This window comes from Hyperolius riggenbachi, chromosome 11 (assembly GCF_040937935.1).
Source record: "Hyperolius riggenbachi isolate aHypRig1 chromosome 11, aHypRig1.pri, whole genome shotgun sequence".
Classification (NCBI taxonomy): domain Eukaryota; kingdom Metazoa; phylum Chordata; class Amphibia; order Anura; family Hyperoliidae; genus Hyperolius; species Hyperolius riggenbachi.
Genome location: NC_090656.1, coordinates 18,197,526 through 18,341,704, shown reverse-complemented (window position 1 = coordinate 18,341,704; position 144,179 = coordinate 18,197,526). Strand labels below are relative to the sequence as shown.

At 46.2% G+C, this 144,179-nt stretch overlaps 2 protein-coding genes across 6 annotated transcripts in view; one reads left to right on the top strand and one right to left on the bottom strand.

The window, feature by feature from the left end:
• The window catches only part of LONP2 (lon peptidase 2, peroxisomal), a 162,867-nt gene extending 151,713 nt beyond the window's left edge, over positions 1 to 11,154 (top strand). Inside the window, exons 11-13 of the mRNA XM_068260949.1 lie at positions 1,504 to 1,711; positions 5,099 to 5,289; positions 8,441 to 11,154. Of these exons, the coding sequence (XP_068117050.1) occupies positions 1,504 to 1,711; positions 5,099 to 5,289; positions 8,441 to 8,662 (621 nt within the window). The 3' untranslated portion in view covers positions 8,663 to 11,154. The remainder of the gene's footprint in view (positions 1 to 1,503; positions 1,712 to 5,098; positions 5,290 to 8,440) is intronic.
• A 29,253-nt stretch (positions 11,155 to 40,407) lies between these two features.
• On the bottom strand, positions 40,408 to 118,645 carry SIAH1 (siah E3 ubiquitin protein ligase 1). Of its 5 annotated transcripts, none has more exons than XM_068261774.1 (3): positions 118,490 to 118,645; positions 74,673 to 74,742; positions 40,408 to 41,814 (listed from the first exon to the last, which is right to left on the bottom strand). In XM_068261774.1, the coding sequence occupies exon 3, from the start codon at positions 41,810 to 41,812 to the stop codon at positions 40,964 to 40,966; it is 849 nt and encodes a 282-aa protein (XP_068117875.1). In that variant the 5' UTR covers positions 41,813 to 41,814; positions 74,673 to 74,742; positions 118,490 to 118,645; the 3' UTR covers positions 40,408 to 40,963. The 5 variants fall into 5 exon arrangements, with proteins under 5 accessions (XP_068117875.1, XP_068117877.1, XP_068117876.1 ...); XM_068261776.1 differs by having other exon boundaries at positions 74,678 to 74,742; XM_068261775.1 differs by lacking the exon at positions 118,490 to 118,645 and adding an exon at positions 96,443 to 96,467.
• Between the last annotated feature and the right edge of the window lie 25,534 nt (positions 118,646 to 144,179).

Sequence of the window (144,179 nt, the reverse complement as noted above, 5' to 3'; positions counted from 1 at the left end):
CTGCGATTCCCAAAAATGCGTGCAGCACGCGATAGCGCAATCGCGCTGCCACGCAGCGCATATGATGGGAACGGTAGAAGGGCTGTCTATGCCCTTCTACCGTTCTTGCGTGTCGCACACTATACGCGCTGCCAAAATGTGCACGGCAGCGCGTATAGTCTGAACGAGGCCTATAGTCTGAACGGGGCCAGTTTCCACTATCGTGGTTTCCGCAGCGATTCCGCAGAGTTTCCCCGCACATGAATCGCACGGGGAAACTCTGCCATAGGGGATGACGGCACTGTGGCGGAATCGCTTGCGGGAGCGATTCGGCCAGAACCCCCCACAGAATTCGCGGCAGAGACTGCGAATCCCATAGCCGTGCATGGCACGGCTCATGGGATTCGCCTGCGATCCCGCCCACCCGCTCAGTGCCGGCGTGCATCTGCAAGACGCACGCCGCACCAGTGGAAACGAGCCCTAACAGCTGTCTGCACTGCCACTATACTGATCTGAAAGGGAGCCCTGGTATTTGCATAATCAAATCTCCAGCCTGTGTGCTCCTCATTGGTCCACTGATCTGGACCAGTGAGAATTCTTCTATGCCAGGGGTCTCAAACTCGCGGCCCGCGGGCCATTTGCGGCCCTCGATACAATATTTTGTGGCCCTCGCGGGCAAAAGCTTCCTTATAGTTTGCTTCAGTGCTCCCAAGTAATCCGCCGCATCCCCACCGCTAAACGAGGGCTACAGAGCCCCCAAATCGCCCGGGGGGCAATCCGCCGGCATTTCCTGGAAGGGGCAGAGCTTTCAGCTTCAGCTCTGCCCCTCCTGACGTCAATAGCCGCACGGATCGCCGCCTCTCCCCGCCCCTCTCTGTGAAGGAAGAGTGAGAGGGGCGGGCAGTGAAATTCCTTATGCCGCCCCGCCTCATCCTGACTTTGCCTCCTGTGGCCCCCAGGTAAATTGAGTTTGAGACCCCTGTTCTATGCCAAGGATTCCTGGCAAGGGGGCGGGGCACAGACCAAGGTCTCTGAAGGGATAGCTGCCTGCAGCTCCTCAGTCTGTGCTGCAGGAAGTAGGTGGCTCCTGAACAGCTACTTTTAAAGGGGATTTATTTGACATCAGCTGATCACAGAGGTTACAGACAGATATAAATAAACGCCAGCAATGGACTAGGAAGCATTCATGTCTGGGCTCAGAGGATGGGCAATACGACGCTTGGCGCTCAGTCTGCAGTACAGAATGTGATGTGTTGGAATTCATGTGTTGGTAATGAATTAAACTGCTGCAGGCGGGTGATTCTTCCCCCAGACTGCAGACAAAGCCGGAGCTATTTTGGTGTCTGGGATTTGTAGGAACAGAACGGTGAGTGCTCAGAACATGAATAATCAGGACCGCCGCGGCGGCGGAATACGTGAGCGAGCAACGATGAATACCGTTCCACTTATAGAATGTGTGTAGGAATAGAATGACTCAGCTGTTGTATTCCCGTCCTCATTGTAGTGTCTGTGTCTACCACGTAGGTGTTTGAGAGGCTGAACCAGCCTGGCGTGGCGATCGGCCTGGCCTGGACCCCCATGGGGGGAGAGATCATGTTCGTGGAGGCCAGCCGTATGGACGGAGAGGGGCAGCTCACCCTAACGGGACAGCTGGGTGATGTCATGAAGGAGTCCGCCCATCTGGCCATCAGTTGGCTGCGCAGCAACGCCAAGAAGTATCAGCTGACCAATGGTAAGCAGGATTAGCAGCCGACCAATAGTAAACCGGATATACGGTGCATCATCACAGCAAACCGGTGTGGTGTTGGTATGCCCCAGATCGTTGGAGCGCCCTAAACGTCATGACGTAGCAATCACGCGTCATCACGCTAGGGGCGCGTTACTAATGCGCAATAGAACTTTCAGTCTCTGATAATAAAACAGCTGGTTTTGGACACATGCGCAGTTGCCCTATAAAACTGCTATGCCCAGAAGCAGCACAGGAAGTGCTGAAAAAGGACTGTACCATTCTCTTTAAGGGGTGCACCATTCTCTGTAGGGACTGCACATTTACTGCAGCAAGCAATAGCAGAGAGACGGGAGGAATTTGGACTTCACTTGGCTATTGCTTGCTGCAGTACTAAAGTAATGTTGCAGTCCGTTTCCATGGCGACCAATATTGAGCATGCGCACTGAACTTGTACTGAATACTATCGATTCACATATTTTTTTCAATTGACACAGGAATTGTTTGGGAAGTGCTGCTAAGTACTGGTGTATAGATTTTAGTAGCAACTTCTTTGTTTACTGTTAGCAAAATACATTCAAAGTTTACTGACGCCAAAACTGACGGCTGACTGAGCCATGAGGAGAGGGGAAATTCCCCTCACACTTGATCAGTTAACTCTATGTGTAGCTCTGTGTGTGACAGAGAGAGAGAGCTCCCAACAGCTGCAGCTCCTGTGTCCTGTGTTTCTGACTGACCTGTCTGAAGAGAGCAGAGGAAATGTAACTAATTGCCACAGCTTTTTCATACTGTTTTTGCTTTCAGAGTTTGATATTTGCTTTCTGTAGTCTGCTATGCAACTCTGGCTGTGCATTGAAGCAGACACCCCTTCTGCAGTTGATTTGTCCCAGTATAGCTAAATTCTATCCTCAATAAATTACAGCTTTTGCCTCTGATATTTAACATGAAAAGTAGGAAAATGTTTACACAGCTACTTAGACATTATTTGTACATTGCCATTTTACAACACTTGGGTATCGATAGTATTCCTTTAAACCCTACTGTGAAGAAACTTGCTGACTCCTGTACCTTTGAAGGGAATTACAGGACCAGCTGTGCAGGCAATGGAAACACAGGACAAAGGGGAAGGTTTTTTCTTTAGAAAGCAGAAGCTGATTGAGTAGTAATTTTTCATAGAAAAATGATGGGCAGATGACTATAAAATGTTTCTGTAAAGTGATAGTGTACTTCAAATTTCTTAACACGAGGCCAGAAAAAATGCATTATACATGCTTAATTAACCGCTTCCGGACCTTGCTAATAGAAATCTGCTCCCTGTTTGGGACCTGTTATCCCTGTCAGGATTTAGATTTCAACTTCCCCGCTGCACGCTCCCACCAATCGGGCCGCTCTCCAACCACTGCAGCCCACATGCCGTTTTGTGTGTTTGACAGCTGAGCTCCGTGAGCTGGTCAGGAGACGATTTCATTGGCTCCCAACCCTGTGATCACTGTGATTGGCTCAGGGTCAGGAGCCAATAAAATCGGCTCAAGACCGGCTCATGAAGCTCTGCTTGGTGTCATAATGACATCCTCAGTGACGGGAGAGTGGCGTGAAGGGCGTGCAAGGCAGGTCATGATGTTGGTGAGCCCCGTTTTCTGACCAAAAAGTCTCTGGTCCTTGAAGAGGAACTTCAGCCTAAACAAACATACTGTCATTAAGTTACATTAGTTATGTTAATTAAAATAGATAGGTAATATAATCTTTTACCACCCTGTTTTAAAAGAACAGGCAAAGGTTTGTGATTTCATAAGGGCAGCCATCTTTTTGGTTGAAAGAGGGTGACAGGGAGCATGAGACACAGTTCCAACTGTCCTGTGTGCTGATCACCCCTCCCAGTTGCTAGGCAATGCGAATAACAACATAGGAAATCCCATTATGCTTTGCACAGCATCAGGGAAAAAAGCCCGGGCAATTTTCTTTGATGGGGCGGAGCTTAGCTAAAAATGCAGCTAACAATGAGACTTCTATAAGAAAAACAAAGTTCTGACGCTGTGAAACTGTTAAAGAAACACCAAACCTTTTCAGTGATGCGGAGTAGATTTTTAGTCTGGAGGTTCAGAGGCTGCTGGTCCGGAGGCGGTTAACTGATTTCAGCTCTTGTTTTACAAAGCGAATGTTTAATCACTTGTCCTACACATTCCGTATGTGCTGAAGTATCGGTAACACCTGCTCAGGGATGATAAGCGCCACAGACCATCAAGAGACGAAGCAAAAAGTGAATTACTGTGAGTGATAGTTAAGCTTGTTTTTCAAGTAGAGATCAGCATATATTCCACATTCGTATCCATAGAAGGGTCCAAAGCCCCTTAAAGGGAACCTGAACTGAAAATTAAAAGTCAAAACAAACATACACGCGTTATACTTACCTCCTATGTAGTCCTCTCATCAATCCCTTTCTCCTCTCCTGCGTCCTGTTTGTCCACTGTGATCAGTGGAATTCTCCGTCCTCCATACTGAAAATGGCCATTACCCCCATAACAGCTTCTTGGTCAGCACAACTGTAATATTACCCACTTGAGCCATAGGGAAACATGGACATTACCTTGCTCATTCAGTTGTAACTGACATCAGCTGATATACAGTATTACTGACAGCAACTGGTATATTTCACTCCTGACAAAATATTGTCAGAACTGGAAGGGATCACTGTAAGCAGAAAATGGTGAGCTTCTGAGAGAAACTGACGGTGAGGTTAGTATATAATATTCATTTGCAGCTACGTCATGTGTATATTTTAAATCATTTTACTCGCTTCAGGTTCCCTTTAAGGCTATAATGGGGCTCCTGTAAGAGGCTGCTAGGATCAGGAGGCTGAGTGGCACTATTAGTGGCATTCATTGTGTTAGTGTATATACTCTGATGGGTTCACCTTGTTTACAGCGAAACTATTAATAAGCCAAGGCTTCCTGACCAATCACTGGCTTCCCTGTCATTTTGGAGGCCAATCAGAGGTTTGTACAATCCTGCTGTTTATAAAGGCAGCAATCAGTGCACAATGTCACCGGCAGACGGTAACATTTGATGGGATGGTGTCACACCTTACAACACACCATTATATTCACCATGTGTGTGACAGAAACTGCAGCCATTGCCACAAAGATGTATCCAACACTGCAAAACACCAAATAACTATTTCCTGTGCTCTCCACCAATGCTAATATCTTACAGAAATTATTTAAGTACTTTTTTCTAAAAAAAAAAAAAAAAAATTGGACAACCAAAACCCAATTTTCTCTCTCTCAGGGTTTCTCACCTTGTATGATTGGTTGGTCTTAGGCATAGGGATTGTACATTCTGCAGATTGTGCACGACAGGTCCTCTTGTCTGCTGCTGATGTGATCTCTCTTGCAGCGTCCGGCAGCTTTGATCTCCTTGACAACACCGACATCCATCTGCACTTCCCAGCCGGGGCTGTCACAAAGGATGGACCGTCTGCCGGCGTCGCCATAGTAACCTGTCTGGCCTCACTCTTCAGCGGCAGGCTGGTGCGCTCGGATGTCGCCATGACCGGGGAGATCACCCTGAGAGGCCTCGTCCTGCCAGTAAGTCTCCGTGTCTGCCAGACTGTGGACCTCGTCCCTCAGCTCCTGAAATAAGAACTGTGCCTACAGCCTCAGCAGCCAGGGCCGGTTCTAGACTCTTTGCTGCCCGAGGCAAACTTGTAAGGATGCGCCCCTTCCCCCTCAGAAATGGAATGATCCCTCAGCCACTCCATTCCTCCTCAGTCAGGACAGCAGTGCCACCTCCACCCTTCTGCTGTGCAAGTTAAACAAAACACTGCTGCTCTTCTGCCTCCCCCCTTCTCACCCACTGTCAGACTCCTCACACAGCACAACAAGCTGCTTTTCATGACCTCTGCACCTCGCTCTCCTCCTGCTTCGCCTCCTGCTCTGACTGCAGGCTGTTAATGTAAACACAGTACAAACATGCTGCCCCTGTAATCTCTGCACCTGATGCAAATGTTTCAACTTGCTTCATGAGAGAACCGGCCCTGTCGGCAGCCAATCAGAAGCACCTATGCCACCACAGAACAGTTTCCCCAGACACATTCCTGATGACTGGTTGACACGGGTGGCTGGCGGTTGCTCATACAACCAATGCTTTGCTGCTACCACGATGCATTCGGCGTCGGTTCTCACTGTTCCATCATCGCATTTTGAGTCTTTAGGCGGACACAGGACCGCCCGAATGAAGCCCGTCCAGTTGAAACATGTAATGGCCAAGACGAGATCTACCGCAGCATTTACACAAACGCCGCCGACTGCTGTCCTCGTAGTGTAAAGGATACCTTAGCGCTAATTTAAATCCAAATATGATGCCCTGTGTGTGTCTGGGGAGGTGCGCATAGGCTTACCGCCCCTCCTGTAGCCCGGCGTCTTCTATGGTTCGCCTTCTGTGCCTCCCGGTCTGAATATCCTGGTCGGCGCCCTTTGACCCAGACATGCTGGCCTTCGCATGCGCAGTGTGTCCTATTGGGCTGCCGATGACCCTGCACACCGATGGCGTGCGCACACGCAGGGTATGTCCTCTGGCTGGCATGAGCGTTCCACCGTCGAGAACCATCACAGGAAGCCCAATAGGACACACTGCGCATGCGCAGCCCAGTATGTCCGGGTCAAAGGGCGCCGACCAGGATATTCAGAACGGGAGGCACAGCAGGCGAACCATAGAAGACGCCGGGCTACAGGAGGGGCGGGAAGCCTATGCGCACCTCCCCAGACGCACACAGGGCCTCATATTTAGATTTACATTTCAGCTAAGGTATCCTTTAAAAAATGCTTCCATGCAATTAAATGGAGCCGGCGGTAGATCCCTTTTAAACATCGTTTTCATCCGCCACCAAAAACGCTGCGTTTACCCTTCGTGTGAACCGGCCCTAAATCAGACTTATTTATTAGGTATGACTTATAAGATGCTAATAATTCCAAGCGTTGATGCTAAGTTAACCACCCTGGCGTTCTAATTCCTGCGGGGGGGGGGGGGGGTGTTCAATATTTTTTTTTCTGTCATGTAGCTAGCATGACTTCCCCCATTGGCTCAGCCCCCCTGTATACCTTTTTTTTTCCGGCGATACTTACGCGTCCGTGATCCCGCGCTGAACGTGATTTCCTGTTTTGGCTTCTTTCGTCTTTGGCGACGATCGGACATGGCGTCATGACATCATGCGGCGTTCCGATCCACCCCATAGCGCAGCCAGGTGGTGATTGGCCAAGCTGCACTATGCGTCTCGGGGGGGGGGGCTTTTCGCGGTTGGTACCGGCAGATCGTCGGGGTGCGGATACAACATGTAGCTAGCAAGTGTGGGTCGTTAGCAGAGTGTTAGCTACTTGTTTTAAAAAAAAATTGTTAAAAAAGACTGCTCCTAGCCGGAACTATCCACTCGAGCTGAGCTCGTCCGTAACGCTAGGGTGGTTAATGCAAATTTCTGCAGCATGGAAATGGACCAATCAAATGCTGGTCTCAGCTGCATAAATTTACATAAAACATTATCTGCATCTCACTTCCCAGCCCCACTTAATATTTCTAGAAGGGGAAACATAGTGGGCAGCCTGTCTGTATTAAAGTGTAACTCCCCTCACGGAAATACAGGGAGGGCCATTTATATGGATACACTTTAATAAAATGGGAATGGTTGGTGATATTAACTTCTTGTTTGTGGCACATTAGTATATGTGAGGGGGGAAACTTTTTAAAATGGGTGGTGACCACGAAGTCGGACATTTTAAATCCAACTTTTGTTTTTTCAATAGGAAGAGTCATGTGACCTCAAACTTCTTGGAACTTTCACAAGAAAAACAATGGTGTGCTTGGTTTTAACGTAACTTTATTCTTTCATGAGTTATTTACAAGTTTCTGACCACTTACAAAATGTGTTCAATGTGCTGCCCATTGTGTTGGATTGTCAATGCAACCCTCTTCTCCCACTCTTCACACACTGATAGCAACACTGCTGGAGAAATGCCAGCACAGGCTTCCAGTATCCGTAGTTTCAGGTGCTGCACATCTCGTATCTTCACAGAATAGACAATTGCCTTCAGGCAAATTACATGAAAGGCGATTTACTTACATGGGGCTTTCTCCAGCCCCTTGCAGCTGAAATGTCCCACGCCGCAGCTCTGCTTTCAGCCACCGGCCTGGAGTCCCCGCACGGTGTCTCGCCAGGCATCATGTCAATCAAGGCCACGTTGTCTGCGGCTTACTGCGCAGGCACAGAACTAATGTGCCAAGTACAACGTGGGCTTGATTGACAGCGGCGCAGTAAGGACGTCCTCAAGGTCAGCCGCTGCGCTGTGCGGGGACCCCGGGCCGGCAGCTGCGAACTGAGCTGTCACCGTGGGACAGTCGGTGCAAGGGGCTGGAGAAAGCTCCAGGTAAGTAAATTGTCTTGCATGTCATTTGCCTGATGACTCCTTTAAGAGGTAAAAAACGTAGAACACGAACCAGTTAAACAATGTGTCTGAAGTCTATCACACTTGTTGCACGTTCCACATTGTTTAACGATCAGATCATCTACCGTATCGCCAGTCAACACATCACATCATTCATAGCACATTGCACAGATATCTGGAAAGATAGATGGAGCAATGATCGTTGTGTCGCGTGTTACACGATCTGTCTGTGGGTAGGTTAAACCTCTGTGTAGAAAACGAGCTCTCCTGAGGCCAGATCTAACCGATCACCTCCTCCTTGCAGGTGGGCGGCATTAAGGACAAGGTGTTGGCGGCACACCGAGCCGGACTGAAGCGAGTGATCATCCCACAGAGGAACGAGAAGGATCTGGAAGAGATCCCGGCTAACGTCAGACAAGATCTGAACTTTATTCTGGCCGCTGCACTGGAGGACGTATTGAACGCAGCGTTCGATGGCGGATTCTCGCTGAAAGCCGGGCAGGAGCTGCTGAACAGCAAACTCTGAAAGTGCGTCCAATCGCTGGCAAATCACTTCCGCACCTTACGGATTTCCTGCAATCCAGGACGAATCCCAACAGCTAACGCCAGATTCCTGGTATCAAATGATACTAATCGTCATGCGAGGAAGGGCTAAAATTAACCTTCAAAATTATAGAAATAATAATAATTATAGAAATAATATATTTTGAATTTTTAGATTTAAAAGAAAAATCAGTGTGAAGATGTAAATGGCAGCTGTCTTTGTTGAATTGTTATTCGTCTGGGCTGGGGAGGGGGCAAAGACTGGAATAAGAGACATTTTTGGGTAAAGCTGGCCACTAATGGTCCAATTTCTAGCGAAAAATCGTTAGAGCGATCAGAAATTCTGATCGGATTGGTTGTAAATAATCTCTATTGGTGGACACAATCGTTTATGAACGAGTGAAAAAAATGTCGCCCAAATTAATTTTCGTGGAACGAAAATTTGGATTTTCTTGGTGGTCGTGATAGATAGGAAGCAATGATTGGTTAGCTGATGGTGCAGTGAACGATTTTTCGTCCGATCAGAATTTCTGATCGCTCGAACGATTTTTCGCTAGAAATTGGACCGTTAGTGGCCAGCTTTAGATATATATATATATATATATATATATATATATATATATATATATATATATATATATATATATATATATATATATATATATATAAAATAGACCTCCTGCAGCATCTGCATGGATCAGCACATTATGGACAAGAATTGTAAACACATTCAATTCCACTTCAAAAAACACACAATGGCAGCTGCCATAATATTGTCTTCACCACTACTGATTTTACAGTAAGGTTATACTCCTCAAACTAATATTTCAGTGACCACTCATACTTACATTTAAAAAAAAACATTTTGACAGCTTTCCCAAGCATTTTATGTGTGTAAAAACATTCTTTTTCACTGCAGAGACCTGTACAGGCTTGCATATCTCTGGCTAATCGGCAAATGTAAATATTGCCGGCCAGGAGACCCTCTCTTCATGTATCTTCACTCTGACTCTCTTCTTTTTTTTCTTTGCTAAAGTTATTCAGCTGTTGCCAGGGCAATGTGTCTATTCAGCAGTATGGTCATCTGTATGGTACTTTTTTTTTTACATCAGATGCGATCTTTCAACATAATTTTTATGATCAAATTGTGCAGAAAACTGCATAGTGTGAGCCAAAAATCGATGTAAAGTGATTCTATGGTAGATCGGAACAGAAAATTTATTCAATCCAAATGTTGGATTTTTACTTTTGATTGTAAAAATTAAGTTGGAAGATCGCATCTGATGAAAAAATTGTACCGTGGACACCTTTAACCTTTTCGGGACCGGCCACCTACCCCCCCTTAAGGACCAGGCATTTTGCGCAGGAAGGGGGTGCGCGCGTTTGGGGGGGTCAGGCGGCCGGATCCCGTCTGTGGCTGCCTGGATTTGTGTCTCCCCCATGGTGGCCTGGGCCCCCCCTTCTGCCAGCAGCCTTCACTTACCTTCCAGGCTCCAGCGATGAGCCGCACGGGACCCTGTTCTCCAGCCGGCATCTCCGTTCTGTCTGACGATCAGTTCCGGGTCGCGGCTTGATGACGTCATCAAGACGGGACCCGGCGCTGACGACAGACGGAGCGGAGATGCCGGCCAGAGCGGAGGGGGGTGCCGATCGTCGCTGGAACGGCAGGGAGGTGAGTGGATCCTCTTCTTTCCCCCCCCTGCCGCCGCAGCTGTCAAACTGATCACTACGATCCGACTGCGATCGTAGTGATCATGTGATCAGCAGCCATACACGATGGCTGCTGATCACTCGGGGGAGATGTCGGCTGTCATATGACAGCTTAATCTTCCCCTCCGGGTGCGCACGATCGCGTCGGGAGCGGAAACTGCGGGCCGGCGTAGATCCTACGCCGCATCAGGCTAGAACAGCCACAAGTGCGGTGTAGGATCTCATAGAGGCGGTCCCGAAAAGGTTAATGAGGGGGTTAGAGTGAAGTCGGATTATTATTACAAGACACAGGCAAAGAGCTTGAGCTGGCAATGATTACATTTGCTAACGATTCAGAAATGAGCAAGCCTGTACTGCTCTCTGCAGTGCAAAGTAAATATTTTTACACACAGGGAGTACTTGGAAACACTGTCAAATGTTCTTTTATGTAACTAAGTGTAGTTAGTGAAATTTTCGTTTTGTGAATATAATCCCACATCAATGTAAGAAGATAAAAACTGAATTTGATATCTAGACCTGCAGGAAGAATGAATTGCAGATAAACCTTGTAACAGTAAAGGTGCATACACAGGGCCAACGCCTGATTGTCGTTTAAACTGTTCGTTTGAACGACTTAAAGTGCAAACAACAAGTTGTTCAAACGTCCTGTACACACTGACCAACAAAGCGGCTGATATGCTAATTTACAATGTTGTTTAACCAACTTGATAATGGACAATGGACTGGATAGAACAATTAACTGGATTAAACGACTCATCAAATGACTGTATGTTTGAATGTCTATTAATTGGACAAACGACTAGAAGTCGTTTGTACACAGGTACGGACCTGACAGTCGTTTGAACGAATGGATCAGCTATGCAGATCGGGCAAACCGGCTGTTATCAGTCACTTGACAACGCATACACACGTCCAACTTATCGTTCAAACAACAACTTGGTGGAAAAGTTGGACGTGTTTACATACCTTAACTTTGTTACTAAATCTCAGTGTTTGTACTTTTTAATTATATGTTGATCTCTCAGAGAAACCCACATCAGAATAGATGTATAGAAGAATCAAATTTTGTTGCCATGATGTGTCTATAAAATATATTCATCTCTACAAATCAAACTCTGGTTTCCTTACAGCACATCAGCCGCAATCGGCAGAGAGTAGCTATAAGGGTACTTGCCTGCGTTCATTTTTGTTTTCTTTATTGTAAAGGTGCCCATACACCTAGTGATTTTTGGCGGCCAACCGACCAATAGACAGATTTTTCTCTGATCGGAGAGAGATTTGTAGGCCGCCATAATCGGCATGAAATCTTTTGGAAATCGGCCTCTTGACGCCGCTGTGTCCGGACTCTTCTTCCGCGCCCTACGCTGTTCCCGACGCATTGCACACGGGGCGCATGTGTAACAACACAAACACACCCTTGTGTGATACGCCAGCAACCACGCGGGGGGTGAATCCGGAAGAGGAGCCCTGACACGGCTGCAACACCAAACGGGTAAAATATGAATGTGAGGGGGGGGGGGGTCACAGCGGGCGAGGGTTTCTGTTGCATTAGACGTTCACAATTATCTCACGCCGCTACCACCGTGCACCCAATCAAGCATGTTGGCCAGAAATTTGCCAGCATTTCCCTCCAAGAGCATTTGCTCTTGGAGGCACTGAATCAGATGGTCAAACGGCCGCCAAGTTGTTTGATGTTATGGTTTATCTTAAATCGTGAGGAAACTTCCTGAAAACCATGGCAACAGCATACAAGTTTGACGTTAGAAGCCTAACGCCCTCCCGTTGGTGCGCAAGTTTGCACAAAGCAGGAAGTAAGATTTATTGCCAGCTTCACGTGGCATAGTGCAATGTCAGAAATTAGGGCTCCTACACATGCATTGGGAATGTATGGTTCTTAGGTTATTATCGTTTACTATCTGCTGTCCTCCCAAATCTCTACCAATACAAGTTCCATTTCTGCAGCCGGGAATGTAAGGAAACCCTTTTCCCTGTCACACAATAGGAATAGCATTAGTCTTCCCTTTTATAGGCTGTGCTAATAGGATTTACTGTCTGGAAAATAATTTGAAAAGTTTTCTTCCACTTTAAAGCTGTGACTCTTGTAGTAAAACGTTATCCGCTGCCTGGCATGTGAAGGACCAGCGTTCCCCGCCAAACAGCTCAGTGTGTTCTTGGCTTCTCCACTCACCGCTAAATGTTTAACACAGAAATTCCACTTCTGCTCAGTTTAACCTCTTGAGGACCGCAGTGCTAAACCCCCCTAGTGATCAGGCCATTTTTAGTAAAATAGGCCACTGCAGCTTTAAGGCCAAGCTGCAGGGCCGCACAACACAGCACACAAGTGATCCCCCCCCCCCCCCTTTTCTCCCCACCAACAGAGCTCTCTGTTGGTGGGGTCTGATCACTCCCCCATGTTTATTTTTGTTGGTACTTATCCGTTAGCCGGGCGCATCCGGCAGGTGGCGCTGTTGTTGCTAATTTCAATCACAAAACTGTGAATGTAAACGCCGGATGCGCCCGGCTAACTGTATGTAATGCGCCCGGCTAACTGAATGTAAACGCCGTAGGTGGTAACAATATGTATATTAAAGAAGAGAGTTAATTAAATGACAAATAAGCTGGCGGCAATGTAACAGATCAAGCCGCCGGCTTGCTTCGTGTCTTGCTCTCCTCCCCCCTTGCCCTCTCTCGTATAGAGCCCTGGGGAGGGGACTCGTGTTCCCCCCAGAGTCGTTCGTCGCGGCAGGGAATCCTGCTTGTTTTATTGCGACAAACGACTCTGGGGGGACACGAGGGGGGGAGCGAGACACGAAGCAGGCCGGCGGCTTGATCTGTCACATTGCCGCCGGCTTATTTGTCATTTAATTAACTCTCTTTAATATACATATTGTTACCACCTGCCGGATGTGCCCGGCTAACGGATAAGTACCTTTTTGTTTATATAGTATTTTCCCTCCCTCCCCACAGCCGGCCAATCATGGCGATCGGCTGTCATAGGCTTCTGTCTATGAGAGCCAATCGCTCTCCAGTGTCCCAGGGGGACAGCCGTGTCACACGGCTGTCCCCAGTACAGCGCTGCTCCAGATCGCAGCGCTGTACAATGTAATTAGATGGCGGTTTCACTGTCCAACAGTCTACCGAGCGGCGATGGCCGCTCTGAGACTGAAGGAGGGGCGGAGCTCCGCCCCCGAGCAGGAGATGCGCACGCAACCTGCACGCGATCTGCACTGCAAGCCCCAAGGACTTTACACCGATCGGCGTTAGGCGGTCCTGGGGCTGCCACCGCAGCCACGCCTCTTGATGTGACGCGGCCAGCAAGCAGTTAAAGAAACACTATCGCAAAAAAGTAGGCAGTTAAAATCTGACAGAACCAATAGGTTTTGGATCAGTCCTTTTCTTCATGGGGGATTCTCAGGGTTTTCTGTGTTTTCAACATTTCCTGAACAGCAGTTGCAAAGTCTAACTGACAAATTAGTATGTGAGTAGGGAGGCTGGCTGGTATCTTACCATTTTGGCAGTCAAACTGCTGTTCAGGAAATGCTGTTGAAAACAAACAAAATGTTCTGATCCAGTTCTGAAACATGCCTGAAAGGGGAACTGAAGAGAGAGGTATATGCAGGCTGCCATGTTTATTTCCTTTTAAGCAATACCAGTTGCCTGGCAGCCCTGCTGATCCTCTGTCTCTAATACTATTAGCCCTAGCCCCTGAACAAGCATGCAGCAGATCAGGTGTTTCAGACTTTAAAGTCAGATCTGACAAGACTAGCTGCATGCTTGTTTCTGGTGTTATTCAGATACTACTGCAGAGAAATAGACCAGCAGGGCTGCCAGGCAACTGGTATAGGAAATAAATATGGCAGCCTCCGTATACCTCTTACTTCAGTTCCCCTTGAAGAAGAAACTTGAAGTTTGAAAAGCTTGCAGAGAAATCTTGTACAGTTAGTTATTAGAGGTGTTGCCTAAACAGCTTTTGTTGTTATGTCTTTGGAGTATTTCCAAAAAGTTTCTAATAAACCATCAGAGGGGAGCATTCTGCTGACCAATTACTGGATCAGGCCACTCTGGCTGTGTAATCAGAGGGGAGCATTCTGCTGACCAATCACTGGATCGGGCCACTCTGGCTGTGTAATCAGAGGGGAGCATTCTGCTGACCAATCACTGGATCGGGCCACTCTGGCTGTGTAATCAGAGGGGAGCATTCTGCTGGCCAATCACTGGATCGGGCCACTCTGGCTGTGTAATCAGAGGGGTGCATTCTGCTGGCCAATCACTGGATCAGGCCACTCTGGCTGTGTAATCAGAGGGGAGCATTCTGCTGACCAATCACTGGATCAGGCCACTCTGGCTGTGTAATCAGAGGGGAGCATTCTGCTGACCAATCACTGGATCAGGCCACTTTGGCTGTGTAATCAGATGGGAGCATTCTGCTGACCAATCACTGGATCAGGCCACTCTGGCTGTGTAATCAGAGGGGAGCATTCTGCTGACCAATCACTGGATCGGGCCACTCTGGCTGTGTAATCAGAGGGGAGCATTCTGCTGGCCAATCACTGGATCGGGCCACTCTGGCTGTGTAATCAGAGGGGAGCATTCTGCTGACCTATCACTGGATCGGGCCACTCTGGCTGTGTAATCAGAGGGGAGCATTCTGCTGGCCAATCACTGGATCGGGCCACTCTGGCTGTGTAATCAGAGGGGAGCATTCTGCTGACCAATCACTGGATCGGGCCACTCTGGCTGTGTAATCAGAGGGGAGCATTCTACTGACCAATCACTGGATCAGGCCACTCTGGCTGTGTAATCAGAGGGAAGCATTCTACTGACCAATCACTGGATCGGGCCACTCTGGCTGTGTAATCAGAGGGGAGCATTCTGCTGACCAATCACTGGATCGGGCCACTCTGGCTGTGTAATCAGAGGGGAGCATTCTACTGACCAATCACTGGACCAGGCCACTCTGGCTGTGTAATCAGAGGGTAGCATTCTACTGACCAATCACTGGATCGGGCCACTCTGGCTGTGTAATCAGAGGGGAGCATTCTGCTGACCAATCACTGGATCGGACCACTCTGGCTGTGTAATCAGAGGGGAGCATTCTACTGACCAATCACTGGATCAGGCCACTCTGGCTGTGTAATCAGAGGGGAGCATTCTACTGACCAATCACTGGATCGGGCCACTCTGGCTGTGTAATCAGAGGGGAGTATTCTGCTGACCAATCACTGGATCAGGCCACTCTGGCTGTGTAATCAGATGGGAGCATTCTGCTGGCCAATCACTGGATCGGGCCACTCTGGCTGTGTAATCAGAGGGGAGTATTCTGCTGACCAATCACTGGATCAGGCCACTCTGGCTGTGTAATCAGATGGGAGCATTCTGCTGGCCAATCACTGGATCAGGCCACTCTGGCTGTGTAATCAGAGGGGAGCATTCTGCTGGCCAATCACTGGATCAGGCCACTCTAGCTGTGTAATCAGATGGGAGCATTCTGCTGGCCAATCACTGGATCAGGCCACTCTGGCTGTGTAATCAGAGGGGAGCATTCTGCTGACCAATCACTGGATCAGGCCACTCTGGCTGTGTAATCAGAGGGGAGCATTCTGCTGACCAATCACTGGATCGGGCCACTCTGGCTGTGTAATCAGAGGGGAGCATTCTGCTGACCAATCATTGGATCGGGCCACTCTGGCTGTGTAATCAGAGGGGAGCATTCTGCTGACCAATCACTGGATCAGGCCACTCTGGCTGTGTAATCAGAGGGGAGCATTCTGCTGACCAATCACTGGATCGGGCCACTCTGGCTGTGTAATCAGAGGGGAGCATTCTGCTGACCAATCATTGGATCGGGCCACTCTGGCTGTGTAATCAGAGGGGAGCATTCTGCTGACCAATCACTGGATCAGGCCACTCTGGCTGTGTAATAAGAGGGGGATCCTCCATTTCACAGATGCCAATCAGATGCTAATCATTCTAGCTTGGATGCAGCTCCAAATTGTGCCAATCAAATTCACTTCTTTCTACATGTGATTGGCCCAAATGCAGCAGCTGACTTGTCAAATTCCAAATCAACTATATTTGTATAAAATCTGCATCAGCTCAAGTCATTAGGGTCTCAGTGACCATCACAATTTAGGCCCTAGTTCACATTATAAATCGCAAGCGTTAAAGAGACACTGAAGCGAAAAAAAATATGATATTATGATTTGTATGTGTAGTACAGCTAAGAAATAAAACATTAAGATCAGATACATCAGTCTAATTGTTTCCAGTACAGGAAGAGTTAAGAAACTCCAGTTGTTATCTCTATAAAAAAAAAAACCCTTAAGCTCTATGACTTTCAAAGTCGTGGAGAGGGCTGTTATCTGACTTTTATTATCTCAACTGTTACTAAACAAATTCCTTTTTCTCTGCTAGAGGAGAGGTCATTAGTTCACAGACTGCTCTGAAAGACTCATTTTGAATGCTGAGTGTTGTGTAATCTGCACATATTATAGAATGATGCAATGTTGGAAAAAACACTATATACCTGAAAATAAAAATATGAGAGTATTTTCTTTGCTGCTAATCTTCTAGTAATTATTCATAGTACACAGCCAATTCATTATATCATATTTTTTTCGCTTCAGTGTCTCTTTAAGAGCTTTTGTGAGCGATTTTCCCTTCGCTTTCTGAGCGATTTATCCAAGTGCTTTTGTAAGCGCTTTTGTTTGGCAATTAACACTTTTTTTTTAGTTTATAACAAAAGGAAGTGAACTCTTTCACCTGGAAATGAATCTATTTAATTTTTTGACTACAGTGCTCCCAAAATCACTTTTCCTAGCGATTTCCCTATACTTTGCATTGAAGTGCAAACGCTCTAGAAATGGTGCAGGAGCAGCGTTTGTGCAAAGTTGCTCTATGTGATTGTTCTGACATGAGCGATGAGCTTTCCAAGCGCAAACGCTTCTAAAGTGATATTAAAAATTTCCAGCGCCGCAGTGAGAGGGATATGGAGGCTGCCTTAAAGCGACACTTAAGTCAGGAATAAAAAAAAAACAGTTTTACTTGCCTGGGGCTTCTACCAGCCTCCTGCAGCTGTCCCATGCCCTCGCAGTCACTCACGGGGCCTCCGATTCCCGGCCACCAGCTACTTTCGTTTTCGCTGACAGGGAGTTGGCGGGCTTTCTGCACCTGCACAGGCCTGGCAACAGGTATCCTTCTTCATGTTCCCGTCCTCAATAGTGTCCTACACAGGCGCAGGATGCTAATGTGGACGGGAACGCGAAGAAAAATGTGTGGCCAGGCCTGTCGGCCCTGTCAGTGAAAACAAATCTAGCTGGTGGCGGGGGACTGGAGGCTCCGTGAGTGACTGCGAGGGCACGGGACAGCTGCAGGGGGCTGGTAGAAGCCCCAGGAAAGTAAAACTGATTTTTTTTTTTTTATTCCTGGCTTACAGCGGAATATAACCCTGCATTTCAACTTTGCTCTAAAACATTATTTACAGCATATTCTATGCAAAAAGCATTTTTTTTTTTACTAGACCAGCATTGGAAGGGTTACACACAGAGGTTTAAAGTTCCGTGGAGAGATATCCAGAAGTTCAGATTGTTACATTCTATTTAGTTATATGTATCTATTGAGAAATGTTACACACTCTTTGGCTGTCATCCAACTCCTTCTCAGTCAGAGAGAGCAGTCACATTCAACACTTAGATACATTTATGTAAACAAAATGTATCTATGTCAGCTTCGGATGGGTCTGCAGAAATCTCCAGGATTTTTAAAGCCCTGTGTAACCCTTCCAATGCTGGTCTAATAAAAAAAAAATGCTGGTTGGATATAATATACTGTAAATAATGTTTTAGAGCAAAGTTGAAATGCAGGGTTATATTCCGCATTAAGTGTCCCTTTAATTATTTCCTTTTAAACAACACAGATTGCCTGGCTGCCCTGCTGATCCCTTAGGCCTCTTTTCCACGGACAGTTGAAATGTGTGCTCAACGAGCAGTTACCAGGCTGCAGTTACCAGGCAGTAGTGAAAGTTTGTGAGGCATTTCACTACCTATCAACTGCCCGTGGAAGAGAGGCCAGAAAGCAGTGTTTCTCAAACCTGTCCTCGTGACTCCCCAACAGTGCATGGTTTGCAGGCAACCTCAACTATACACAGGTGGGGTAATTAGTGTCTCAGCTACAAGGAATCTGAGACACTAATTACCCCACCTGTGCATAGCTGAGGCTGCTTGCAAACCATGCACCGTTGGGAAGTCATGAGGACAGGTTTGAGAAACATTGCTTTCTGGACGCTTTTCCACGGACAGTTGTGAGAGTTTGTGAGGCATTTCACTACCTATCAACTGCTCACTGCTGCCTGGTAACTACTTGTTGCTTTAATCTGAAAGGAAATTTAAAGTACAACTGTAGCAAGAGGGCTATGGAGGCTGCTATATTTCCTTTTAAACAATACCAGTTGCCTGACAGTCCTGCTGATCTATTTGGCTGCAGTAGTGTCTGAATCACACACCAGAAACAAGCATGCAGCTAATCTTGTCAGATCTGACAATAATGTCAGACACCTGATCTGCTGCATGCTTGTTCGGGGTCTATGGGTACAAGTATTAGAGGCAAAGGATCAGCAGGGCAGCCAGGCAGCTGGTATTGCTTAAAAGGAAATAAATATGGCCTCCATATCCCTCTCACTACAGTTGTCCTTTAAAGAAAGCCCGAGGTGGGCTCATAATTAAAAATGGGAGGGGGGGGGGGGCTGAGTGGATCAGGTAGCTTCACAACCCTCTGCTCCTGTGGGTCACACTGGCCCACTTTCATTTTCGACGCTGGAGAAAAAGATTCTCTGGCGACCCTGTAGGAATGCCCCTGGCAGGCATTTTGAACAAGGAATCCCTCTCCTGTGTTTACCTCCGTGATTGCAACAGAACCACCTCAGGTTCTCTTTAAGGTCTGACAGTGCCCAAAACACACTGCTTTATACAATTTTACTGCAACCCCAACAATGCTCCAATATGTAAACTTTTACCACCTTGTTGTAGGTAAATTCCTGCATGGTGAAGATTAGCTGTATCACTTTCTGCTTCAGATGCGCAGGGATCACTGGAGATACTTTATTAAACCAGTCCCATCATTCCCATCCAGTATTTATCGTCCATGTTCTGATTTAACGGTTAGCAATGCTCCAGCAGCTTGTAAAGATATCAGCATTTGGCAACTCACACTGGGGCTGCGAAGATCGTTTGCAAAGAATGATTTTAATGAATGTTAAAAAAAAAAAAAAAAGGAACGTCAGTTTTAGGCTGCTTTTTCACAATACATTTCCGCTTTGCCTAATAGGGGAGCATCACATTTCCGAGCCATCTACACCAAGACCTTAGCGCTGATCTGCTCAGAGGGCTCGGCCCCACTGCTAGGGTGCTTTGGGCCTTGCTCACATCTAAAATTGAAATCGCTGACGCCAGCGTTTTGCGATATTTTTTTTTTTTTTTTTTAGCACCTCCCAGCACTTACCTGCACGCTGCAATTTTTTTTATAAAACTATTTTCTAAGCGCTTTTGCAGGGCGATTCTGTTTTGTCACTTTCTGAAGTCAGTCGGGAAGTGAACTGAACTACATCCGCTAGCTTCAGACTGACAAACGGCACAAGGCAGGGTTGCCCTCTCTCGCCTCTACTGTTCGTACTTCCCTAGAGCCCCTTCTCAGAAGCATTAGAATGAACCAGAAAATTAGCGGAGTAGATATAGGGGGTCATACACACAAACTGTCTGCATTTGCGGACGACATACTGTTGTATGTCCGAGATCCTTGTGCCTCCTTACCTCATCTAATACAGGAATTTCGGGAATATGGGGCAATATCTGACTTTAAAATTAATATGAGTAAGTCCGATTATATAGGGGTGGGAATAAAACAGGAGGAAATGGAAAGCATAAGAGGACAGTTTCCTTTCACAGCAAAAGAAAGCTCTCTAAAATATCTAGGAATCGCTCTGCCTTCTAGTCTTGACAAATTATTCACCCTTAACTTCGTCCCATTGTTAGACACAGTTAGAAAAGACTTGGAAACATGGAACAAAAGAAGCTTAACATGGTTAGGCAGAGTAAGCATTATCAAAATGAACATCCTACCCAGGCTACTTTTCACAATGTCAATGATCCCCATCCCCTTGCCAAAATTTTTCCTAGGAAAAGTAAAATCCCTATTAGGTAAATTTATATGGAAAGATAAGAGACCACGCCTATCATATGAAATAATGACAAGAACTAAGGAGAGAGGGGGACTGGGAGTCCCGGACTTGAAGATATACCATCAGGCCGTAGCATTAAATAGGTTGCTAGATTGGCACCACAATGACAACTATAAAGGATGGGTGAAGCCAGAAAACTTTCTATCAGGAAGAAACCTGGCGGGAGCCATATGGTTGAGACCAGATAAAAGAGGACTAGCGGCCTCAACTCCATTATGGGTCAAACACACTCTCAAACAATGGGATAGAATCAGAAATACACTAAGTTGGGCTCCGGACCCCTCTCCTTTAATACCCATAGAGGGATTCCCATTTTTCCCCCCGGGACTAGACAGAGGATTCTTTGGGAAATGGAAGAAAGACATGAAAAAATTAACGCTAGGGCATTTTCTTAGTGGTAACAAAATAAAAACAATTGAAGAACTGAGACAAGAGCATGGGACTTTTCCCTTGGATTACTGGAAAATTGGGCAAATTGCTCACTGGGCGAACACTATGGGGGCTTTAAGGCCAATTATCGACCTGACAGAGTGGGAAAAACTTTTTACTAGAGAAGGGAAAATACCGAGGGCAATCTCTTTCCTATACAAGTCCATACTAGAAGGCAGAAGTAAAGGGAAGCCATACTACTTGTGTGAGTGGGAAAGAGATATAGGACGAGAAATTCCTACTTTACAACAAGACAAAATACTGTCCATGACGCACGCCTCTTCTATTAGTACTCATATACAGGAGGGGGGCTATAAATGACTAACTAGATGGTATAGGACACCAGAATTTTTGTCTAGAGTGTATGGAGAGGACGGGACCTGCTGGAGGGGATGCGGGGCCAGGGGGACTCTACTACATATATTCTGGGAGTGCCCTGTAATATCCCAGTACTGGCTGAAGGTAATTAACCTGATAAAGGAGATTTCAGGGATGGAACTTGAAAATGACCCGTGGAAAATTCTCTTCCATATGACGCCATCAACTCTTAAGAAATACAAAAAAACGGTCATTCCATTCCTACTTAACGCAGCCAAAAGTTGAATCCCCATTAAATGGAGACTACCTGGCCTGCCCTCCCTGAAGGATTGGTTCCGAAGGGTTAACTTCCTGCAAGATGCAGAAGAGACAATCCTATCAGGGAAAGATAAATTTGATAAGTATAAGCTGATATGGCTCAATTGGATTCTTTTTAAAGACACCCCCTCATACCAGTCAATTATGTCCCCGGGAGATGATGACTAAATAAAAACAACCATGGAAAAGGATAAAACAGGTCTAAACTAGAAGGAGTTTGGTAAAGATTTGTCACACGTGTAGAGTTACTGATATGCAGGTTTTTATGCTAATTAAGGTTTATATTATGTTTTGCTTTTTTTACGTTCATTGAAGGCATTAAAAACAGGTTTATGGACTGTAAAGTGGCCATTTTCTGAGTGAACTGTTTATCAGTTAACAGAGGACCAAAGGATCAATAATGGACTGGCTGTTTAGAAAGGCCTAATCCTTTGGATACTTACGAATCTCACGAAAGACCAGAAGATTAACAGTAATAACGAGCAAACATAGTTCTCTTTAACATTAAATATGCATACTGTATACGAAAATGTTGTAACAATTTGAATGCCTCTTTGGAAAATAAAATAAAAACTTATTACATAAAAAAAAAAAAAAAAGAACTCTTTGACCTGGAAAATAATAAATACAATGTATTTATTCTTATAAGTCTGGGGAAATCGCTATACGAAGCGTATTTTTCAAGCGTTTTGCGATTTCCCTATACCTTCTATTGAGGCAAATCACCCCAAATATGGTACAGGCAGCGCTTTGCTGAGCGGATCGGAATCGAACAGCTCAGATGTGAACACTCATCGGGAATCACTGCACAAGCATTTTTAGGGCGATTTTGAAAATCGCCAGCGCTTACCAAATATATGCAGTTTGAAAATGGACCAGTCAATTTAAACCTAGGTTTAAATTGATTGGACCATTTTCAAGCTGCAAACGTCTGCATACAGATTTGCATAAACTCAGAATAATTTGCATATCTCTGATCATCCCTAGCCACTATACAGAAGAGTTTGCCACTTATGCCAAACCATGCGAGACATCACTACAGAGCCCAAATATCTTCCTCTTTAGTGTCCGGTACAGGTTCACTTTAAATTTGTCAATATATCACATTAATGTTACCCAACATATTCAGTCATTGTTTGTGGGATAATGTGGAAAACCTGTCTGAGACCCTGATCATATGTTGCCTTAACCACTTAGGGCTCGTTTCCACTATCGCGAATCCGCATGCGGATTCGCACATGTAATGCAAGTGGATGGGCCTGTTTCCACTGTAGCGTTGCTGAGGTGCGTTTTTTTCAGCGGTGAAAAAACACACAAAAGAACCACAGAATTCCCCTGCGAGTGGAATGCATGCGAATCGCATGCAATGTATTTAATAGGGAAATCGCATGTGGATTCCCCATGCGTTTTTCGCCGCAAATTCGCATAGGTACGAATGTAAATTCACACAGGCAGTGACATGGTTAAAATCGCATATACCCTCACCTATGCGAATTTGCGGCAAAAACCGCATGGGGAATCGCATCCGCATGCGATTTCATCAGCGGTGGAATCCAGGCGAATCTGCAGCGCAATAGTGGAAACGAGCCCTCAAGGACCACAGGCTTTACCCACCCCAAAGACCAGGCTATCTTTCACAAAAATGGCCACTGCAGCTTTAAAGGGGAACTGAAGTAAGAGGTATACGGAGGCTGCCATATTTATTTTCTTTTAATCAATACCAGTTGCCTGGCAGCAGTGATGATCCTCTGGCTCTAATACTATTAGCCATAGCCCCTGAACAAGCATGCAGCAGATCAAGAGTTTCAGACTTTAAAGTCAGATCTGACAAGACTAGCTGCATGCTTGTTTCTGGTGTTATTCAGATACTACTGCAGAGAAATAGACCAGCAGGGCTGCCAGGCAACTGGTATTGATTAAAAGGAAATAAATATGGCAGCCTCCATATACCTCTTACTTCAGTTCCCCTTTAAGGGCTCACTGCAGGGCCGCACAACTCAGCACACAAGTGATTTTCCCCACCACCACCAACAGAGCTCTCTGTTGGTGGGGTCTGATTTCCTACCCCCCCCCCCTCCTCACCAGTGTTTTTTTTTAATATTTAATGTATTTTCCTAATATTTTTAACTTTTTTTTTTTTTATTCCCTCCTCTTATCCCCCACCCCCCCCCCCCCCCACCCCCTACAGCCTTTCACAGCGGTTCGCTTTTGTCCCTCTTAGATAGCAGCGCTGTACATGGTAATTAGACCGTGGTTTCGCCGTCTAACAGTCTCCGATCGGCGTTAGGCAGTCCTGGTGCTGCGACTGTGGCCACGCCCATCAGCGTGACGCGGTAGCCGACAAATTAAAGGGAGCGTGAAGTGGAATAAAAAAGGGAAGTTAAACTTACCTGGGGCATATTTTGAGTATTTTCTTGCTTGCTGGTGGGTTAAAAGGCATTTTATGACAAGTTGTGAAAATATCACTCAGGGAAAAACTGAATTGCATCAGGGCCATTGTGTCACCCTCAGTATATAAGTATTAGAGGCAGCGGATCAGCAGGACATCCAAGCAATCTTCATTGTTTAAAAGGAAATAAATATGGCAGCCTCCATACCCTTCTAACTTAAAGTGAACCCAAACCCAACATTTTTTTTTAATTAAAAATATTTGGTTGCACCACAAAGATAAATAAACACTCCGTTAAGCCTATGAGCATTTCAGTGCATGCTTTTCACCCTTCTCTTTTCATAACTAAGGTTATACAGGTGGCAGCCATTAGCGATTCCTCCTTCGCCGGACTCCACCAGTCTGCCAGATTCTGTCCCGGCAATATGAAAGGAAGGGAGAGGTTCCTCCAATAAATGTAAAATATTTTATATTTGTCATCATGCAGCTGAAAACAGGCTATTTATTATTATAATTTAGAAAATATAGTTTATATCTGAAATCTTGTATTTTTAATTTAAGTCCACTTTAAGTTGTCCTTTAACCTCCCTGGCGGTAAGCCCGACCTATGTTCGGGCTAGCCGCCGGAGAGGATCACATGGGCCCCGGAGGATTTTTTTTTTTTAATAAAATTTTATTTATGTGCTTAACCACTTTGGGACCGGCCGCCTAACCCCCCCTTAGGGACCAGGGCATTTTGCAGTGGAGGGGGGTGCACGTGTTGGGGGGGGGGGGGGGGGGGGTTAGTCGGGCAGCCAGATCCCGTCTGTGGCTGGCATGGTGGCAAGTGTCCCGCCTGTAGCTGGCAGCCATCACTCACCTTCCAGGCTCCAGCGATGAGCCTCAGTAGCCCCCTTCTTCTCCAGCCGGCATCTCCGCTCCAAATGACACTCAGGTCGGGTCACGGCTTGATGACATCATCAAGCCGGGACCCGGCCCTGACGTCAGACGGAGCAGAGATGCCGGCCAGAGCAGAGGGGGGAGCCGATCATCGCTGGAACGGCAGGGAGGTGAGTGGATCCTCTTCTTTCCCCCCCTGCCACCGCTGTCAAAGTGGATCACTACTATCCGACGGTGATCGTAGTGATCAGCAGCCATATGCGATGGCTCCTGATCACTCGGGGGAGATGCCAGCTGTCATATGACAGCTTAATCTCCCCCTCCAGGTGTGCACGATCGCGTCGGGAGTGGTTCTTTAGCGCGGACGTTGAATCAACGTCTGGTCTGAATTGTACCACAACCTGCCGGACGTTGATTCAACCTGCAGCGGTCCCCAAAGGTTAAGCTAGCACTAGCTAGCTAACCATGCCCCCCAAGTGCCTCCACTCTCCTCTGATCGCCACCGTTATACGTACCCCTCCCCCCCCAGGGATCCCACGATGGTGCAGCCGCCCAATCAGCTCCAGGCTTCGCTATGGGGAGGATTGGGACTGTGCATGACGTCCTGTCCGATCGTCGCCATAGCGACGACTGAAGCTAAATGGTGAAGCTGCGGCTCTCGCAGGATCGCAGACAGGTCGGGGGGGGGGGTTAGAGAGCAGTGCCAGGGGACTTGGGAGCCATAGTTAGCTAGCAAAGTGCTAGCTTAAGCATTTAAATAACATTTTATTTTTAAAAAATCCTCCCGCAGACGCAGCATCTGAAACTCCGTACCGCCAGGGAGGTTAAAGGGAACCTAAACTGAGAAGGATATGGATTTTTCCTTTTAAAATAATACCGGTTGCTTGACTCTCCTGCTGATTCTGCGTCTGTAATACTTTCAGCCACAGCCCCTCAACAAGCATGCAGCAGATCAGGTGCTCTGACTGAAGTCAGAATGGATTAGCTGCATGCTTGTTTCAGGTGTGTGATTCAGTCACTATTGCAGCCATAGAGATCAGCGGAAGTGCTAGGAAACATCCATATCCCTCTCAGCTAAGGTTCCCTTTAAAGAGGGGAAGGAGAAGAAGTGTTTCAGCTGCAATCCTATTTCCACTCACACCAACACCTGCCTCTCCCAGTTACTGCCAGCATCATCATCACCTTGTTACCAGTTACAACACAACACTCTGTACTATATGTTTAAACTACCCACAGATTATTCAAATACACCCATATCGGCTATTGCCAAGAATCTAGCCAGTGTACAGGTGTCATAATGGTACAAATAGAGATCAGGACTGCTGGGTAGTCTCAGTGAATGCAAAAAAAAGTGCCACTTTCATTGGTCTAGTTACAGTTTGCATAGCTTGCAGTAACACAGTGATTAGGATGCCATTCCCCATTCTTATTCAAACTTTTCAAGTCAGAAGGAAAAAGTGCAAATTTCATACAAACTACACCATGGTTATTGTATCCTTTCTGACACCAACAATCTGTGGGAAATGTTTCTATTATCACAGTGTTCCCCAACCCTGTCCTCAAGGCCCACCAACAGTGCATGGGGAACTCTGATCTACAGCAAACCCCTAATAACAGAAGCAGCCAAAGTGTGACCTGCCATACAAGCCATCGGTGACATCAGCCCAGACATGACTGGCAACATTCTGCAGCTAGAGGGCGTTACCTACTCTGAATGCCCCACAGTGCAGAAACATACAGTCTCCAAACTCAGAGCGACCTACAACTGCCATCATCTAACATTAAGACAGAATTCAGTATTTATATAAAAAAGAAAACATGGTAAATACAGTTGAAGCCATCATATGTATTACAGGGGTGTAATATTTTTTATTAGAATAACGTCTCATCTGGACATATGTAGCCGTACTGGGCAGGTATCCATGCTCCACTTATACGCCTCACAACCCAGGGCTGGTGCACACCAAGAGCGCTTCTGAGCGCATTTAAAACCGCCAGCACTTTGAATAGCGATTGACTAATGTATTTGAATGGGATGGAGCACACCAGAGCGATGAGCTTTTTCCCAAACGCGAGTCCTGCAGCATTTCTGCTGATTTCTGTGGCGATTCAGCCTCAATGTTAAGTATAAGAAAGTGGAAAATCGATCTGAAAAGCGCTAGAAGGGTGATTTTCCCAGCATGTTTTGTTACAGCTCTTCTCCTGTAACAAAACATTAAAACGCTACGCCAAAACACTCCAAAATTTACTAGGCATGTTTCGCTCTGCACATGCCTAGAATTGCTCTGAAAAACGCACAAGCGTTTGCGATTACACTAGTGCCTTTTGGTGCGCACTGGACCTTAGAGACATTCCCTCCTTGGATGTGCCTGGAAATCACAAAACATAGAGCCTATATAATTTATATTGCCCTGACCGCCCTAATGTAGGGATGGATTGGAACCAAACAAGTCTGGAGGATTTGGGCAGCCCGGTGGCGTAGTGGTTTGCACTCTCGCCGTGCAGCACTGGGTCCCCGGGTCCAATCCCAGCCAGGTCAATATCTTCACCGAGTTTGTATGTCATCCCCGTGTCTGTGTGGGTTTCCTCCAGGCTCTCCGGTTTCTTCCCACATTCCAAAAACATACAGGTAAGTTAATTTGCTTCCACCTACAATTGGCTTTAGACTACAATACATACACAGTATAGACATATGACTGGAATGGATTAGATTGGGAGGGACAGTTAGTGACAAGACAATATATTCTGTACAGCGCTGAAGAAGATGCCAGCACTATATAAATACTTAAATAGCTTTTCAACCCAGTAAAGCCAAATAAATTGAACCGGGGAGAGCTGAATGACTGAGGACCAGGATGGCTCTCTGGTATCCAGAACCTTCCCTCTACACAGCCGAGTATCTAACCTGCGGAGTTTCCTCACTTCAGGTTGACTTTTACAGGCTAGTTCACACTCGGCGCTTGGAACGCTGCTAGCCGGCAATCGAGTTTGGCTGCGCAATTGCAATTTTAACTAAAATCTCACGATTGTGTGATTTGCGCTTGTGATTCCTGTTCAATAGAATGAGAATCACAGAGCAATCACCCTCGAAACGCTGCATGTAGAGAGTTTGCGATTAATCGAAGTCACAACCGCTGCAGTGTGAATGCATCCATAGGAATACCTTGTACCAGCGCTTTGCTGATGGCCGGGGAAGGGTTGTTATGAGATGGTGTAGATTGCAGGTCAGTCTCTGTTTGGAGACAGCTCTAGGTTCTGTGACATCAGTTCTCACAACTGTTCTCTAGCCTGTAAACACAGAAATGGATTCCTGCTGACTGCCCCAGTACTGTATTCAGCTCAGTTTCTGTTTATAGCCCAGAGGTACAAAATGAAAGAACAGGAAACAGGTGGCTGAGTGAGGAGCACTAAAGTTCAGGCACCATCTGTGCTGCCCCTCCCCCCTATATTATCCACTGCATGGCAAGATCTGCCAGTGACCAAAGGGAAAGCCTCACCCATAGCTCTGCTCCTACCATCTATGGTACTAGCAGGAGTTTGGGATGCTGGGCTACAGGCAAGTGGTTGGAAAGGACATCACTGCAAAAGATCACACCTTTCCATGGTGGTAGTTGGAGCATTATGGCTGGGTTTTAAAAAAGAGAACCCAAGGCGGGGTTCTCACAACAAAATCCCCATACAGAGGCTGGGTCTGCCTATAGAGCCCAGCCTCTGTTGCAAATCAGATCTTTCCTAAATTCCCCCTGCGCTCAGCCAGACCCCATACATTACAGCCGGGCTGTGTTTACCTTTCTAACATCAGTCTTGGCGCTCCCCCACCTCCTGCAGAGCTCCGTCCCCACCCACATCCCTTCCCTCCAATCAGCAGGGAGGGAAGGGACGCAGGCGGGACTGGAGCAATGCAGGAGGCGGGAGAGAGCGGAGACTGACGTTCCGAAGGTAAACACAGCCGCTGCTGACACGCTGCGTGTCTGCAGCGCGGCTGTCATTTATGGGGTATTGCCGAGCGCAGGGGGGATTTAGAGGGAGGATCTGATTAGCAGCAGAGGCTGGGCTCTATAGGCAGACCCAGCCTCTGTATATAGATTTCGTTGTCAGAACCCCGCCTCGGGTTCTCTTTAACAACTACTCTGAAATGCACAATACTGGTCCACCTGGTTTGGATACTTTAACCACTTTACCCCCGGCGGTACGAATTTCTCCGTCCCTTTTTTCCCTCCTAAAAAACCAGGGACGGAGAAATCCGTACCTTCCGCGCTACCGCCGCTCGTGCGCGCACACCCGCCGCTCATGCACGCCGCCGCCCGCTTGCCCGGAAATCAATGAATGGGAAAATCCATTCCCGTTCGTTGATCTAAGCCCCCGCAATGATCTGCTCCCAGCCTCCTACTGCTTTCTGTAAGCTTCCTTCCGGTCGCATGTAAACATACTCGCTGTGGACATCTTGTGTCCAAATAGTAAACTACACCCTAATGCATTTTACACATACAAATAAATTGTTTTACATAATAAATTAACTCATTACCTCCCACACTCCCCAATTTTTTTTTTTTGTAATTTTTAAAAAAATATATATATATATACAATAAAAAAAAAAAATAGTTACCTTAGGGACTGAACTTTTTAAATATTTATGTCAAGAGGGTATAACACTGTTACTTTATAAACTACGGGCTTGTAATTAAGGATGGACGCAAAACTGAAAAAAATGCACCTTTATTTCCAAATAAAATATTGGGGCCAAACATTGTGATAGGGACATAATTTAAACGGTTTTATAATTGGGAATAATGGGCAAATAAAGTTCATAGGTTTTAATTACAGTAGCATGCATTATTTAAAAACTATAATGGCCGAAAACTGAAATACTTTTTTCCCACATTTTTTCCTATTTTCCCCATTAAAACACATTTAGAATAAAATAATTCTTGGCATAATGTCCCACCTAAAGAAAGCCTAATTGGTGGCGGAAAAAACAAGATATAGTTCATTTCATTGCGATAAGTAATAATAAAGTTATAGACGAATGTATGGACGGAGCGCTGAAAGGTGAAAATTGCTCTGGTGGTCAGGGGGTAAAACCCCTCAGTGGTGAAGTGGTTAAGATAAACTGCTGCAAAAAAAATCTTAAAAAGTTAAAACCTATACAAATAAGAAGTTCATTTCTTCCAGAGTAAAATGAGCCATAAATTACTTTTCTCCTATGTTGCTGTCACTTACATTAGGTAGTAGAAATCTGACATTACCAACATATTTTGGACTAGCCCATCTTCTCATAGGGGGGGGGGGTTCTCTGGGTTTTCTTTATTTTTAAAAGCACTTCGTGAATGACAGTTGCTCCGTCCAACAGCCAAAATAGTGTGCAGCAAGCAGGGAGGCGGGCCAGCATCTTTGTATAATTCTTTTTCAGGGAATGTCTTTATAAAGAATAAAGGCCATGCTGAGAATCCCCCATGAAGAGATGGGACTAACTAACAAAAACCTGTTGGTAACAGCAGATATCTGCTATCTACTGTAAGTGACAGCAACATAGGAGAAAAGTAATTTACAACTCATTTTACTCTGGAAGAAATGTACTTCTTATTTCTGTGTTTTAAATTTTAAGATTTTTACAACAGTTCCTCTTTAAAGTCAATGTTACCCATCCTAAAAAAAAAAACAAAAGTCAGATACTCACCTAAGGAGAGGGAAGGCTCTGAGTCCTAATGAGACTTTCCTCTCCCGGTGCCACTCAGGATCCCCCATAGCAGCATTCGACCAAATCAGTCAAATACTGCCACTTCTGCAGCCAAAAGGAGGTTTTGGAAGTCTTCAGGAGCACTCGGGCTTCCGAAGACGGGCCGCTCCATACTGCGCATGCGTGAGCGCCCTCTATTGCATAATCACGCATGCGCAGTATGGCGCGGTCTGTCTTCGGGAGGACTCTGCTCCCGAAGTCCCCCGCGCCAGGGGATCTGAATAGAGGATCCTGAGCTGCATGGAGGGCACCGGGAGAGGAGAGGGAAGGATCATTAGGAATCAGAGCCTTCCCTCTCCTTAGGTGAGTATCTGACTTGTTTTTTTTAGGACAGGTAACAATGGCTTTAACCACTTCAGCCTTCAGTCGTTTTCACTTTATGCATCTGAGCAATTTTCACCTCCCATTCATTAGCCTATAACTTTATCACTAACCACAATGAACTGATCTATATCTTGTTTTTCCCGCCACCAATTAGGCTTTCTTTGGGGGGTACATTTTGCTAAGAGCCACTTTACTGTAAATGCATTTTAACATGAAGAATAAGAAAAAAACTCATTATTTCTCAGTTTTCAGCCATTATAGTTTTTTAAATAATACATGCCTCCATAATTAAAACTCACGTATTGTATTTACCCATATGTCCCGGTTATTACACCGTTAAAATTATGTCCCTATCACAATGTATGGCGACAATATTTTATTTGGAAATAAAGGTGCATTTTTTCCGTTTTGCATCTATCACTATTTACAAGTTTAAAGTTAAAAAAAATTATATTTCATCTTTACATTGATATTTAAAAAGTTTAGACCCTTAGGTAAATATTTACCTGTTTTTTTTATTGTAATTTTTTTTGTATTAAACATTTTATTTGGGTATTTTTGGGAGGGTGGGATGTAAACCATAGTTTTATAATGTACATGTGTCTTGAGTTTTATTTTTTTCACTTTTAGTTGTAGTTTTACTTTTTGGCCACAAGATGGCGGCCATGAGTTTGTTTACATGACGTCACTCTAAGCGTAACACACGCTTAGAGCGACGCATGGGGTTCGTTACAGCCAGAAAAAGCGAAGCTTCCGAGAGAAGCTGTCGTATTTTCAGCGGGGGAGAGGAATCAGTGATCGGGCACCATAGCCCGATTCACTGATTGCCAGGCTAACGAACCGTGGCCGGGAGCGCGCGTACGGACGCGCACATTGCCTCCTGGGCGTAGCTAGTACGTCCAGGAGGCCAAAATAGTTAGAGAAACCGTGACCAAGAATTGAACTTCATCCCAATCAGTAGCTGATACTCCCTTTCCCATGAGAAATCTTTTCCTTTTCACAAATGGATCATCAGGGGGCTCTGTATGGCCGATAGTGGTGAAACCCCTCCCACAGTGTGATGTCAGGAACATGGCCCTGTCTGTGAACCTCGTTGCATTGTGGGAAATAACAGCTGTTTACAGCTGGGTCCAACTGCCAAAAAAAGCAAGCAGCATCTCCTTCCACAGACATCACCTGCCAGCAGTAAAACTGTCACCATGTGGTTAATGTCAGAATGTAAAAGATTTTACAATGGGAAAAGACTGACTGCTTCATTTTTACAATAATTATGTATAAATGATTTACTTTTTTTTTTTTTTAATTTCATTTTCACTGAAGTTCTCTTTAAAAAGGACTAGTACAAAGTACACCTCTACACATCCTCTGGCTTCATAAATCCAAGTGTTCAAATACCACTATTTTGTGTGGAATGAGGCCTCTGCTGCTAACAATCCAGTTTGTTTTTTGACCAGGAGGGAGGATATGCTAATAATGACAAGCTGAAGCACGGTTTCTACAAAAGTATGCAGTTTGGAAACCGCTACTCTAACTGACCATCCCCAATCATCAGAAGAAGCTACAAGCAGTTAATTTCAGGCTCTGCAGGGATTGGGCTTGTGATGCTGCAAGGATTGCATCGTCATGCCATTTAGTCCACATGTGAGCGGGGCACAGACTGAAATCTAAGGGCTCTTTCACACCAGTGCCCTTTTCCACGTTTTAACGCAAATTCTATACTTTGCGTTAACCAAGGTAAAAGGAAAGTCCATAGACTTTCCTTTTTCCTTTCACACCCGACGCTGCGTTTCGATACGTTGCGGTACGACGCGTCCCAGCGCATTTTATCGTCGGGAATCGCTGTTTCCCCCTCGGGTTAATTAACTACTACCGCTGCTACTCAGCATCGCACCGGAGTTTCCCGACGACACACCGCAACGCGTGCAGGAGCCGTTCTCCTGCACACTTTCAGTGTGTAACGGGCCTAAGAAGATTGCAGCCTGTAGAAATGTCAGTCTGTGGTGAAGGAAGAGACCAGTGTCTGGGTTGCTTTGAAAGTGACTGGACATCAGCCGATTAGAGTTTCTACGAAGACAAACAAGTTCTGGCGCTGAGTGCCAACACAGATCACAGACCTAACAAAATATTTGTCCTGAAGTAATGCTGGGAATACGCCATGACATAATCTGGCAGATAATTTCTGACAAGTCCGATCTTATTTTCAATTGGTTTTCTAATCAATTTCTCATAGAAGTGAATGGAAATTGATAAGAAAAATCAATCGGAAAACTAATTGGACAGTAAATCTGCTAATAAATCTAATTGTGTAATCCCAGCATTAGGTTTATAAATAGGCCAAAAAAAAATAGAATAAAAAATAAAAAAAAAGAGCACTTGATATAGCAGACATTAAATGCCTACTATTCTAGGTTTCTATTTCTGAAGTCTCCCCCCTGTGACTCACAAGCAAGGAGAAACCACTGAGCTGATAAAAAAAAAACCTTTGTTATTACACAATTTTAATCAAATTACCCAAGTATAAAATAAAATAAGTGTCAAGTGAGGCACACAAAGCACAGCTGTTACACAACACTGACAGAGAATTTTGTGACCGTAACAAACACACTTTATGCTTGTTTAAAGGAATACTGTAGGGGGGTGGGGGGGGGGGGAGTTGAACTTACCCGGGGCTTCTAATGGTCCCCTGCAGACATCCTGTGCCTGAGCAGCCACTCACTGATCAGAATCAGAATCACTTTATTCGCCAAGTGCGACAGGCACCGCCCCCGGAATTATTTGTGGACAAGGCATATTGGCAGGTGCAAACAGTGCAAGTAACAATTTCACATAGTACAATTAAAAAGAAGCATTAAAAAAGAAGCATTTCAACATAGCAATGATACATAGAGCGGTTGCCTCTCTATTTGGCAGAGATGGACATGAGTGTCAGCCTATGGGCGCGCATACGTCCTCCAGTGCCCCGAGTGCAGAAGGGGATTAGGAGATGGCATTGGGGAGAGGGTCTGAGTTGAGGAGAGTGATAGCTTGAGGGAAGAATGTGTTCCTACGCCTGGTGGTTTTGGTGTATATGGACCTATAGCGACGTCCCGAGCGAAGGGGACTGAAGAAGTGATTGCCAGGGTGGGAGGGATCGAGTGTGATTCTATTTGCCCTGGACCTCATTCTGGATGTGTGGAGAAGGTCCAGGGGTGGCAGGGGCGACCCAATGATCTTCTCAGCCACATTGATGACTCTCTGGAGTTTGAGCCTATCCTTTGCATTTGCTCCCGAGTACCAGACGATGATGGAGGAGCAAAGGACAGATTCGATGGTCGCCGTGTAAAAACTGGTCAGTAGCTCCCTGGGCATGCCAAACTTCCTTAGTTGCCTCAGGAAGAACAGTCTCTGCTGGGCCTTCTGATGCTCCGGCCCCGCCTCTGGTTCACTTCTGGAATTTCAGACTTTAAAGTCTGAAAACCTCTGCGCCTGCGTTGCTGTGTCCTCACTCCTGCTGATGTCACAGGGAGTGTATTGCGCAGGCCCAGTATGGTCTGTGCCTGCGCCATGCGCTCCTGGTGACATCAGGGGAAGCGAGGACACGGCAACGCAGGCGCAGTGATTTTTAGACTTTACAGTCAGAAATTCCAGAAGTAAACCGGAGGCGGGGCCGGAGCATCGGTGAGTGACTGCGCAGGCACAGGATGTCTGCACGGGACCATTAGAAGCCCCGGGTAAGTTCAACTCATTTTCCTCTGACCCCCCTACAGTATTCCTTTAACCACTTCACCCCAAGGTGGATTTTTTACCCTAACTGACAAGAGCGATTCGCACCTTTCCATGCTCATCCCTTTCATTTGCCAATAGCTTAATCACTACTAATCACATGAAATGATCTAAATCTTGTTTTTTTCACCACCAATTGGGCTTTTTGGGGTTGATATTTGTTTTCAGTAATTACTTTATTTTCTATGCATTTTAAAGGGAAAATACAAGGAAAAAAAAACACTATTTCTCCAATTTCATCCCCTATAGCGTTAATATTAACACTGCTACTGTACATAAAACCCACACATTGTATCTGCCCATTTGTCCTGGTTAGCACAAGATTTTAATTATGTCCCTAGTACAAAGTATGGTGACAATATATCATTTGGAAATAAAAGTGTATTTTGGTGGGTTTTTTTTCACTATTTTCACGCGCAGCGGCAGCAGCACTGTCCGACTTATGAAAATGTCCTGCTAGAGCCTCTTAATAGCTCCAGGACATTTTTATAAGTCAGCTTGTCATTCAGTGGTTAAAGGTGGCCGCTAGCAATCCAATCTCTAGCTAAAAAATTGAGCAATCCGATAATTCTGATCGGAAGTGAAATATTGTAATGTATTGTGCACTTCATCAACGAACCAATCCTTGCTTACTATAACAAAAATCCAATTGGACCAACATTTTATAATCGTTCATAATTGATTGTGCCCATCAACGTAGATTTACTACAAATCCAATCACATCCGATCAGAATTGACGACAATTGGCAGTTGCAAGGTGGCTCCACTAGGACCGCCTAACGCTGAAAGGCGTCAAGTCTTGGGGGAGGAGATTAGCAGGGATCACACACGGATCCCTGCTTGAGTGATGGAGCTTTGCTCAGTCAACAGTCTGCCAGCGGCGGGGTGAAACAAAACAAACAGTTGTTTATGTTGTACAGCGCTGCGATCTAATGCAGTGCTGTACTGGGGACAGCCCTGTGACTTGGCTGTCCCCCAGAGACACTCAGAACACAATCCCCTCTTATAGGCTCATGTCTATGAGAGAGGATCACCCTGATTGGCTGTCAGGGGGGGGGGGGGGGGGGAATAAAAAAACACAAAGACAAATTTATTACAAATTAAATTACAAATAAACAAAACTGCAGCAGCGATCAGATCCCACCAACAGAAAGCTTTGTTGGTGGGCAGAGAAGGTGGTGGGCATCCATTTGTGTGCAAGTTGTCCGGCCCATGTGACACTCCGAAGTATTGGCCAAGTATCTAGCCCTTGTTTTAGTGCTAGGGTTCCATGTTTGAATCTGGACTAAGACACTCTCCTCATGAAGTTTGTATGTTCCACCCAGGTTTCTATGCCACCAACGCTGTCATTCAGCTGCATTTAAAATGCACATGAATGCCACTTGTAGCCGGCGGCCTGACCTGCCCAACAAGCACACAGTTCAGCCACCCTCACTCCTACAGCAAGCTGGGCCCAGCAAGATGACTGACAAAGTCCCGCCCATTGCTTGTGCATAAATATGAATATAAATTAAATGGGCAGTGAACTGTGCAGATAAGGAAACAAAGGCGCAAAATATTAATCTCCGGTTTGTCACTGCCTTTTGCCACCACCTTCAGACCTGTTTTCTACTAGGTTGGGGAATGTACTGTAGCCTCTACTGCTCATCCTACTTTTGACATCTACAAGGCCACTTCTGATTTGGTTGGTGGGGGGGATCAGTCAGAAGGCAGGGAGAAAACTATACTAGTTTCTAGCACATTCAACCCATAAAAAGCTGGTTTTATTTATCACCTTGCTTTTACACAGGTTTAAATTCACATGATTTATCTTCAACACCAGATTTCAACAAAGAGTGGTGCGGCTATCGAAATCTGCAGTCCATTATGCCATTTCAGGCAGACCGAGATCTCCCAAGTGAAATGGAAACCCATAATGCATAGGGATGGTCAGTTAGAAAGTAATTATTCTGAGCCAATTTCTGCTGTTCAGTTAGACCAATCAAATGCAGCTACAGCTGCTGGAATTGACTGGTCCATCTCTAAGCTGCATAAATTAAAGCGGTATTAAACCAGGGCTGTGGAGTCAGTCCAAAAATCCACCGACTCCAACTCAGTTTAGGTTTCCACCGACTCAGACTCCTCGACTCCGACTCCTCTAATTTGCATATTACAATTTTGTTGATTAAACAGTATGTAACATGAAATTCGTCTCTTAACTGCCAACACTTAGGAATTTTACAAGACAACTGAAGTGAGAAGGATATGTAGACTACTATATTTATTCCCTTTAGACTAAAACTAGTCCTTGGTAAGAGTACTTGTAAAAGGTACAAACCGGAACAAAGAACATCTATCAGGCCCTAGGCAATGTAAGTGTGGGTACATGTAAGAATGATGTGCAGGTACTCTGCACGGGAATGAGGAGATTCTTCCTCTATTACACATTCTTCATGCACAATCTGAACAAGGTTTATGGGTGACAGACAAAACCTCTGTGTTCAATGTGCACAGCATTCTCAGTGAATTCCCTGCAGCTCTGTGGAGAGTGCATATGTAGAGTATAGTATTACTGTGTAACAAAGTAAACCTGAGACAGATGAAATTAAAGTTTTATACATATCTGGGGCTTCCTCCAGCCGCCTTCAGGATAATCAGTCCCTTGTTGTCCTCCTCCACCACCTGGATCTTCTGCTATGAGTCCAGGTACTTGAGCCAGTCAGGCGTAGTGCGCATGCACACACTCCGCCGGCAGGAGCATACTACACCTGTGCAGCACTATTGCGCAGGTGCAGAATGTTCCTGGCTGTGGGAGCGGCATGCGGCCGAATTACCAGGACTCATAGCAGAAGATCCGGGTGGTGGAGGACAGCGAGGGACTGATTAGCCTGAAGGGGGCTGGAGGAAGCCCCAGGTATGTATAAAACTTTACTTTTCATCCGTCTCAGGTACCCTTTAATTTGTAGTCACCAAACCAAATTTTAACAACATATCAAATTATTTGATTTCATCAGCAAAGGGAGTGCATACATTTGCATAAATCAGCATCAGTGCAGAATTTTCCATCTCGTTGACCATCTCTATTAGTGACACAGCTACACATCAGGCTTTATTCTTACAGCATAAATGTTATTTAGTATATATAAGAGACTCCTGTGTACACATCATACTGTATATACAGTCACAGATATGTATATCTGACCTTAAAAATACAGGGACTGCTTTATTGAAGCAGCACAAGTAACTAATTTTGATTGGTTTATTTCATTTTTGTGGACTAAGCACAGCTATTACTGTATATATACTGTATATATACATTATTTTTAACAACTATTATCTGAGAAATAGAACATTTTATCATATTTTCTATTTTAATTACAGTAACAAATTCATTAGGAGTCGGAGCCGGTGCATTTTTTCCCGACTCCGACTCCAGGCACCCAAAATTGCCCGACTCCACAGCCCTGTATTAAACTGACATAGTCAACAAAAATGGGTTTTCCTACCTTCTTTAACCCATACAGTTATCATATTTGCTTTTGTGCACAAGTATTATTTATTTAGAAATTACAAGTTCCCAAAGTAAAGTTAATTTGCTCTGAAAGCTGCCATTGCATTTTATTCACAGCTATAGTATTTATATATTGTAATGTACCCAGTGAATTTTTCTGAGCTGTATTTGATCTAGGAGGAGTTTCTCCACTGCCAGATAATGTTTACATTCCTCTCTTGCTACAATTACACACAAGATAATGTTATCACCTATTCGGATCTCACTGCAGGAAGTCCTGTGTTTAACTGTTTGAATGCTGTCCTGCTTAAAAAAAATATGGTAGTATATCATATGCTGTAAATCTTTTAGCGCAAAGAAGAAATGCTGGATTTCATACCGCTTTAAAACAGACCCAAACTAAACATTTTAATTCAAAATATTTAGTTGTACCACTCTGATAAGTACAAAGAAACACTCCTTCAAGCCTATGAGCATTTCAGTGCATGCTTTTCACCCTTCTCTTTTCATAACTAGGGTTATACAGGTGGCAGCCATTACTTCCGAGCTTAGGAGGTTTTAGATCATGGGTGTGTTTGTCATCAGCTATCCTCCCTCCCAGGGGCGTCGTCTATGTGAAGTCTCACATAAGCTGAGATCACCTCCCCTGTGACATCATCAGTAGCAGCCTGTGTTTTGTTTTTTATCTCCTCCAGTCTGTCAGATTCTGTCCCGGCAATATGAAAGGAAGGGAGGGGTTCTTCCAATAAATGTAAACTATAATAGCAGCCTTTTATTCAGCTGCATGAGGACAAATATAAAATAATTTAGAAAATAGATTTTATTTCTGAAATCTTGTATTTTTAATTTGGGTCCACTTTAACATAAAATTAACTTCTCAATGACCATGACTACTGAAGAGCCAAATAACTGGAGGGCTTCTAGTGATTCTCAGTCTCCACAAAGAGCAGAATTTCTCTCTTATTCATGGTTTAAAAGCAAACCTGAAACAAAAATTAACTTATGAGATAATAAATTCCATGTGTGGTACAGCTAAGGAATACAACATTAGTAGCAAAGAAAAAAATTCTCATATTGGTTTCTAGTACAGGAATAGCTAAATATCTTCAGTTATCTATGCAAAAGAGCTTCTCTGAGTTGGATGGAATACAGTCCTGTTTTCTGAAGCATGTAAATAGCCAAGAAACAGCTTGAGATAAGGTTTAACTGTAGCAGAGTTCAAAGTTTTTTTTTTTTTGCTGTATGTACCCTGTATGTATTTAGAGAGCTTAGCCTGTTTAATTCCCTCATTTCTGTCTAATCACAAATTATAATCGGATCTCTCCCGTGTCACATGACTGCCTATGGCAGATAAGCTCATTTGACAGCACATGATGTTCACTTCCTGCTTTCATGGAAGCAGACACCTTGTTAACACACTGCATATTTATATCAGCTGTAACAAAGAAATGTCTTTGTTTAAAGGTTATTATGCGGTTATGCATCTTTTAAAGCAGAGAGGATGTTCTGAGTTCAGGTCAGCTTATAAAGACAAGAGTGTGTTTTTAAAATTGAAAAGGTGACAGAATTTAACAACAAAAAAAAAAAACAAAAAAAAATTGATGATACTAACCTATAGAAATGGAAGTCTCTGGGTCTTGAGCCTTTTTGTTCTCCAGCGCTGGATCCCCGGTTCATATCCTGCCGGGGCAAGCCTCTGAAGTCTTCGGGAGTCCAAGTGCTCCCGAAGATTGGCAGCTCCGTACTGCACATGCGCAAGCACACAAGACAGCATGCTCGCACATGCACAGTGCGGAGGGCCTGGCTTCAGGAGAACTTGGACTTCCAAAGCCTCAGGCCGCAGCGGAGGTCAGTCTTTGACTGATCGGTCGGAGGCTACCAACGCGGGACCCAACGCTGGAATGCAGGGACCGTGAGGAGAATGGGAAGGCTCATTCGGACCCACAGCCCTCCCTTAGGCAAGTATCTGTTTTTTGTTTTCAATTTTGCTTCACACTCCCCTTAAACCCCCCAAAAAATTTACACCGACCCTCTTTCCAGAGAACAAGAAGGGTTGGGAGAGCAAACTAGTTAGCAGAATATAAATATAAATAAACCAAGAAAATCTGCAGAGCAAACATAGGTTATATATATCTATATACTTACAGAAAAAGGAAGTCAAATTTATTGAATGAAAAACTAGAAGTTAATAAAAATTAGCATTACACAGAAAAATGTACACAATCAGCAGCAATTCTATATATAGGTGACATACGAGTAAAGGGGACGCGGAACGCCGCGCACAATGGCTTCTCCGTCAAAAAGGGAAGGGGGGAAAAGTAACACAGACCGGATCTCACTGTACAAACTACAAACACAAAAATTAATTCAGGGGTATTTTACATGTTTTCCTTTTTTTTTCTTTTTAAATACAAAAAAAAAAAAAAAAAAAAAAAAAGATGCCCGGGTGTGTGTTTTTCAGTGGTTGAATTTTAAATATTAGTGTTTGCTTTCATTTTTTTTTTTTCCAATTTTTTTAGAATTTTTTTTTACATGCATTCACTTCCTGTAGGTGTAGGTTATGTCCTCCACATGACCCCCCCTTTCCTTGACTGCCAATAAAAAGTCAACTTTTAGATGCAGTAAGTGAAATATAAAGCAGAGGTCTTTAAACACTGGCAAAAAAAAAAAAGAAGGAGATTTGATCGCCCTTTTCATTTAACACATGGAGATGGTCACATTTATTCCTAAATTGCCATTTTCCGCAAACAGCTGTGCAATGCTCGTGTCAAACACCAAGCAGTCGCTGTTCATGATGGCGGTGGCGATGCCCTCGTGAATGGAGCGCGGTGTAGCTTCCCACGTTAGCCGTCGCCGGTGGCCGTTAAGCTCCAGGCGGTAAGCAAAGTTCTCGGCTTGCTTGCGCGTTCCTATTAGCTGCACAATGGCGAAAAACTGTTGGTGGCCGTCGTACTTCTCTTGCTTTTCCAAGACCAGCATGAAATGAAAACCAAAACAGGACTGCATCATAACCCAGTCCACAGCCCCCGGAAGGTTGATGTCCGTGGCGAGGAACACGATGTCCTCTCCTTGTAACGTTGTGATGGATTTATGCTGGTGCATGAGGTGGGGCATCACTGCATCCAGGGAGCCCTGCCACTTGCAGGAGGCCCCGGGACACGGGCACGAATACGGTCGGAACTCGCACAGCTCTTCATGGTCCGCTTTCTCCGTGTGCGGCAGCGTCACCTCGCAGCCCGACGAGGCGTATTTACAGGGGAAGAGGACAGAGTTTGCGACTTTCTCCATCGCCAGGTTGCGGATGGACCCCAGGGGACCCCGGCAGGTGGGGCAGCATGTGAGCTTGGGGCGACAGTTGCTACACACGAGATGTCCGCTTTGACACTGAAGGATGGGTGGCAAGACATAGTCAAAGCACACGGGGCATTCAAAGAGGCTCGCCAGGTCATTGTTGGAAGCCGTTGTTCCTGTCAGAGCTGGCACACGCTGGGAAGGTGGACACTTTGAGGTACCAGTTGGAATGGCTGCAGCAGTCTGACGGCTCATGTCTACAACACAAACAAAGACAAGGCAGTTAGCTTGCAGAAATGCACTATGATGGAATCACAAAAGTACCAATCTGCAGAAGAAACCTATCTCCATAAACATCACAATCTTGACTGCACATCCTTACCCAATTTAACTTATTCTACGACATAGAAAGGCAGACAGACAAGATACTTTATGTGTGTGTGAAGATTCCATTCAAACTGTGGGCAAGATTGTCCAATTAAAATTGTATTATATATATGGACACCTTCAGTAGGCAAATGATAGTGTGGAGAGCCATCTGCAGATTTGCCCATTGTATAGGATTGGAGCATCTCTGTTGGCTGTGTTTGCTCCGCCCACTTTTCCTAACCCCCATCTACACGATCAGATTCTTTGTGCGATTCGATTACGATTCTATTTACGCTCAGATTAAATCCGACATGTCCGTCCAGGATTCGATTCAATTCGATTTGCCATTGTTTTGAAAATCGAATTGAATCGAATCCCGATCAGACATGTCGGATTTAATTGGATCGTAAATAGAATCGTAATCGAATTGCACAAATAATTGTATCGTGTAGATTGGGCTTAACACAATTACTCATTGACCAAGTTTGTGAGCTTTGCGGTCTTTGGCATCAATAATTTGTAATGAAATGAAACAAATCTGATTGGCTGTTTGTGGCTCCGGCCCCTTTTCTGAATTTGAACCCCAGTCACCCAATGACCAACTGTACCAGGTTTGAGGCTTGCGCCATTAACAGTCCAAGAATGGCAGCAATGAAATATTCCGCTTGAAAATCAATAGGTGAATTTTGATTGGCCTTTGTAGACTCCTCCCACTTTTCTGAATATTAATCCCAGTCACCCAGTGACCAACTGTGCAAAGTTTGAGAACCCTGCCATTAACAGTGTAAGAATGGCTGCAGTTTACATTTTCCAGTGAAATTTGTATTTGTCTCCGCCCACTTTTTGGTTATGGGGATAAAACGTTTCCTATAGGTTATTCCAGGTATTGTACTATGTGTGTGCCAAATTTAATTCAAATACGATCAGCCGTTGCTGCATGATTGAGTAACATACATACACATCCTTGAGGACGGAGTTTGACCGATCATACTTTTGGCAGTATAACTAAGTATCAAGTCTACAGGTACCCAGCAAAGCCATCCATACACACTCCCCCCTCACCTTTTGGGGTTGACAAGGAGTTTGTACTTAGCACTGGTTTCTTTACTCTATTCACCACCTCCTTTTGGTAAGTTTATTTTCTTGTTCAAACTCCAACACCACTGGCATGCAGACTATACCCAGATCTACCAGTCTACTCTTGTCTCAACTGTCATTTCAAACTGCCTGTCAGATAAATCTCTTCATGGGTGTCAAGGTGGCCACTAATGATACAATTTGCTGAATGATCAATTACGAACGATTCTTCGTATGAACGACCGTAAATGATAAATGTTAAGCAGTCACCTCTCCCCCCACCCCCCCCCACCCCCCACCCCCCCTCCCCACCCCATTACGGTTTCCCTCTCCAATATCTTTAAGAAGGCCCTCAAAACACACCTGTTCACTCTGGCCTATCCCCCCCTCCCCCACTAGTGCTCTAAAACTGCAGCTGAACTCTGGTCCCCTACCTTTTGTGTCCCCACCTCTCCCTCTAGATTGCAAGCCTTTGGACAGGGCCCTCCTTGTGTCTCCTACCTGATCACGCACCTCCCATTACCGTGCACACATCCTATGGATCTGCGTGAACTCGATTTGCCTAATCTCCATGCTCCCATACAGTGACTAAGCATTACCTTGTACTCATACTGTGCTGTGTGATCTGGTTTTTCTTGTATTCCTGTATTGTCTTATTGCTGTATGTCACCCCTAAATATTGTCTGTAACCTTAACTAATGCCCAGTGCTGCATAATATGTTGGCGCTTTATAAATACAATAAATAATAAATAAAACAAATAAAATTCAGCGCAGATCAAAGAGGCATTCCTATGATCTTCACTGACTTAATACCAATTTTGTGGACTTTGTTCATTCTCAGCAGCGATCATATATTCTATTTCCTTGGCGCTGATAAACTGTTTGGTTGTATTATTTGACCGTAGATGATCGTTTGGGACCACTAATGGACAAAAATCTCCTAACCAATCCGATCAGATTGACGGGAGCGATCCGAAATTAAGATCATTTCATTTATTTGATCAGATTGGTTAGGAGATTTTTTTTCTATTAGTGGTCCCAAACGATCACTTACAATCATTCATACAAGGTATTGTTTGTAAACTATCGCTCAGCGAATTGTATCGTTAGTGGCAAAAACTTTGGCTGTGTTCACTCATCAGAGGTGTACATTTCCAGTCAGGTAAAACTGATAGGAAACTGATGCAAAACTGGCAGGACGAGAACCGTGCAGATTTGTGTGTGAACCAAGCTTTAAAAAGGGAACCTGAGATTAGAGCGGAGGCTGCCATATTGATTTCCCTAGGATCCTGTGACTAATACTTTTTAAGATAGACCCTCAACAAGCATGCAGATCAGGTGCTCCAACTGAAGCATGACTGGATTATTCAAATCCAGACTGAAAAGCCACCTGTTTAGCCTGGCATTTCCGGACTTATAAAATTCTTCCTCTGTACCACGATGATCTGAGCCATGCTTATGCGCTTTGAGTCCTATGAGAGAAAAGCGCTCTACAAATGTTATTTGTTGTTGTTGGATTAGCTGCATGCTTGTTTCAGGGTTTTCTGTTTCAAAGTTTTTATTGAAGTTTTTTACATTTTTGTACATAGAGAGAAATACAATGGCACATCACATAAAACTGCATTAGGCAAAAGATAGTGACATAACATCATTGTAAACAACACAAAGCAAGCCAGTAAAACAGGGATTGCTTAGGGTAATATAAAGTGTACCTGATAGATCAACGCCCAGCTATCTGGGGTATGTCGTACATCATAAGGGTAAAAGGACCTGGTATAAAGCCAGGACACACTGAGACCCCTGGGGATCATCTATCAACGAGCCACCAAAGAGGAAGAGGTCCCAAATGCTAGCACTGCAGGTAAGTTGTGAAGAAGAGCAAAATGGAAAGAGGAAGAAGCAAGAGAAGGAGAGAAGAAGAGGAAGAAGCAAGAGAAGGAGAGAAGAAGAGGAAGAAGCAAGAGAAGGAGAGAAGAAGAGGAAGAAGCAAGAGAAGGAGAGAAGAAGAGGAAGAAGCAAGAGAAGGAGAGGAGAGGAAGAAGCAAGAGAAGGAGAGGAGAGGAAGAAGCAAGAGAAGGAGAGGAGAGGAAGAAGCAAGAGAAGGAGAGGAGAGGAAGAAGCAAGAGAAGGAGAGGAGAGGAAGAAGCAAGAGAAGGAGAGGAGAGGAAGAAGCAAGAGAAGGAGAGGAGAGGAAGAAGCAAGAGAAGGAGAGGAGAGGAAGAAGCAAGAGAAGGAGAGGAGAGGAAGAAGCAAGAGAAGGCGAGAAGAGGAAGAAGCAAGAGAAGGCGAGAAGAGGAAGAAGCAAGAGAAGAGAAGAGGAAGAAAGGAGAAGGGAGAGAAAGAGGGTAATCTCGCCTTATAGCCTCGTTATTAGAGCACCTTCCATTGATGGGTGTTCAAATTGAATCCAGGGATCCCGTACTCGCTCACATTTTTTAAGGGAGTCCTTTACAACGCTACTTAATTTATCATTAATCATGAAGAAATGGAGTCTAGATTTTACTTCACTAATCTTAACTGAGGGCTTCTTCCAATTGGCAGCAATGGACATAGTGGCTGCTAGGAAAACAAAGGAGGCTAATTTGTTTTGGGACGAGGTCAATGACCGCACTTTTTCATGTAGAAGAGCTTGCCAAGGGTCTTTAGAGATAGATTTGTGAAACAGACAAAAGTAGCCAGTGGACTTGGCACCAAAATCTAGTAAGTCGCAGGCAAGTCCACCATGTGTCTAACATGTCACCAGCAGTCCTGCAACCGCGGAAGCAAAAGGGGTTATCAGCTTGTTTCAGGGTTTTGATTCAGACACTACTGCAGCCATAAGATCAACAGAGCAGCCAGGCAACTGGCGACTTTGCAGGGATGACCATGTCCAGACGCATGTGCCCAAAAGAATTGGGTGCCATATCATCTTGGGAAACGCATTGTTCTCCACCAGGCACTAAACTGTTATCCCTCCTCCACAGCAACAGAATTCACATCTGTACAGCACTCGGTCTGCTACTGTCAACCAAGAGACAGAGTGCCAATCCTCACGGGAAAGTGTCATAATACAGAAGTATGCTCCTTAAAGTGGATCAGATATAAACGTTTACACATTTCATAATTGTGCCCCTTATATATATTTTATAGGGCATTCTTCAAGTCAAATACTATTTTTTGTTTTTGTTTTAATGACCCAATTCCCTATAAGCTAAACAAGCCACACCCACAGCTCCTCCAGCGCCTAAGCATTCTGAGTCCCATGTAGCAAGTGCTCATGGGAGCTCAATCTGGGGAGGAGGCTTCTCCCTAAAGAGGAGTTATCAGCTGGGAGCTGCTGAGATTTCAGAGGCAACGGGGCAGAGAGGGGAGTGGAGTTTTGAGGCTGAGGGGTGGAGATACAGAGCAGCTTGCCTGTGTAATGAAGACAAGCAGAATATGGCTGCTCTCGTATCACAAGAAGAAATAATCATATACTGTTGAAGCTGTTTGCAGCTAGATTTACTGTATAAACCATCTAAACTTTAGATAAGATATATAGACTAGTTACTTGCTGTAGTTATTCATCTCAGATCTGCTTTACTGTGTACCAGAGACTTTAACTTCTTAAAATTTGATACTTACCCGGGGCTTCCTCCAGCCCCATAAGCCCATCTGAGTCCAACGCCATCCTCCCGCGGTCTGCCGATCAGCCCAGGTAACAGACTCAGTCGGGTCCAATCTGGGTCTTAGGAGCATATACCGATCTCTGCGCATGCGCAGTAGACCCGGACAGAGGCGACTGAGCCTGTTACCGGTGCTGATCACAGCTGAACGGCAGACTGCTGGAGGACGTGTGGGACTCAGACAAACTTATGGGGCTGAAGGAAACAGCCTGTCACGTGGATCGGGGTGTTGGCCCTAGAGCTGCGCAGCCGCACTCACCGCTATGCGGACTGCGCAGCCGCGGCCAGCTCCGGTGGCCATCTTTCTGCAGGCTGGAGAGCCCGACCCGGGCAGTGGGGGTCGGGGGGCTACTGAGCGGCTGGGAGCTGGCGAAACGGCACGGAGGGCGCGGACGGCATCCTCCGTGCCTTACAAAAAGGATGCAGGTATCTAACTTTTTTTTTTTAAACTGGCCTCATAAGTCCTTTAAAGTGAAGGTTTACCATATTAAAAAATAAAAAAGTCAGATACTCACCTAAGGAGAGGGAAGGCTCGGTCCTAATGAGCCTTCCCCCTCCTCCCCCGGTGCCCGGTCCCGCGCAGGATACCCCGTGGCAGTATTCTACCAGTTCGGTCAAATACTGCCACTTCCACATGCCTTCGGGAGCTTTCGGAAGCCTTCGGGAGCACTCGGGCTCCCGATGACGCGGCCGCTTCATACTACGCATGCGCGAGCGCCCTCTGACGCACTCGCGCATACGTAGTATGGAGCGGCCCGTCTTCGGAAGCCCGAGTGCTCCCGAAGACCTCCGAAGTCCCTGCAGCGGCGGACGCTAACGGGGGAGCCAGCGCAGCACCGAGGGCACCGGGAGAGAAGAGGGAAGGCTCATTAGGACCGAGCCTTTCCTCTCCTTAGGTGAGTATCTGACTTTTTTATTGTTAAAGTGGTACCCATTGGCTTTAAGATGCTTTGTCTTTAAATCACATGACTACATGCCCCATATCTACACACTCATTCAGGCAGCACACCCTGCACTCCAGTGACCTAATAATCTCCGCTTGTCTAAACTGGCATCAACGAGATACAAATTTCTCCTTGCATCCAAATTTTATGTAGAAGGTTATGCAGCTTGAACTTGGACCAATACAAATTGACAGGAAGTTAATCTGATTGGTCCAATTTCAAGGTGCAGATAAATTGCATGAAACGTCCATGCAAGGAGAAATTTGCAGCTCACTGATCATCTCTACTAGCAACCTCCCCCCACACAAGGCAGCAAGATTTGACAGTCACATTCCCATTCATATTCTCTAGCTCAGACTTTTACCACCTTCACCAAATTTCAACTGTTCCTCAAATCCTATCCCTGTAAAACGATTGTCCCATCCTGTAGCTGTAGGACCAGCCAGCAGGTAGGGAGGGAGCACACCGGAAATGAGACATGACCTTGGTGAAAGTGAATAGCTTTCTCAACAATTCGTTCTTTGTAAACTCAACACACAGTGTGATCTGAATCCATCCCATCCTCTGAACAAGCAGAGATCCACTCCTGAAAACGGACCATGCTAAAAAGATCTAAACACAACCCTCTCACTGCACACCTACGAAAAACAAATAGATCAGCTGCCGAGCGGATCGCTGGTAACCAGTCTTATCACCCGAACGATAGTCTGTACACACGTCGGATTTGATGCGAAAACGTCCGAACGACGGAACGTTCAAACGACGGGTCGTTCGCTAAAATCCGACGTGTGTATGGGCCTTAAATCTGACTAGGAAAGGGCAAGCTTTGGTGCTGTCATCCTGATCACTGCTTCTAACTAGCAGGTCAGCCCTGCAACATGTGGTCAATAAACAAGCTAGACGACATTGAAGAACACCGAAGATAAGCTAGGGTGTAAGTTTTCACCCAAAGTAACATAAAAGTCTAAAGGGGCCCATACACTGAGCCGATTAGCGGCCGATCGATCAAAAGCAATCGCAAAACGATTGGCGGCCAATTTCGTCCATTTGTATTGCCTATGCAGGAAATGCATGCGAATTTGCGATAGTGGAAACGGGCCCTAACTGAAAGTGCTACAAAGAGACAAGACAAATAACATTTATATTGCGCTTTTCTCCTTGCGGACTCAAAGCGCCAGAGCAGAGCAGCAGCCACTAGGGCGCGCTCTATTGGCAGTAGCAGTGTAAGGGAGACTTGCCAAAGGTCTCCTACTGAATTAGTGCTGGCTTACTGAACAGGCAGAGCAGAGATTCGAACCCTGGTCTCCTGTGTCAGAGGCAGAGCCCTTAACAGTTACACCATCAGCCAACTGCAAAGAGGGACACTGAATAAACACATTAGCAACTCACAGCACTGTATTGCTATAAGAGACAATACCCACAGAACAATGCCTCATTTTAAACAACTTTTACAACTCAAACAAAATAGCTGATCGAGCAAAAACTGAGTTATTTTGATATGGTGCAATTTAAGCACATGTAAAACAAGAACTCCCAGTTCAAAGGGATTTTGACAGGTCAATGTACTGTGTAGAATGTTGGCGTTCTATAAATACAAGATATAATCATAGATCATCCCTCGAGAACAGGGAGTTATTTCACACTTGAGCATAGGAAAACTTTAAGTAACGCACAACCACAGCAACTGACTCCAGTTCTTCTTCAGCCTCATACATTGCAGAACGAGAACCAAAACTGGACTGGCTGCTTCGAACACAGGTGCCAATGTGGTAGGTAAAATAAATAGTTATGGGAATGCAGAAACTTGACACACAACTTGAATAGTTATGGGAATGCAGAAACTGTTGACACAACTTGCAGCGTCATTTGTAAAGTTAATTCTGTACAGGCGTAAGCTAGTGCACCTGCCCCTCCCGTCAGCACCACATGTTCAGCAATTACAGTCATTGTATTTAACCCACAATCCAGTCACCAGACCAGGCCCTGCAGGGTCGAAGAGCAACCTTCAATGCATGGAGCAATGCTAAATGGATACTACCAGCCATGGGGCAGAAGGAGGGGGGGGGGGGGGGGGTGCACGACCAATGAGAGAGGATTAAGGTGCCCATACACTCGTCAGATTGGCAGCAGATAGATAAGAAATGCATCTGATGATCTATCTGATGCGTTTTTAGAACATTTTTTACCAGGATAGAATTCAAATAGTTTTCAGTTTGAAATCATTGAAATTCGATCTGATGGCATTTTTTTGCCATCAGATTTCCATTAAGGCCAATGCAAACTGATAAGCAATCTCATCAGATCGACCTAAATTTTCCACCCTGCAAGTTCGATGGAAATCCATCGAAATCGATTGAAATCGGCCGTCGATCGGTCGATTGGCCAACCGATTTGCAATCGATCGGGATCGATCGGTCGGCCAGAAAATCGGCTGAGTGTATGGGCTGCTTAAGAGAATGACTATCTGGGCAATCCATTTCCCCACAAGGCTAAAGTCACTGAATCCTGCAGAGACCAGCGGCAATCACATGACTACACAGCAGAGCTCCGAACCTACATTCTTCATGGTTTGAACTGAAAAAAATCATTTCATGTAATGGCTTCAGCTTTGAACCACCCAGTAATTAAAACTGCCAGAGTGTATAACCCAGTCATAAGACAAGCACTGATGATTATCAAGAGCAGACATGCGAAATAGCCGCCACACACAGTATGGATGTATCCAGTTACTAACATTCACAACCAGCAACGCAAATGTACTCAATCTGTCATTTTACAAGAGCTTCCATAAGTATCTGCACAGGAAGCGGTGCCCCCTCCAAACACACGCTCTTTTCTGCAGTTTCTGCAAAACTCTGGAAACTATGCACATGAAGAATGCCATTTTCAAGTTCATTTAAGTTTTCTCTGAACTTCTGGGACCCCCGAGACTTCAGCTGTGACTCACACACACTGAGAACGTCTAGGAACTCCCACTGCCCAGAGCATATTCTGCAAGTAGATCTCTAATGTTGCATGGTAATTAGGGCATATTTAAGTCAATGCTTTAAAGCAAGTTAACCCAATCATGCAGGCAGTAGTAATGACAAGACTATATATACACACTAAATTACAGCAGACAAGCAGGTTTATTATTCTATTTGCAGTTTTCTACATAGCTACACAACAAAATGATAAAACTTCACACTTAAGTGACTTGTCTATGTTGCACGCTGTACAGCAGGGAAGATAATGACCCTATATATACAATTAACTCAAAGCCATAGGTCCATACCATATGTGACTATGACTAGAGGAGGATCCACAAGTTTTTACTTTATATATTTTTTAAAAATGTAACAGGCACTGCAGAATCATCACTTTTTTACATCTGATACACTATAGTTACATTAGTGAAACACCACATTTCTGTTTGTTTTGGCTGCACACCACATTCCAAAGTAATGTTACTGCTGAGATAGGAAGACCTAGTTAAAACTAAGACAACATCGAAAATAAACTCCACAACCTGAATAGAAGCTCAAAATAACAAAATTGCTTGGGGTCAAAAGTTCTGCATACTTGTACTGCAGATTTTAGCTAGCTTTTAAAATACAAGCATGCTGCAGCTATTGTTTACATCACACAAATGACTCATCACTAGTTTGTAGTCTACAATTGCTGGTAACATTTACAACCAGAATGGGGAAGGGAGGTACTTACAAACCAGTAAGAAGAGCATGGCATCAGCACAGACTGCAGCTAGTCTACTACCAGTATAGGCAGACTGCACAAACTGCTTATACTGTACATACTGGGGGTAGCACAGATCTGAACACACTGAAGGCAGTCCACCATCAACATTGGCACAGAGTAACAGCATCATTTCTGGACATCGCAAAGATCACTGATACCAACAAAATATCGATACTGTTGCAGTAACTGCTTACACTGTGCATTGCTGCTAGTTTACTATCAGTATAGGCACAGAGTAAAAACGTATAACTTACACACTGAAGGTACCACAACACACTGCAGCTGGTTCACAATCATACATCCACACTGTGCATACTAGGAGAAGCAAAGATCACCACACACTGCAGCCAGAGTAACTACTTTTACTGGTCATACTGAATGTAGCAATGATCAACACACACTGCAACTAGTTTACTATAAGAATAAGCAATGTACAGGGAAGAAAAAAAATTACAAGCAATCATTGCACTAATCTGACTTCAATGTAATTAAGGGTCACTCTATCCAAAGTTAATTTTAGATGCAGACTAGAGAAACTTCGCACAGAGCAACAATAAAAAAAAATCCAACAGGTTACACTTGCTCATAACAACTTGGAAGCAAGATGCGCTGAGATAATGAAAGGCTGTGGTTCCTCCACATAACATTAGCAAGTGAAGTAAGAAACAAGCAGCAACCATAGAGAACAATACAGCTTACTCTGCAGCAGGGACACACCATGATGATGATTACACACACAGATGACAGCTCCCTTCCCAGGAGAATGTGCAAGTCACACCATTATTACAGAGGACAGGTTGTGGGACAGCAATAGCCAGGCCTGAATGGATCTCAGCTCTGCTCTCCCCCTGCCTCTCTTCCTCTATTCCTCTGCCTCTCTCACCCAGTCACTCTCCCCACCAGTCTCTCTGCCTCTATCCTCCTGCTCTCACCCCGCCTGTCTCTCTGCCTCTATCCTCCTGCTCTCACCCTGCGCGTCTCTCTGGTTCTATCCCCGTTCTCACCCTGCCAGTCTCTCTGCCTCTATCCCCCTGTTCTCACACTGCCAGTCTCTCTGCCTCTATCCCCCTGTTCTCACCCTGCCAGTCTCTCTGCCTCTATCCTCCTGCTCTTACCCGGTCTTTCTGCCTCTATCCCCCTGCTCTCTCTTCCTGTCTCTCTGCCTCTATCGCCCCTGCTTGTCTCTGCCTGTCCCCCTTCTCTCACCCTGCCGTCATGCTGTCTGTCTCTCTGCATCTAGCTCCTGCTCTCACCCTGCCTGTGTCTCCCTCTGTGCCCTCTTCAGCAGTCACCCTGCCTGTCTCTCTGCCTCTATCCCCCTGCTCTCACCATGCCTGTCTCTCTGCCTCCACCTCCCTGCTCTCACCCTGACCATTGCTCTGCCTCTACCTCCCTGCTCTCACCCTGCCTCTATCCTCCTGCTCTCACCCTGCCAGTCTCTCTGCCTCTATCCCCCTGCTAGTCTCTCCCTCTGTGCCCTCTTCCTGCCTCTAACCTCCCTGCTCTCACCCTGCCAGTCTCTCTGCCTCTACCCCCTGCTGTCACACTGCCTGTCTCTGCCTCTATCTCCTGCTCTCACACCCTGCCTGTGTCTCCCTCTGTGCCCTCACCCTGCCTGTCTCTGCCTCTATTCCCCTGCTCCCTGCTCTCACCCTGCCTGTCTCTGCCTCCACCTCCCTGCTCACACCCTGACCATCTCTCTGCCTCTACCTCCCTGCTCTCACCCTGACCATCTCTCTGCCTCTACCTCCCTGCTCTCACCCTGCCTCTATCCTCCTGCTCTCACCCTGCCAGTCTCTCTGCCTCTATCCCCCTACTAGTCTCTCCCTCTGTGCCCTCTTCCTGCCTCTAACCTCCCTGCCAGTCTCTCTGCCTCTATCCCCCTGCTCTCACCCTGCCTGTCTCTCTCCCTGCCCCTCTCACTCTTTGGGAAGGTGTGCAGGCAGCACGATGTCAGCTATGCCACCTGTGAGCGCTGATTACCTTTCCTTTTCTTGGGGTCACTCCCTGACAGGCATGTGAAGAGCACCCCTTTCCACGAGTAGAGCACGCTGTGGGTGGCTTTGCCAGTCATGAGTTGGGCAGTTCATAGCGGAGTCCCGGGTAAAGCCTCAGCTGTTGTCGCGGGGGAGGCTGGGTGGGGGTGAGTGAAGGACGCGGCTCTCCAGACTCGGTACACGCAGCGATCACCTCCCAGCAGCGGCAGCAGCAGCTCGGGTGTCCGGGCTCTCCCCATACACTGCAGCGGCCGAACTCCTCCACGCTCACCGACTCACAGGCGGCAGAGGAGGAGGCGGGTAGCCGGGGGATCCTCCCAGCTGGCCTCCCCGGGACTCACTGCAGCTCTCATCAAGCGACCACACCCGCAGGAGACGGACGGCGCATGCGCGACAACCCCTCCCCGCCCCCTGCAATTATCTCACTGGCCAGAGGCGGGCGGGTTACCCAACAGCGCAGATCATCATCATGTGCTGCTCTCCCGTCCATAGGATGGATCTGTCCTCTGCTGGCCATCAGTACGGATCCATTCCCAGCCATAGAGCCTGCTGTGCTTTACCCACCATTTACCCACCATAGGATCTGCCTGTCTACTCTTCCTATAGAGATCCCCTCCATCCACAGATCATCCTGTGCTCTCCCTCCATACGATCTGCCCCCTGCCTGCTGTCTACTCTTCCCATAAAGATCCCCTCCATCCACAGATCATCCTGTGCTCTTCCTCCATAGGATTAGGATAGAGCGGTCCTCTGCTGGCCATCAATACGGATCCCAGCTATAAAGATCCTGCTGTGCTTTCCCTCCATAGGATCTGCCCCCTGCCTGCAGTCTACTCTTCCCATAGAGATCCCCTCCATCCACAGATCATCCTGTGCTCTCCCTCCATACGATCTGCCCCCTGCCTGCTGTCTACTCTTCCCATAGAGATCCCGCTAGCTGCATGCTACTCTCCCCATAGAGATCCGCTCCATCCACAGATCATCCTGTGCTCTCCCCCCATAGGATAGAGCTGTCCTCTGTAGGCCATCAATACGGATCCCAGATATATAGATCCTGCTGTGCTTTCCCTCCATAGGATTTGCCCCCTTGCCTGCAGTCTACTCTTCCCATACAGATCCCCTCCAGCCATAGATCATCCTGTACGCTCGCCTCCATATGAAAGCTCGATCTGTCCTCTGCTGGCTATCTACACTCCCCATCTATAGATCCTGATGTACTTCCCCTCCATAGGATCTGTCCCCTGCTAGCTGCCTGCTCTCAATCCATCTTTGGATCCTCGTGTGACCTCACTTCATATGGACATGCTCAGTAGCATGTGTATGCTATTCTGTCAAGTATGCTAAAATGTTGTAACACCGGTCCCCTGGCCGTCTGTCGTCTACTCTTCCCTTACAGACCCCATCCATCCATGCACTTCTTATACAGACAGACCCAATGCTACGGACATCTCAGACAAGAGTGGGCCCAGCCATTGCTCTTCATAACAGGTGCCTGGATCTGCTGCCCCTCTGCATGTAATGCAGACCTCTGTCATGTGTGTCCAAAATACAAGGAGTCAATGGGATGATGGGTTTTTTGTGCACTAACAGGCCCTGTCTGCCCATGATGCAAAGTGAGGAGACTTCCTCAGGCGGCAGAAGTCTGGGGACAGCACCAGGCAGAAACAGGAAGAGATTGCCTGGCCAACCTATACTGGGTGCAACTGTGGGCAACTGTACCTAGCTACCTATACTGGGGGCACCTATACTGAGCTATAACCTCTGGTGCAAGCTGTCGGGGCTGTTCGATCATTCCAATCCTGGGGGGGGGGCACATCCTCACAAGTTTGCCTCATGCAGTAAATAGTCTGGAACCGGCCCTGTGCACTATAGGTTCCTTCTAAAACTGTGCACAGATGTCTGTTCCCTGCTTTCTGTCTTCCTCCGTGTACCCGAGACAGACCATTCCCCTAAAACCTTGCCCCCTTTCCAACTGTCATTTGTACAATGCTGCTTTGCAAATTAAATTGGTTGCCAAGGACAACCAGCATACTTTCCACACAGGTAGTGTACAGCTTCACCCCACTCTCATACAACAGCTATGATAATTAAAATAAACCTGAGACAAGTCAACCACAAGGTATTATACTTACCTAGGGCTTCCTCAGGCCCCTGTAGTCCATGGCTTACCACGGAACCGGACACACACCGAGGAAGCCCATGGACTACTGGGTGCTGGAGGATGCCGCAGGTAAGTATAAATCCTTGCATTTGATAAATTTCCGGTACACTTTAAAGAGGATCTGTAACGTCAAAACGTCCCCTGGGGGGTACTCACCTCGGGTGGGGGAAGCCTCTGGATCCTAATGAGGCTTCCCACGCCGTCCTCCATCCGTCAGGGGTCTCGCTGCAGCCCTCCGTACAGCGGCGATGTAAATATTTACCTTGCCGGCTCCTGCGCAGGCGCTCTGACGGCTGTCGGCTCCGAAGTAGGTGGAAATACCCGATCGCCGTGGGGTCTGCTCTACTGCGCAGGCGCAAGTTTCCGGCGCCTGCGCAGTAGAGCGGACCCGACTGAGATCGGGTATTTCCGTCTACTTCGGAGCCGAAAGCAGCCACAGCGCCCCCGCTGGAGCCTGCAAAGGTAAATATTGAATTTACAGTCGGGTCTGTCGCCGGCTGTTCAGAGGGCTGCAGCGAGACCCCTGAGGGACGGAGGACGGCGTGGGAAGCCTCCTTAGGATCCGGAGGCTTCCCCCACCCGAGGTGAGTACCCCCCAGGGGAGGTTTTTGATGTTATAGAGTCTCTTAAAGAAAATGTGACATACTTCAGAGGTTTTCCCCCCATCCTCCTCCACTCCAGCACTGGGACTCCTTATGCTCTCAGCAATGTTCCTGTACAAGGAACGAGCATGGCTGCACTGCACAGAATGGCTCGCATAAACGCAGTAGCATGGAGCAGCTGCTCATGCTTGGCAGAGAAATCAGAACACGTTCAGCTCCATGCTAGTGCACAGACGTGAGCCATCTACACCTGCAAAGTGTGGTCGGCCTCAGTCATTGAGCCCTTGGTGATGGGCTTGCGGTGGTCTCCGTGTTGGAAGAACGAGGAGGGCGACAGAGGAACCCTCCGGAGGATACAGGAGATTTCTTCTCTCAAGGCAAGCACCTAAATTCGGTATTTTTGCCTATTCAGGGCTTGTTCACACCTAGGGCGTTTTGCGTTTTTTTTTTTTAAGCACCAGCGATTTTCAAAAATCGCCCTAAAAGAACTTGTGCAAGGATTCCCTATGAGTGTTCACATCTGAGCGGTTCGATTCTGATCTGCTCAGCAAAGCGTTGCATGTACCATTTTTAGGGCTATTTTGCTACAATGAAAGGTATAGGAAAACCGCAAAACTCACAAAATAGTTTTGTGCGTTGATTGCGTTCACGCTTTGAAGAATAAATACACTGTATTTATTATTTTCCGGGTCAGAGTTCACTTCCTGACTTGCGTCAGGAAGTGAAAAGAAATCGCTCTGCAAAAGCGCTTTGAAAAATGCTTTAAACAAAATCGTAGCGCTCTACTTACCCAGGGCTTCCTCCAGCCCCTGTCATCCAATATGTCCCTCGCCACAGCTCCAGTGTCCTGGGATCGCCTCTGTTACAGATGCCAACCTCACCAGGTCCGCATCTACTGCGCGAGTGCTGCTTGCGATGGCACTTACGTGGTCTGGACTACTGCGCCTGTGCAGAATGTTTCAAACCACCGGAGCGCAATCATGAGTGGTAGATGCCGACCTGGCGAGGTCGGCATCTCCAACGTAGGGGATCCCGGGACACCAGAGCTGCGGTGAGGGACATATCGGCTGTCAGGGGTTGGAGAAGGCCCCGGGTAAGTAGAATTGTTTTATTTATTTTTTGTAAGCTCAGATGTATCCTGTAAACTAGTTACTGCACAGCGTGTAGTATATCTATGCCCTGCAGGGCTTCATCTGAAGTCCCAGGGACGTAAATATTCATATGCCGCTGTGCGCGTTCGTCGCCACTCATTAGCGTGGAGCTCAGTGAATGGAAACAGTTTCTGGTGCGATTTAGACACTACTGCAGTGAAAGATCAGCAGGGCTGCCAGGCAACTGGTATTGTTTAAAAGCAAATTAATATGACAGCCTTCATACCCCTCTCACTTTAGGTGTCCTTTAACTACCTAAAGACCACGTAACCCAATTGGCGTGAATGTGGTGGCAGCCCCAGGACCGACTAACTCCAATTGGCGTCAAGTCCTGGGGCGGGGTTTTACGGGAGATTGCGCACGCAGATGCATGCACATCTCAGCTTGGATGACGGAGCTCTGCCATTAGACTCCCAGCAGCGATTGCCGTCTATTTACTCTGTACAGCACTGCGATCTAGCTGATCGCTGTCATAGGCAGGGGGAGGGTTACAAACAAAAGTAAAAATTAAAACACACACACACACACACACGGAGATCACTGCTGAGTAGTACGCCCTGCAGCAAGGCCTTAAAGCTGCAGTGGCCTAATTACTGAAAAATATCCTGGTCACTAGGGAGGTGTGAGCCCAAAGTCCTGAAGTGGTTAAGCATGAGGGAACTGTTCTCCCCTTTTGTTGTTCCCGGGGGAGCAGCAGTTAATGCTGTACCAACTTGACTGATCAAGTCTGGAGGCTGCACATGGTCCACCTGAAGTTCAGATATTTGTTCATAAGCCAAGCACACAGAAGGGAAAGAGTCAAACTGTGCAAAAAGGAGGGAAGAGAACAAGTAGTAGTCCCAGCAGCAGCAGTAAACTGAGGCAGCAGGGGACCAATCCAAACCACCCAAGTGTCCAGTTTGTATTGCTTACAAGTGCCAATACAGTCTCTGAATAGGTCCATAATCAATAATGCAGCTACACTGCATTATTGATCAGGGCCTCATTATGTCAGATTACTTAGAATACAACTGTTAATTCCAGGTACACTTTAATACTTCCTGAACGACCGACCAAAAAGGCGTATGGGAGTAGGTTACCATGAGCAGTAGCTGCATGCTTGTTCCAGATGAGTGACTCACTAATGAAGCCAGACATCAGCATGACAGCCACACAAAAGTGGCAGCCTTCATATTCCTCTGGCTTCAGGTTTCCAGGGGAGAGGGAGAGGGAGAGAGAGGGATCTCATCTGGAGCACAGAGACCTTACTGCACAGCTGTCTGTCTCACTGCTCACCCAGAGAAGGATCAGAGCTAGATAAGACTATGGTGCAACTACTGCTGGAAAATGGCCTACTCTGCATGTCCTCACACTTGTGTGTTCAGGATCCCTGGCAGGCATCTGAAAAGGCAATACTGCTGCACAATGTAAGCAATTAGAAATCGCCAGTAGGAGGCTAATAATTCAGCTTACATGCAGATTTAACCTCTTGCCGATGGGCGTGGACGCGGCGGCAGCCCCAGGATTGCCTAACACCGATCGGCGTAAGGTCCTTGGGGCGGGGATTGCAGGAGATCGCGCGTACCTCTCCATATGAACGTAGCTGAGCTCCGCCATCAGTCTCCAAGAGGCTATCACCGCTGGGAGACTTAGACGGCAAAACCGCCATCTAATAGACCTGTACAGCGCTGCCTTAGATCGCATGTCTGTCCCCTCCATTGGCTCAAGGGTGATCCGCTGTCATAGGCTGAAGCCTATGACAGCCGATCACAGTTACAGTGGCAGAGGGAGGGGGCACTGCCAAAATAAATACAAAATATACAGTTTTATTTAAAAAGAAAACAAATATTTATAAAAAGAAACAAACATTGGCTGTGCGATCAGACCCCACCAAGAGAGAGCTCTCAGTGGGGAGAAAATTGGGGGGAGAGGGGACACTTGTGTGCTGTGCGGCCCTGCAGCGAGGCCTTAAAGCTGCAGTGGCCCTTTTTGTGAAAAATGGCCTGGTCTTTAGGGGGGGTTCACACTGCGGTCCTCAAGTGGTTAAAGGAAACCTAAAGTGAGAGGAATTCGGGGCAGCCATCTTTTCCTAAACTAGGTCAGTTGCGCTAGGACGTCTGCGCTGATTCTCTGCTTTTAATACTATTAGGCCTCGTTCACATCCGGGCTGTTTGTGTGCGCCTTTCACAGCGCATTGCCCTGTGCGTTCTGCAAGGTATTGATTTTCCCATGTAATGTGCCTGGTTCAGATCTATGCGCTGAGCTGCGTTTTACAAAAACCTAGTGTTGCATGCGTTTGTGCGTCAAGCTGTAAAGCACAAATCAATGCAAGTGAATGGTTGCCCCTTTTTTAGTGCATACAAGTGCATGCGTTTTTTTTTACCCTGAATTGAAAAAAAATAAATTTTGCTATGAAAACAAAGCTTTGTTGACAACTGCTACAATGAGCAAAACATGCTTAAAGAGGAACTGTAACGACAAAACGGCCCCTGGGGGGTACTCACCTCGGGTGGGGGAAGCCTCAGGATCCTAATGAGGCTTCCCACGCCGTCCTCCGTCCCTCAGAGGTCTCGCTGTAGCCCTCCGTACAGCCGTGACGCAATATTTACCTTCCTGGCTCCTGCGCAGGCGCTCTGATGGCTGTCGGCGCCGAAGTAGGCGGAAATACCCGATCGCCGTCGGGTCTGCTCTACTGCGCAGGCGCAAGTTTCCGGCGCCTGCGCAGTAGAGCGGACCCGACGGAGATCGGGTATTTCCGTCTATTTCCGTGCCGAAAGTCGCCACAGCGCCCCCGCTGGAGCCAGCAAAGGTAAATATTGCAGCTACAGTCGGCTCTGTCGCCGGCTGTTCGGAGGGCTGCAGCAAGACCCCCGTGGGACAGAGGACGGCGTGGGAAGCCTCATTAGGATCCGGAGGCTTCCCCCACCCGAGGTGAGTACCCCCCAGGGGAGGTTTTTGTTGTTACAGAGTCTCTTTAAAAAAAAAAAAAAAAAAAAAAAAAGACATGCGTTTCGGTGCACTTTTTTTTTAATCATGCGCTTTTACAGGTTTCTCAATGCACCCAATGTGAATGAGGCCTAAAGACCTTGTTTATACGGCAGTGTTCTCCGCAGGCTCTTTTAGCCGGGTGCTCCACCCCGCCAATTTAGGTGAGCATCCGGGCTGTCATCGGCTTGCCTCATCAACCTCCCCCTAAACTGTAAGTAGAGTTGTGCATTCCCCCCATTATGCCCCACCCGGCTACTTTTTCATGCCACCCGGCTGGGGAAAAAAAAAAAAAAATCTGGGGAGACCACTGCACTGGCACGGATAGAAAAAACAGCCTTAAAATATAAAAACGATCAGTGTAAAAAGTAATCCGTAGCACGGATCGGTTTTCCATCCGTGAACCTCCACTCCACTGGTCAGTTCAGTTTTCCGCCGGTTTGGAAGAGAAAAAAAAAAAAAAAAAAATCACAGCAGACCCAAACTTGTGGTCTGTTCTACGGGGAAGTTGCCAAACGAATCCTTTGGTTAACATTGGATCTATTCGCATCCATATCATTACGGTTCCCCAATTTTTGTTTTAGGCCAATGTGAACCAGGTCGCTGGCCCGAAATTAGCATACAAACCAGATTCTGTGATGACTAGCGGCATTGCTATGCACTTCAAATACACAGAAAAAAAGACCTCTATTGGAATGGGAAACTGACCTACTTGGAGGAGGCACCCTAATTGAGATAAAATGCTGATCAGTTTAACCACTTCCCAACCAGAACGATTTTTATATCGTGCTCCACCAGGTAATTTGCCAATAACTTTATCGTTACTTATCACATCGAAATGATCTATATCCATCTAAACTATTTCCATAACATTTGCAAGCAAGAATTATTTGCAACCCATTGACCATCTGTACTCTTAATAGGCTCAGCATGTGTTATTACTGTTTAACCTCCTTGGCGGTAACCCCGTGTGTGACACGGGGTAAGCCGCCGGAGGGTGCCGCTCAGGCCCTGCTGGGCCGATTTACATAATTTTTTTTTTTGCTGGACGCAGCTAGCACTTTGCTAGCTGCGCCAGCACCCCGATCGCCGCCGCCGCGCGCCCGATCGCCGCTATCCGGTGCGGCGCGCCCCCCCCCCCCCCCCAGACCCCGAGCGCTGCCTGGCCAATCAGTGCCAGGCAGCGCCGAGGGGTGGATCGGGTCTCCCAATGACGTCCCGACGTCGCTTTGAACGGGATTTCCTGATCGGTGATCGCCGAAGGCGATCGAAGCGGGCGGGGGGATGCCGCTGAGCAGCGGCTATCATGTAGCGAGCCCTCGGCTCGCTACATGATTAAAAAAAAATTTTTTTTTAAAAACTGCTGCGCTTCCCCCTGGCGGTATTTTTCATACCACCAAGGGGGTTAAAACCACTAGATGCATACATACCCTACTGGAGAAATCGTATCTGGCACCTTCTCCTACAGCAAAGCATCTTATCAGGCTACTGGGAAGTTTGGAGAAATCCCAAACACCTGGGTTATGATGTTGTACCCGATCCCATACAACATCATAACCCAGGTGTTTGGGATTTCTCCCCCCCCCCCGCCACCCTTTTTTTCCCCCATTACCACTTATAGGGTCTTTATGGAAATTGTGGATGGGATATGGTCATCAGGACCAGCATACATATCAAGACAACATCTGACAACTTAAGGTGGCCATACATAACTTGATGTGTGGCCAGATCAATAGTTAGATCCCACTCTGATCAAATCTGATCAGAGAGGGATTCATTTCCTCCCACTCACAGCTAGGGATGATGAAAGACATGCAAAGTCTTCCAAGGTAATGCAAAGTTATGCAGGATTAAATTGATTTGGTCCTTTTTCAAGCTGCATATATTTGCATACAAATTTGCATTATTTCAGAAGTATTCGCATCTCATTGATCAGCCCTGTACAAGTATCACCCTTGGAAGTGTTAGGGCCCGTTTCCACTAGCGCGAATCCGCATGCGGATTCACTTAAGCAATACAAGTGGATGGGACTGTTTCCACTTGTCAGTTTTCATTTGCGTTTTTCTGTGCAGGATTTTTCTGCATGGTAGACCCTGCAGAATTCGCCTGCGTGTGGAATGCAGGCGAATCGCAGGCAATTTATTTAATAGGGAAATCGCATGCGTTTTTTTCCCGCGATTTCGCATTGAAAGTAATGTAAATTGACACAGGCAGTGACATGGTTAAAAATCACATATACCCTGCCTATGCGAAATCGCGGCAAAAAACACATGCGGAATCGCATCCGCATACAATTTTGTCAGCCGTAAATGTGTGGCGATTCCGCACCGCAATAGTGGAAACGGGCCCTTAAAGGTTCTCCTGCTCCGTCAGCACAAATCCAGGCCTCGGGTGTCAATGGGACTTCACAATATGTGCCTGTACCACAGGCGCTCGCGGTGACACCAAACACCGGAGGAGGCCAAGACTCACACCAGCATGACAGGTGAGCTTTTCACGCTAATGTCAATTTCTGTGCTTTGATAAAGGGGACCCTCTGTGGCCCCAAAACAATTGTCAGCTGGCAGTATGGACTAACTGATTGGAATAAAGGCAATATTATTGCAAGATATCCTGGACTTCCTATACATGATATTTTGGTACCCACTATACTCTTGGTAACGGTGTGCTGCTTTGTACCTACTACTGGTTTAAACACTACAAAAAGGGGGAGGAGTCAGGATATCAGGCGCCATTACCAATGCACACCTGGCCAAGCCCTTGTGACCAAAATTTTCCAGCATTCTTGATCAATCCTCTCTACTTCAGATGGAAAAATATCAAAATATTGATCGTGTGGCCATGTTGCAGCACAGGATTTCTTCCGATTTAATACAAATTATCAAACCAGAAGGTTGATTGGCTGGTAATATAGAGTACTGTATGAGCACCCTTAGCCAATTTAATACAAATCCATATCAGCAAGTATAAAAATCTTCCAGGCCCAGCAAGATAGCATTTTACCTGCTCAGTTTCAAGGTGCCCATACTCTGGTCGATTTCAGCAATCGAAGGATCGATCCATTCTATCGAATCGATCAGAAATAGATTCTATTAAATTTATCGATTTGCGGACGATTTCGATCAATTTGATCTGACAGGAAGGAAAACCTAGGTCGGTCTGCTGCTGGCAGCAGATCGATGGCCCATACAGTTGCATTTGATATAATGGTCCAATAATGCATTTAGATAGATTTCCAATCTGTTCCTAGTGTGTGGCACACATCAGATAGATTCCTGCTGCAAATTCTATAAGTGTATGGCTACTTTTAGTCACATGCTGAAAAAAGAAAAACGAACAAAAAAAACCTTTCAACAGAGTACAGCTGACCAGGGCTGTGCAGTGGGTACAAAAATTATCTGACTTTTTATGAAACCACCGACTCCAGGTACCCAAAATTGCTCTGACTCCTCAGCCCTGCAGCTGACATATCTAAACAAAGTCCCACAGCTGAGAACAAGACATAAATCCAACAATCAGGCTGCAGTTCTACATTCTGTAATCTAAAATCATGGATTATTCACACGGTCATATTTTACAACTTCTGAGAATAAAAACCCTATCCACCTCAGCCATTGTCATCAAGCACTCCGAGAACCCTCCCTTCCTCAGACATGTCTCAAGGCATGTACCCATCAGGGCGCACTTGCTCTTAAAACCGAAAATACTCATTCATATTGAACACTCAAGCTTGGAGATTTCCCAGCATGCTTTGTTATCCGTACACAGTTTTGCAGACATTACACTGAGCTAAAGTCTAAAGCTGCTCCACATATCAACAAGCACCGCAGAACGTAGCAGCCTGCAAACAACAGATGGATGTAGAGATGAGAAAGCATTTTTTATGAGCTTAATTATTCAGGATCGGAAACTCGTAGCAATGCGTGCAGTTCTAATCCACACAACCGTAGCACTAGGAGGTAGTAACAGAGCAGTGCTTCGGTATTTGTAGCAGAGGAATAGAATCTGTGGGTGAAGGAAGCTGAAAATGGGCCAAGGCAATCAAATTGTGCATGGGGGGAGGGGGTTTTCATATCAGGCATGCCATTCTTTCTATTTTTGTACTTTTGTGGGCCGATTTATTTTGGGTTCCAAAACAACGACAGAGGAATGCCTTTCGGCCACAGACAAATTCAACACGGGTGCTTGAGGCAAATCATAAATAGAATGAGAGCAGAGGGTCTGCAGGATACAGTTTAAAAGGGAACTTGTAGTGACCACAACAGTGGTATGCTACAGGTGGCCCCCTCCTCCTAGGGCTTTTTGCCAAATTGATCTTGCTCATCTCTGGTGTGATGATCAAACGTTTTATACATACCTGGGGCTTCCTCCAGCCCAATCCGACCCCCGGGGCCAAATGAAGGCAAATGGAGAGTGAGAAGAGAACGCCGTAGGAGCTATCGGGTCGGAGGGGGAGGAAACCCCAGGTATGTATATTTTATTGTGGGGCCCCGTCTCAGGTTCCCTTCAAGTCTGCCAAAGCTGTGGCCACCCCCACCGGTGTCACCTAAGAGGCCCTTGTTACGGGTCTATGGATAAATGTATTAGAGGCAAAGGATCAGCAGGATAGCCAGGCAACTGTTATTGCTTAAAAGCAAATAAAATATGGCAGCCTCCATATCCCTTTCGATTCAGTTGTCCTCTAACCTAAACATGGCAATCACCTACAATTTTCAGACTACTTCCTTAGATACAGCAGAATAGCATCAGCATGGCATCTTATGTTGGCAGTAACTGAATCCATTGCGTAGTGTGGGTGACATCAGAATCCCCTCCGTGTGCTGAAGTGTTGTACAAAGCTGACAGCACTCTGGACAGGGCTCAATCCACAGCAACTGGAGCCATTCACAGCACAACGTGTGCCTCAATCAAATCTGTAATGCTGCTATTCTGATTATGCAATCTAGGTTATGATTTGGCAGTTTAGATTAAAAAAAAGCTGATGTAACTGTGCAATATGAAATACTAGGGGGATAAATGTACATCAATTAGCCCCTACAAGTTAGCATTATTGTAGATAAGCTGGCTCCCAGGTAGGTTCTGGTGCTGGACAGGTAGGAGCAAGAACGATTTCACGAAAATCAAAATAGTCCCGGAATGTGTGGGGGATGCAAATAACGCATTCGTAGTTTACTTCGCAATACACATGAGAAACACACGTAGGGGCGTAAACTTCGCGTAACGGTACTTCACTATGCGTAAAATCATAAGCGTAGTTTTGAGACTTCGCCTACGAACTACGATGCGAAAATTCGCACTGGCGTAGTTTCTGCTCATCCCTGGATGGAACGCAAAAACAGGAAAAAAAGTCAGTACACGCATGCAGGACCCGCCGCAGAGTATTTGTATCCTCGCCGCTGCGTCCCCCCTCCCTGGCTCTATACTGCGGGCACTTATCCTGGTTACCTATGCTGCGGCCACCTACTACTGGCTACACCTATCCCTGGCTACCTATGCTGCGGCCACCTACTACTGGCTACACCTATCCCTGGCTACCTATGCCGCGGCCACCTACTACTGGCTACACCTATCCCTGGCTACCTATGCTGCGGCCACCTACTACTGGCTACACCTATCCCTGGCTACCTATGCCGCGGCCACCTACTACTGGCTACACCTATCCCTGGCTACCTATGCTGCGGCCACCTACTACTGGCTACACCTATCCCTGGCTACCTATGCTGCGGCCACATATTACTGGCTACACCTATCCCTGGCTACCTTTGCTGCGAGCACCTACTACTAGCTACACCTATTCCTGGCTACCTATGCTGCGAGCACCTACTACTGGCAACACCTATCCCTGGCTACCTATGCTGCAGCCACCTACTACTGGCTACACCTATCCCTGGCTACCTTTGCTGCAGCCACCTACTACTGGCTACACCTATCCCTGGCTACCTTTGCTGCGAGCACCTACTACTGGCTACACCTATCCTTAGCTACCAATGCTGCGGCCACCTACTACTGGCTACACCTATTCCTGGCTACCTATGCTGCGGCCACCTACTACTGGCAACACCTATCCCTGGCTACCTATGCTGCAGCCACCTACTACTGGCTACACCTATCCCTGGCTACCTATGCCGCGGCCACCTACTACTGGCTACACCTATCCCTGGCTACCTATGCCGCGGCCACCTACTACTGGCTACACCTATCCCTGGCTACCTTTGCTGCGAGCACCTACTACTGGCTACACCTATTACTGGCTACCTATGCTGCGAGCACCTACTACTGGCAACACCTATCCCTGGCTACCTATGCTGCAGCCACCTACTACTGGCTACACCTATCCCTGGCTACCTATGCCGCGGCCACCTACTACTGGCTACACCTATCCCTGGCTACCTTTGCTGCGAGCACCTACTACTGGCTACACCTATTACTGGCTACCTATGCTGCGAGCACCTACTACTGGCAACACCTATCCCTGGCTACCTATGCTGCAGCCACCTACTACTGGCTACACCTATCCCTGGCTACCTATGCCGCGGCCACCTACTACTGGCTACACCTATCCCTGGCTACCTTTGCTGCGAGCACCTACTACTGGCTACACCTATTACTGGCTACCTATGCTGCGAGCACCTACTACTGGCAACACCTATCCCTGGCTACCTATGCTGCAGCCACCTACTACTGGCTACACCTATCCCTGGCTACCTATGCCGCGGCCACCTACTACTGGCTACACCTATCCCTGGCTACCTTTGCTGCGAGCACCTACTACTGGCTACACCTATTCCTGGCTACCTATGCTGCGAGCACCTACTACTGGCAACACCTATCCCTGGCTACCTATGCTGTGGCCACCTTCTACTGGCTACACCTATCCCTGGCTACCTATACTGCGGCCACCTATTACTGGTTACACCTATCTCTGGCTACCTATGCCGCGGCCACCTACTACTGGCTACACCTATCCCTGGCTACCTATGCCGCGGCCACCTACTACTGGCTACACCTATCCCTGGCTACCTTTGCTGCGAGCACCTACTACTGGCTACACCTATTCCTGGCTACCTATGCTGCGAGCACCTACTACTGGCAACACCTATCCCTGGCTACCTATGCTGTGGCCACCTTCTACTGGCTACACCTATCCCTGGCTACCTATACTGCGGCCACCTATTACTGGTTACACCTATCTCTGGCTACCTATGCCGCGGCCACCTACTACTGGCTACACCTATCCCTGGCTACCGATGCTGCGGCCACCTACTACTGGCTACACCTATCCCTGGCTACCTATACTGCAGCCACCTACTACTGGCTACACCTATCCCTGGCTACCTATGCTGCGGCCACCTACTACTGGCTACACCTATCCCTGGCTACCTATGCTGCGGCCACCTACTACTGGCTACACCTATCCCTGGCTACCTATGCCGCGGCCACCTACTACTGGCTACACCTATCCCTGGCTACCTATGCTGCGGCCACCTACTACTGGCTACACCTATCCCTGGCTACCTATGCTGCGGCCACATATTACTGGCTACACCTATCCCTGGCTACCTTTGCTGCGAGCACCTACTACTAGCTACACCTATTCCTGGCTACCTATGCTGCGAGCACCTACTACTGGCAACACCTATCCCTGGCTACCTATGCTGCAGCCACCTACTACTGGCTACACCTATCCCTGGCTACCTTTGCTGCAGCCACCTACTACTGGCTACACCTATCCCTGGCTACCTTTGCTGCGAGCACCTACTACTGGCTACACCTATCCTTAGCTACCAATGCTGCGGCCACCTACTACTGGCTACACCTATTCCTGGCTACCTATGCTGCGGCCACCTACTACTGGCAACACCTATCCCTGGCTACCTATGCTGCAGCCACCTACTACTGGCTACACCTATCCCTGGCTACCTATGCCGCGGCCACCTACTACTGGCTACACCTATCCCTGGCTACCTATGCCGCGGCCACCTACTACTGGCTACACCTATCCCTGGCTACCTTTGCTGCGAGCACCTACTACTGGCTACACCTATTACTGGCTACCTATGCTGCGAGCACCTACTACTGGCAACACCTATCCCTGGCTACCTATGCTGCAGCCACCTACTACTGGCTACACCTATCCCTGGCTACCTATGCCGCGGCCACCTACTACTGGCTACACCTATCCCTGGCTACCTTTGCTGCGAGCACCTACTACTGGCTACACCTATTACTGGCTACCTATGCTGCGAGCACCTACTACTGGCAACACCTATCCCTGGCTACCTATGCTGCAGCCACCTACTACTGGCTACACCTATCCCTGGCTACCTATGCCGCGGCCACCTACTACTGGCTACACCTATCCCTGGCTACCTTTGCTGCGAGCACCTACTACTGGCTACACCTATTACTGGCTACCTATGCTGCGAGCACCTACTACTGGCAACACCTATCCCTGGCTACCTATGCTGCAGCCACCTACTACTGGCTACACCTATCCCTGGCTACCTATGCCGCGGCCACCTACTACTGGCTACACCTATCCCTGGCTACCTTTGCTGCGAGCACCTACTACTGGCTACACCTATTCCTGGCTACCTATGCTGCGAGCACCTACTACTGGCAACACCTATCCCTGGCTACCTATGCTGTGGCCACCTTCTACTGGCTACACCTATCCCTGGCTACCTATACTGCGGCCACCTATTACTGGTTACACCTATCTCTGGCTACCTATGCCGCGGCCACCTACTACTGGCTACACCTATCCCTGGCTACCTATGCCGCGGCCACCTACTACTGGCTACACCTATCCCTGGCTACCTTTGCTGCGAGCACCTACTACTGGCTACACCTATTCCTGGCTACCTATGCTGCGAGCACCTACTACTGGCAACACCTATCCCTGGCTACCTATGCTGTGGCCACCTTCTACTGGCTACACCTATCCCTGGCTACCTATACTGCGGCCACCTATTACTGGTTACACCTATCTCTGGCTACCTATGCCGCGGCCACCTACTACTGGCTACACCTATCCCTGGCTACCGATGCTGCGGCCACCTACTACTGGCTACACCTATCCCTGGCTACCTATACTGCAGCCACCTACTACTGGCTACACCTATCCCTGGCTACCTATGCTGCGGCCACCTACTACTGGCTACACCTATCCCTGGCTACCTATGCTGTGGCCACTTACTACTGGCTACACCTATCCTTGGCTACCTATACTGCGAGCACCTACTACTGACTACACCTATCCCTGGCTACCTATGCTGCGGCCACCTACTACTGGCTACACCTATCCCTGGCTACCTATGCTGCGGCCACCCACTACTGGCTACACCTATCCCTGGCTACCTATGCTGCGGCCACCTACTACTGGCTACACTCATCCATGGCTACCTATGCTGCGGCCACACCTATCCCTGGCTACCTATGCTGCGGCCACCTATTACTGGCTACACCTATCCCTGGCCACCTATGCTGCAGCCACCTATTACTGGCTACACCCATCCCTGGCTACCTATGCCGCGGCCACACCTATCCCTGGCTACCTATGCTGCGGCCACCTATTACTGGCCACACCTATCCCTGGCTACCTATGCTGCGGCCACCTATTACTGGCTACACCTATCCCTGGCCACCTATGCTGCAGCCACCTATTACTGGCTACACCCATCCCTGGCTACCTATGCCGCGGCCACACCTATCCCTGGCTACCTATGCTGCGGCCACCTATTACTGGCTACACCTATCCCTGGCTACCTATGCTGCGGCCACCTATTACTGGCTACACCTATCCCTGGCCACCTATGCTGCAGCCACCTATTACTGACTACACCCATCCCTGGCTACCTATGCCGCGGCCACACCTATCCCTGGCTACCTATGCTGCGGCCACCTATTACTGGCTACACCTATCCCTGGCTACCTATGGTGCAGCCACCTACTACTGGCTACACCTATCCCTGGCTACCTATGCTGTGGCCACTTACTACTGGCTACACCTATCCTTGGCTACCTATACTGCGAGCACCTACTACTGACTACACCTATCCCTGGCTACCTATGCTGTGGCCACACCTATCCCTGGCTACCTATGCTGCGGCCACCTATTACTGGCTACACCTATCCCTGGCCACCTATGCTGCAGCCACCTATTACTGGCTACACCCATCCCTGGCTACCTATGCCGCGGCCACACCTATCCCTGGCTACCTATGCTGCGGCCACCTATTACTGGCTACACCTATCCCTGGCTACCTATGGTGCAGCCAACTACTACTGCCAACACCTATCCCTGGCTGCTATGGCCACCTACTACTGGCTACACCTATCCCTGGCTACCTATGCTGTGGCCACCTACTACTGGCTACACCTATCCCTGGCTACCTATGCTGTGGCCACCTACTACTGGCTACACCTATCCCTGGCTACCTATGCTGTGGCCACCTACTACTGGCTACACCCATCTCTAATGCCACCAGGACTTTTGAACCAGTTGACAAGCTATACGTGACCTTTCCCTCTTGATTACTTTCAAGCATGTTTACTGGCATTTATACAGCTATATATTTTATAGTGGCTGATTCTGAAATGCACTCCTCTGTGGTAACTGTTATACTTGCACTCATTTGGGGGAACAGCATCATTAACTCGTATGATAAAAATCATCCACACAGAAATTGAGAGAAACAGGAATATGTTTAAACGGAACCTGAAGTGAGAGGGATATGGAGGCTGCCATATTTATCTCCTTGTAAACAATACCAGTCTAATCACACACCTAAAACAAGCATGTGGTTAATGTAGTCAGACATCAGACATCTGACATGCTTGTTTAGGGTCTACTGCTCAAAGTATTAGCAGGATAGCCAGGCAATTTGCATTGTTTAAAAGTAAATATATATGGCAGCTTCCATATACCACTTACTACAGGTGTACTTTAAACCAGGGCTGTGGAGTCGGTCCAAAAATCCACCGACTCCGACTCCTCAGTTTAGGATTCCACCGACTCCGACTCCACTACTCCGACTCCTCTAATTTGCATATTACAATTTTGTTGATTAAAAGTATGTAACATGAAATTCGTCTCATAACTGCCAACGCTTAGGAATTTTACAAGACAACTGAAGTGAGAAGGATATGTAGACTACTATATTTATTCCCTTTAGACTAAAACTAGTCCTTAGTAATAGTACTTGTAAAAGGTACAAACCGGAACAAAGAACATCTATCAGGCCCTAGGCAATGTAAGTGTGGGTACATGTAAGAATGATGTGCAGGTACTCTGCAGGGGAATGAGGAGATTGTAAACAGACAACACCTCTGTGTTCAATGTGCACAACATTCTCAGTGGATTCCCTGCAGCTCTGTGGAGAGTGCATATGTAGAGTATAGTACTACTGTGTAACAAAGTAAACCTGAGGCAGATGAAATTAAAGTTTTATACATACCTGGGGCTTCCTCCAGCCGCCTTCAGGATAATCAGTCCCTCGTTGTCCTCCTCCACCACCTGGATCTTCTGCTATGAGTCCAGGTACTTGAGCCAGTCTGGCGTAGTGCGCATGAACACACTCCACCGCTAGGAGCATACTACACCTGTGCAGCACTATTGCGCAGGTGCAGAATGTTCCTGGCTGTGGGAGTGGCATGCGGCCGGACTGCGCTGACTGGCTGAATTACCAGGACTCATAGCAGAAGATCCGGGTGGTGGAGGACAGTGAGGGACTGATTAGCCTGAAGGGGGCTGGAGGAAGCCCCAGGTATGTATAAAACTTTACTTTTCATCCGTCTCAGGTACCCTTTAATTTGTAGTCACCAAACCAAAATTTTAATAACATATCAAATTATTTGATTTCATCAGCAAAGGGAGTGCATACATTTGCATAAATCAGCATCAGTGCAGAATTATTTCCATCTCATTGACCATCTCTATTAGTGACACAGCTACACATCAGGCTTTATTCTTACAGCATAGATGTTATTTAGTATATATAAGAGATTCCTGTGTACGCATCATATATACAGTCACAATCAGATATGTATATCTGGCCTTAAAAATACGGGGACTGCTTTATTGAAGCAGCACAAGTAACTAATTTTGATTGGTTTATTTCATTTTTGTGGACTAAGCACAGCTATTACTGTATATATACATTATTTTTAATGACTATTATCTGAGAAATAGAACATTTTATCATATTTTCTATTTTAATTACAGTTACAAATTCATTAGGAGTCGGAGTCGGTGCATTTTTTCCCGACTCCGACTCCAGGCACCCAAAATTGCCCGACTCCACGACTCCGACTCCACAGCCCTGCTTTAAACTTGTATCAAGGCAATATTTATGCTTTACAACATTTAGAAAAAAAAAAAAAGAAAGGATTTCCTTCTTGAATTTGACAGATTGTTTCTGAATGAGCTTCCTGCCCATACGTGGTTCTCAAAAGACTGAACCACGCATGCGCAGGAGATTTTTGGCGATGGGCGACTGATCGAGTCGGGTGTGCAGACAGGCCACACAGGCGCAGCTGCTCACAACTTCAGCTAAAGTCGCCAGCTGGACCACAGAGCAGGCCCAGAGGACGCCAAGGGACCTCACGGGCTATGTGAAGCCCCAGGTAAGTGCAGATTTTAATTTCTATGCACTGCTCACGGTCCCTTTAAAATGTCCCTAAATGAAAATACATTAACTATTAACTTTTTTTTTTATCTCCTCCTGCTCTCAGAAGTTGTCGTACCATGTCGGGAATATAGTAATCATCACTAATACAAGACAGAAGCTGTCACTTCCATGCCTAGGAATTAACTCTTTCAGCCTGGTTATTAATATGTTTTGCACTGTACATACACGTTTATCTCATCATGTCACCTCAGGTACACTTTTATCACTCATCTTGGGAACATTTTTTTTTCTGTTGTACAGCAGATATATTAGTGATATGCTAATAATTTAAGCTGCAAAGTTTTATGCAGCTTGGAATTGGGTCAATTAAAATCCTCAGCTACTGCATTTGGAAGGTCCAAGTACAAGAAGCATACATTACCGCCAAATTATTACCATGTTATTGACCAACTTTATTACAGGAGAATCCATTTATAGTACACTTACAAGAGACCTGGCCAAGTAGTTTACTATATATACACACTTTACTACTGTATATCAGAATTTGCCCTACACTGTATATCCGTACAGGTGCATAACGCACACAGCCAGAGGTCTGTGATATCAGAATTTACTGTAACAAGATTCTACTGTAAATGGTTTTGAAGGACAACTGTAGTGAGAAGAATATGGAGGATGCCATATTCATTTCCTTTTAAACCATACCGGATGTCTGGCAGCAGTAGTATCTGAATAACAGCAGAAACAGATCTGACAATGTCAGAAACATCTTATCTGCTGCATGCTTGTTCAGGGTCTAGGGCTAAATGTATTAAAGGCAGAGGATCAACAGGATAGCCAAGGCAACTGGCATTGCTTAAAAGGAAACAAATATGGCAGCCTCCAAATCCCTCTCACTTTAGTTGTCCTTCAAGATAAACTTCTGCAACACACCGTCTCTGCTTTTAGTTCAAATAGCACCCCAACCAGGTCCCCATTTCACACTCTTCCCTACTGTCCTTAGAAAACAATTTAGAACCAAAGACTGGAGATAATAAAGAAAAAAAGTTACTTTGATTAAAAACCATTCAATATGGTGCAGAAGAAGAAATGAAATTTTATGTACATAGGATTTTTTTCCCCAAGATTTCTGCTAGGTGATATTTTCGCTTTCAAGGGGCCCATACACTGGTCGATTTCAGCCATCGATCCTATGGAATCGATTGATCGATTTTCAGCCGATTTTAATCTAACAGGATGGAAAATCTATGGCCGGCAGAGTTGCAATGTAACCAATGGGCCAATAATGCATTCAGATGGATTTCCAATAGCTTTCATTCTGAAATCTATTGGAAATCTGTTTCTAGTGTGAAGCACACATTAGATAGATTCTTATCAGATTCGACTTGGACAGAAATCTGATGGTCGAATCTGCTGCAAATCTATAAGTGTATGGCCACCTTAAGTTAAAACGCCTTTTAAAAACCACCAGCAAGCAAGAAAAGTTATGTTAAATAGATGAAAGTCATCTCTTAGGAGAAACATTTTCTGTAACTGACTCAAGCCCAAAGTGTGTGTAAATCAAGCCAAAGGCAACTATATACACATTTGCTGTAAATGTCATTTTCCCATAACTACAATGCAATGCAGGTTAGACAAACAGATATACGGTACAAGTCAGGAGCCAATAGACTAAGGTTTTAGGAGCTGGTTCCAAGAACAATAATAAAAAAAAAAAAAAAAAAAAAAAAAAAAAAAAAACCACACACTTTGACTTTTACCCTTTGGCTAATCAGTCCCTTGGGATAGATCAGACTCCTTGCTAGAGCGCATGCAGACACAAGACAAAAGTTACTTACCGTACCTAGAACCCCCTTCAGTCCCGCAGTAGAAACATCACTCTCAGTTCACGTCTGAACGTTGAATCATCTGAAAAAGCGAAGACAGTTCTATTCACCGACGGCACTTCTGTTTCATACAACACCCCACCCTTCCTCCATGTCAGCTCGCAGCCCTGCCGCTGCCAATGGCCCCGCAAAGGCCAAACTTGCCCATCTTCTGCACAAGCAGCACTGCGAGGCTATGACACTATATGCCACTTTTAGAAATCTAGCATCCATCTTGCCAATAGAGACCGTTGGCTGAACTACCTGAAGACATCTGATCTGTTCCACAGTAATACTAGCCAGGAAGAGCCGTGTTGGAAAATCTTCTGCGGCCAAGCTACGGACGCAGGCAATACTGCAAAACGTGTCCAAAGTAAACTTAGAACCTCCAGAAACACTGCTAAACACAAGGGCTCATTTCATCTATTGATCCAATTCCTTAATGCAATGCTGAGAGCAGATGGACTTCAGGGGAAGGGAAAAAGGAACACAACAACAACAACAACATGGATAGTGGAGAATAGAACGTCCGCCCCTAAAAATTCCACCATGCATGTAAATAATATCAGTAACATCACCCAGAAGCAGCCTATGACGCCAGCACAGTAAAGAGGTGAGTGTTGTGCGAAACTGTGCCACTCAACAGCTATCCAATAGCCAGGCTTGTTTTGGGGAGGGGTAGCTGCTTATTTTGGAGGTCTGTATGCACATACAATTTTCTACGCCAAATTTTAACACTTTCATGTATGAAGGCCAGATTTTGAATGCTATGTAAAGATTGTTTAAAGGGGTTCTGTGGGGTGTTATAAAAAGCAAAAAGTCACCGGGGCTTCTACCGGCCCTCTGCAGCTATTAAGCCCTACGCCGTAACTGAAGCCTCCGCCTTTTGCTGCTGCAGGTGACCTGCTAATTATTCATCTAACTAGACGAATAGTACTGCGGCTGCGCATGTCCTCGGGAGCTTACTGCACAGTACAAGAAAACTTCGTACTGCGCAGTAAGCTCCCCGCGATGTGCGCGGGAGTGAATACTATTCGTCTAGTTAGAGGAATAATTAGCAGGTCACCGACGGCAGCAAACGGCGGAGGCTTCAGTGACGCAGGGGGGCTGGTAGAAGCCCCAGGTAAGTGGCGCTTTTTTTCTTTGTTTTAACACCCCACAGAACCCCTTTAACAAAGCACTCCTACTGCATAGAAATTGTAAAACTGGCCAGCCACTAACCAATCTAAATTGGATGTGTGTACTGTACATACCCTAAGCCAATCAAGGAGGAGAGGGGGAGTAAAGGGGTGCATGTTTTGGGTCACAATGACAATCCACGCACACTTGCTGTTCTATAGAGGGGACGGGAGGAGAATAAGTAATTTATGGCTCATTTTACTCTGGGGAAAAAAAAAAAAAAAAGAGAAAAGGTACTTATTGCCTACTGAGTGCGCTCTAGTGGCTGCCTCGCAAGAGCTTTGAGTCCGACAGGAGAAAGGCGCTATACAAATACTGCAGTAATAATAATAATAATAATAATAATAATAATAATAATAATAATAATAATTATTATTATTATTATTATTATTATTAGTCTATGTTTGCACATATTTTAACCACTTTACCCCCACACGTACGGATTTCTCCGCCCCTTTTTTCCCTCCTAAAAAACCAGGGACGGAGAAATCCGTACCTTCCGCGCTACCGCCGCTGTCCGCGCTCCCGCCGCTCGTGCGCGCGCACCCGCCGCTCGTGCACGCCGCCGCCCGCTCGCCCGGAGATCAATGAACGGGAAAATCCCTTCCCGTTCGTTGATCTAAGCCCCCGCAATGATCTGCTGCTTCTTTCAGAAACAGCGAGATCATTGTGAGTCTCCCAGCCTCCTACTGCTTCCTGCGCATGTAAACACTCTGTGGCCATCTTGTGGCCAAATAGTAAACTACACCCTAAAAGCATTTTACATATACAAACATTACATTTACACAATAAATTAACTCATTACCTCCCACACTCCCCAATTATTTTTTTTTTGTAATTAAAAAAAAAAAATACAATAAAAAAAAAAAAAAAAAAAAATAGTTACCTTAGGGACTGAACTTTTTAAATATTTATGTCAAGAGGGTATAACACTTACTTTATAAACTGCGGGCTTGTAATTAGGGATGGATGCAAAACCGAAAAAAATGCACTTTTATTTCCAAATAAAATATTGTCGCCAAACATTGTGATAGGGACATAATTTAAATGGTTTTATAACCGGGACAAATGGGTTAATACATTTCATGGGCTTTAATTACAGTAGCATGCTTTATTTAAAAACTATAATGGCCGAAAACTGAAAAATAATAATTTTTTCCCACATTTTTTCCTATTTCCCCATTAAAACATTTAGAATAAAATAATTCTTGGCATAATGTCCCACCTAAAGAAAGCCTAATTGGTGGCGAAAAAAACAAGATAGTTCATTTCATTGGGATAAGTAATAATAAAGTTATAGACGAATGAATGGAAGGAGCGCTGAAAGGTGAAAATTGCTCTGGTGGTCAGGGGGTAAAACCCCTCAGTGGTGAAGTGGTTAAATTTAATATTTTTTTCGCCATAGTGCCCCTTTAATCAGAACATGATTAACAGAGGTGGTAAACGCCGGGATATTAAGATACTTTTACAACATCCACGAACACTAACACTTCACGCATTTCGGTTCATTATGGCCTAACAGCAGTAAGGATATCCAAAAGTTGAACTTCTGCTAGGCATGGCCGATGAGATGCATGCAATTCTAAACTGATGCAGGATTATGCAAATATATGCAGCATGAAAATGAAGAAATTGAATTGGCTCCTAAACATTCCTAATTACCCATTGACCTCCAAGATGTTCTAAATTGATACTATTGCGCACTTGATCGAAGTTTAAACATAACTGTACATTAAAGAGTAACTGTCAGGCTGCAGAAGCTAATTTAAACCTCTATTCTCCTGTGTTAAACAGTTTAGAAGGAAGCCCAAAAGCCATTAGTGAAGATAAAAATCTCAGTTACCTTTGATGCGTGCTTATCAGCAAGGCTGTTAAAACCCAAGAGGACGCAAGCCGCATACTATACTGCAAAGCATTCTGGGGCCCTCCCCTCGGCTGCTAATGAGACGTTACAGCAGCGTGTAATCAGTCCAGCGCGTAGCACTGAAATCTCCGGGCAGAGTACACTGCAGGAGTCAGCTATTGTTCCTAGCCACATGGCTCATTAATATTCACTGCACACTGTGTTGTTCAAGTAAGAGCTTTTCTGTGATCAGGAAGCAGGCAGGACATGACGACACATTTGACAGAAAAACATGGAGCCTGCCATGAGCTGTCAGGAGCATCTATCTCTGCATATACTATATACAAATTCTGTGAAATCCAAACGTGGACAGTGAAATGCATATGTAATGTAAGTACAGCCAATCTTTAGCTACTGATATATGTGTTTATTTTCTCTGAGACCTTATACCTAACAGCTCCTCTTTAAGCCAAATATGAACTACCGTAAATCAAAGTCATGAAATCAAATACATTTTAATCATTACAGTCAGCATCTCCAGTTCCTAATGGACTTGTGGATGAGTACGTTATCCCACCTTCGCCTACTGTGTGCCACATTGCGTATTGTACATGCGCCGGTTCCTGACATGCCCAGTACGCTGCAGCACAGCCTGCAATTTGCCTTTGGAGGACTGATTACAGCAAATAGTGCCGCTTCCTCTGATGCTCCTGTGGTAACTGTGGAGATAGATGGAAAGAGCCAACGTTGCTTTCACAGCCTCACACGAAGAATTAGATTTGATTCAATAATCTGCTGCTTTTATTCTCACCTGTGTGAGAATGTATTCATCCACAAGCATGTCAGAAACTTGATCTCACAGTGGGTAGTGTTTGTTGTTTCTTGGGGGTTCTTTAACCACTTCACCACTGAGGGGTTTTACCCCCTGAGCACCAGAGCAATTTTCACCTTTCAGCGCTCCTTCCATTCATTCGTCTATAACTTTATCATTACTTGTCGCAATGAAATGAACTATATCTTGTTTTTTCCGCCACCAATTAGGCTTTCTTTAGGTGGGACATTATGTCAAGAATTATTTTTTTCTAAATGTGTTTTAATGGGAAAATAGGAAAAATGTGGGGAAAAAAAATAATTATTTTTCAGTTTTCGGCCATTATAGTTTTTAAATAATGCATGCTACTGTAATTAAAACCCATTAAATGTATATGCCTATTTATTCCGGTTATAAAACCATTTAAATTATGTCCCTATCACAATGTTTGGCGCCAATATTTTATTTGGAAATAAAGGTGCATTTTTTTCATTTTTGCGTCCATCCCTAATTACAAGCCCATAGTTTATAAAGTAACAGTGTTATACCCTCTTGACATAAATATTTAAAAAGTTCAGTCCCTAAGGTAACTATTTATGTATTTTTTTTTAATTGTAAATTTTTTAATTTTTTTTTAATTACAAAAAAAAATAAAATGGGGAGTGTGGGAGGTAATGAGTTAATTTTATGTGTAAAAGTCATTTATTTGTATGTGAAAAATGTGTAGGGTGTAGTTTACTATTTGGCCACAAGATGGCCACAGTACTTTTTTGTTTTAATGCGACCTCCAAGCTTCCTTCCGGAAGCTTGGAGGAAGTATAAGGAGGCTGGACACGTGAGTTTTTTCTCACAATGATCGCGCTGCCCATAGGAGAGCAGCTGATCATTGCGGGGCTTAGATCAACGAACGGGAATGGATTTTCCCGTTCATTGATCTCTGGGCGAGCGGGCGGCGGCGTGTTTACGAGCGGGAGCGCGGGCAGCGTCGGGAACGCGGAAAGTACGTGTTTCTCCGTCCCTGGTTGTTAAAGGATGGAAAAAGGGGCGGAGAAATACGTACGCGCGGGGGTAAAGTGGTTAAAGTAAACCTTGGACAAGTAAAATAAAAAAAAGTTTTATCCATCACCGGGGTTTCCTCCAGCCCACTTCAGGCTGATCAATCCCTCGCCAACTTCCCACAGCGTCTGGATCCTCCGCTAGCGGCCCGGTAATCCCACAAGGCACATGTGCGGCCTGGAGAGTTCTGTGCAGGCTCAATATTACTGCGTAGGCGCAGAATGCTCTTGGCCACAAGAAAGCGCACGGACGCCGCCGACTTGCCGAATTACAGGCCCGCCTAGTGGAGGATCCAGGCAGTGTGGGAAGACAGCGAGGTAACGATCAGCTTGAAGGGGGGTGGATGGAGGAAGCCCCATGTATGGATACATTTTTATTTTTTTTCGTAGACTCGCCCCAGGTACACTTTAAGCTCACATTTTTAAATTTTGAACAATTTCACAATAACGACCCTTTAGGGCTGGTTCACACAGAAGCTTTCCCAGTGTTTAACACAACATTTTAGACAACTTTTTTTCACAACTCGGAAAACAACATGCAGCTTTCAGAAGGTGGTAAACCCGAACCACTACCCTTGAAGGCTTCACAAAAGCCCTCAAAAAACTAGCATTTAAACATGGTGACAAGCAAAACCTTGACAGACATCCGTCTATACCAGCCCTAAGGTCCCTAAAAAATGTCCATAAAGGACAACTGTGATTAAAGGTGCATGGAGGCTGCCATATTTCCTTTTAAGCAATACCAGTTGCCTGGTAGCCCTGCTGATCCTCTGCCTCTAATACTTTTAGCCATAGACCCTGAACAAGCAAGCAGCAGATCAGGTGTCTGACATTATGGTCAGATCTGACTAGATTAGCTGCATGCTTATTTCTGGTGTTATTCAGACAATACTGCAGCCAAATAGATCAACAGGTCTACCAGGCAACTGGTATTGTTTAACAAAAAAAATAATTATAATATGGAAGCCTCCATATACTTCTCACTTTAGTTCACCTTTAAAAAGTAGACGCCAGTAAGCGAAGTAACAAAATGATCAGTCACATGAATGAACCTCATCTGTCATACTATATAAAAGCAGTTGTGAACAGATAACACTTGAGCCGGACTGTGCGTCAGCAACGCCCGATACAATCTAGGAGGGAACAGCAATTTACAGTTAGAATTACAACTAAATAATGCAGCACAGTATTATGGGAGAATGAGGTCACTTCCTGGAAGCTTTTTTCCACCATGGTTACTGGTTGTAAGATCTGAAAGTGAGGAGACAAGAGGATTCAGCACTGCAGTATAAGTAACAGACATAGTAAAACCATGCTGAAGGAATGCTAGGGAATAGGGAAAGTCAATGAGATGCCACAAATGCTGCCCTTTCATGAAACTTTGGATTGTAACAATCCAAAACTGACAGGAAGTGCATTTGAGTGGACCTGCTCCAAGCTGCACACAAAGATTCTGGCAAGCGAGACTAGAAGTGGTCAATGAAATGCTAGTAATGCAGAGATGATGCAAATACCCTACTGTTAAGCTAATTTATAAAGCATGGAAAAGGTCCAATAAAATGCCAGTAATCGGTAGGATGGGAAGAGGCGAGTGCAGATGTGTTTAAAGGGAACCACAGATGAACGTTTCACACAAAACAAACATTTCAGTCGATAGCTTGTAAAGAATAAATGCTCTACCTGATAATTTCGCCGCTCTGGTGTGCCTTTTTTAGTGTTTTTTTTATCCATTATTGCTCCAGGAAAAATCAAATATGGCCGCCGGCTCAAATCCCTTCTGATTCTGTTGTTCTGGATGTGCTGTCTAGGCTATATGAGACTAGGCTGCTATCTAGGCTATATGAGAAAGGCTGCTGCAGCCTTTCATCTGTGTGCTTTCATTTTGGTATGATGTGCAGCTGCCTGTAGGAAGTCTATCTCATAGGAATTAAACTGCAGTCATCAGTATCTAGTGCACACAAAGCACACAGGGATCATATTGCAGCCACACTTGTCTGTTTCAGAGCTTCTCTCTCAGCAGCAGCAGCCCCTCCCATGTCATCACAGCTCTCAGTATGCAAAGCAGGGAATCTGAGCCAGGAGGTGGCAGGCTTGGGCTTGAAAAGACTCCACAGAAGAGTGACTCAGCTATGATTCCAGGTCAAACCTAGACTGAGCCAGTCGGGGATTCTTATCACAGCTGCTAATAGACTAATTAAGCAGATAAGAATGAAACTAAAAAGCAGGGTAGGCGTTTACTGTCATGTTCCCACTGATAAATGTAATAAAATACATGAGGGTGCTTCCTCTCTGGTTCTCTTTAAACATTCTTTTTGTGCAGCAGTCAAGGAAACAGTTTACTTGAAGAGTCTCCTGTCAGTTGTCCCAAATGTCTGGGTTGTGATTTCTGTTCTGTCCATTTCAGAGCTCGTTCACACTACAAGAACTTTTCTAAGCGCTTTGCAATTTTAAAAGCTCTTGCTAATGTTTTTCTATGTGTGCAGTGTTCTCCCCAGAATTTTTTTCCAGCCAGGCGGCATGATAAAGTAACTGGGTGGGGCGACATGAGAGAATGCAGGGCCGGTGCTTCTCTGCACAACTCTGGTTACAGCATAGGAGGAAATGAGCCGATGACAGCCTGGTGCTCACCAAAACTAGGCGGGTGGAGCACCCGGCTAAAAGAGCCTGGGGAGAACACTGGTGTGTGTTCACACTGGAGTGATGTGATTTTAGACAAATCCCCCCCCCCCCCCCCCGTAGGATTGCATTAGGAAGAGCTTTTAAAATCCTTAGCATTTAAAAAGCAGTTGTAGTGTGAATCAGCCCTCAGATCAGCTATGGATTGCTGTGGAAGTCCTTAGTTAAAATGACTCTGAAGACTTACAAAATCTCTCTTTTTAATTAAAAATCATCTTGAGCATTATGGTAGTAGCTGAAACGCCGCTATCCCGCGGCTGAACGAGTCCTCTTTGTCCCCCAAATCCCCGGGTCAAAATCCGAGGAACGCTTCCTACAAGAGGCAGAGCTTTCCGTTGCAGCTCTGCCTCTAGGCGCTTCAATCTGCTCCGATCACCGTCTTTCCCCGCCCCTCTCCGTCTTCCTTCACTGAGAGGGGCGGGAGGAGGCGGAGATCCACGCTCAGATTGACGCGCTTGAGGCAGAGCTACAGCCGAAAGCCCTGCCTCCTAGGCAGCAAAATCCACGACCAAGAAAGTCATGGATTTTTGCCCCGGGGATTTGGGGGAGAAAGAGGACTCGTTCAGCCGCGGGATATCAGCGTTTCAGCTTGTACCATAATGCTCAAGAGGATTTGTAAGTAAAAAAGGGAGATTTTGTAAGGCTTCAGAGTCTCTTTAAAAGGGAACCAGAGATCAACGTTTCACACAAAATAAACAAATCAGTCGATAGCTTGTAATGAATAAATGCTCTACCTGATACTTTCGCCGCTCTGGTATGCCCTTTTTTAGTGTTTTTTATCCATTATTGCTCCAGGAAAAATCAAATATGGCCACCGGCTCATATCCCTTCTGCTTCCGGGTTATGAGTTGTTCCGGATGTGCTGTCTAGCCTCTAGGAGACTAGGCTGCTATCTGGGCTATATTAGAAAGGCTGCCGCAGCTTTTCATCTGTGTGCTTTCATTTTGGTATGATGTGCAGCTGCCTGTAGGAAGGGTCTCTCATAGGAGTGAAAACTGCAGTCATAATCAGTATATATGCAGACAGAGTGCACACAGAGCATATTGCATATTGCTCTGAAAACTTGTCTTTTTCAGAGCTTCTCTCTCAGCAGGAGCAACCCCTCCCATGTCATCACAGCTCTCAGTATGCAAAGCAGGGAATGTGAGCCAGGAGGTGGCAGGCTTGGGCTTGAAAAGACTCCACAGAAGAGTGACTCAGCTATAATGATTCCAGGTCAAACAGACTGAGCCAGTCGGAGATTCTTATCACAGCTGCTAATAGACTAATTAAGCAGATAAGAATGAAACTAAAAGCAGGGTAGGCGTTTACTGTCATGTTCCCACTGATAAATGTAATAAAATACATGAGGGTGCTTCCTCTCTGGTTCTCTTTAATTGACTCATTAATTTGAATGGTGTGGCAAATAGTCTGTGCGCTTGCAATCACAGGTAAGCTGTTTCAGTGACTGTTGTAGCAGAATAGCAGTGAATAGAATTCTCCTTTAAGCCGGGCATACACAAGGCAATGCCTGCACAATGCCAGATCTGATAAATACTCTCCATCGATAGCCTGATCAGGAAGTACAGACTGTCCCAACACAACGCATAAACAATGACCAGCTAGAAGTCTACTCAGTCATTGCTTACCCTGCCAGAAATGTCATCTTACATTTTCCAACTTGATCACCATTTCCTCAAAAATCAAACATTTGAATTTTTATGGGGACATCAATTTTTATTAAGGCTTGGTTAACATAGCACTATTCCTGACGTTCGCAGTACAGCGGAGGCGCAGTCACCAACCATGCCACGGAGTTTGTTCACAGAGTTGATGTAAGCCTGGCTTCAGGGGCATAAAGAGATAATCTGCATATTCAGTACTGATGCATTGTGGGAAACCACAGCTTCTTGCTTAAAACCGAATTATAGCAAATACCGCCTGTTTTAAAAATGAAATTAAACTGAGTGTTGCTTTTTGTTTCGCTTTTCATTACTATTATACAAGAAATAATTGTGATCCGCTGATTCTTACTGACAGCAGGTAACTTACTACACTACAAGGTTCTCCTTTGTCATTTAAGCCGAGCCAGTCCCTAGGTTACCAGATCTCCCATTTATGATAAGAGAACAGCATAAAGTGCTGGTAATGTGATGTGGCAGTTAGTTGTTAATACCCTCAGTTACTTGTTGCATTAAAGGAATACTATCGATTCACATATTTTTTCTCAATTGACACAGGAATTTTTTGGGAAGTGCTGCTAAGGGCTCTTTCACATCAGAGCTTGCGTTGGAGAACGCTCAAAGCATACGTTTTGTTGTATGCCTTTTACTGCGTTTTGATATGCGTTGCACTGCAGTGAGTGTGCGTTTTTAATCCGTTTTCAATGCGTTACTGCACATAGAAAAACGCAGGTAATTTTTTTTTCTTTTAGTTGTCAACTTTCTACATTGTTCCTCTGTTGCATTCTGGGACTGATTGCCTGCGTTAACGGATTAAAAACGCACATAGTGTGCGTTTTACATTGACTAACATTGTAACGCATAAAGCTTAGCGTTGGCCAAAAAACTGCGCCTGGGTGCAGTGGAACGCAACGCACAAAAAGGCTGCGTTATATGTGAAAGCTAAAATGAAAGTCTATGGACTTTCATTTCACCTTGGGTAACGCAAACCTTATCCTTTGCGTTGAAACGCAGAAAATCTGCCCTAATGTGAAAGAGCCCTAAGTACTGGTGTATACATTTTAGTAGCAACTTCTTTGTTTATTGTTAGCAAAATACATTCAAAGTTTACTGACAAAACTGATGGCTGACTGAGCCTTGAGGAGAGGGGAAATTCCCCTCACACTTGATCAGTTAACTCTATGTGTAGCTCTGTGTGACAGAGAGAACAGCTGCAGCTCCTGTGTCCTGTGTTTCTGACTGACGTGTCTGAAGAGAGCAGAGGAAATGTAACTAATTGCCACAGCTTTCATACTGTTATTGCTTTCAGAGTTTGATATGTTTGATATTTGCTTTCTGTAGTCTGATATGCAACTCTGGCTGTGCATTGAAGCAGACACCCCTTCTGCAATTGATTTGTCCCAGTATAGCTAAATCCTACCCTTAATTACAGTTTTTGCCTCTGATATTTAACATGAAAAGTAGGAAAATGTTTACACAGCTACTTAGACATTATTTCTACATTGTCATTTTAGAACACTTGGGCATTGATAGTATTCCTTTAACAGATGGTCACTTGTATGTCAGGTTTATGCAAATCACTCTCCATATAATATGCATCCATCTTTATTTGGTATCAGGTTTCCTTTGGGTATTCTAGGTTTCCATAAATACTTGGACAGTGCAATCCATTCGGCATGCTTTTATTTTATTACACTATTAGGTTTCTTTGATAAAATGACTATTAGTTATCTGCTCCGCTTTACATCTTTTGCAAAGCTGTCCTGCTAACGTTACAAAAAAAAAAAAAAAGTGATCCTGGCATAGTGATTGGCCAAACAGACTGCTTGTCACATGACATCACTTGACAGGCAGTCTAGTGGGCCACTCAGAGCGCTAAGATCACTTCCTTCACAGTTACTGGACCAGAAGAGGTCCAGGGCAGGATGTTCACAGCTTGATAATGGGCAATAGCCGGCATTAGCTACAAGTGCTCGCTATGATGGGCATAGCCTCAGGATCCCACATTGAGGCTTCCCTCCCTGTGTTGTCCCCCGACCTTGAGCACGGCCCCCTGGAAGATTAGCGACAAGGCAATGTCACTAATCGTATCAGGGCCGCGCAGCTCCTGTTCCTGCAGCATGGCTGTGCTATAGCCAACAGAACCCGCCCATGCGCAATAGGCTGGAGCTGCAGGCTCCATGGTACTGCCCATGTGTGGACAGCTTGTTTGGCCACAGTTTAGGAAGAGGAGCTTGTAAGGCCCCGATCCGGAGGGGGGGGGGGTCGTGCTTAGCAGCGGGGGGCAGCGGAGTAGCAAGGGAAGTATTAAAGGAAACCTTAACTGAGAGGGATATGGATGTTTCCTTTTAAACAATACCAGTTGCCTGGCAGTCCTGCTGATTTCTTTGGGTGTAGTAGTGGCTGAATCACACACCTGAAACAAGCATGCAGCTACTCCAGTCCGACTTCAGTCAGAACACCTGATCTGCATGCTTGTTGAGCGGTTGTGGCTAAATTATTAGAGGCACAGGATCAGCAGGAGAGTCAGACAACTGGTGTTCTTTTAAAAGGAAAAATGCATATCCTTCTCAGTTTAGGTTCCCTTTAACGGGATCCTGACACTTCCCTCTCTGAAGTATCTGATTTTGATCCCGAGCTTCAGCTTGGGATCACATTAAGTATACATTTATAGCAAAGTATCTAAAAGGGATAGGTGTAGTGCAGGTCCAGCACTGGTTATGCATATAATAGTAGAAAAGGAGAGAAACAAACCAGTATATGCCGTTCAAAAAACTGCACAATTTATTTGCAAAATCACAACACCATTCCCTAAGCGTAGGAAAAATGTGCCACAGTTTCAATGACACAATAGTAAGTTGTCGACAGGATACATACAAAAGGCAGAGTACAGTAACTATGAATAATAGACATTAACCACTTAACGACCAGCTAACGCCGATAGGTGGCGCCTGGTCGTTTGTGGTTTTGCTTGGAAACGGCCGCTCCTTTCCATGCCACTTCACGGAGGGTGTCTCCGTGATCAGTGTGCGAGCAGCCGATCGCGGCTCGCACGTGTAATGTAGACACCCGGGGAAGAAATCCCCGCTGTTTACATCAATACGGCGCTGCTGCGCAGCAGCGCCGTGGCGGAGATCGGCAATCACCGGCCTCTGATTGCCCGGGGATCGCCGTCATTTGATAGGCAGAAGCCTATCCTATCCGGCACAGGACGGATATCCGTCCTGCGCCGCTCAGAGGGGAAACCAGAGGGAGGGAACGGAGGTGAGGGCAGATAACGCTGCGGAGGGGGGCTTTGAGGAGCCCCCCGCAAATCAATAGTCGGCGGCGATCAGACCCCCCCAGCAGGACAGCCCCCTGGTGGGGAAAAAAAGGGGGGGGGGAGGGGTTTGGAGGGGTCGGGGGGAGTCTGATCGCCCTGCCATTAACACGATCTGTGCTGCGGGCTGGAGATCCCACGCAGCACAGATCTTTGAGAAACAGCCTGGTCGTTAAGTGGTTAATATCTGGACATGAATATAATATATGCCATGCATTGTAGGCATTTTCTGTCAGGGCTCGTTTCCACTATCGCGAATCTGCATGCGTCCAACGCATGCAGATCCGCACATGAAATACAAGTGGATGGGCCTGTTTCCACTGTAGCGTTGTTGAGGTGCGTTTTTTTCAGCGTGAAAAAAACGCACAAAAGAGCCAACGATTTCGCCTGCGTCGGGAATCCGTGCGAATCGCCGCTAATGTATTTAATAGTAAAAACGCATGCGTTTGTTACATGCGTTTTTACCCGCGATTTCGCGTGCGATTTCGCACCTTTTTCAATTATATTTAGCCCTGGCAGTGTCATGGTTAATTTCGCATGGCACCCTGCCATGCGAAATCGCAGGCGAAATCGCGGGTAAAAACGCATGTGGAAACGCATCCGCATGCGTTTTTACAAGCGTCGGAATGCGGCCGAAATCGCGTCGCAACAGTGGAAACAAGCCCTCAAGGTAAGAAGGTCATACTGTGAGCGCCCAGCCATCACATAAGGAGGCAATCCATATTGTGGCAATCAAGTTCAAGGATTATAACCACTCACAGAGGATAACCGGGTATGACCAATATGATGAATAATCTACTATTCATAGAATAAAAACATTGGGGATCCATGAATAGTGGTATGCCCTAGGGATTAAGCCGATACAATAATCCTGAGATCTATTTCTGTAAACACCGCATATCTAATCCATATCTCCTTAATATAGCCAAAGTCCGTTAAACCTAATATTTGGTAATAGATGCAGCTCCACATAAAGAGTTCCTGATATAGATAATTGCAGCCAGAATAAAGTTCAAAGGAATATATCCATAAAAAAAATCATGACTGTGGCTGTCAGACCCCCGCAATGCATTGTGAGACTTGTGGTTCCTTACCCTCCCTGGCGGTAAGCCTGACCTAAGTTCAGGCTAGCCACCGGAGAGGATAACATGGCCCCCTGAGGATTTTTTAAAGATAAAATTTGTTTTAAATTCTTAAGCTAGCACTTCGCTAGCTAAATATGCCCCCCAAGTGCCTCCGGCTCTCCCCCCGATCACCGCAATTATACATACCTCCCAGGGAACCCGCGATGGTGCAGCCTCCCAATCAGCTCCAGGCTTCGCTATGGGGAGGATCAGGACTGCGCATGACGGCATGTCCAATCGTCGGCATAGCGACGACTGAAGCTAAATAGTGAAGATGCGGCTCTCGCGGGATTGCAGACAGGTGAATATTGCCGGTGGCGATCGGGGGTATCAGAGGGGTGCCGGTGGACTTGGGGGGCATATTTAGCTAGCGAAGTGCTACCTTCAGCATTTAAATCAAATTTTATCTAAAAACATCCCATAGACTTGCACTGTATGCATTTTCCACTATTCAGCCCAATGCTGGAATGGTGAGGAGAGGACGGGAAAACCTCTGCATTATACAGTGGCTTCCCTCTACTGAGGTATGTAGCCATTTGGGGCACTACTTTCCACTACAGGTACACTTAAAGCAATCTATACTGGATATCTTCTAACTGCAGGGAGGACAATGTGAAGAGAGGTACACATGGCTTTTACAAACATACTGGTGATGGTTAAATGGCTTTTACATTTAAAGCAGGGGAGAGGAACTGGACTTGACTATGAAAATATCAAGCTGTAATGCTGTCCACAAAGCTCATCTCAGCAGCAGAGGGAGGAGGTGGGCGAGGCAATAAAAGTACTTCACACAACTTCTGCTCCCAGCATGCGTACTAGGCATTTCGTCTCCAGTCAAGTGACAACATGCCCTAATAAGCAACATCACCATCTTGAGGAAAAACTCCCACTTTTGTTTTAGCTGTCAGTTTTCAGAAGGAATCTCTGCATCAAAGGGGAATTTCGGCATCAACTATGATAATGGTGTCAATGAAAGTCACAAATCCTTGAAAGCCACAAGAGAAAAGGGAAGACTCCTATGGATACACTAACAATTGTTTGTACAAACTCGTACATATAATACTTATCCCCCCTTCTTCTGTATTTGTCTGGTAGAATGATATATCACAAAATATAGGCCATTCCTTCATACAGGTAAAAATTAGGAGAGATTCCAGGGCGCTCCATTTAGCAGCGTTCCATAAGGTTTTATGTAGGTCAAATGCAATGATGCCAGTAGAATCCAGCGGAAAAAGAATAAAAGCTCATGAAACTAAGGTCATACGCCATACTACTCTGATAGCATGGCTCTCCAGATAAATGACACTATGTCAGGGTGAGAAGGAAGAAAAAAAAACAAACCAAAAAGACACACAAGCATTACAAAGATTCTAAAGTTATCAAAATAAATAAAATCCACGTCAGCAGGATAATTGATTCCAATAACTCTGCAGAACAAACATTGTACACATTCTAGTGCCGCAGTAGAGTTGGTTTAGTAGCGTTCTTTAGATTTGATAAGCATCACTGGATCTATAAAAAAAAGAAAACAGCAGCCTATGCAGCACTAGGTAAGCATGTCCTCATGATAGTAATTGGATACGGCAGTTTACGGTCCACTGTCCAAGTTGTTACAGTTACATGAGAAAATGGAACATTCCAAAACACCATTGCCGATTTAAAGCTACATACACCCAGCTAAGGTGTATCATCCATACTTATCACTATGATCGACTTATTAAGAAGACAGGTAGGGAAGTGGACACGGATAGTCTCTGCTGAGCCTTCTATAGCAGTTGAGGCTTTAAGGCATCCAAAGACAACTGGGACTTCATTTGCTGCAGTTTTGAAACGAGACCTAAAATTTCCATGAAAGTATATAATCAGACTAAACCATAGTAATGAAAAATGACCAGTGTGGCTGTATTAACCGCTCTCCACCCCCCCCCCCCCCCCCAATAATTTTACCTTTCAGCGAGTGCCCCTCCCATTCATCGAACAATAACTCTATCACACCTAAATGATCTATAGCTTTTTTTTTCTTCACCACAAATTGTGCTTTTTGGGGGTTATTTTTTTTTTTGTAATTACTTTACTTTCTATGCATTTTAAAGGGAAAATAATTGGAAAAAGCAACACTTTCATCCTATATATCTTTACAATAAACAGTGCTAACTATAGGTTAACCCAGCGGTAGGGAACCTTGGCTCTCCAGCTGTGACAAAACTACAAATCCCAGCATGTATTAAAAAAATAAAAGTTTTCTTTAACCACTTAAAGGGATACTTAAGTCAGGCAGAAAAAATGAGGTCAACTCACCTGGGGCTTCCCTCAGCCCCCTGCAGCTGAAGAGTCCACGCAGCACCGATCAGAAGAAAATCACGTGGTCCTTAAGTGGTTAAGTACCCCTTTAGGGCTCTTTCACATCAGGCAACGCGAACAGGAGCCGTTCTCCTGCACGCGTTGTCTGCCTGCGGCGTGTCGTCGGGTATCTGCGGTGCGACGCAATCAGCGGCGGTAGCTGGTAATTAAACCAGACGGAAAACGCCGGCTCGTGGGTGCGTTGGAGGAAAAACTGCGCCCGGGTGCGTCGGAACCGCAACGCATCGAAACGCAGCGTCGAGTGTGAAAGGTAAAATGAAAGTCTATGGACTTTCATCTTACCTTGGTTAACGCAAACGGCTTCAGTTTGCGTTAACGCAGAAAGTCTGCCCTAATGTGAAAGAGCCCTTAAGGACTGCAGTCTTAAAGAGAGTCTGAAGCGAGAATAAATCTCGCTTCAGACCTCAGATAGCAGGGGCATGTGTGCCCCTGCTAAACAGCCGCTATCCCGCGGCTTACCGGGGTCCCTTCACCCCCAAACCCACCCCCGTACAGAGCAGAATCTCTTCCGCATTGAGGCAGGGCTTACCGCCGCAGCCCCGCCTCCCGCGCGTCTATCAGACGCGTACCTCCGCCTCTCCCCCGCCCCTCTCAGTCTTCCTTCACTGAGAGGGGCGGGGGAGAGGCGGCGATGCGCGTCTGATAGACGCGACTGGAGGCAGGGCTGCAGTCGTTAGCCCTGCCTCATTTCACGACCAAGTCTTGCGGGGTGGGTTTGGGGGTGAAGGGTCCCCCGTTTAGCGGCGCGATAGCGGCGGTTTAGCAGGGGCACGCGTGCCCCTGCTAACTATGAGCTCTGAAGTGAGAATTATTCTCGCTTCAGAGTCTCTTTAAAACCCCTTAATGACCAGACACTTTTTCCATTCAGACCACTGCAGCTTTAACGATTTATTGCTCGGTCATACAACCTACCACCTAAATTAATTTTATCTCCTTTTCTTGTCCCTAATACAGCTTTCTTTTGGTGCTATTTGATTGCTGCTGTGATTTTTAGTTTTTATTATATTCATCAAAAAAGACATGAATTTTGTCAAAAAAAATGATCTTTCTGTGCTGACATTTTTCAAATAAAGTAAAATTTCTATATAAGTTTTTGTCCAAATTTATTGTGCTACGTCTGATTAAAAAAAAAAAATCCAATAAGTGTATATTTATTGGTTTGGGTGAAAGTTATAGCGTTTACAAAATATGGTGCAAAAAGTGAATTTTCCCATTTTAAAGCATCTCTGACTTTTCTGAGCACCTGTCAGGTTTCATGAGGTGCTAGAATTCCAGGATAGTATAAATACCCCCCAAATGACCCCATTTTGGAAAAGAAGACATCCAAAAGTATTCACTAAGAAGCATGATGAGTTCACAGAAGATTTTATTTTTTGACACAAGTTAGAGGAAAATGACACTTTGTGACAAAAATAAATAATAATAAAAAAAAAAAAAAAAGTGTCATGTGGTATCACCGTACTCAGTATAATGTGTTTTGGGGTGTATTTATCACACATACCCATGCTGGGTGGGAGAAATCTCTGTAAATAAGATTTTTTTGATTTTATTTTATTTTTTACATAATTGTCCATTTACAGAGATCTCCCACCCAGCATGGGTATGTGTAAAAATACATCCAAAACAAATACTATTTCTCCTGAGTACGGGACACCACATGTGACACTTTTTTGCAGCCTAGGTGCGCTAAGGGGCCCAAAGTCCTATGAGTACCTTCAGGATTTCACAGGTCATTTTTAGGCATTTGGATTGAAGACTACTTCTCACGGTTTAGGGCCCCTAAAATGCCAGGGCAGTTTAGGAACCCCACAAGTGACCCCATTTTAGAAAAAAAAGACACCCCAAGTTATTCCGTTAGGAGTATGGTGAGTTCATAGAAGATTTTTTTTTTGTCACAGGTTTGCGGAAATTGTTTATTGTTTTTTTTTCACAAAGTGTCATTTTCCACTAACTTGGGACAAAAATAAATTCTATGAATTCCCCATACACCTAACTGAATACCTTAGGGTGTCTTTCTAAAATGGGGTCACTTGTGGGGCTCCTATAGTGCCCTGGCATTTTAGGGGCCCAAAACCGTGAAGAGTAGTCTGGAAACCAAATGCCTCAAAATGACTGTTCAGGGGTATAAGCATCTGCAAATTTTGACGACAGGTGGTCTATGAGGGGCCGAATTTTGTGGAACCGGTCATAAGCAGGGTCATAAGCAGGGTGGCCTCTTAGATGACAGGTTGTATTGGCACTGAAGTGCAGGAAGCGCAGGCTGTTCTCAAATCGTGACCTGGACATGGCAGCAGAGAACATGGGCATGTGATGTATTGGGTGCGTAGACCAATAAGACCGCAATACATTCTTTTTGACTAGACCCATGTTAAGGAGAAGGTCCCAAAAAATGTTCCGTTCGGAAACTTGGACTGGTTTCCACCAAAAAGGCTGGGCATGGTAGCTTCTTGAATTGGCGGTTGCGTATGGTGCGGCATAGCGGTTGGTCTCAGCCACAATTAAGTCGTAGAGACCAGCAGTGATCAGAAAACTGCGAGGGGCGGGTGAAGGTTTGGCCGGGTGATCAGAAGCCCGCAGAGGGCAGATTAGAGCCTGATCTGATGGATAGGAGTGCTAGGGGGTGACGGGAGGTGATTGATGGGTGTCTCAGGATGTGATTAGAGGGGGGGGAAATAGATGCAATCAATGCACTGGGGAGGTGATCGGAAGGGGGTTTGAGGGGGATCTGAGGGTTTGGCCAAGTGATCAGGAGCCCACACGTGGCAAATTAGGGCCTGTTCTGATGAGTAGGTGTGCTAGGGGGTGACAGGAGGTGATTGATGGGTGTCTCAGGGTGTGATTAGAGGGGGGGGGGGGGGGAATAGATGCAAGCAATGCACTGGGGAGGTGATCAGGGAGGTCTGAGGGCAATCTGAGGGAGTGGGCGGGTAATTGGGTGCCTGCAAGGGGCAGATTATGGTCTGATCTGATGGGTAGCAGTGACAGGTAGTGACAGGGGGTGATTGATAGGTGATCAGGGTGTGATTAGAGGGGAGAATAGATGCAAGCAATACACTGGCGAGGTGATCAGGGAGGGGTCTGAGGGCGATCTGAGGGTGTGGGCGAGTGATTGGGTGCCCGCAAGTGGCAGATGAGGGTCTGATCTGAAGGGTATGATGGGTAGCAGTAACAGGTGGTGACGGGGTGATCAGTGGGTGATTAGAGGGGAGAACAGATAAACAATGCACTTGGGAGGTGATCTGAGGGTGGGCCTGCGGGCGATCTGCGCGTGTGATCAGGTGCCCGCAAGGGGCAGGTTATGGTCTGATCTGATGGGTGGCAGTAACAGGGGGTGATTGATGGGTGATTGACAGGTGATCAGTGGGTGATTACAGGGGAGAATAGATTTATACAGTACACGGGGGGGGGGGGGTGATCAGGAGCCCCAAGGGGGCAGTTTAGGACCTATTCTAAAATATAGCATTGGCAGATAGTGACAGGGGGTGATTGATAGATTATTAGGGGGGTGATTGGGTGCAAACAGTGGTCTGAGGGGGTGATCGGGGGGGTCTGAAGGGTGCTGTGGGCGAACAGGCAGTCTGTATACATTACAAATCGTATTATACATTTTCTAGCAGCAGATCGAGGGTTAACAACCCGCCGGCGCAGTCAATTGGCTGGCGGGTTGACGTTGCAGGTGGGCTGAGCCTAATGCCAGCGGATGTGAGATCCCCGGTTAATCAGTCCCCCAGGTGACACCGATCGGCGTCAGGCGGTCCTGAAAGTGCCACTTCGCCAACGCCCATAGGCAGTGGGCGGTCGGCAAGTAGTTAAAGGGAAGGTTCAGGGAGGGTGGGTAAAAAATAAAAATCAATTTCCACTTACCTGGGGCTTCCTCCAGCCCGTGGCAGGCAGGAGGTGCCCTCGCCGCCGCTCCGCAGGCTCCCGGTGGTCTCCGGTGGCTGACCCGACCTGGCCAGGACGGCTGCCAGGTCGGGCTCTTTTGCGCTCCAAGGCCCGGAACTTCTGCGTCCCACGCCGGCGCGCTGACGTCATCGGATGTCCTCCGGGCTCTACTGCGCATGCGCAGTAGTTCTGCGTTTGCGCAGTAGAGCCCGGAGGACGTCCGATGATGTCAGAGCGCCGGCGTGGGACGCAGAAGTGCCAGGACTTGGAGCGCAGAAGAGCCCGACCTGGCAGCCGGCCTGGCCAGGTCGGGTCGGCCACCGGAGACCACCGTGAGCCTGCGGAGCGGCGGCGAGGGCACCTCCTGCCTGCCACGGGCTGGAGGAAGCCCCAGGTAAGTGGAAATTGATTTTTATTTTTTCCCCACCCTCCCTGAACCTTCCCTTTAAGAGGCTACACAAGCCTGCAAAGGGCATGCCAAAGACCAGACTGAGTTAGCCAACATCCCTCAAATACACTATAAAAAAAAAAAAAAAAACAACCTTCGCTTCTTGGCCAAGAGGGTGACTGTGGAATAAACCACAAAACTGGGCATACGATAGCTATACTGTAACAGCAACATTGTATAGGTACTTTGTGATGCACACAATTCTTCCTAACCACCTAGTTGTAATGCAATTAAACAGAGTTATTTGCTCTGAAGAACATTTGGATCTTCCCCTTTTTCCAAAGAACAATCTTCACTGATCCCACTTAAAGAGTCACTGAAGCGAAAAAATGATGATATTATGATTTGTATGTGTAGCACAGCTAAGAAATAAAACATTAAGATCAGACACATCAGTGTAACTGTTTCCAGTACAGGAAGAGTTGAGAAACTCCAGTTATCTGTATGCAAACAAGCCATTAAGCTCTCCTAAGCGCCCGGCGGATCGCTCAAACTCACTCTTATCAAACGAACGATAGTCTGTACACACGCTCGATTTAGCGGGCGAACGACGGAACAACGGGACGTTCAAACGACCCGTCGTTCGCGGAAATCCGACGTGTGTATGGGCCTTTAGTCGTGGAGAGGGCGGTTATCTGACCTATCTCAACTGTTCCTGGACTATTTACTTTTCCTCTGCCAGAGGAGAGTTCATTACTTCACAGACTGCTCTGAAAGACTCTTTTTGAATGCTGAGTGTTGTGTAATCTGCACATATTAGAGAATGATGCAATGTTAGAAAAAACACTATATACCTGAAAATAAAAATATGAGAATATTTTCTTTGCTGCTAATCTTCCAGTAATTATTCATAGTACACAACCAATTCACTATATCATTTTTTTCGCTTCAGTGTCTCTTTAACAGCTTCAATGACAAAGTATAACAATGACGGACAATTACCCTGACAAAGCTCTTGTTACCAAGTCTGCCTGTGATGAAATAGTAATGGGTTAACCTGCTATTTAGAGTATTTGTTAAATGTTTATGCTGCCCTTATATGGGTTAGGAGTACAAGGATCTGTGCAGAAGCGTCTGGCTGCGTGAAAATATTAGCTCATCGTCCAGGATAGTCATTCTTGGCATGCAGGAAACTATGGAAAACAGTTTGCTTATGTGAAAGTCAAATAGTTTGCAAATGAGCACAATTACACAGACTGCGGATAAACAAGCCTGAACATGGACAATGATCTGTGTGCTTCAGCCAGGCCTGACAACAAAAAACAGCTGGTGCACGTGGCCAGCCACAAAACAGTTATTTGCTGCCGATAGCTACAGAAACGTACATTGAAAATGGCTGCTGGCAAATTTGGGCCTTGGTGGAAGCCGTAGGACGTCTCACCTTGCTCCTACTGCAACCGGGGACAAGCTAGATGCTATTCCCAGGGCTGTGGCGTTTGTACAAAAACCATCCGTCTCCAAATCAGACGCCTCAGTTTAAGAAACCTCCAACTCCGACTTCAGGTACCCAAAATGGCTCCGGACTACTCGACACCTTAGTCTAAGGCCCCGTTTACACTTAATCAGTTGGTCTCAGTTATAACTGAAAGGACAACTGATTTTCAAAGTAATGCCCATGTTTTCTCCTATGGCACAGTTCACACTTAGGGCTCGTTCAGACTATGCGCGCTGCCATGCGCATTTTTGGCAGAGCGCATAGTGTGCAACACGCAAGAACGGAAGAAGGGCATAGACAGCCTTTCTACCGTTCCCATCATATGTGCTGTGCAGCAGTACGATGCGCTATCGCACCGCTGCATGCATTTTCGGGAATTTCAGTGGGATCTGCATGTTGCGGTTGCACAGCCATCTGCACTAAATGATTGTTAAAGAGGCCTTAAGTTTAACTGAAATCTTTTTCACAATGCACTGCTATATGGAGAAGGGAAAAAACGCGTACAACCTGATTGACTGTAGACGGGGCCTTATATTTACCAGGGCTGCGGATTCGGTACAAAGCTCATCCAACTCAGACTCCTTAATTTGTGAAAAACACTGATTCCAACTCAAAGTACTCAAAATTGCACCAACTCCACAGCCCTGGCTATCCCCCCTTCGAGTCGACGTAATCAGGGAAATCACTGGCACCCAAATTAGTCAGAGCGCCGATGTAGCCGTAAATGATCACGCCGAAATGAACTGATCTGCCACAAAGGCCTATCAAAACAAATGAGGTTTTTTTCACGTATACAATCCACGTTGGCACGCTTTTCTGTGAGTAAGTGCACATTTTCACACATGTGCAACACAAAGAAAACGCAAACACAACCGCTGGATGAACGCTGTAGGCACACTGGAATCTCGGCCGACAGCCACAAATGCACGACTCAGGTCACTGGTTGACTTCCATCTAGCATACACCATGCCGTTTTCACCAGGGCTGTGGAATAGGAGTTGGAGTCGAGTCGTGCAATTTTGGGTACCCGGAGTTGGAGTCGGTGATTTAATAAACGGAGGAGTCTGAATCGGGAGTCGGATGATTTAGTACAAAATCCACAGCCTTCATAAGTATTAGACTAAGGAGTCGGAGCCATTTTGGGTACCCGGAGTTAGTGGTTTCATAAACTGAGGAGTCGGAAGATTTTTGTACCGACTCCACAGCCCTGGTTTTCACTTCAAGTCCTACTCAAGTGAGAGATTCAATCGATACTCCTTTCGAACATCAACCAATATAGAAGATACCATTTACACTTTTTTCATATTTCAACCAATTTTCCAACTGGATATTGAGAAAAAATGAGAGGAAAAATGTTACCAGAATCTGACACAAAATGATGGCTGATATTTCGATCAATATTTTCCTGGCTTGGGATCAGACCCTGACAATCAATAGTTTTTAGATTTTTTAACATGATCCAGTCACTTGCTTAAGCCCAAGTAGCACCTGTAATGAAAAGTGCATGGCGTATACCAGGCCTAATGCTGGGCATACACGGGGTCGAGGCAGGCTTATCAATCGAGCCGCTGATGGTTAGATTGATAATATCCGACAGGTCCGATGACCCGCCGGATAGATTCCCCGCTCGATCCCTGCGGGAATCGATCCGGACGGCGACGGGGAAAAGCGAGGACGCGGCAGGGGTCGATCCGGCGGCTAATCGAGCCGCCGGGCCGACCCGTGTATTCCCAGCATAAAGCTGGGCATACAAGGCTCGTTTTTAATTATCAATCGAGCCACTGATGGTTTGATTGATAATATCTGATGTGTCCGATCACTGCACTGATACTGCGCTTGATCCCCGCGGGCCGACAATGCAAAAAACGAAGCTCTGATAAGGATATCGATCAACGCACCCGTGCAGACGAGCGGGTACACGCCGGCATCGAGCCGCTGGCTTGATACCGGCGCATTATTGAGCCGTGTATGCCCGGCATTAGGTGTGGGACCCAGGGCTGTGGAGTCACAGTAGAGAAGACGGAGCAATTTTATGTACCTGGAGTCGGTGGTTTCATAAACTGAGGAGTTGGATGATTTTTGTACCGACTCCACAGCCCTGCTGGGACCCACTCAAAACACTTTGGCTGCACTTGCTGACCACCGGCAAAGCGCTATGCCAGTGGATCCTTATGGGGGTGGACCCACTAGCAGAAAACTGTTTGCAGCATTTTGAGGGCGGTCCATCAGTGGCTACAACAGCCAAGTCATGGCACTTCCAGAAATGTGAAAAGCGTGGCTGCTTGGCGACTCTGCAAAGCCCCCATAGTGGGTCCCAGCCCTTATAGATAATAAGCAGTGGCCTAACCAATTTCTATGATAGTATTGTGATTCTGCATATTTTACAACTAATTTATTGCTGTGTAAATTAAGGTTATATATAGAGAATAATAAGGATCTCATTTGCTTGAGGCTTCCTTTAATAGCAAAAGCACAATGACCTTTGTAGCACTGTACCTTTGTAAATAAGTCATTACACTGGTACCATTTCTCAGGCAGCGGAACAAGACCTGATGAGATCACCCTGGAAAAAGTTAGCCAGTATTATGATTGCTACTGTACAAACCTCCAGTGAATTCATGATGCAACACAAATGAAACAGTCTTATGACAAGCTGTGCCTATACTAAGCCAAACAAACAGAGGGTTCTAAAGTCATTTTACAAACCGTCTCAAGCAAACCTGAAATGAAATACAACTTCAAAATAAACTAACAGTGGGGCAAAGCACTTGATGCAAAAGCTCTTCTGCCTGTGTACAGCATCCCAGAAATTCAGGTCCTGTGAAGAAGCCCATACTGACCCTTCCACCAGGGCTGGGGAGTCAGTACAAAAATCATCCGACTCCAACTCATAACTCCTCAGTTTATGAAACCACCGACTCCAACCCCTGGTACCCAAAATGGCTCAGACCCCTTAGTCTAAGGGCCCCGTTTCCACTACAAAATGATGCAAATGCGGCTACCTAGCCGCATCACTTCCGCATCTCCCAATTCGGAAGTCAATTAAGGAGATGGGACGCGGCTGCGGGCAGATGCAGCCATGCGAGAATCTGCAGCATGCTGCAGAATCTCGGATTGCTCCGCACCACATGCGCGCAGTGGAAACTCTTCCATTGCCGTGCATGTGTTTCAGCACACCTGTGGTGTGATGTGGCTATGTAGCCGCATCGCACCGCTCCTAGTGGAAACGGGCCCTTATACTTGCCAGGGCCGTGGATTTGGTAGAAAAATCATCCGACTGACTCCTGACTCAGATTTCTCAGTTTGTGAAACAGACTGACTCCAACTCCGGGTACCCAAATGTGCTCCGACTCAGACTCCCGACTCCACAGCCCTGCCTTCCACCTCTCCATGCGATTTCCGCTGCACCTCTCGTCTTGTACCAGTGGTTCTACGACCACAAAAACTTGATGTGGGCAGAAAGGGGTGTGGCTAGAATTCCAAGCCATGAAATACCACAGACTCTGGGGAGCTGCTGGTTGGTTATCTGTAAAGGTTCCTATTAACCGTACAATTTTTAACAATCCTGATTTTGATCAGATTTCTCAGATCCTATTCTGCGTGACTGCAGAAGTTTCAAGCATATAAGGACTGATATTTTACTGCACACATTAGCAAAAAGCAAACTAAAGCTTTCATCAGCCGGGGAGGGGGGGGGGGGGGGTTTAGAATACTGCACTTTAAAGTGAACCTCCGGACTAAAAATCTACTCAACAGAACTGAAAAGGCTTGGTGTTTCTCTAATAGTTTCACAGCATCAGAAATTTGTTTTTTTTACCAAAGCATCATTTTAGCTGCATTTTTACCTAAGCTCCACTCATCAAAGAAAAAAAGCCCGGGCTTTTTTCCCTGATGCTGTGCAGAGCATGATGGGATTTCCTATGTTGTTCACGTTGCCTAGCAACTGGGAGAGGTGCTCAGGACACAGGACAGTTGGAACTGTGTCTCATGCTCAGTCACCTCCTTTCAACCAAAAAGATGGCTGCCACCATGAAATCAAACATTTGCCTGTTCTTTTAAAACAGGGTGGGTAAGAGATTATATTGTCTGTTTTAATTAACATAACTAATGTAACTTAATGACAGTATGTTTGTTTAGGCTTGAGTTCCTCTTTAAGAGGTTTACACAAGTCACAGATGCTATATTCACATCTCCCCCAGGATAAATAATAGGCAGCTGGAAGGGGGGGAGGGGGGGGGGGGGGACATGGCAGCTCTTGTAGCTATTAGAAATCAGGGGGGAATAAAGTGGCACTTTGTTTCCTTTTAAGAAATGGTGGATCATTGTGGGGTATTTTTTCATATATACAATCCTAATCCTAATGAGTTTAGATATGATGGCCAGTTGGATTTTTTTAATGTTGTGGATTAAATATGGCATTTTCTTTCAATCTGGATGATTTTATCAAAAATAAGATTGCTCACTACAAATCCAACCTTCAATGTGCATTTTTAGGCAGTCTGCACAGAGTTTTTGAAATGGAGAAAAAAAATAAAATTCACTGTTACACATTTAGTGTTCTGTCCATTACTATTTCATTTGTGAGAGCAGCAGTGTAAATAACTTGAAAGGCATCAGTCCTGGATCAGAGGCTGCATTAATGACCAGTTTCTAAAAATAGCACACGCAACAACATTGAAGTAATCAGCAGCAACATGGCTCAGTTACAAAGCCGTAATGCAAATGATTACACGCACCAACAGTTAGGAAGGGAGCCCGAGCCAGAGCCAGTCCTGAGCATATAAAAGCCTGTCCTCAGCTGCCACATGCCACAGAAAAGCTCTGAACAATGGATTCAAAGGGGCAGGACTCCCTACACTGCAACAGCCCCCTGCAGGATAGAGGCCAGGAATCAACATGCTGCCACAGGCAACCCTTCTCTATTAAACACCAAATCGCATCTTGCAAGAACTACTGTAAAAGGGACACACATTATTAATACTCCAATCAGCTGATTGGTTGTGGCTGACCATAGTCCTTTAAAAAAAAAAAACAAAAAAAAAACAATGTTTATGTAAGGCAACAGGGCCAGCTTCAAATGGGGAAGAAAAACTTATACAAACACCTTTCAGATGGGAGGCTGAACTGCACACAGCACCGTTCAGAAGCACAATTCGGATGCAATTTATATGCAGCTGAATGGCAGTGGTTGTCACCATTGTATTCACCGCATGACAGCGGTCAATCTGTAAGAAGCCTCAATGAGTTTGTCCACACAACACAAGTACCACATACAGTACGCAGAAAGTATGCTTCGCTGCAACCGTTACCATGCGTACGTTATGTGGCACAGCACGCATTGCATAATGCCAACAGATTCACCACACTACTAACGCACTATTACAATCAAACTGCATCTGTTAGCAACACGATAATATTGTCTGACGCAAAGCACTGCACCAGTGTGAACGTAGCCTAAAGCTAAACGCACTGCAGTCTAACCTTAACCCCTGAAGTGAGAGGGATATGGAGGCTGCCATATTTATTTCCTTTTCAGAAATACCAGTTGCCTGCCTATCCTGCTGAACCTCTGTCTCTAATACTTTTAGCCACTGACCCTGAACAAGCTCGCAGCAGATCAGGCGTTTCACAGATCTGACAAGATTATCTGCATACTTGTTTCTGGTGTTGTTCAGGCACTACTGCAGCCAAATAGACCAGCAGGACTGCCAAGTAACTGGTATTTTTTAAAATATGGCAGCCTCCATAGCACTCTCACTTCAGGTCCCCTTTAAAACGTGAACAAAAAAAGGAAAAAAAGAAAGAAAGAAAAACACATCGTTACATACTAACCTAGTCAGAAGGCAGCCTCTGGGTAGTACGCAGGTTTCCTTGTCTTCCTTGGTCCCACCCCGTTGGATGAACCCTCTGAACATATTGAATAAAATCTTGTCGGATATGCTCCTGCGGCCGCGCTCCCTGCCCTGTACAACCACCGCCATACTGAACCTGCACAAGTCCAGCTGTGCCTGCACAGGAAGCTGCTTGCCCCATGTGGCTCCCTGCTACGGCACAACCATACTCGAGCGTGTGCGACCGCAACCTTTCAGAGATTCCTGGGCAGCAGTGGCGGTTTCTAGGAGTATGTGGGAAACATCTGGAAAATTCAGAGTCTTAACCTCTTTTTAGGTAAACTATTTGTAGCCAGCTTGGGTACACTTTAAAGCGGATGCGAGATGAAAAACCTAACTATAACAAGTAACTTGTCTATATATTTTTTCTAAAATGTACATAGTTTACACAGCATATCTAGCTGCAAACAGCTTCAACAGTTTATGATTATTTCTTCCTGTGATACGAGGGCAGCCATATTCTGTTTGTCACTATATTGTCACAGGGTAAGGGCATGAGATGCAATCAGCTTGCCTGTGTGTAAATGCAGTCCCCTCTCCTCCTCCTCCTCCTCCTCCTCCTCCTCCTCTCTGCCTCTGTAATCAATGACTAGTAACACCTTCCCTCCTCCTGCCCAGACTGAGCTCCTGTAAGCCCTTGCTACTGTCTGAAAATGCCAAGGCACTCTGAAAAGCTGTGGGCAAGGCTTGTATAGTTTATAGGCAAGTATTAGAGTATTAAATCAAAAACCAAAAAGTATTTGGCTTGAGGAATGCCCTATAAACTATATGAAAGGAACACAACTATGCAATGAGTTTATCTCGGATCCACTTTAAGGTTTTCTAAACAATCTAAAAAAACCATCCAATTCATATACTATGCATCAAAGTAAAAAATTGAAGAGTAAGCTTCAACTTCCTCCTCCATTGTCCAAATAGTTTATTAGTATCCATTTAAAGGACAACTGTAATGACAGTGATATAAAGGCTGCCATATTTATTTCTTTTTAAGCAATACCAGTTGCCCAGCTATCCTGCTGATCCTCTGCCTCTAATACTTGCAGCCATAGACCCTCAACAAGCATGCAGGAGATCCAGTGTTTAAAATTTTTTTCAAATCTGACAAGATTAGCTGCATGCTTGTTTCTGGTGTTATGTAGACACTACTGAGAAGAATGATCAGCAGGGCTGCCAGGCAACTGGTATTTTTAAAATGGAAATAAACATGCCAGCCTTCATAAGGCCCATACACACGTCGGATTTCCGCGGACGGGTCGTTCGAACATCCCGTCGTTCGCCCGCTAAGTCGGGCGTGTGTACAGACTGTCGTTTGCTTGATAAGAGTGAGTTTGAGCGATCCGCCGTTATCAAGCGAACGACAGTCTGTAAACACGCCCGATTTAGCGGGCGAATGACGGGACGTTCAAACGACCCGTCCGTGGAAATCCGCCGTGTGTATGGGCCTATATTCTTCTCACTTCAGTTGTCCTTTAATTTTCAGACTCTCCTGGCTTGTACACACTACTGCAGTGTTCTCCCCAGGGCTAATTAAGTGGGCGGGCCGCCCGGCTGATTTGAAGCCCCGCCCGCCTGTTGCCATGTGCTTGCCTGGAGCTTCTAGTAAACTTCACATAGGAGCGCTCCATTGCCTGCTTTCAGTCAGCGCCAGCCTCGCACAATAGCAAAGGCTGACACTACACTGCAGGAGCGCTCCTCTGCCTGTCAGCTCATGTGTTCTGGTGAGACAGGGAGGGATTGGCTGGGCGGGTTGTAAGGGGCGGGACTCCTGTTCCGATTCTCCCTTTTGCTCTCCGAGTATTAGGATATATTTTATTACAGTGCCTCTCACTCTCCTGAATGAAAACAGAGAGAGCAGTAAAGCAACAACAACAAAAAAAAAAAAACGATACAGCAGCAGCTTCCAGGAGTGAGATAAGAGCCACGTGGGTCTCCAGGACAGCCTCAGAGCGGCTCATGTAGTCTCTCCTTCTCCTCCAGACTGCAGGTAAACAACATGCCTGTGTAGTTGAAAACGGCAGCTGCACGTTTAATCCGGCTGGAGGGAGACACGGAGATCAGGAGAAGTGATGACCCTTTACACCTCTGCATGTTTATTTATTTGCTGTGGGGGCAGAGGAGACACAGCCATGCAGAGCATCTGTCTGTAAAAAGGCAGCCCCCTGTGCACTTGTCTCCTGCTGTGTGTAGTGTTGTCCGGATCATGAACGATTCGGATCTTTGATCCGAATCTATTTTATGAGTCGATCATCCGACTCATCAAAATGAGTGATTCGGATCGCAAAAGGGGCGGGGCCAGGAGCGACACGCCCCCTCTCAGCGGGCAGCGGGGTCTTGGAAGCAGAGCAGAGATGGATCACTCTGTTGGAAGGGAGGCAGCCTTGCAAAGCCACAGGTAGATGAGAGAGGGGACATGGGTGCCACTGCCAGATATGTGTAGAGCACACATACTGGCTATAACGTGCTGCCCATTATAGGCTGGCTGTTCCGTAGTGCTGCACAGTGAACACATTGGAAGCTTTTGGCTCAGCACAGCTCAGTAACTTTGCAGACAGTGTGATTGAAAGGCAATATAATCCTCCTGCACTCAGCACTAAACAGCTGCACTTATCTTCTGGGAATGCTTTCTTTCACTGTGCGACCTTTTCTTTCAAAGTGTACAGATGAACATATAGGTGAAATATATGTAAAGCATATGACTTCAGCATGTGGGTATTACGTGCAAACATTTCTGCTCTCTGCTCGTCCCTCCTCCCTTCTCTGTCCACTCCCTGCCCTCTGTCCATCTTCTCCCCTTCTCTGTGTGTCCACTCCCTCCCCTTCTCCTGTCCACAGACCTGTCCTGCTGTTCATTTCACCCCGGAATGCTTCAGGTAGTAAAATGATCCGAGATTCGGATCAAAGATCCGGATCTCTTCAATGATCCGATTCGAATCATCCGGATCATTGAAAAGATCCGAACTTCCCATCTCTAGCTGTGTGTGTTTCCCCCTGGCCCCAGCTTGTATCGTGTCTGTAGTGCTGCCCCTCCCCCTGCACACTGGGGACACTTAGTGGAGCTGAACTCTTGCACAGGACAGAAGGAAAACAGAGAAATGCACCCTGTATTTACACAGTTTAGCTTGTCTTATTTGATCTCTCTGTGTCACATGGATGCAGAGAAGCTCATTTGAAAAGCACTAAATGTTAACATGTCTGCTTCCAAGAAAGCAGGAAGTAGACACACTGCAGATTTATTGCAGCATTTGTATCAGCTGTAACAAAGAAATGTTTTTCTTTAAAGGACAACTGAAGTGAAACGGATATGGAAGCTGCCATAATTATTTACTTATAAGCAATGCCAGTTGCCTGGCTGTCCTGCTGATCCCCTGCCTCTAATACTTTTACCCTAGCCTCTGAACAAGCATGCAGCATATCAGATGTTTCTGATCATATTGACAGATCTGACAAGATTAGCTGCATGCTTGTTTCTGGTGTGATTCAGACACTACTGCAGCCAAATATATCAACAGGGCTGCCAGGCAATTGGTATTGTTTAAGAAGAAATAAATATGGCAGTCTCCATATTCTTCTCACTACAGTTGTCCTTTAAAGGTTATGCTGTTGTGCATCTTTTAGAGCAGAGAGGAAGTTCTCTGTTCAGGTCTGCTTAAAAAGGGACCTGAGCACCTTAATCTGAAACAATCTGCTAGGTACACACAATGCAATTTTCTGACAGATCTACTGTCAGATCGATTATTCCCAACGTGTCCTATCTGATTTCTGCACGGTTTCCTATAGAAGTGAACAGAAAATCGGAAATCAGATCAGGCATGTTGAAAATTGTCGATCTGACAGTAAATCTGTCCAGAAATTGCATTGTGTGCACTTAGCAGGTCCATCGGCTTGTCTCCTCATCCTCTTGTTATTCTGTAAGCAGAGTTGCATTCCCCCCTCGCACGCCACCCGGCTACTTTTTCATGCCACCCGGCTGGAAAAAAATTCTGGGGAGAACACTGCTACTGTGGCTCCAATATGGGGGAACTACAGTGGATACACAATAGGCATTACAGTGGCCTGGATTGATTATGCCATGGAGTGTCACTGTAGCAAAGTTAATTCGCTCTAATGGAAAAATCTATAAAGCCAGTTTGCAGACTCGCACTATTCTGATCAGATCAAAGGAATATTCTGTTTAGGAATCAAACCCACCAATGCAGTGTCCTCTCCAAGCTCTTTTAGCCGGGTGCTGCACTTGGCTAGTTTTGGTGGGTGCCCGGCTGTCATCAATTCGCCTCCTCATCCTCCTTCTCCTATGCTGTAAGCAGAGTTGCGCAGAGAAGCACCAGCCCTGCATTCCTTTGTTGCGCCCCACCCGACTACTTTTTCATGCCACCCGGCTGGAAAAAAAAAAACTGTGGCGAACACTGCATCAGCTTTACACTGTTCAGAGAGGTACAAGCTAAACGCTTGTCAATCGCCTGCTGTGCCTCACCACACATAACTGAGAATGATTAACACCTGTCAAGATCAGCAACTGAAAAAAAAAAAAAAAAAAAATCACACACACCTAAAGGTTGCCATACATCAGGCGATGATGGGCAGATTTGACCAAGAGACAAATCTCTCAAACCTGATTAGAGAGAGATGTCAGCTGACCATACACCGCAGGCCAATCAATCCAATCAAGCAAATCAGCCCTACATCTTGCACCCAGCAGATTAACCACTTAAAGAGACTCACATTTTTCAGCCTTAGTTCTTGTATCCTATAAGTTCCTATGCCTGTTCTAAAGTGCTCTGGCTTACTGCAGCCTTTCCTAATTGCACTGTCTCTGTAATAAATCTTATCTCATTTCCTCTGTCGGGCTAAGGCTTGAATGTGTGGAATGTGCAGGGCTGATTGTGATTGGATAGAAGCGATACACACCCTCTCCAGGCCCCCTGCAGGCTCTGTATGACTCACACACTCTGCTTATGTGAGCCTATCACAAGCTGGTTAGTTTGTTTGTAAACACTGCCTAAAACTGTTAATTACAAGGCAGGATTGCAGCAGAGAGTGGCAGAAACAGCACAGAGGGGCCCAGGAGAAAATAAGGAATAGAACGGTATGCTTTTTAGTGTAAGAATATTAGAGTACAGATTCTCTTTAAGGACCAGGCTATGCTGCTGGAATCTGTGCTGCGTGGGCTCTCCAGCACACAGCACAGATCGTATAATAGCCAGGGTGACCAGACTTTCCCCCTTTTTTACCCCACTAGGGGGATGTCCTGCTGGGGGGGGGGGGCCTGATCGCTGCCGGCTTGCTGCGTGTAGCAGGGGGCTCCTCAAAGCCCCCCTCCACAGCGATAGCGGGCCTCCCTCTCTTTCCCTCCCTCCCCTGGGTGGCACAGGACGGCGATGCGTCCTGCACCGCATCTGATAGGCTTAGAGGACGGCGATCCCCGGCCAATCAGAGGCCGGGGATCACCAATATCCTTTACGGCGCTGCTGCGCAGCAGTGCCGCATGATGTAAACAGCTGGGATTTCTCCCCCACGCGTCTACAATGAGCGGCCGTTTCCATCAGAAACCACTTGCGACCTGCCGCCGCCCATCAGCGTTAGGCGGTCGTTAAAGAGACTCTGTAACAATTTTTTCAGCCTTAGTTCTTCTATCCTATGAGTTCTTATGCCTGTTCTAATGTGCTGGGGCTTACTGCAGCTCCTCCTAATTACACTGTCTCTGTAATAAATCAATGTATCTTTCCTCTGTCCTGTTTGTCGGGCTAAGGCTTTGATTGTGTGGAATGTGCAGGGCTGCTTGTGATTGGTAGAAGCGATACACACCCTTTGCAGGCCCCCTGCATACTCACACACTATGCTTAGCTGAGCCTATTAGAAGCTGGTTAGTTTGTTTGTAAACATTGCCTAAAACTGTTAATTACAAGCCAGGATCGCAGCAGGGAGTGGCAGAAACAGCACAGAGGGGCACAGGAGAAAATAAGGAATAGAATGGTATGCTTTTTAGTGTAAGAATATTAGAGTACACATTCTCTTTAAGTGGTTAATGCGACCAATTTTGGCAAATTGGTCGCATCGTCGGCCAGGCATGCACTTGGTGGCAGAGATTTCCATCCGAATATATTCAAATCAGATGGTTGTTCAGCCGCCTGATGTATGGCCACCTTAATTTTTCATCAGTTTTCCTCCAATTCGATCCTTGCATTGAACTGAAGTGAATTTAGGGACGAACTAATGTGAGTTAAAGCTGAAGGATGCGCCAGACATCAGCAATTGTTGCAAAAACAATTCATTTACTCAAGTGGCGAGATCAGGACAAAAAACATGCGGATCATTCTCCCAGTAAGGTTGGCCCCGGACACAAGCTCATATTTATACAGACGCATTCCCACCCTGGTCTAACCACGTGTGGCTGGAACCTATGACAATCATCTTATGCACAGATGTGCTTGTACTACATAAACTGTAGCGGATTTTTTTTTAATGACTTTCTGCCCTGAGTTTGAGAAATATTGTTAATCCAGAGGTCTGAGGATTCTGCACATGCGCAGGGGAGGTTTAGCTATTCACCATCGTCACATTCAACACAAACATTACACAATGAAAACTACAAATGTCACTACCTTGTCAATATAACTACACTCCCCATACTGAGGGCCAGTGCACACCAAAAAGCGCTCGCGTAATTGCAAACGCTCAGAGAATTTTGAAGGGATTTTTGCAGAGCAATTCTAGGCATGTGCCTAGCGATTTTCTAATCATGCCTAGCGATATTCGGAGCGTTTGGTGTAGCGGTTTTTAATTTTTTGTTACAGTAGAACAGCTTCTGTAACAAAAACACATGGAAAACTGCTCTCATCTAGCGCTTTTCAGAGCGATTTTCCACCTTCCTATACTTAACATTGAGGCTGAATCGCTTCAGAAATCAGCAGAAATGCTGCAGGACCCAAGTTTGCGTTTGGGAAAACATCACATCGCTCTGGTGTGCTCCATCCCATTCAGATACATTAGCCAAGCGCTTTTCAAAGCGATAGCGTTTATAAAAGCACTCAGGAGCGCTCCTGGTGTGCACCAGTCCTCAGAAGAACTTGGGGATAGGAGTGCTTCCAAGGAGTCCCAATGACAATCGGTGGAAAGAGGAGACAGAGGACCCAGAGCCATAGGAGAGTATCCAAGACTTTTTAAGGTCGCTTCATGATTGTTTTAAAAAGGTTTCAGCCTCCATATCCCTCACTTCAAGTGTGCTTAAAGGGAACCTTAACTGAGAGTGATATGGATGTTTCCTTATAAACAATACCAGTTGCTTGGCAGTCCTGCTGATCTCTTTCACCAAAGTAGTGGCTGAATCACAGACCTGAAACAAGCATGCAGTAATCCAGTCTGACTTCAGTCAGAGCACCGGATATGCATGCTTGTTCAGGGGCTGTGGCTAAAAGTATTAGAGACACAGGATCAGCAGGAGAGTCAGGCAACTGGTATTGTTTTAAGAGGAAATATCCATATCCTTCTTAGTTTAGGTTCCCTTTAAAGGGGAACTTAAGCCTAAACCAACGTAGTTATCAAGTTACATTAGTTATGTTAATTAAAACAGATAGGTAATATAATCTCTTACCCACCCTGTTTTAAATTAACAGGCTAAGGTTTGTGATTTTATGGGGCAGCCATCCTTTTGGTTGAAAGGAGGCAACAGGGAGCATGAGACAGTTCCAACTGTCCTGATCACCCCTCCCAGCTGCGCGCGCTAGGCTTCAAATCTCAAACTCAATATATATATATAAAAAAAAAAAAAAAAAAATTGCACCAAAACGAGGTCATCATCAAAAATCCCATCATGCTTTGCACTGCAACAGGGGGAAAATGCCCGGTCAGTTTTCTTCTGTGCAGCTAAAAGTTAGGCTCGGGTAAAAAAAAACAGTTCTGCTGCTGTGAAACCGTTAAAGAAACACCAAGTCTTTTCAGTGCTGCCAAGTAGATTATTAGTCTGGAGGGTTACTTTAAAGGCCCGTCAGTTTACCGCTAATCACCAGCAAAGCGCTAGTGCATTGTTAAGTACAGTGGAGGAAATAATTATTTGACCCCTCACTGATTTATTAAGTTTGTCCAATGACAAAGAAATGAAAAGTCTCAGAACAGTATCATTTCAATGGTAGGTTTATTTTAACAGTGGCAGATAGCACATCAAAAGGAAAATCGAAAAAATAACCTTAAATAAAAGATAGCAACTGATTTGCATTTAATTGAGTGAAATAAGTTTTTGAACCCTCTAACAATAAAAGACTTAATACTTAGTGGAAAAACCCTTGTTTCCAAGCACAGAGGTCAAACGTTTCTTGTAATTGATGACCAAGTTTGCACACATTTTAGGAGGAATGTTGGTCCACTCCTCTTTGCAGATCATCTCTAAATCCCTAAGGTTTCAAGGCTGTCTCTGTGCAACTCTGAGCTGGAGCTCCCTCCATAGGTTTTCTATTGGATTAAGGTCCGGAGACTGACTAGGCCACTCCATGACCTTAATGTGCTTCTTCTTGAGCCACTCCTTTGTTGCCTTTGCTGTATGTTTTGGGTCATTGTCGTGCTGGAATACACATCCACGACCCATTTTCAGTTTCCTGGCAGAGGGAAGGAGGTTGTCGTTCAGGATACATGGCTCCGTCCATTTTCCCGTTAATGCGATTACGTTGTCCTGTGCCCTTAGCAGAAAAACACCCCCAAAGCAAAATGTTTCCACCCCCATGCTTGACGGTGGGGGGCGGTGTTTTGGGGGTCATAGGCAGCATTTTTCTTCCTCCAAACACAGCGAGTTGAGTTAATGCCAAAGAGCTCTATTTTGGTCTCATCAGACCACAGCACCTTCTCCCAGTCACTCACAGAATCATTCAGGTGTTCATTGGCAAACTTCAGACGGGCCTGCACATGTGCCTTCTTGAGCAGGGGGACCTTGCGAGCCCTGCAGGATTTTAATCCATTGCGGTGTAATGTGTTTCCAATGGTTTTCTTGGTGACTGTGGTCCCTGCTAATTTGAGGTCATTCACTAACTCCTCCCGTGTAGTTCTAGGATGCTTTTTCACCTTTCTCAGAACCATTGACACCCCACGAGGTGAGATCTTGCATGGAGCCCCAGAGCGAGGTCGATTGATGGTCATTTTGTGCTCCTTCCATTTTTAAACAATCGCACCAACAGTTGTCACCTTCTCTCCCAGCTTCTTGCTAATGGTTTTGTAGCCCATTCCAGTATTGTGTAGGTCTACAATTTTGTCTCTGACATCCTTGGACAGCTCTTTGGTCTTTCCCATGTTGAAGAGTTTGGAGTCTGCTTGATTGATTGATTCTGTGGACAGGTGTCTTTTATACAGGTGACTAGTTAAGACAGGTGTCCTTAATGAGGGTGACTAATTGAGTAGAAGTGTCTAACCACTCTGTGGGAGCCAGAACTCTTAAAGAGGAGCTGTTAGGTATAAGGTCTCAGAGAAAATAAACACATATATCAGTAGCTAAAGATTGGCTGTACTTACATTACATATGCATTTCACTGTCCACGTTTGGATTTCACAGAATTTGTATATAGTATATGCAGAGATAGATGCTCCTGACAGCTCATGGCAGGCTCCATGTTTTTCTGTCAAATGTGTCGTCATGTCCTGCCTGCTTCCTGATCACAGATAAGCTTGTACTAAATAACACAGTGTGCAGTGAATATTAATGAGCCATGTGGCTAGGAACAATAGCTGACTCCTGCAGTGTAGTCTGCCCGAGATTTATCAGTGCTACGCGATTACAAGCTGCTGTAAGGTCTCATTAGCAGCCGAGGGGAGAGCCCCAGAATGCTTTGCAGTATGGTATGCGGCTTGCGTCTTCTTAAGAATAACAGACTTGCTGATAAGCACACATCAAAGGTAACTGAGATTTTTATCCTCAATAATTGCTTTTGGGCTTCCTTCTAAACTGTTTAACACAGGAGAATAGAGGTTTAAATTAGCTTCTGCAGCCTGACAGTTACTCTTTAATGGTTGGTAGGGGTTCAAAAACGTATTTCACTCAATGAAATGCAAATCAGTTGCTATCTTTTATTTAAGGTTATTTTTTCGATTTTCCTTTTGATGTGCTATCTGCCACTGTTAAAATAAACCTACCATTGAAATGATACTGTTCTGAGACTTTTCATTTCTTTGTCATTGGACAAACTTACAAAATCAGTGAGGGGTCAAATAATTATTTCCTCCACTGTATATGGCAGTGATCTCACTGCAGTGATTGCCGGCGACTCACAATTAGCACTAAACGCAAACATGCTACATGCAGCATTTTTAAAGCTTTGAGGGATCGTAATGTACCGTATATACTCGCATATAAGCCGACCCCCCAACTTTTACCTGAAAACCAGGGAAAAATGATTGACCCCCATATAAGCCAGGGGTAGGAAATGCTGGATTGGTGCAGGCCGCGTGATCCCCACAGTATAGTGCCCAGTATGGGTAGGTAGTGCCTCAGTATAGCTAGTATAGTGCCCAGTATAGCTAGTAAAGTGCCCAGTATTGGTAGGTAGTGCCCAAGTATAGCTAGTATAGTGCCCAGTATAGCTAGTATAGTGCCCAGTATAGCGCACCCCCCGCTGCTATTACCTGCTTAGGCAGCGGCTTCCTAATCCACGTTCCCCTCTCATGTTGCGCATAAGTGATCACAGTGCGCCCGGCGCTGCTGCTTTGACGATGCAGGGGGCAGGAAAGAACGCGGCTCCCTGTAGCGGCGATGTGTATCGCCGTTACCAGGGGAACCGCTCTTTCCTGCCCCCTGCATCGTCACAGCAACAGCGCCGGGCGCACTGTGATCACTTATACGCAACATGAGAGGGGAACCCGTATTAGGAAGCGGCCGCTGCCTAAGCAGGTAATAGCAGCGGCGGCGGCCGCGGGGGGAGGGGCGCGGACCACCGACCACCAGGAAAGACTCGCATACAAGCCGACCCCCCAACTTTTGACCCCCTTTTTGGAAATTCGGCTTGTATGCGAGTATATACGGTATTTCAATCACGATCGCTCAAAAAATGGCCAGTGAAATATAGGTGTTAATTGCGTAAAAATCAGCGACGAGCATTTTGCGATCAAAAGTGACATAATGAGTGCTTCTTCGAGTCAATAACATTAAAGTCTGTTCCCACATTGGTCTACCATGAACCAATGGGAATCCTTCCTGTTGCTATGGCAAACTGATCTTTTGTAAAGCAAAGGGGAGCCACACATTCATTACAGCCTCCAGTCTGTTTACCGACTTTGGGACCGTGCTGTGGAGTCAACGGCAGCAGAAGCAGAGCACACGTATTTGTGTGGCATCGGACAGCGGTCTGTAAAGCACACGCAGCAACCAGCCTAGTGAGAATAGACACCTCCTATTCTCAGAGGTTATCACTGCACCCGTGCACCTACTGCTTTGCTGTCAGTTCCTAAAAAAATGCAGCAGATCGGGCCTGCATTCCGGGTCTTTAAGCGGAACTCCAGTGAAAATAATTAAAGTGCTTAATTTTTACAATTCTGTATAAATGATTTAGTCAGTGTTTGCTCATTGTGAAATCTTTCCTCTCCCTGATTTACATTGTGACATTTTTACTGCTGGAAGGTGATGTCAGTGGAAGGAGATGCTGCTTTTTTTTTTAAGCAGTTGGAAACAGCTGTAAACAGCTGTTATTTTCCACAGTGCAACAAGGCTCCCACAGTGTGATGTAAATATTTCTCATGTAAAAGGGGGTATCGGCTACTAATTGGGATGAAGTTCAACTCTTGGTTACGGTCTCTCTTTATTAATATGATCTGATTCCTGCTTTTAATTGGAGGTGGGAACTGGTACGTTTCCTGTACATGTGGGAACAGAGCACTTTTAAATTGACTGTTGTATCAAATTATAAAAAAAAGTTTAGGGCCAGTAGCGCTACGTGCGGAAGGGGATAACCGCGTCATGATTACGTCACAGGCAGAGCGCTCCCGGCCACCCACTGAGGAATGCGCGCAAGCCGGGTTAGCGCCTGCGCAGTTGAGCCGAACCATAAAAGGCCGCCAGGGATTGGGGGGGGGTTTAGACGAGAAAGAAGGGGGACAAAGAAGAACAGGGTCAGCGGTGGCCATCAGGACAACTCCCTAGTTCTCTCTGAAGATTTTTAACTCTGGTACACGTAACACAAACTGCAATTTTTTTTTAGACGAATGTAATTTGCTTGACGCTCATCATATCACTTCCCCCCCCCCCCCCCTCCCTTCACAGAACAAACTGATTGGCTGTAGCTATGTCTGTAAGAGATAATTCTTGAAAACGGTCTTAAGCCTTATACACACGGACTAAAGTTAAAAAACATCTGAACGGATATAGTCATATCAAATATCAGTATAAAAAAAAAAAAGTAGCCAAACGATGGTAAACGGCAACAACAAGCAACAGATTTCACTTATTCTGGCCAGTGTGACTGGCTGATCAGCTCAGACAGATATCGTGCAGCCAGCCCCCACGATGTCAAACAACATTGTTCTGGAGCATGCGTACATACGTCGTGCGCGCAAGTGACATTTCACGCAGTATTATTATTATTGTATTTATAAAGCGCCAACATATTACGCAGCGCTGGAAATTAGTTTAAGTTACAGACAATATTTAGGGGTGACATACAGCAGTATGACAATACAGGAATACATGCAAACCACAATCTAGAGGGAGAGGTAGGGACACGAGAGGTAGGGGACCAGAGTTCAGCTGTGTTTAGAGCACTTGTGAGGGGTAGTAGGCCAGAGTGAAAAGGTGAGTTTTGAGGGCCTTCTTGAAGAGGTTGAAGGAGGGGCTGCCCTAATGGGTGGAGGTAGGGAGTTCCATAGTGTTGGAGCAGCTCTTGAGAAGTCCTGGAGGTGTGCATGGGACTGGGTGATGCGGGGGGGGGGTTCATTGGAAGAGCAGAGTGAGCTGAGCGGCTAGGTGTGTACCTCTGAGTAAAGGCCCGTACACACGCCTGACTGCAGTCAACGACGGGTCCGCTGTCACCTCCCGCTGGGCGGGCGTTCCAGTGATAGTCTGGTGGATCGCTCAGAAACAGCCTTATCAGTCTATCGACAGACTGTACACAAGCCGGACTGTCTACCGAAAACCCGCCCAGTGGGAGGTGACGCCGGACCAGTCGTTGCCTGCAGTCAGGCGTGTGTACGGGCCTTTAGATCAGAAATTTAGGTTGGACAGGTTTTGTGGACAGATTTGTAGGTCAGACAGTATTTTGAATCTGATTCTAGACTGGATAGGAAGCCAGTGGAGGGATTCAAGGAGGGGATCCGCCGCGGTGGAGCGATGGGAGCAGTAGATAACTTTGGCTACCGCATTCATGATGGACTGCAGCGGGGCAATTCGGGTCATAGGGAGACCAGACAGAAGAGCATTGCAGTAGTCAAGGTGGGAAATTATGAGGGCATGGATGAGGAGTTTGGTGGTGGCAAAGGTCAGGAAAGGACGAATCTTACAGATGTTACGAAGGTGGAAGTTGCAGGGCTTTGTGAGGTTTTGGATGTGGGGAGTGAAGGAGAAATAGTTTGAAACCTCAGTGAGTGTACGTGTGAATAATATAATGTAAACTGCCCGTCGTTTCTGCAACAGCGCTCATTTATCATACCGGTGACTTTACCGACCACTCAGCATAATCCCCATTCATAAAGTCTCTTTCCGCATGAAAAGCTGACAGAGCGATACATTTCCGCCTTGTCCGGAGTTTTTCTAGATTAATCTAGAAAAAGTTACAAACACGTCCATTCATAAAGATTAGAGCAAGCGGTATCCGGAAGGAAAATACCGCTTGCTCGACAGTAGCGATAGGCGGGCGGATTACATGTAAATGAATGGGACGGACCTCCCAAGCAGCATCAGGCAGAGGAGCGCACGGAGGGAATCGGGCAGCTTTTATGTTTCTGCATGTCTTCCGCCACGCTGCCGCCAGCTTCCTCCAGAAAACCTCCGCACTTCTACCGCAACAGGCAACTTCTTTATGAATGGCCACCCAGAAGTCTTAATTACCGGTTGCGGAGAAGAACGGTGTTTTCCCGCACTACCGACAGCCTCTTTATGAATGATACCCATAGCGTGCATAAACTTGAATCTAGTGCTATCCTCTACGCCACCGTGCGTAGTGGGTAGCACTCTTGCCTTGCAGCACTAGGTCCTAGATTCGAATACCAGTCAGGGCACTATTTGCACAGAGTTTGTATGTTCTCCCTGTGTCCGTGTGGGTGCACTCTGGTTTACTACTACATCCCCAAAAAAACAGTACAGACAATACAGACCTGCTAATTGGCTTCCCTCTAAACAAATTGGCCCTAGACTAAGATGGACATAAGACTTTGGTAGCAAATAGTTTGTGAGCTCCTCTGAGGGACAGTTAACGTAAACCTGAGATAGGCACACTGAAAGATTTTATACTTCCCTAGGCCTTCCTCCAGCCCCATGAGCACTGATGCCCATCTCCGGGACACTTTAACCGACAAGACTATATTCTGGGAAGATGTCGCCCATTGTTGCCAATGTATAAATACTAAATAAAAGAGCGACCCAAATCACATACTTTTCCCAATAAAACTGAAGGATCAACTTAGACAGATTCAAAATATATCATACAGTCAGCCAGGGTGTACAAGATCATTAAAATAACATTGTTCCAGAGCATGTGTGCATATCTCATGCACGCAAATGACATTTCAGCCTGACCATCACGTATACTACCCATCGTTTATTTTTGCCAGGCCGGGTAATGTCACTTGAGCAACATCGCCGATTTGTTCACATCAACTTCTTCTGTGGAGTCCTGCAATAAGCCAAAACAGACACTTACCTGGAGCTTCTATCAGTCCCCTGTAGCTGTTATGTCACACGCTATCCTCCCCCGATCACCCGTTCCCCACCGCCGGCACCAGTCAATTACATAGAATAATGCGCGCTCCCGCTCGTGTCTCCGGGAGCTTACTGCACAGGCGCAGTACGAGGTTTTCTTGCACTGTGCAGTAAGCTCCCGGAGATGCGAGCAGAAGCGCACGCAGCCACGTGACATGCATAATTAGACTAGGACCGGCAGCGAGGAACGAGTGATCAGAGGACGACGGCGCAGGACATAAAAAGCTACAGGGGGCTAATGGAAGCCCCAGGTAAGTGTGTTTTTGTTTATTGCAGGACTCCAGGGAACCCCTTTCATCTAGCACGTGAACGGACCTTTAGGGCTGGTTCACAAGCACGATTGGCAGTGTTTAGCGGATGAGTCCCGAACCATTCAAGTGAATCGGAGCGCTTAGAATCGCGTGGTTACCATAGATTGTGTTCCGATCCCGATTTAACGCGTCATTTCAGCCGCCCCTAAAAGCCGCATGCAGCTTCTGGGGTCGCTTAGCCGACGCGTCTTTATGTCCCCTTGCGGGGGATGAGAAATACCAGTTGTGACAGGAAGCCTCCAATCACCATTCCGCCAGCCCCAAACCCGCCGTCACAGTACGACATGGCTTCCAGCCGCCGCCAAGCGTCCGTGTGAACCAGCCTTCACAGGACGACACAGCTTTCAGCCGCCCTGACACCGCCAAGCGTCTGTGTGAACCAGCCCTTAGGAGGTTGGTGAATTTATATCCGCTGTCACACATGTGATGCAATTCTAATTTGACTTGTACTGACTCAGATGAATATATAAATAAGCTTGTTGGATAGATGGATCAGCTCCAGAGAGGACACAGAAGGAGAGACAACACGATCCCAGCAGTCACAAATGACACACACACAGCTTGTAAACCACACACACACACACACACACAATCCCAGCAGTCACAAATGACACACACACAGCTTGTAAACCACACACACACACACACACACACACACACACACTGTACACACACACACACACACACACACACACACACACACAGCCTGTGTATATATAACGTGTGTACTGCGTCTATAGGTCACACGCATTAGTGAGACGTCCACATCCTGGGCACAGCAGGGATTAGCAGTCCACAGGCCGGATTAGGCCGCAGTCTCGGGAACAATGCCTCCCAGCATGCCTTGCGGCACCGGTATACAGCAGCCCGAGCGCGGAGGGGGGGGGGGTATCACCTCATATCGCCAGTCACTCACCTCCGCTCCGGTAATGTCGGCAGCCCGTACTCCCCCTCCTCCTCCCGCCGGTTCCCGAGAGCGCAGCGCGCAGACCTGCCTCTCACACACACAGACACTGCGGAGGCGACGAGCGGGAGCGAGCGCAGGGAGACAGGCAGGCGCGTGCGTGCGCGGGGAGGGGGCGGAGCCTGGCGGACGTCAGTCGCGGAGCGTGCACGCAGCCGCGCGCCCCTGTTTATCACCACAGGGGCCTTCCTCGCTGGAGCTTCCCCCTCCCCTCTCTTACCCGGCGCGTCACGTGGTGCAGCCACGCCCCCGCCAGGACTGCCCGCCGCTTCCCGCCCTTTCTTTACTAGTTACCTAGCGCTGAGCTGGCTTCCGCGGCTGTGATTTGTAAAACCGTCATCAGGAAGAATCAGCCGGAGGGATGTGGAAGCTGCTGTATGTATTTCCTTGTAAACAATGCCAGTTGCCTGGCAGCCCTGTTGATCTTCTGGCATACACAGGGACTGAGGCCTGGAACCCACTACAAATTGCAATTCGCTAGCGTATTTAATTCGTGTTTTGTAAGCTTTTTTTATGAGCGTTTTCTGGCACTTTTGGGAGCGATTTTAGTCCTTTCAATGTATCAATATTTTATTTACAGTCTGCAATTGTATTGAAATCGATCTGTGTAGCGATTTGTCAGCGATTTAATACATTACGTTGAAGCGCAAACCCTACCAAAATGCTGCATGTCCTGCGATTGCGATTTTGCTAATCACAATCGCTACTGTGGGATTTGTTACATTGGCAGAGCGTTTAGGGAAAGTGCTAGCGATTTGAAGCGCTCCCTAAAAGCTCAAAAAATCGCTGTAGTGGGTTCCAGCCCTCAAAGTGAACTTTTAGGCTAAAAATCTACTCAGCAGCACTGAAAAGGCTTGGTGTTTCTTGAACAGTTTCACAGCATCAGAACTTTGTTTTTCTTACCCAAGCCTCATTTTTAGCTGCACAGAACAAAACTGCCTGGGTTTTTTTCCCCTGATGCTGTGCAAAGCATGATGGGATTTCTAAAGTTGTTCTCTTCTGCTGTTTTGGTGCAGTTTTTTTTTTTTTAATTTGAGATTTGAAGCCTAGTGCGCGCAGCTGGCGGGGGTGATCAGGACACAGAACAGTTAGAACTATGTCTCATGCTCCCTGTCACCTCCTTTCATCCAAAAAGATGGCTACCCTCATGAAATCACAAACATTTGCCTGTTCTTTTAAAACAGGGTGGGTAAGAGATTATATTAACTAACTGTTTTAATTAACATAATAAATGTAACTTAATGACAGTATGTTTGTTTAGGCTGAAGTTCCCCTTTAAGTAGAAAACACTACCCCCCCCCCCCCCCCCCTCCCGAGCTGTTATTGCAGGAGGGGGAAACGCTGATGGTAGCATGAGGAAGGGGGGAGTGTGTGAGGGCCTCAAAGAGTACCTGAGGCCTGGAACCCAATAGAGCAATTTCAAAGCCTGCGAAAGAGGATGGCGGCGAGGGAGCAATCAGCCTGGAGGAAGCCCCAGGTATGTATTTTTTATTTTTCCTGCCCCATCTCAGTTTTACCTGAAAGCAGACCCGAACTCAGAATTTCCAGCATAATAACTTAAACTAAAACATTTCTTTGTTACACCTGATACAAATCCTGAAATAAATCTGCACTGTTTCTACTTCCTGCTTTTATGGAAGCAGACATATTGTTGATCTCCTGTGCTTTCAAATGAGCTTATCTGCCATGGCAGTCAGGTGACACAGGGGAGAGATCTCATTACAACTTGTGATTAGACACAAATGAGGGGGGATTAAACAGGCTAAACTCCGTAAATACATACAAGGTGCATTTCTTTCTGTTTTCCTTCTGTACTGTGCTAGAGTTCAGGTTCACTTTAAAGAGAACCTGTAGCAAAAAAAAAATTCCCCTGGGGGGTACTCACCTCGGGAGGGGGAAGCCTCAGGGTCCCAATGTGGCTTCCCCCATCCCTGTAGCTGCAGGCAGTCCAGCGCTGGCTCCCCCAAAGTGTCCAGGAATCCTCCCTCAACGAGCCTGATAAGCGCTGGTTTACTTACCTTCCCTGGCTCCAGCGGGGGCGCTGCTGCGGCTCTCCGCACGGAGATAGGCGGAAATAGCCGATGTCCGTCGGGTCCGCTCTACTACGCAGGCACAGGAGACTTGCGCAGTAGAGCGAACCGACAGCGATCGGCTATTTCCGCCTATCTCCGTGCGGAGAGCCGATACTGCGTCTGCGCTGTAGCCGGGGAGGTAAATATTTACATCCCGCTGTTTGGAGGGGCACAACGAGATCGCAGTGGGACACAGGAGGATGGGGGAAGCCTCGATAGGATCCGGAGGCTTCCCCCACCCGAGGTGAGTACCCCCCCAGGGGAACTTTTTAAAGTTACAGGTTTTAAGCCAGAGCCTGGTACTAAACTTGAGTCAGAGTTGCCTGGACCAAGCAATAATATGCTTCCTGTGGCTTTAAGCCAAAGCCTTGTGGGCCGGTGAAGCTCCATGCTCTTATGAATGAGGAGATGATGTACCGTGAGGAAGGACAGTGTTGGTGGCAAGGATTAAAGCCATGAAATGAAAGAAACAAACAATCCCGCACGGTGGCGTAGTGGTTAGCACTCTCGTCTTGCAGCTATGGGTCCCCGTTTCAAATCCCAGCCAGGTCAACATCTGCAAGGAGTTTGTTTGTTCTCCCCGTGTCTGTGTGGGTTTGCTCCAGGCACTCCGGTTTCCTCCCACATCCCAAAAACATACATAAGTTAATTGGCTTCCCCCTAAATGTCCCTAGACTACAATTAATACACTACGATACATAAATAGACATATGACTATGGTAGGGACTAGATTGTGAGCTCCTCTGAGAGACAGACAGTGACAAGACAATATACTGTGTGCCCAGCTATCCTATGCCCTATCTGTGCCCAGCACCCACCCTTGTTTCACCTCCTCCACAGCAACGGTATGCCATTTTGTATCTTCACATGTTGGATTATGTCTTGCTACACTTTGGATTAAAGGCAGCGTTTTTGCAGTGCCGACTCTCCCTTCCTTCCTTGTCAGAATACTGATTGTTTGATGTCAGAGCACGCTGGCTGTGCCAGAGTATCTGGAGGTGTGTGTATCCTGCCATATCCCGTCCACGCTCAGACGTTTACTGTAGTGCCGACTCACTGCTTTCTTTTCTGCTGAACAATATACTCTGTACACCGCTGTGGTTAGATGTCGGCATTGTATAAATACTAAGTAATAATAATAGTTTGAGTACAGAGAGAGAAGTTCTGAAATAAAACTGCAAAGGTGTAATGAGATCTTTAAAGAGACTCCGAGCACCTCTCATGGGCATGCCTTTAAAGCTAATGTAATCCCGTTTAAAAAAAAAAAAAAAAGGCAGATACTCACCTAAGGAGAGGGAAGGCTCGGTCCTAATGAGCCATCCCTCTCCTCTCCTGGTGCCCACGCTGCTGCGCTGGCTCCTCCGTTCGTATCCCCCGCCGAAGGGACTTCGGGAGCCGAGTCCTCCCGAAGACAGGCGGCGCACACGCAAGTGCGTCATAGAGGGCGCTCGCACGTGCGCAGTGTAGAGCGGTCCGTCTTCGGGAGCACTCAGGCTCCCGAAGCATTTCCCAAGCCTCCCTTCGGCCGGGAGACCGGTATTTGACCGAAGCGGTCAAATACCGCTATGGGGGAGCCAGGACAGCAGCGGGCACCGGGCGAGGAGAGGGAATGCTCTATGGGACCCAGAGCCTCCCTCTCCTTAGGTGAGTATCTGGCTTTTTAAAAAAATAAAACGGTTCCAATTAGCTTTAAGCCAGACGACTTCCAACAAAGTCTCTTGCAATGGCCATGCGTGTCACTTCCTCTTCCTGCTTCATTCAGTGATGCACTTCTCTAACAGAGAAAGACAGGGGTAACCCAGAAGTTATAACATAGCCAAGATGGCAGCCGCGATTTTTAAAATGAAATCGAACGAAAACTATTTGGTGTAGAACGGCGATTCAGGCATCAAATGAAAGAGGGGAGCACAAGCTACAGAAAGGTATGCATCTTTAACCACTTGCCGACCGCCTTAAGCCGATGGGCGGCGGCAAGGGCTGGGCCCAAACGACCGCAATACGCCCATCGGCGGCGGCGGGCGTGGTTATGCGGCGATCGCTTCATTCGTGACGCGATCAGCCGCCAGCGACTGGCTCCGCCCCCTCGCGCTGTAACCCGCCAGCCGTTCGGAAGCACCGGCGGGTTACTAGCACGGTAGCACCCGGATCACCGCACGCAATATGTATAATAGGCTTTGTAATGTATACAAAGCCTATTATACAGGCTGCCTCCTGCCCTGGTGGTCCCACCCAAGTCTGCACCCAAGCACACTGATTTTCCCCCCCTGATCGCCCACAGCACCCCTCAGACCCCCCCTCTCTGCCCACCCCCCAGACCATTGTTTGCACTCAGTCACCCCCCTAATCACCCATCAATCACTCCCTGTCACTATCTGTCAACGCTATTTTTTTTTAACCCTAAACTGCCCCCTGCTCCCTCCTGATCACCCCCCACCCCTCAGATTCTCCCCAGACCCCCCCCCCCCCCTGTGTACTGTATGCCTCTATCCCCCCTGTAATAACCCACTGATCACCTGTCAATCACACATCAATCACCCCCTGTCACTGCCACCCATCAATCAGCCCCTAACCTGCCCTTTGGGGGCAATCTGATCACCCACCCACACCAATAGATCGCCCGCAGATCCGACATCAGATCACCTCCCAAGTGCAGTGTTTACATCTGTTCTCTCCTCTAAACACCCACTAATTACCCATCAATCACCCCCTATCACCACCTGCCACTGTTACCCATCAGATTAGACCCTAATCTGCCCCTTGCGGGCACCCAACCACCCGCCCACAAGCTCAGATTGCCCTCAGACCCCCCCTTATCAATTCGCCAGTGTATTATTTACATCTGTTCTTCCCTGTAATAATCCACTGATCACCTGTCAATCACCTATCAATCACCCATCAATCACCCCCTGTCACTGCCACCCATCAATTACAACCTGTCACTGCCACCCATCAATCAGCCCCTAACGTGCCCCTTGCGGGCAATCTGATCACCCACCCACACCATCAGATCGCCTGCAGACCCGCCGTCAGATCACCTCCCAAGTGCATTGTTTACATCTGTTCTCTCCTCTAAACACCCACTAATTACCCATCAATCACCCCCTGTCACTGCTACCCATCAGATTAGACCCCTATCTGCCCCTAGGGCACCCAATCACCCACCCACACCCTCAGAACGACCTCAGACCCCCCCCCCCCCAGACCTCCCTCCCCCTATGTACTGTATACATCTATTCTCCCCTGTAATCACCTGTCAATCACCCGTCATTCACCCGTCAATCACCACCTGTCACTGCCACTTATCAGATCAGACCCTAACCTGCTTCTTACGGGCATCTGATCACCCTCCCACACCATCAGATTGCCCCAGACCTAACCTCAGATCGCCTCCAAAGTGCATTGTTTACATCTGTTCTGCCATCTAATCACCCACTGATCACCCATCAATCGGCCCCTGTCACTGATACCCATCAGATTAGACCCCTATCTGCCCCTAGGGCACCCAATCACCCGCCCACACCCTCAGAACGCCCTCAGACCCCAGCCCTGATCACCTCACCAGTGCATTGCTTGCATCTATTTCCCCCCTCTAATCACACCTTGAGACACCCATCAATCACCTCCTGTCACCACCTGTCACCCCCTAGCACACCTACCCATCAGATCAGGCCCTAATTTGCCCTGTGTGGGCTCCTGATCACTCGGCCAAACCCTCAAATCCCCCTCAGACCCCCTTCCGATCACCTCCCCAGTGCATTGATTGCATCTATTTTCCCCTCTAACCACCCCCTGAGACACCCATCAATCACCTCCTGTCACCCCCCTAGCACTCCTATCCATCAGATCAGGCCCAATACAACCTGTCATCTAAGGGCTCGTTTCCACTAGTGCGGTGCGAATCGCTAGGATTCCACCGCTGACAAAAACGCATGCGGATGCGATTCCGCATGCGTTTTTTGCCGCGATTTCGCATGCGATTTCGCATAGGCAGGGTCTATGCGAATTTAACCATGTCACTGCCTGACTCAATTTGTATTACTTTTCATGCGAATTCGCACGCGAATTCGCGGCAAAAAACGCACGTGCGTTTTCCCTATTAAATACATGGGCTGCGATTCGCCTGCATTCCTCACGCAGGCGAATTCTGCGGGCCCTACTGTGCAGAAAAATCCTGCACAGAAAAACGCACGAAAACAATGACAAGTGGAAACAGTCCCATCCACTTTCATTGCCTATGCGAATTCGCATGCAGGCCACGCATGCGAATTCGCCCTAGTGGAAACGGGCCCTAAAAGGCCACCCTGCTTATGACCGGTTCCACAAAATTCGCCCCCTCATACACCACCTGTCATCAAAATTTGCAGATGCTTATACCCCTGAACAGTCATTTTGAGACATTTGGTTTCCAGACTACTCACGGTTTTGGGCCCGTAAAATGCCAGGGCAGTATAGGAACCCCACAAGTGACCCCATTTTAGAAAAAAGACACCCCAATGTATTCTGTTAGGTGTATGACGAGTTCATAGAAGATTTTATTTTTTGTCAAAAGTTAGCGGAAATTGATTTTTATTGTTTTTTTTTCACAAAGTGTCATTTTTCACTAACTTGTGACAAAAAATAAAATCTTCTCTGAACTCGCCATACACCTAACGGAATACCTTGGGGTGTCTTCTTTCTAAAATGGGTTCACTTGTGGGGTTCCTATACTGCCCTGGCATGTTAGGGGCCCTAAACCGTGAGGAGTAGTCTAGAAAACAAATGCCTCAAAATGACCTGTGAATAGGACGTTGGGCCCCTTAGCGCACCTAGGCTGCAAAAAAGTGTCACACATATGGTATCGCCGTACTCAGGAGAAGTAGTATAATGTGTTTTGTGGTGTATTTTTACACATACCCATGCTGGGTGGGAGAAATCTCTCTGTAAATGGACAATTGTGTGTAAAAAAAAAAATCAAAAATGTGTAATTTACAGAGATATTTCTCCCACCCAGCATGGTTATATGTAAAAATACACCACAAAACACATTATACTACTTCTCCTGAGTACGGCGATACCACATGTGTGACACTTTTTTGCAGCCTAAAAAAAAAAAAATCCTCTATGAACTCACCATACTCTTAACAGAATACCTTGGGGTGTCTTCTTTCTAAAATGGGGTCATTTGTGGGGTTCCTATACTGCCCTGGCATTTTAGGGGCCCTAAACCGTGAGGAGTAGTCTTGAAACCAAATATCGCAAAATGACCTGTGAAATCCTAAAGGTACTCATTGGACTTTGGGCCCCTTAGCGCAGTTAGGGTGCAAAAAAGTGCCACACGTGGTATCGCCGTATTCAGGAGAAGTAGTATAATGTGTTTTGGGGTGTATTTTTACACATACCCATGCTGAGTGGGAGAAATATCTCTGTAAATAGACAATTGTGTGTAAAAAAAAAATCAAAAAATTGTCATTTACGGAGATATTTCTCCCACCCAGCATGGGTATGTGTAAAAATAGAGTACAGCAATACCACATGTGTGGCACTTTTTTGCAGCCTAACTGCGCTAAGGGGCCCAAAGTCCAATGAGCATCTTTAGGCTTTACAGGGGTACTTACAATTAGGCACCCCCCAAAATACCAGGACAGTGAACACACTCCACAAATGACCCCATTTTGGAAAGTAGACACTTCAAGGTATTCAGAGAGGAGCATAGTGAGTCCGTGGCAGATTTAATTTTTTTTTTTTTGTCGCAAGTTAGAAGAAATGGAAACTTTTTTTTTTTTGTCACAAAGTGTCATTTTCCGCTAATTTGTGACAAAAAATAAAATCTTCTATGAACTCACCATGCGTCTCACTGAATACTTTGGGATGTCTTCTTTCCAAAATGGGGTCATTTGGGGGGTATTTATACTATCCTGGAATTTTAGCACCTCATGAAACATGACAGGTGGTCAGAAAAGTTTGAGATGCTTCAAAATGGGAAAATTCACTTTTGGCACCATAGTTTGTAAACGCTATAACTTTTACCCAATCCAATAAATATACACTGAATGTTTTTTTTTTATCAAAGACATGTAGCAGAATAACTTTTGCGCTCAAATATATAGGAAATTTTACTTTATTTGAAAAATGTCAGCACAGAAAGTTAAAAAAGTCATTTTTTTTACAAAATTCATGTCTTTTTTGATGAATATAATAAAAACTAAAACTCGCAGCAGCAATCAAATAGCACCAAAAGAAAGCTGTATTAGTGACAAGAAAAGGAGGTAAAATTCATTTAGGTGGTAGGTTGTATGACCAAGCAATAAACCGTGAAAGCTGCAGTGGTCTGAATGGAAAAAAAGGCTCTGGTCCTTAAGGGGCGAAAAGACTGTGGTCCTCAAGTGGTTAAGTACTTTGCAGTACTGGTCGGAGTCTTAAATGCATACCCATGAGAGGTACTCGGAGTTACTTTAACTCTCTCTTGAAAGGGGAAGGAATCTTCACAGAGCTCTACAGAAATCAAAGATTTGAGGGTAATGAGGAGGGGTGGCACTGGGCTCAATGCTTCATGGAGTTCCCCCAAATCAGCCGATGTTTGCATTGCATAGTGCCATTGTTGAGAAGCTGGAGGAGGCTGGGGCACTGCAACTACAAAGGCTGAGATGTGGCTGCAGAATTCAAAATGCCCCTTAGCATTGCCGTGGTCCATGAGTGAATTGGAAGGGAGGCACAGCTATAAGTAGTCTGTAAAAAACCATGGACAACACCACACTGCGGCACTGCTATAGCTGGAGAGGAGGTCATGGAGATGGTTTTGCAATCAGAAGGAGAAAGGACACTGCGATGGATGTAGTGTCGTCGACTGCTGAACTAGAGGGAGCTCCGGCTAAAAATGGATCAGCAAAGTGTCTGGCAGTGACAAAGGTGACCATCAACAAACTGATCCTACACTAGCTGCCTCTAAACCTAGGAAGACAAATCAGTATGATAGTGAACTGTCATCGTCAGTCTTCTCAACATTGATAGGAATATACTTGTCATCAGTGGTGGATCAGTTTCAACTTCACTTCTGTTCAGTCCAGGGCAGGAGGCTTTGGAATGATACAGAGGTAAAGTGTGAGGACAGTACTTGCAGGTTTTACACCAGCCAAGGATGTTGATTGAGTAAACTACGTACCTCTGACTGCTGCTTGACATGTATGGTTTGCCAGATTGGTTCATTGTTTAGTTAAACGGAGAGCTTACTCCTCCTTAGTGTTTGGGCTCGGACAGACCTTCGGGGTGAGCTGTGTAGCGCACCTGTAGGTGTAATTGTGTTAGATGGGTCCTGCTCTTGTCCAACTCCGGTGACACCCACAACCTCCAGTGATACACTGACACCTCAAAAGTCTCTGGAAAGGGTTTGGCCCAAAGAACCACCAGAAAATCTAGAGATGTCAAATCCTAAAATCGCAGTAAATCTTTAAGTGCACTTTATACGACAAATGTATAAATGTCTGTTCGACAATCAAACTCAGATAAACATTTAAGCCAATTTCCCTAAACATTGTCCAGTGTTAATCTAAGTAGCAGGCCAGCAGTTGGAGCTCATATATAAAACAGTATTTGTAATCCACAAAGAGCTTCATTCAGGAGAGTAGCAGCAGGATAATTACATGAGATGGATTATTATATATATAATATATAATCCACATCTGATAGGCCTTGACACCCCAGAGCAGTATGTTAGGCTAATATGAAGTTTTTGTCTCTAGTGCCAACGAGAAACTGCATTGCACAGTACCCTGGGAGGCCTAACCATGTGAAAGTCACAATCTAACAAGAATCACTCACTCAAAGCTGGCTCTGTGAATCTGCAGGGCTGTTATGCAGGCAGATAAACATACCTATAAAGTGGATTCACTATCAGCCCGCCACTGTAGTAATAAAGTAGCTTGCTTACAGTTCCTTCAGGTGAGGCAGAATGAAGCAGCCATGTGCAGTAGTCTTTCACGCTCCTTCAGAAAGGATGCAGTCACAGAACACTGTGGAGGAAGGATTTCAGCTCACAAGTCACAGAACACTGTGGAGGAAGGATTTCAGCTCACAGACAGATCAGTTCTGTGTGTGGAACACTGTGTAATCCTTCAGATCTCTCTACAGCCACTTCTCTCTCAGTTCTTTCTCTGCTCTCAGCTCACTCAACCCAGTTTCCAGCAAATTATCTGTTCTCAGAGCTAAGACTTTCTCGGTGACGTCATCCTGCCCCGTCGCCATGGCGACGGGGGAAGCCCTCCAGGAAATCCCATTCTTTGAACAGGATTTCCTGATCGGAGATCGCCGAAGGCGATCGAAGCGGGCGGGGGGATGCCTCTGAGCAGCGGCTATCATGTAGCGAGCCCTGGGCTCGCTACATGATTTAAAAAAAAAAAAAAAACTGCTGCGCTGCCCCCTGGCGGAATTTTTCATACCGCCAGGGGGGTTAAGCCTACTGCTGTATGTATTCACCATGGATCAATTTGTTAAAGTGTAATTGTCGGGCATAAAATCAAAAATCAATTCTTTATTTTTATCTGGTAAACAAGTACTAAGGATGCTAACCAGGCAATCGCAAAGTTAAAATCACTATTAATTTTCTTGTTGACAAATGATCATTCCCCGGTGTACCTGACTCTTATTTGATATGCAAAAAATTTGGTACACAAAAAGGAAGTTGCAGGGCATGCTGGGTTGTCAGTTTTGCTTCTCTACTTCCCCTCAGACTTTTACTAATCCCTCCTGTTTTCCCCTCCCACACCTCTGTTCCTCTCTGATTGGGCAATATTTCTTATGCTGAAACAGTGCACTTTCTATAGTGAAGGTCGGGCAAATCAGGCAGAGGAGAGCAAGGGAGGAAATGACATAAGGATTGGCTTCAAAATAGCCACAGTTAATATTGAAAATGCTAAGAAGGATTAGGAAAAATCACTAAAATCAAAATGTGGACAGTGCAATACATATATTATGTAAGTTGAGCAAGTATTTATCTACTTATATATGTGGGTGTTTTTCTGAGATAGTATGGCTGACAGCTCCTCTTTAAGAGGTTGGAGATCGGTGTGTCAAGGGGATCGCTGATGAGCTCCCTCTGAGAGTTTTCCTGTGTGGAAGACATGTCTGTGTTTACCTTGGAGCCCCGGGAGGTAGAAGTGGTAGTCTTGGGGATAGTACAATAAACTGAATCCTTAGGATCCAAATTACCCGCAATACAGTGTGATGCAAAAGTTTGGGCAACCTTGTTAATCGTCATGATTTTCCTGTATAAATCGTTGGTTGTGACAATAAAAATGTCAGTTAAATATATCATGTAGGAGACACACACAGTGATATTTGAGAAGTGAAATGAAGTTTATTGGATTTACAGAAAGTGTGCAATAATTGTTTAAACAAAATTAGGCAGGTACATTAATTTGGGCACCACAAAAAAGAAATTAAATCAATATTTAGTAGATCCTCCTTTTGCAGAAATTACAGCCTCTAAATGCTTCCTGTAGGTTCCAATGAGAGTCTGGATTCTGGTTGAAGGTATTTTGGACCATTCTTCAGAATCAGAATCACTTTATTCGCCAAGTGCGACAGGCGCCGCCCCCGGAATTATTTGTGGACAAGGCATATTGGCAGGTGCAAACAGTGCAAGTAACAATTTCACATAGTACAATTAAAAAGAAGCATTAAAAAGGAAGCATTTCAACATAGCAATGATACATAGAGCGGTTGCCTCTCTATTTGGCAGAGATGGACATGAGTGTCAGCCTATGGGCGCGCATACGTCCTCCAGTGCCCCGAGTGCAGAAGGGGATTAGGAGATGGCATTAAGGGGGGGAGGGTCTGAGTTGAGGAGAGTGATAGCTTGAGGGAAGAATGTGTTCCTACCCCTGGTGGTTTTGGTGTATATGGACCTATAGCGACGTCCCGAGCGAAGGGGACTGAAGAAGTGATTGCCAGGGTGGGAGGGATCGAGTGTGATTCTATTTGCCCTGGACCTCATTCTGGATGTGTGGAGAAGGTCCAGGGGTGGCAGGGGCGACCCAATGATCTTCTCAGCCACATTGATGACTCTCTGGAGTTTGAGCCTATCCTTTGCATTTGCTCCCGAGTACCAGACGATGATGGAGGAGCAAAGGACAGATTCGATGGTCGCTGTATAAAAACTGGTCAGTAGCTCCCTGGGCATGCCAAACTTCCTTAGTTGCCTCAGGAAGAACAGTCTCTGCTGGGCCTTCTTTTGGGTAGTAGAGGTATTTTCGTCCCATCTCAAGTTCTCCGTGATGGTGGTGCCTAGGAACCGCGCACTATGTACCCTGGTGACTTCGGTGCCATCAATGATGACCGGGCTGGGTGGTGGGGCGTTCCTTCTGAAGTTCACTATCAGTTCCACCGTTTTTGCTGTATTTAGTACGAGTTTGTTGTCTGAGCACCATCTGAGAATCCGCTCGATCTCGCTGTGATATTCCAGCTCCGCGTTATCACCCATGAGTCCTACGATGGTGGTGTCATCTGCAAACTTAATGACCTTGACGGTATCCGTGGAGGAGGTGCAGCTGTTTGTATACAGGGAGAAGAGCATCGGAGACAGTACGCATCCTTGCGGGGCGCCTGTGTTTGTGGTTCTTACACTGGAGGAGCAGCCTCCGAGTCTCACTAGCTGTGTCCTGTTCGTAAGGAAGTCCTTGATCCAGGTGCAAAGGTTTGGGTCAACACCGAGCCGTCCAGGTCGTCATACAGAATGTTTGGGCAGATGGTATTGAACGCAGAACTGAAGTCCAGTAGGAGGATCCTTGCGTAGGTCTTTGGTTTATCTAAGTGCTCAGTGATATGTGCAAGGCAGATGTTAATGGCGTCTTCTACAGACCGGTTTGCCCTGTATGCAAATTGTAGAGGGTCCAACAGGGTGGCAGTGTGAAGCTTCAGGTACTTCAGGTTCTTTACAAAACATCTCTAGTTCATTCAGGTCTGATGGCTTCCAAGCATGGACAGCTCTCTTTAACTCACACTACAGATTTTCAATTATATTCAGGTCTGGGGACTGAGATAGCCATTCCAGAACATTGTACGCGTTCCTCTGCATGAATGCCTTAGTGGGTTTTGAGCAGTGTTTAGGGTCATTGTCTTGTTTAAAGATTCAGCCCCGGCGCAGCTTCAGCTTTGTCACTGATTCCTGGACATTGGTCTCCAGAATCTGCTGATACTGAGTGGAATCCATGCGTCCCTCAACTTTGACAAGATTCCCAGTCCCTGCACCGCCCACACAGCCCCACAGCACGATGGAACCACCACCATATTTTACTTCAGGTAGCAAGTGCTTTTCTCTTGGCGGACTCAAAGTGCCAGAGCAGCAGCCACTAGGGTGCGCTCTATAGGCAGTAGCAGTGTTAGGGAATCTTGCCCAAGGTCTCCTACTGAACAGAAAGAATTCACTTTTATAGAGATAGGAGTCCACTTTAAAGCAATAAATGCTTTAACCCAGAGGTGCCCACACTTTTTAGGCCTGTGAGCTACTTTAAAGAATTTTAGCAAGTCAAAATGATCTACCTATATACAATTTTAGGAGCACAGTTGTATATACAGAATGGAAAATGTAGTGGGGTCGGGATCTACCATAAAGTCCTTTGCGATCTACTAGTAGATCCCGATCTAGGTGGCCAGTAATGGTCCAATTTCAGAAATTCTGATCGGATTGGTTGTAAATAATCTCAGATGATGGGCACAATCGATTACAAATGATTATAAAAATAGTCATCCGATTGGATTTTTGTCAAACCAAAATTTGGGTTATCTTGTTGGTTGTGATAGATAGGAAGCAAAGATTGGTTCGTTAATGGTGTAGTGAACGAGTTTTCTTCCGATCAGAATTCCTGAACGATCGAACGATTTCTTTTTTTGCTAGAAATTGGACCGTTAGTGGCCACCTTAATGAGCACCCCTGCTTTAAAGGGACTCCGAGCAGTGCAGAAACTATGGAAAGATGCACATCATTTTAAAGCTCTCTTTCTCCTCTTTCCAATGATATATACACCGCCGCCCTAGGCCTTTTAGTTTTCGCTATTTTCGCGATTGAATTTGCAGCGGCCGCGATTTCGATCGCGAAAATAGAGAAAACTATAAGGCGTAGGGCAACGATTTAGGTGTCGTCAGAAAGAGGAGAAAGAGAGCTTTAAAATGATATGCATCAAGCCATAGTTATATTGTATTACACAGGGCGACTTTTTGTCAAAGTCAGCAGCTGCATTCAGCAGAATGGAGCTGCTGACACTGGGGAAAGTGTTGTCCTGTGTAATACAATATAACGATGGATATCATTGTAAAGCTCTCTTTCTCCTCTTTCTGACGACACCTAAATCGTTGCCCTACACCTTTTAGTTTTCTCTATTTTCGCGATCGAAATCGCGTCCGCGGCAATTTCAATCGCGAAAATAGCGAAAACTAAAAGACGTAGGGTGGTGCTTTATATATCATTGGAAAGAGGAGAAAGAGAGCTTTAAAATGATGTGCATCTTTCCATAGTTTCTGCACTGCTCGGAGTCCCTTTAACCCTTTCCTCACTTTATCCAAAACTGAAATAATAATAAAAAAAATCCCCTGATTTCCACCTCTCTGCCACGTGCATCACAGGATACGTCAAAGAGGAACTCCAGCCTAAACAAACATACTGTCATTAAGTTACATTAGTTATGTTAATTAAAATAAATAGGTAATATAATCTCTTACCCACCCTGTTTTTAAAAGAACAGGCAAATGTTTGATTTCATGATGGCAGCCATCTTTTTGGTTGAAAGGAGGTGACAGGGAGCATGAGACACAGTTCCAACTGTCCTGTGTCCTGAGCACCTCTCCCAGTTACTAGGCAACGTGAATAACAACATAGGAAATCCCATCATGCTCTGCACAGCATCAGGGAAAAAAGCCCGGGCTTTTTTTCTTTGATGGGTGGAGCTTAGCTAAAAATGCTGCTAAAAATGATGCTTTGGTAAGAACAGCAAAGTTCTGACGCTGTGAAACTGTTAAAGAAACAACAAACAACTTTTCAGTTCTGCTGAGTAGATTTTTAGTCCGGAGGTTCACTTTAATGCCACAATAGACAGTAAATACAATCTATAATACAATAAAAGCTGCAGTAAATCCAGTAAAGGCATCAACGCTATAATAAAATCTATAATAATAATTTCCAAGCCATCAGCTGTATGTGTGTGTGGCCGTCTGCCGGCGGCGCTGATTGTATGGTGTGCGCGGTGCACGCAACGTCCAAAGAGATGGCGCTCGCACTCCTGCGCTGCACAGCGCACACCACCAGCTAGCTAATAAATGTTAGTTTACAGATGAACTGCAGGACCTTCACTGCATGGGTGGCTTTCAATGCTTGGAGTGTGATGATGGATGATCTGATGGCAGTGTCAGTGCAGTGATTAAATATGCCCCGTCTGCAAGCGTGGAAGTATGGTGAAAGAGGATTACACACTCGGATGACTCCCTATAGCTCAGGCCTCACTAACCATGTCTGAGATATAGAGATATACATGTCCCAGGGCAAGCTGTCTTACATACATAAATCTCAATGAGTCAATGTGAAATTCAGACAATTCATTTCACTGTCTGAGCCGTCCATTTCCTCTTCTATGCCTGAAAACAGTGCCGCGCATCAGACACAATAACTGTCTGCGGCGGAACAGCTGTCACTGTTTTGTTGCAAAATCATCAACAACTGAGTCTTGTTGTTTCGTGTGAAAACTCAGCAGGAAACAGGATATCGTAACCTGATAACAAATCGGTCATGACGAACGATGCTCTTGTTTGTCTGAAATATGGAATGTAACCTAATTCCTCGATTTTGTGCACAATTTTTCCAACGACCAGCGATTTTTCGAGCGACAAGCGAATGTTTCCACAATCTCGCAATATGGGTACAAGTGCGCAACTAGGCAAATGACTCGTACCAACATTATTATTTTAGTATTTATATAGACCGACATCTTACTCATGCACTGGACAGAGTATATTGTCTTGTCACTAACTGTCCCTCAGAGGCAGGGCCGGGCCGAGGCATAGGCTGGAGAGGCTCCAGCCTCAGGGCGCAGTGTAGGAGGGGGCGCAGAATTCATTCAGCTGTCATTCCTAATTGTGTTTGAAGCAGAAAGAGATAATACAAGGGGATACATGGCAGTGACTGCAAGCCAGATAACTAGATATTAAGGTGTTGGGGAGGTTGTGGGCCCTGTGGCGCCTCTTAGTCAATAGCAATCAGTGTGTGATGGTTGGGGAGGCAGGGATGGAGGGGCGCACTTTGGTGTCTCAGCCTTGGGTGCTGGAGGACCTTGTCCCGGCTCTGCTCAGAGGGGCTCACAATCTAATCCCTACCATAGTCAAATGTCTATGTATGTATCGTGCAGTGTATGTATCGTAGTCTAGGGCCAATTTTTAGGGGGAAGCCGATTGACTTATCCCTTTTGTGCCTTGGAAATCATTATACATTTTATTTATCATGTTACTTTTATCACTGTTATGACCAATTCTGTATTTTGTATCATTTTTGTATTTTGTCACTAATTATGTATCTTGTATATTGGTGTACAACATTGTCTGTATTATGTACCCCATGTTTGCTTCTTACTTTGTACAGCGCCATGGAATATGTAATAGTACATTTTTGGGATGTGGGAGGAAACTGGGGTCTGGAGGAAACCCACGCAGACACAGGGAGAACATACAAACTCCTTGCAGATGTTGACTTGGGTGGGATTCGAACTGCGGACCCAGCACTGCAAGGCGAGAGCGCTAACTTCTACGCCACCGTGCTGCCCTATGCAGCAATAACGACCATCTCAGTGGATCAGATCTTTAAGATCCCCGGTGACTCCCGCGCAGTGTCGCGATCGTTTGAACTCTTGTTCGCACCCGTCGCGTGATATCACGTGTTCCAGCGGGCAGGAAGATGGCTCGAATGACGTCGCTGTGATCCATTTTCCTGCGTTTTCAGGTGAGTATTTAGCGTTATCCTCGCTGTTTTACGTTTATCTCTCGTGGTTTACAGCGACAGACTTGTAGGCTCTAAATACTTTTTTTATTAGACCACTTGATATGCATTACAACATACGTTTCCATAAACATCTTCCTTTACCATATGTACATGTTTGCAAACACAACAGGAGATCAAAACTGTGTGAGAGAACTTGTGTAAACGTTTGCTAGACTCATCAGAACCTCATATTGTAAAGCAATTCACACCAGATTGGTTACACTGTACACATCAAAGGAAGCAGAGGCATTGCAGGGAAAAGGGGAGGAGCTGAGGTGCAGCTAAGCCTTTGGGTGTCACAATGTCTCACCTCACCAGCTGTGATTCCTGCTACCCCAAGTTCAGAGGTCAGTAGGTGATCTGGCATAAGTGACACCGCAGCCTCTTCTGCATAGAGTTCTCAGGGTTCCAAATCACAAGCAGGCATGTCATAGAGAAATAAACCACCCTCTGAAGGTAGCCATACATCTAGCGATTTTACATCAAGTGATCCCCCCCTTTCCTTCAGACCACACTGTTTCTGTCTATTATTAGACAAGACATAGAATATTTATGTTGTGCTTTTCTCCTGGTGGACTCAAATTACCAGAGCTGCAGCCACTAGAGCGCGCTCAGTAAGTAGTAGCAGTGTTAGGGAGTCTTGCCCAAGGTCTCCTCACTAACCTAGTCTCAGCCCGAGGTGGGTTTCTGATATAAATATTAGGACACAGAGGTTGGTTCGGCATACAATGCCCAGCCTCTGTGTCCGTATAGTTCACCCAAGGCCCCCCCCTGCGCTCTGCTGTCCCCCAATATAAAAACCGCCACGCTAACGACATGCAGCTTGTCACTAGCTAGCTGTTTACCTTTCGCATATCGCCGCTCCCCGCCTGCGTCCCTTTCCTCCCCGCCTCTGTAAGCTTCCTCCAATTGGCTTACGGAGGCGGGGAGGGAAGGGACGCAAGCGGGGAGCGGTGATATGCAGGAGGCGGGGGAGCAAAGGTAAATGACAGCTACAATGTAAACAGCGTGGCGTTTTTTAATATTTGGAGACAGCAGAGCGCAGGGGGGCCTGGGGGTGCACTATACGGACACAGAGGCTGTGCATTGTATGCAGAACCAACCTCTGTGTCCTAATATTTATGTCAGAAACCCACCTCGGGTTCTCTTTAACCTCCTGGGCGATAATCCCGAGCTGAGCTCGGGGTAAGCCGCCGCTGTGAATTTCTCAGCCCCTGGTGGGCCGATTTCCACACTTTTTGCTTTGTTACACGCAGCTAGCACTTTGCTAGCTGCGTGTACAAGACGATCGCCGCCGATCCACGCCAACTCGCCACTACCCGCCACGTTAGAGGCCCCCCCTTGAGACCCCGTGCGCAGCCTGGCCAATCACTACCAGGCTGCGCTAAGGGGTGGATTGGGACTCTCCCAGATGCCATGACGGGGAAGCCAAACAGGCAATCCCGTTCTGAATGGGATTTCCTGTTTGCTCTGATCGCCGGAGGCGATCGGAAGGGGTGGGGGGATGCCGCTGTACAGGCTAGCTACATGATTAAGAAAAATAAAATTGAAAAAAAGTGCTGCGCTGCTTGTATCGCCAGGGAGGTTAAAGGGAAGGTCCGAGGTGATTAAAAAAAACAAATCTACTTACCTGGGGCTTCCTCCAGCCCCTGGCAGCCGTCCTGTGGCCTCACCATAGCTCCATTTGCTCCCGGTCCCCTCCGGTGCAGATGCCAACTTTGCCAGGCCATCATCTACTGTGCTTCAGCATGCGGTTCACGAAGTCACACTGACATCATCCGGACTGTACTGTACCTGCGCAGAGTACGGATGACATCAGCGCGACTCCGAGAGCTGCTCGCGCAGGCGCAGTGGGCATCTTGCACTGGCTGGGCACGGGGAGCTGCGGCAAGGGCACAGGTCAGCTGCAAGGGGCTGGAGGAAGCCCCAGGTAAGTTGAGTTTTTTGTTTTTTAATCACCTCGGACCTTCCCTTTAAAGGGAGTCTGAAGCGAAAATTAAAATAAAAAACAGATACTCACCTAAGTAGAGGGAAGGCTCTGGGACCTATAGAAACTGGCCGTACTACAGTTTAGAGGATGGAGAAAAAAAGAGTCATTTTAACAATCATTTAGCAGAGAAATACAAACATTTGCACAGATCTGAATATCCATTTTGAAAGAGGGACAAATGAGGGGGGAACACTGAGGGGAGAGCCCGAGGGGGGGGGGGGAGTGGCCCCCCCCTCCCCTCTGATGCAGGTGACCATGCTCTCCCCACATGCTGCGACCCCTCCTGCCCAGCAAAATAGACCTGAGCAGGCCCCAGGGGGCCATCCAAATTTTCACAGGGGAGCCAGTGATTTCTAGTTACGCCCCAAACTGACACCTCTCTGACACTGCAGCTGTCCTTGGCAGGTTTGGGTGCTCCATATCAATTTTTATGTATAGACTGCTTGAGGGGGCCCAATTGTAAAACTAGCACTGGGGCCCAGAGTTCCTAAGCTACGCTGCTGGTAGGGAGCTATGATTTCTTTGTATACAGAGAAGATCAGTATTATGAGAAACAGAAATCCCCGCCACTAAAGTCATCAAAGCAAGGTTTGCACATGTCTTGTTTCGTTAAACCGATGTCAGTTTTTCAAGCGAAACTTGGCAAAGCCCCTACAACAAGCCACGACGTGCGCCGTCTACCTGGGAACTTCCCATCTGCGCAGGATAGACCGCGGCTGCAGTCACTGAAACATCGTTGGGTGTCTGCTCAATAACACCAGCAGTTTATGTCTTCTTTCTTTTATTGCTTCTTTTTTTTTCCAGACAGCAGGCAAAAGTATGCGTTGTGTTGTAATTCTATTTATTATAAACATTTCCTTCGCAGATGCCGGTGAGGCTTCCTGTTTTGGAAATAATTAATCAGTCTGTCTTCCCCACACACTTCTCAGGCAAGATTAACTCTGTCCCTGGATGACTCCACAGAAGTGCTGCTATGCTGCTGCAAAGAGGGAAACCAAGGCAAAGACCTTTTAAAGATCCCCGACGACCTCGTGCAAAGTGCCGGGACTGTTTGAACGCTCGTTCGCGAGTGACGTCATGTGTTCCCGCAGGCAGGAAGCTGAATAAGTCTAAACTATAAATACCATTGTGAATTGGGCACCAAATGAAAACAAGAAATATTTACAATGGTAATGACGATAGTAAAACATTGGTGAATGTTATCGATATTTTACTACAGCTAGCCCTAACCCTACTCTAATGCTGGGAATACATTATACGTTTTTTTCGATCGATTTTGCCGCTTGACCCACCACTCGATTTCCTTGTCTTGCCCTCGTTTTTCTATGTGAAATCGAGCGGTAAAATTACCGACCGTGAGATCAGACATGTCGGAAATTATCGAAACCATCTATCTGCTGGAAAAACGCATGGTGTATTCCCAGCATAACACAGAACTATGCCCCCTCCGATGCCTAACTCTAAAAAAACCCCTTCCTGACGCCAAACCCTAACCCCCCCCCCTTCCTAATGCAAAACCCTCCCCATAACACCTAACCCCCCCCCTTTCCTGATGCCTGACCCTAAACCCCCCCCCCGTCTTGATACCTATCCTTGAAACCTCCCCTTCCCCCCCCCCCCTCCTTTCTGAAGCTAAATCCTGAAATTCCCACCCTTCCTGACACCTAACCCTAAATCCCTCCTTCATGACAGCTAACCCTAAACCCCCCCTTCCTGGTGCCCAACCCGAACCTCCCCCCCCCCCCCCCCCGCCTGACACATAACCCTAAACCCCCCTTTTTAACCTTACAATTTTCAAAGCGATACATTTCAAGTCGAAAATTTTAAAAAGTTTCTTTGGCTTCTTACCAGGTGATCATTGTGAGCCAATCACAGTGATTACGGACGGCAAAATGAAAAAAGGCTCTGGTCCTTAAAGCGCGATTGTCACCATAAAAATCTAATTTCAACAGCAGTTGGTCTGAGTGTATTAAGTGATCCCTTAGGGCCCTTTTCCACTAGAGCGATTGTGATTGCTGAATAGCAAAATCGCAAATCGCTAGTGATTTTTAAATCGCTAGGGTTGTTACTTTATCATAGAAAGCATGAGAAGTATTTTCCACTACAGTGATTCGATTTGGAAATCGCAAATCGCAATCGCTTGCTGGAGCGATTTTTACAATGATAATGCAATGCAAATGAAAATCGCAATCGCATAACAGAATTTATGAAAAAATCGCAATCGCAATCACTGGCGTTTGTGATTGCGATTGCTAGTGGAAAAGGGCCCTTACATTGTAAGCCTCTGGCAGGGTCCTCCCTTCCCTAGTGTAATCTACAGGATTGTGTGCTCCTTTCCTATGACAGCTTGTACTTGTATTACTGGGCCTACCTAACTAGCCCAAAGTCGCATGATCATGTATCGTGTACTGTTTGCCTTGTATAACCTTGTTATGTCTGTCATCCTTCCTTGAATCATTGTATAAATGTATTGTCCAGTGCTGCGCAATATGTTGGCGCTTTATAAACACAATAAATAATAATAATAATCCTGCATTCAAAACTTTTAAGGGCTTGATTCACAAAAGAGTGCTAACTGTTAGCACGGGCGTTTGCGTGCAAATTTTTGCGTTTGCGCGTGATCGCAAATTTTCATGCGCAAACGCAAGTTTTCGTGCGAAATCGTTTTTGCATGAATATTCGCATTTGCGTGCAAAACCGTTTAAATGCGTGCGAAAATTCGCGATCGCTAACAGTTAGCACTCTTTTGTGAATCAAGCCCTAAAACTTTTTTCTGCTGTTATGGTTTGGAGTTATCACATACCTTAGGAGCACTGGCCCTTTAATTGCCATCGGCTGGCAAAACAGTTGCATGCTGGGGGTCTTTTTATCTATAATATATTCCTCCTCTTCCCTTTATTTCCCCCTCCTTCTAATGACATAAGACAGTGCACTTCATAGTATAGAACTCAGTGGGAGTGTCTGTAGAGTAGACTCTGGGAGGAGGGCGGGTAACGAATACACAATTAGCAAGAGGAGAAAAAAGAGTGAGGGAGAAAATGATGTCAGGATTAGCTTTATTTAAAGGTAACCAAGATGGAAACTGTCTAGAATAGGATTCTCTGCTTTTCCTTTATAAAATTCACAGGAATCATAACGTGGACAGTATAATGCATGTGTTATGTAAGCAGAACTAGTATTTATCTACTAATATATGTGTTTTTTATTTCTAGGTTAGCATGGGTGTCACTTGTTCTTTAAAGGGGCCAGAGCCTGCCATCCCTAAGGAGTTGGGAGTCCTGGGCCCATATGCAATTCTCTTTTTCTCCTGAGTTTTCTCCTAGGGCATCATTTTCATCTTGTATTTAAAATAATTTTTAAGCACTTTGGAAATGAGAAAATACCAAAACTTATTTGAAAAAGTACTGCCAAAATTATTCTGATTATTTTATTACTAATTTTGAAAATATCAATCAATAGAAAAACTAAGAAGAACAGATTAATTGCATACGGGCCCAGGTGTTATTTCTGCAAACTTTGGAACACATAGTAAAGAAACATTCCGATGTTGCCAGCTGAGATACATTTCAGAATATACATCAGGGTGAGGAAAGTTTTTAAAGGACACCCGAGGTGACATGTGACATGATGAGATAGACATGTGTATGTACAGTGCTAACCACACAAATAACTAGGCTGTGTTCCTTTTTTTCTTTCTCTGCCTGAAAGAGTTAAATATCAGGTATGTAAGTGGCTGACTCGGTCCTGACTCAGACAGGAAGTAACTACAGTGTGACCCTCACTGATAAGAAATTCCAACTATAAAACACTTTCCTAGCAGAAAATGGTGTCTGAGAGCAAGAAAGAGGTAAAAAGGGGAATTTCTTATCAGGAAAGATCCACTAGGAAAGTGTTTTATAGTTGGATTTTCCTATCAGTGAGGGTCACACTGTAGTCACTTCCTGTCTGAGTCAGGACCGAGTCAGCCACTTACATACCTGATATTTAACTCTTTCAGACAGAGAAAGAAAAAAAGGAATACAGCATAGTTATTTGTGTGCTAGGCACTGTACATACCCATGTCTATCTCACCAATCACCATGTCACATGTCACCTCTGGTATCCTTCAAAATGGGAGAACACTAACTAAATCATTTATGGATCAATATTGAGCGGTGCTTATCAGGACGGTCCCCATACATGCCTACTCCCCCTCACATTAGACAATCCCTATGGCTGTGCGCTCGGGACGCAAGCACACCTGATCGCACGCTATAAGTGCTGCCGTGGGTTGCACTGCTGATCCCGTTCATTACAGTGAATGGGATCAGCGATGCGCTTTGCCAAAAATGCATGCAGCAGTGCGATAGCGCATCGCACTGCTGCGCATGGCGCATAGTATGAACATCAGAAGTGCTCTCTATGCACTTCTGATGTTCTTGCTGATTGCATACCATACGCTCAGCGAAATGCGCACGGCAGCACATATAGTGTGAACGAGCCCTAATGGTTTCGGCTCTGGTATCCTTTAACCACTTCGCATCCAGACCTTGTTTTCCCCTTATTGACCAGAGCAATTTTGACGTTTTAGCTATGTCCCTTTTTAATCAGCCATAACTTTATCCCTACTCACGACACCTAAATGATCTAGGTATCGTTTTTTTCAGGACAAACTAGACTTTCATTGGCGGGTATTTTGTCCCTAGACCAAAAAAGTTTTCTATGCATTTTAATGGGAAAAAGAGGGGGAAAATGAAAAAAATGCATTTTTGCTCAGTTTTTATCAATTCCAGTTTAAAAATAAAAAGTGCCACAGAAGATAAAAACATGTCACCAGTATTCTGTCCCCCAGTATAGATAGCAAAATGTGTCCCGAGTATCAGACCCCCCCCCCTATAGCCAGATGTGTCCCCATTATCAGTCACCCCCAGTATAGCCCGATGTGTCCTCTGTTTAGCACCTCCCAGTATAGATAAACAGATGTATCCCCAGGATTACTGCCCCTCATTATAACTAAATGTGTCCCCAGGAATAGTGGTCCCCCATTATAGCCAGATGCGCCCTCAGGATTAGCGGGTGCACCCTGGATTAGGGCCCCCCCCCCACACCATTATAGCCAGATCTGCCCCCAGTATAAAATTATGCACATAATTAAAATTGTATCCCCTCTTACTTTATCCTCCCCCCCCCCCAGCTGCACATTTTACCCCCCACCAGGGGTTCAACAACCCCCATAAGGGCCAGCCAGATGTCCCACCCCCCACCCAGGCAGCCCCCTCGGTGGCCAGATCTGTAAAAAAAAAAAAAAGGATTAGAAAGCAGCCTGACTCACCTTTTCCTGTTCCAGCGATCAGCCTGCAGCCCGAGCCTCCGATCGCCGCTCTGCACGCAGCCCTGTGATGCCGGTTACCGGGTCCCGGCTTGATGACGTCATCAAGCCGGGACTCGGCTATTCAGCATCACAGGGCTGCGTGCAGAGCGGGGATCGGGCTGCAGGCTGATCGCTGGAACAGGAAAAGGTGAGTCAGGCTGCTTTCTAATCCTTTTTTTTTTCAGATCTGGCCACCGAGGGGAGAGATGAAGGATCACCGCTGTTTGCTACAGCGGTGATCGTTCATCCGCGGGGGGATTACTAATTGGCTACAAGGGAACATTTTCCCTTTCACCAATTAGTATTGCAGCTGTTAGTGCCGGGAGGTGCGCTCTGAAGCGCACCTGTTCCTGCACAACAGGGCTGAAAGCAGGTCAGTATATCTACGTGGCTGTGGCTTGGAGAGAGCCACAGCTGACGTAGATATACTGTATCAAAGGAGAAAGTGGTTAAGCACCGTACACAAGCTAGATGAAACGACCACCCTTGCCAAGAATCCAGCGTGTGTACAGCATGCCCAGAGGAAGCCGCTTATTTAAAGGGAAGGTTCAGGGACTGTTAAAAAAAAATAAAAATCCGCATCCACTTACCTGGGGCTTCCTCCAGCCCGTGGCAGGCAGGAGGTGCCGGTGGTCTCCGGTGGCTGACACGACCTGGCCAGGTCGGGCTCCTTCCGCGTTCCAAAATGTGCCTCACGGCGGCACGCTGACGTCATCGGACGTCCTCCGGGCTTTACTGCGCAGGCTCAGAACTACTTTAAGGCAGCGAATTGTGACGGCTAGGACGGGGGACACCATGCCCAACATGCCTCTGATCTATCTCTTGGTAAGCCTCATCTTGCACATTTGTCGGTGCTCCTCCCTTGCACCGTCTTCTCATTGATCACTGTCACCAGTGGCGTAGCTAAGGAGCTGTGGGCCCCGATGCAAGTTTTACAATGGGGCCCCCCTAGCACTCTATACATAACAACTGATACGGCACACCAAAACTTGCCAATGGCTACTACAGTGTCAGAGGTGAAAGAAGGGGATGGGGAACAGCTTGTTAATGATTACTGCTATCCATAGCACCTATAAAAGTGATTATTATGAGTACAGGACAAATATAGTGCTAATACTGTAGTTAAGGGAGGGCCCTTCGGGGCCCCTCTGGCCCAAGGGCCCCGATGCGGTCGCTACCGCTGCACCCCCTATTGCTACGCCCCTGACTGTCACACTCAATACTTCTCATCACGGTGGTGC

Bases quoted from the DNA above. Each gene is read 5' to 3' on its own strand.
- SIAH1 (XM_068261773.1), bottom strand. From the start codon at position 53,401: ATGACTGGCAAAGCCACCCACAGCGTGCTCTACTCGTGGAAAGGGGTG. The intron at 41,815-53,310 runs GTAATCAGCGCT...TTTGTGTTGTAG, and splicing joins TGACCCCAAGAAAAGGAAAG to ACATGAGCCGTCAGACTGCT.